At 46.2% G+C, this 144179-nt stretch overlaps 1 protein-coding gene and 5 long non-coding RNA genes across 9 annotated transcripts; 2 read left to right on the top strand and 4 right to left on the bottom strand.

Annotated features, from left to right (window-relative positions):
• The first annotated feature begins 5027 nt into the window (after positions 1-5027).
• Positions 5028-10729, top strand: LOC123589415. The gene is made up of 3 exons (XR_006708320.1): positions 5028-6229; positions 6534-8102; positions 9539-10729. It is a non-coding gene; the product is annotated as an uncharacterized LOC123589415 (long non-coding RNA).
• A 6856-nt stretch (positions 10730-17585) lies between these two features.
• Positions 17586-18348, bottom strand: LOC123589417. Its single transcript, XR_006708321.1, has 2 exons — positions 17951-18348; positions 17586-17742 (listed from the first exon to the last, which is right to left on the bottom strand). It is a non-coding gene; the product is annotated as an uncharacterized LOC123589417 (long non-coding RNA).
• Positions 18349-20992: 2644 nt separating this feature from the next.
• LOC123589418 lies at positions 20993-40415 on the bottom strand. 4 transcript variants are annotated; one of them, XR_006708323.1, is made up of 5 exons: positions 39864-40415; positions 37294-37465; positions 28435-28585; positions 22785-22973; positions 20993-21809 (listed from the first exon to the last, which is right to left on the bottom strand). It is a non-coding gene; the product is annotated as an uncharacterized LOC123589418 (long non-coding RNA). The 4 variants fall into 4 exon arrangements; XR_006708324.1 differs by having other exon boundaries at positions 39825-40415; XR_006708325.1 differs by lacking the exon at positions 39864-40415 and adding an exon at positions 38748-39594 and having other exon boundaries at positions 20993-21429.
• Positions 40416-43318: 2903 nt separating this feature from the next.
• Positions 43319-50305, bottom strand: LOC123589419. The gene is made up of 3 exons (XR_006708326.1): positions 49703-50305; positions 44725-44822; positions 43319-44616 (listed from the first exon to the last, which is right to left on the bottom strand). It is a non-coding gene; the product is annotated as an uncharacterized LOC123589419 (long non-coding RNA).
• Positions 50306-72934: 22629 nt separating this feature from the next.
• On the bottom strand, positions 72935-106271 carry ERCC4 (ERCC excision repair 4, endonuclease catalytic subunit). The gene is made up of 11 exons (XM_045461482.1): positions 106026-106271; positions 104326-104506; positions 98464-98659; positions 96640-96847; positions 93444-93624; positions 92066-92194; positions 90782-90892; positions 87755-88352; positions 85352-85444; positions 79457-79569; positions 72935-77170 (listed from the first exon to the last, which is right to left on the bottom strand). Exons 1-11 carry the CDS (start codon positions 106230-106232, stop codon positions 76437-76439), a joined length of 2751 nt encoding a protein of 916 aa, XP_045317438.1. The 5' UTR covers positions 106233-106271; the 3' UTR covers positions 72935-76436.
• A 1555-nt stretch (positions 106272-107826) lies between these two features.
• LOC123589421 lies at positions 107827-109615 on the top strand. The gene is made up of 2 exons (XR_006708327.1): positions 107827-109078; positions 109312-109615. It is a non-coding gene; the product is annotated as an uncharacterized LOC123589421 (long non-coding RNA).
• The last annotated feature ends 34564 nt before the right edge of the window (positions 109616-144179 follow it).

Genomic DNA, 144179 nt, shown 5'->3' on the forward strand with positions numbered 1-144179 from the left:
GTGTTGTGTGTGTTAGGAAAGGCAGCAAGGGCCTGAATGGCTGCCAGAGGGAAGACAGATGAATCGCCTTGAGAGGCAGAGGGAGAAGCTGGCAGGGCCAGGAGGAAGTCGGGGCCCAGGTGACAGCGAGGAAGGCCCCAGGAGTTCAGTGACATCCTGGCAAGGACCTTGGAATTTCCCCGGGGCTTGGAATGCAGTGGGAGTGGGAAGTCGGTGGATAATTATCTAAAGACCTCAAAGGGCAGGAGGACCAGCCCCCAACTTGGGCCCCGGCTCCCAGCATCTTATCCTCATTTTGCAGCAGAGAAAACGGAGTCTCTTGGCCAAGACTTTCTTAAGACGGAAGAGGAACCCTCAATCGCTGGGCTTCCAGAGGCCCTGAAAACACCGAATCATCCCACACTGAGAAAATCATCCCTTTGTATCACTTTCAATCTCTCTGCTGAGAAAGCCTGTGGTTGGCACTGCTCTCTCTTTAACACCTCTTTTGTTTACCTTTTTCGAAAGAAAATCTTTTTTCTTTAGTATCAATCAAGAGCACCCCAGCCTAAGGCACAATGGTTGGAACACAGTCTCTCATGGATATACAGAAATACAGCTCGAGGGGCACCCGGGTGGCTCAGCCAGCGGGGTGTCCGACTCTTGATTTCTGCTCAGGTCCTGATCTCACGGTTCATGGATTCTAGCCCGGAATCGGGTTCTGCGCTGACAGTGTGGAGCCTGCTTGAGATTCTCTCTCTCTCTCTCTCTCTCTCTCTCTCTCTCTCTGCCCCTCCCACGTGCTTGCTCTCCCTCTCAAAATAAATAAACTTAAAAAAAATTGAGATTTTTGTGATATCATAGGTACATTCAGGAGAGCTTTTGTTCGGTTTCTTGCTTTGAATTTTTATTTTGAAAAGAAAATCCAAACCCACGGAAAACTTACAAGAAGTGTACAATAAACTCTCATACTCTTCAGCTAGAGTTACCAACTGTTTACATGTTGGCACATTTGCTTTCTTTCTGTGTGTGTAGGTACACATATATACACACATGTGTAATATGCCCACATACACATGAAGACACGTGTGTATATACACACACACACACATGCACATACACATGCGTTAAAATTTTTTTTAATGTTTATTTATTTTTGAGAAAGAGAGACAGAGTGGGAGCAGGGGAGGGGCAGAGACAGAGGCAGACACAGAATCCAAAGCAGCCTCAGGCTCTGAGCTGTCAGCACAGAGCCCCACGCGAACCCACAAACCGTGAGATCATGACCTGAGCCGAAGGCGGACGCTTAACCGAATGAACCGCCCATGCACCTTACACATACACACACTTTTAAAAAGTAAAACAGGAAAGATTCACAATGGAATCAGCCCTATACTCTTCATTTTCCGGGGCAATGGTTCTCAAACGTCTCTGCACATTTGGGGAGACTTTTACAAAATGCCACCCCCACAGGTGCTGATAGAATTCAGGTGGAGCGAGGTTTAGGCTTCAGAATGTTAGTAGCTCCCAGGAGGATTCAAGAGTGCAGCCAACAGTGAGAACCACTGTCCCATCTTTTTCTTAAAGGCAAGCCATTACACTCACCTCTCAATCTTGAAAACGCTTTTTTCTCAGAAGATAAATAGTGGGAATCAATTGCCACTATCATCACCCTTTATCCCTAAATACTTCATGTATCTCCTAAGAGCAAGAAAGGACGTTTGCTTACATAACCAGAGCATAATCACTAACCTCGAGAAATTTCATAGTGACACCAAGCCAGCATCTAATATTAAATCCATATTCAGAAGTTTGCGAACTGTCCCAATAAAGTCATTCCGGTAATTGTAGCTTTTGTGATCCAGGATCCAGTCCAGAATCATGTTGCATTTACATGTCTTTTCTCTTTCCTCTTATTTAATCTAAAGCAGGTCCTCAGTCTTTCTTAGCCTTCCATGACATTGCCCAAACTCCCTCTTTAACCTCGGGTAACTCAGAGCCTAGAGCTAATGGCACCATCCAGCTGGAATGCAGTCGACTTTTGTCTTCTGCCCATTTATCTTTCTGGTCAACTTCTGTCTACGGCAAGTGACACTCATTTCTTATTTATGGTAGTGACGTGTGTGTGTGTGTGCGTGTGTGTGCATGTGTGCGTGTGTGTTTAATTCAGAGATTGAGTGAATGTAAAGGGAAATATAATTAAAGAAATAACAGAACAGGCATGTCAATCTAGCCCAGGTCTTCCCGAGCTCAGCACTATTGCCATTTGGGGCCCGATAATTCTGGCTTTTGGGGGCTGTCCTGCACAACGTAGGATGCTTAGTGGCATCCCAGGGCTCTGCCCGTTGGATGCCAGTAGCGCCCTCTGTTCCCCCTCTGGTTGCGACAACCCAAAATGTCTCCAGACAAGTGGCCAAGCGTCCCCTATCCACAGGGAGGCAAACTCGCTTGGTTGAGAGCCACTGATGTAGCCCCAGGCATGAGAGAGGAGGGTGAGCAGCTGAAGTTTGGGAACCTGTAGTGGGGCACTTGCCTCTGTCCATTCAGGGTAAGTGACGCTTACCTCCCGCTTGGGCCTCATCTGGCGCTCCAGGAGCCACAGCAAAGCAAAGGGAGGTGGGGGTGGTCTAAGAGGCAGAAAAAAGTAAACCGAGAAGGAGCTAGGAAAATCATACTGCCACCAGGAATTAAGTCTCCTTAAGCTTTGCGACCCCTCACAGAAGTTCTTCTGCCCCGATAATTCCTTTTAAGACATGAATTGGATCATTTCAGTTCCCTGATTAAAAGCCTCCAGTAACTTCCTATCACATGCTGAGTAAGAGCCAAGGACCAAGTGGACCCCGCAGGGTGATCTCGCGCCTCTCTTTCCCTTGGGGTCCACTCGACCTGCTCCCCATCACTGTCTTCTGCAGCCGCTCTGGACCCCTCTCTCTCCAAAGTCTCACCATGTTCATTTCTGAACGAAACTCTTTGCAGTGCTGTGTCCCCTGTGTGGCACGCGGTGTCCTCAGATCTTTGTAGGGCTGGCCTCCTGTCATCAGGTCTCAGTTCAGCTGTCACCTCCCCCTAGCGTGCCATACACAGGAGCCCTCTCTCCCAGGGTCCTCTTTGCACTTTCTGTGGCAGGCACTGTTGGCCCGCTGACCTGACTTTCAATATCAGCTGCCTTCTCCTTCATGGCCATCCAGGCAGAGGTGCCCATTGGACCCCCATCTGGCCAATGACAGGTCCTGGCATCACCCCTCTCCCTCTTCCACCGTCTGCTGGATCACAGGGCCGACGGCTGGAGCTGTGCAGCCATTCTGTGACCAGGAGGAAAAGACAATGCGAATATCAGATTCCTGAGCCAGAGGACCAGCACCAGCATCCTCACTGTCTGTTCCATGGAGGGAAATAAATCCCAAGGGTTTACACCACCAGGATTGGGCTATCGGGTATTTGCGGCCAAAACCCCCCGTGACTGAAATTACTCTGTTAATTTAGGTGTTTGCTTTTTGTCCCTAATGTCCGCTTGAAGTGCTGTGAGACAGGGATTCATGTCTGTCTTATTCACGATTACATTTTCAGGGCCTGGGCACGGGGCCTGGCTCAGGACAGAGCCCCATCACTATCAACAGGTGTGCTCCCCGGTTCTCTCACACATCAAATAGGGACAGTCACAGCACCCTAACAGATTGTAAGGACAAGATGAGTCAGTGCATGCATAGTATTTACAGCAGTGTCTGGCACATAGTCATGGCTCAGAGTTGACTTAATGACCTCATTAACGTGTGGAAGAAAGGATTCCTTCTCTCTGTGATTTTGCAGCGGTGGCCCTTGGCTTTCCCCCCTTCTCTTCAAATCAAAGCTGTGTTTACTTGGTGCTGACAAGTCAGGCTATCGATTAAGAAACGTGACCACTGTGGTTGGAAGAAATTCACGCCTTTTACAGCGAGCTGTTGGATTAGCACCTTGAGGGAGTGGAGAGAAAGACAGACACCAAGACACAAAAGGCTAGAGCGAATAAAGCCTGGTATATTCCAAAGTTCAGGCCAACGAACGCTGGAAACGAAACCTAATATGGGATTGTGCTGTTGCACGCCGTGGGAGAACGGAACTGTGTGTTATAACTCACGCTTGGCTAAAGCCACTTAGAGGTAAGTTGGAGGTTATGGGGACAGAGAGTCACCACGTGTTGGGAGGCGTCAGGGGAAAGGGGTTCATTCATTCATTCACTCAACACAATATTTATTGCGATGTGTCGTGCAAAGAGGGATCCGGCAGGGGAAACAGCAAGCGCCCGCCTTGTCTGAAACGATCGGGTGGTTCTAAGGGACCCCACAATCATTTTTCCCTAGCTGCCTTGCAACCAAGTATATGCCACTCCACATTTCAGATCCCTCGTGACATAGCTCGTGACTAATATTACTGCTACTAACTATCATTTTCCAGTATCTACTCTGTACTAGGTGCTACGTTGACACCCCTTTACCAACCATGGTGGAGACCATTTGCTAGGCATCTCTCCAGCATTCGTTTCCTTTTTCTTTACAAACAGAACAAAAACAAAAACAAACCTCCCTTTTATTCAGGGTCACACCAAAGAGCCCGTATCCTCAAATAAAACTGGCACCAATCTTTATGATTAGCACCCAACTACATATCCCAATGAGCACAGTGGGGTAGGGATTAATATCATCCCCATCTCACAGGTGAGCAAACCAAGGGTCAGAGAGTTTAAATGATTTGCCAAAGGCCATAGGGCTTCTAGCTGGTGGTAGCTTGGTTCCAGAACCCACGCTTTTTATTCTTTTGGTGTACTCTCAGGCACACAGAAAGCACATGTACACCTCTCCCATTTAACCCTCCCAGGAGCCTCAGCAGGGAGTGTAATGGGTAAGATCTTCAAATATTTGGGGACATACGTTCCCTAATCAGCCAGCTGGTTTCCTTCCTTGAACCACCTTCCTCCCTGCTCCTAAAGCTAATCCCTTCCAGGCCAGTGGAGTGAAGAGCCTAGAAGAAGAGGGGGAGAAAGAGAGAGAGAGAGAGAGAGAGAGAGAGAGAGAAAGAGGTGGGGAAGCAGTCAGCTGCGTCTGGATGCCCATCTAGGCAGGACTCCTAGGAGAAGATTGTTAGGGTGTGGGAAAAGCCAAAGGCAGAGAAGATTTTGCATCATCTCCCATATGGGATTCTACGAAGAGACGTTCAAATAAAATCAGTACACAACACGGTTAGGCAGAGGGAGGGCTTGAATTTTGCATCCGGAAGGTTCCATGTGCCCTGTGGACGGATAGAGAAAACAGCTGACGGTGTTGATGGGTGGCATTAATGGGAGTTGCTCTGGGAACGGTGAAGCGGCCACAGGGTGACCAGAGACAACCATGGGCAAAGTGGGTGTGGCAGCCAGACCACAGGGGGAAACTGGGCACCAGAAAGAGCTGAGGTAGGGCTGGTCAGCTGGGAGGCACCCTGAGTGGACCGAGGGAACCGCCAGCTGTCTAGCTGTCCGCCAGTTGTAGACCCAGCAAGTGTGACCTGCTGGGACACGAGCAGGACAACAGGAGTAATAGAGGCCACCTCCCAGGATTATGAGGGTGCAGTAGGAGCCGTGAGGGCGTGTGACAGAGGTCAGACGCTAGACACGGGACTTCGGACCTCACCCTTTCTTCCATCCGGCCGTCTTGCCACAGCCGCTGCCGTGAGCGATGCCTAGAGCTGTGGGGACCTGGGTGGTGGCTCAGGGACAGGAAAGAGACAAACAGGCCTCATTTTAATGCTTGTCCACAACCTGGACCTGGTTTTTTAAGGTGAGCCTCGCCTAACCAGCAGTCGGTGTTTATTGATATGTAGTAAGTCAATGACCAAATGAATGAGTGATGAAGGCCTTTCCCAGGGACTTTGGGAGTCATGGAAACCTTTCCGGCAACACCCTCCTGTTAGAGAATGAAGACGTGTGTATTACAGGAGGGAGGAAACAGTTGCCTGCAGATTTCTTTTTTTAGCGCAGCACGAGGGGATTCAAGAGGGGACAGCCAGAGCTGGAGCACAGACGAAGGGCCACCAACTGGTGTCATGTGAGGCTCTGGCCTGCTTTTGGCAGGATCACCAAAACAGCAGAAGGGAGTCACTTTTCAGGCCCCGTTCAGATGTCACCTCCTCCCGGAAGCCTTCCTTGATAGCCGCCCGCCAGGATGAGATGCCTACTCTGTGCTTCTCTCTACGGACCCCTTACCTAGAACAGTCTGCTCATCGCGGTTCTCCCTTGAAGGTGAGTGCTGAGAGCCAAGGTGGTGTCCCATTTGAGCTTCCCGTGGCCCGAGCACCGGGTCTGGCCCCCGGTGGGCATGCGAGAAATAAGAGAAGCCGTTCACTGAGCGCTCCCCAAGTCCCAGGCTCTGCGCCAAGCGCTTTAGCCACCAGTGCCTTCCACCGGCTCAGTAAGCTCGGGAGCCGGGGTGGCCTGATGATGCCACGGTACCGGTAAGAAAGCTGACGCCAAGAGCCGCTAAGAAGCTTTCTCTCTCTCTCTCTCTCTCTCTCTTTTTTTTAATTTCTGCATCCTTCTCTTCCAGAGCGCCTGGCCTAAATTCTTGAGGTTTGGGAACAGCACGGAGGCTCAGGGCGACGGGGCGGTCCGCCTGGGTGGTGGCCGGCCGGGTGGGTGGGGACGAAGACTGAACAATGGAGAGCCGGCACATGGTAGCAATTGGCCTCTGTGCCTAGACCACCCGAGGAGCCGGGCCCCGTGGCCTCGGAGCGGGGAGCGTGAAGGGCGCCCGCTGTCGGTGCCGTCTGCGAACGGATTTGGAACCGACGGGCGCAAGGCAGCCGGTGGCGGTAGGCGCCTGAAAGCTTCTGGCGGAAGGAATCGGGCGCAAAAAGCACCGACCTCAAAACCCCAGCCACACATCTGGACGTGTGCAGAGGGGAGCGGACGGGGGATGCGGACGGTGACGTCCAAATATCAGCCCGAAGGCCCAACGGGGAAGAAGATCCCGCCCCACCCGCCCTGCCGCGCCTCCCACTTCAGAGATGAATAAAATAGGGCCCCGGTTCTGCTGTTCCGGGCGGAGCCGCCCCCCACCCCCACCCCCCATCTCGGGACAGACTCTTGAAGTCCCCCGGGGTGGGGGGGGGGGCTTTCCTTTGTGGCCTTTCCTGCCCACGCTCTGGGCTACCCGTAAATCTGACCCTGTCCACGGCCAGCGGGCCTCAAGAGCTGGGAGACTCACGGGGGCAAACAACTTGACAAAAACAATCTGTCCCATAAACAAAGTCGGTGGAAAGCGTCCAGCCCCACACAATGGAGCTAATCTTCTGGGCACACATTTCCCGTCCGGGGTATTAGCGTAGACACCGCTTCCTCCTAGGTGGAGGTAACGCCACTTGGCCCGAGGATCCAAGAACAATAATGCTCTGTAGATCCCCAGCTCCCCCCGACCGAGGCATGGTGAGCAGGAATTCAGAGGCAGGGAGCTGAGGCTTCCCCCTCCTTTCTTTTCTTAAAGAAGCCCTGTGGGTTTGGAGGCAGGGTCACATCTGGAAAGAACAGGGGTGCACAGAGCATCTAACCCTGGGTCGTGATTATGCGCCACCCCTGCCCGGCCCTGAGCTGTGGGGCAAGTGATTTAATCTCCTAGAACTGTAATTTCCCCATTGTTCAAGGGGGATGGTGTAAAGATGCCCAAACTCACTCGTACTCAGGGGGACGTAAAATTAAAACATCGAATGGCCACTATCAAAAAAAAAAAAAAAAACCAAAACCCACAGAAAATAACCCATGTCGGCAAGGATGTGGTTGTACATCCTTGGAAGCGGTGTAAGATGATGCAGCTGGAGAATAGTATGACGGTTCCTTGGAAATTAAAAACAAAATTACCATGTGGCCCAGCAATCCCGCTTCTAGGTCCATACCCAGAAGAATGCTGTGCTCCCAGCAACATTGTTCAGAATAGCCCAGAAATGGAAGCGACCCAAATATCCATCTATGAATGCACTGATAAGGAAAATGTGGTCTATCCATTCCACGGACTATGATTCAGCCTCAGAAATGAGGGAGATCATGTCACCCTGCTACAACGTGGATGACCCCTGAGGACATTGCGCTAAGTGAAATGAGCCGGGCGTAAAAAGACAAAATGGTATGTTTCCTCCCATATGTGTTGTCTAAAGTAGTCAAATTCATAGGACCGCAAGGTCAAATGCTGGTTGCCAGGGGCGGCGGGGAGGAGGGGTGGGCGGTTCTTGTTCAGTGGGTACAGAGCTTCTGTTTTGCGAGATGAAAAAGTTCTGGGGAGCTGCTGGACAACAACGTGTATGTACTTGACGTGACATAACTCCACACTTAAAAATGGTCAAGATGGTCAGTCGTATGTGATCTGGTCTTTACCACAGTTTAAAAAAAATCAGAATATCGAGATACTATTGCTCTACCTAAAAGTTGTCTCAACTCAAAGTTTTGGGCAACATCAAGAGTTAGTAATAGTGTGGAGAAACGGAAACATTTCTATGACGTGGGGGGAGGGCAAATTAGGATAACTACTATTCTTTTTAAAAATGTTTAATGTTTATTTATTTTTGAGAGAGAGAGAGAGAGATAGGGAGAGAGAGAGAGAGGAGGGCCAGAGAGAAAGGGAGACACAGAATCCAAAGCAGGCTCTAGGCTCTGAGCTGTCAGCCCAGAGCCCGACGCAGGGCTCAAGCTCATGAACCGTGAGGTCATGACCTGAGCCGAAGTCGGACGCTTAACCTACTGAACCACTCAGGCGCCCCTCATCATCTATCCTAAGACATGTACAAGGATGTTTCATTCATCGGTGTTATAAATGCAAAAAATTAGAATCGAAATGGCCATTAGTAGGGGAATGGATCCATAAAAATGGCAAATGTTTATAATTTAAGAGAAAGAATCAGCTTGAACACAGATTGATCTCAAAAATGTATTATTGAGGGGCGCCTGGGTGGCGCAGTCGGTTAAGCATCCGACTTCAGCCAGGTCACGATCTCGCGGTCCGTGAGTTCGAGCCCCGCGTCGGGCTCTGGGCTGATGGCTCAGAGCCTGGAGCCTGTTTCCGATTCTGTGTCTCCCTCTCTCTCTGCCCCTCCCCCGTTCATGCTCTGTCTCTCTCTGTCCCAAAAATAAATAAACGTTGAAAAAAAATAAAAAAAAAAAATGTATTATTGAGCAGGGAAGAAAGCAGATTAGATATTTATATATAGCATATCACTTGTATATATGTGCCTATATAATTAAAAGAACACAAAATACTAGTATATATTTTTTGCATATACAAATTTAGACAAGGTAACCAAAAAATAGTTAATCACTAAATAAAACTCTTATTACCTCCCCCCGTGTCAATCTCTGAACTAGCCCCCAGTGATCCCTACCTGTTGGATTCATTCCCTTGTGGGGTTCCCTCCCGCAGTAAATGGGGCTGACCTGTGCTCTATTCATCCCATAGTCCCCAATAGAACACTGTGGAAATCACACTTTAGGACTTCTAAGACTAGGATATAAAAGACATTGTGGGTTCCTTCTTGCTCTCTTGTTTTCTCCAGTTGCTCATTCTGGAAGAAGCCAGCCACCATATTGTGAGGACACTCAAGCCGTGTGACAAGGAACTAACAGCTCCCTCTGACAGCCAGCACCGGCTCGATCCACCTTTGATATATCTATCTACACCCAGTCAAGCCTTTAGGTGACTGATTGCACCTCTTGAGAAACCTTAAACCCGAACCACCCAACGAAGTTGCTTCTGAATTCCCGACCCATGGGAACTGTGATATAATAAATATGAAGGGTTTTAAGCCACTAGATTTGAGGGTAATAGGTAACTAATGCAGTTATAGTTGTCTCCTTAATGCCCTGGGCCTGCGGTCTGTTCTCCTCTTGCTCGGCTGGTGTCAGAAAGGTAACGTCAGAAAGTCACGTTAGTACTGAACCAAAACTTTTGTTCTTCAAGTAATCAGAAGGACTGGCTGTTCTTCAAGGCTTATTTCTGCATTTGGTGTAAAGTCAATTCCACTAGAAGCAAGAACCCATATGGTGAGAAGCACTGAACTGGCCAGTTGTGGACTCGGCTGGGTCCCCCACCCCTCAAATTCATATGTTGAAGTCCTCATCCTCACTTCCTCAGAATGGGACTGTATTTGAAGACAGGGCCTTTAAAGAGGTCATTAAGTTGAAATGAGTTCATTAGGGTGAACCCTCATTCAATAGGACTGGTATCCTTATAAGAAGGTGAGGCCACAGACACACACAGAGGGACAGCCATGTGCAGACACAGGGAGAAGTCGACCATCCACAAGCCAAGAAGAGCGCTCTCACCAGAACCCAGCCATGCTGGCAACTTGAGCTTGGACTTTGAGCCTCCACAATTGTGACAGAATAAATCTATGTTGCTTAAACCACCCATCTGTGGCGTTTCGTTTTGGTTCTCCCAGCAAACTAACACATAGTCTAACACACTTGCTTTACAAATCATGGCCTTACGTCCAAAGGGCAGAAGTGACTTGGCCAAGGTCACAGAGAGAAGACAGAGCAGAACAGCAATGAAAGCCCCTCTCTCCTCACTGGAGTCCAGTGGTTCTTCCAATAAGTGAGGCCAAGCCCCCCCAATGGAGAAGAATTCTCAGAAAATGCTTACAGATGACATCTGAGTTCCTTGTTCCTTGTTCAAGATGGCGAGTGAGTGGCCTCTGCTCACAACCCCATCACTTTCTCTGCCTCAGGCATTGAAATTTTTTCAAGTATTTAAAAAATATGTTTCTTTATTTATATTTGAGAGAGAGAGAGAGAGAGAGAAAGACAGCAATCACAAGCAGAGAAGGGACGGGGGTGGGGGGGGTGGGGAGGGAACACAGAATCCGAAGCAGCCTCCAGGCTCGGAGCTGTCCATGCAGAAACCGACGGGGGGCTCGAACCCACGAACTGTGAGATCATGACCTGAGCCAAAGTCGGACGCTTAACTGAGTGAACCCCTCAGGCACCCCAACACACTGTCTGTCTCTGCGCGTGTAATTCCAAAAGCCACTGGTCAACTCCATCTGGGTGTTTCCTCAACAACTAAATCTTGACAAGCCCCAAACGGAATCAGCTTCCCTCCAACATCTCCGCCTACCATAGCTCAGACTTCATTTAATGAAATTGCCATAACAATAACAGTGATCTACCTCGCGATGAGTGCCAGGAAGACGCCAGGTCCTTTACCCAAATTGTCAGTCACTCAAAAGTCAATCACGCAGAGTGGGGATTATCGCTGTGCTTCTCCAGATGAGGATGCCCAGGCTTTCGACGATGACGTGGTCACACATCTTGTAAGCGGCAGAGCTGGGACACAGACCCACGTCTGCCTGACTCTAAGGCAAACTGGTGACCCACATCTGGTCCGCAGATGGGGTTTCTCTGACCGCAGGAGTGGGTTTTTGTTGCTTTTTGTTTTTAAGCCTAATTAGTTGCTAACGTTAAAAAGCCAGGACATTTCACATAAAAAGCCAGGTTTCTAGAATTTCCAGAAAACACACAAAAAGGGATAATCTGACATAACACTGAGAGGATCATCAACTTCTCTGGACCTAGTAGGGATCATAAAAAGGGCACAGCTGCTACTCAGCTCTAGAGAGTGTTTGGCGGTGGGGTGGGGGCTGGCCCAAAGCGTCACGATGGTGGTAATGGCTAGGGTTCAATGTACACTTTTCATGGGCCAGGGGAGTGTTCCGAGGCCAGATTCCAAAACACAAGGCCTGTGAAACCCTGGGTGAGGACAGATTTAGGTAATCCGGGTACTGGTTACTCAGGGATCGGTCTGTGTCCCCCGCAAGATGGTGAGAAGAGCCTCCCAGAGTCACTCCTGTCTCCGTCTCCCCAGAAGCTTCCAGAACATGTTTGCTGGGTCACGCTGAATAAGAATTAGTGACAACGGCGAGGTTCGTTCAGAGCCTGGTTGTCTCTCCTCTCCCCCGGTAGGAGAAGAAAAGAATCCGGGCGAAAATAAACAAACACACACACACACCCTTTGAGCCCACACTTCCACCCAGAGGCATTTATGCAAAAGATGTATTCACAGGCGAGCAGGGATCACACATGTCTGGGGAAATTCACAGCAGCATAATAATAGCAAAAAAAAATTGGATACCGATCAGATACAGTTGGGTCCATGAGTCAGACAGACACGTATGTGGGAGGCTGTGACACAGTGAACAGAGCACAGGCCAGGTCCCTTTCTGCCCCCAGACATGTTCTGTGGCCTCAGGCAAGTCACCCTGGAGTCAGGGAAGTGTGAAAGGGGTAATACCTACGCCACTGAGTCCCCGAGGGTTTATACACGATCAACACTTAGAAGAGTACCTGGCACACATTTTTGGAAGCACGATCTAAGTGTGTTAGTAACAGTAGGAGTAATAACAGCAGCGGTACTTGGGGAGGGGTCTGCCACCTGCGGACCGTGTCCCCCGCTGTCACACGACGCCTCTGAACCCCAGCCTCCTGGTTTATGGGACGAGGACAATCACGCGGGCTCAGGGAGGGGCACATTCTAATGCACTCTCCACAAGGTCACGTTCAGGGCGGGTACAGTAGTTTAGGGTGTACCTGAGCATGGCTTGGTGGCTTCGACTCCTCCTAGGTTTGGGGGCACACATCTGGAGGGCAGCCACCCCGGAAGTGAAATCTTCAAAGAGTCAAGGCCGGGTACTTCCTGACTGTAGGAAAGTATGCCCTTCCAGGACCCAAAGGCAAGGTTGACCCAGCGGGGAAACTGCGGTGTTTTGGCACTCAGGCTTTGCCTTTCCTAGGGCTCCCACCACTAGCTGGGGTGACTCAAACGGCAGAAATTTACTGTCTCTCCATCCCGGAGGCTGTAAGTCCAAGATCAAAATGTCAGCAGGGTTGGTAACTTGTGAGGCTGGAAAGGAGGATCTGTTCCATGTCTGTCTCCCAGCTTCGGGGAGCCTCGGGCATCCCTTGGTGTGTTCTCTCTGTTTTCACATCGTCTTCCCTCTGTAGGTGACTGTCTCCGGGCCCAGTGTTGGTGTTTTTGTAAGGACACCGGTCTTACCGGATTCGGGACCCCTCTAATCAAGTACAACTGCACCTTAACTTGATCGTTCGCAAAGACTCTGTTTCCAAATAAGTCACGTCCACAGGCACTGGGGTCCTCAACATCTCTGGGGGGAGGGGGACACAGTTCAGGCCGTAACTGGCCTGTGTCAGTGAGTGGGAAGGAGGGCCCTACTGTCCCAGGCCCACCGCCCCCCTCCCCCAGTTGCCGATCTCCACCACCCCTCATTTTTGCCCTTACTTCACATTCTCTATCCAGAAAACAAACTTACATACTTCCTGTACGTTCAACTTAAATAATGATACTCATTTCAGGATGGCTCTGATAACGCCAGCTAACTTCTCTAGTACATGTTAAAACATACACATTAAAATGATAAATGTTGTTCCACGCACCAACGTTTGGGAAACGCTGACCTCATTTAGTCCCAGACTTTTTTCTTTTTCTTTCCCCCGCCTCGATATGATTGAAGAGAGGCCCAGGGCTGCATGAGACTTGCCCCGTCCTGCAGGTGCCCTGGATATCCCTCCCCCGATGTCTCTTCCCATCAGAGGCTTACCCTTGGGTCTGTCCTCACAAGATGGTCCCCTGTTCTCTGGATGTTTCTGTTAAATAACTTTTTTTTTTTTAGCACAGCGTGACGTGACCTTAGATAATCAGCTCTAATCCCCAGGGACATGCTCACGGGGTCTCCTGCCCGTGCTAGGGTGTGGTCCCTAAAAGCACAGAGCCCGGCCCCAGGCTGCCTGATGTGGCTGTCCCCCTCCCCTCTGAAGATCGACGTTCAACTAGCACCTGCCTGCTGGGAAGAGGAAGGGAGTTAATGCGTGCAGACCATCTACACGGTGTCTGGCACACAGAGAGCAGTTGGGGTCAACTTAAAACGATATTTCCGCCCCCCCCCCCCACCGCCACTTTCATTGTCTGCTGAGTTCCAGCCCAGGCACCTTGCATGCCTTCTTTCATCCTTAAAGCAGTTCGAGGAGGCTCATATGATGGTTCCATTTCACAGATGATAAAATGCAGGCGTAGGACGGCGGCCTCCGTACCTTTTTCTCCTGCAGCAAATCAGTAACGGGACCAGGGGCTGAACCCGATTCCGTCTTACTCTGTAGCAATGTGGTGAGGGCGGAGAGGAGGTGAGCACGAGCTGGGAGCCAGGAGACCAGGTCTGGGGAGACTTTGGGTTCCTGCCTCTGCAGGGAGGTCACCAACCCTCCATGGACCTCCGTTTTCCTCATCAGGAAATAAAGGCTTTGGATTGATTGCTTTCTGAGACTCCTGCTGACGCTGAGACCTGTCGCTTCTGTGACAACCCAGCTGGGCCAGAGGGGGAGTCAGCAGGAGCCAGCCCTCCAGGGCACTGAGCTCCCCTCCTCCCTGTGCGCCCTGAGGCCACTGGTGGCTGATCCCAGACAGGCTTTCACCCTGTGCCCTCCCCTCTCCATGCCCAGGCACCTACTCCACGAAGCTCAGGGCATCTGAGGACGTGGAGGATGTTATCTGGCCCAGAACGCTGGGGCCCAGTTTCCAGGGATTGAGTCAGGTGAGGCGGCAGGTAACCCAGATAACCGCTCTCCGCACGGTCCCCAGAGGAGGCTGCCCCTGAGACCCACTGCACCCAGGGGACAGCACGCGGGGGCAGCTGCCTCGGCTCCACTTTGATGGCGGGACTCTGATTCCTCATGACAGCCACAGGGATAGATAGAGGAGGGGGCAGTTCAAGCAGCCCCTTAGAGCTGCAAATTCCACAACGCCATTCCCCACATGCTCGGTGAAGATCACGATTTCGTCTCCCTGCCATTCAGGGTGCACCCACCAGGTGTGGGGCAGGGTGCTAACGGCTTTCCACGCGGTACCGTTTCCTTTTAAAATGTCTAATACTCACACAGCCCTGAGTCAGGAGTCTTGGGCCCCACTCTGGCATGGGAAAACCGAGATTCTAAGACCTTACATATGGTGCCCGAGGGTTGGAAAGGGCAGACCTGGGATTCGAACCCCAGGTGCATACCATCTTGCCACCCTGATCAAAGGCCTTACCACACCCCTGCCTCCCTGGCTGCCCTTTCAAGGCTTCCACACCCCCTTGAGATTGCCCTGGGTGCTTGCTTTAACTTACCCTCAGCTGGATACAAAGGAAAATTCAGGCAGGTGGATCAGTGGGAAGAACGAACCCACCCGGAAGGGTGGGCCCAACCCCTTCCACTGGTGCCCGATGCCGTCACAAAGAGGAAGGTGAAAGGCGTGGGGTTCCCTGACTACAATGAACCTGTCTAGCTCTAAGCCCTTGGCCTGAATAATCTCAAAACCCACACAAGAGTCTAGTAAGCAGGGGTGGTGGTGGGGGGTGTCATTCCCATTTTACAGCTAGAAACACTGAGGTGTCTTGTCTCAAGATTACATACCTAGGAAGCCACAGCGGGGATTGAAACCCAGGCCTAAGAGGTTCAAAGGAAGAGAGTAAAATTCAGAGAGCTGTAGGCAGGCAGTTCAAAGCAGCTCAGAGCCCAAGTTCGTGCCAGGACAAGGGGCTCCTCCTCCCCAGGGCCATCTGCCCAACCAAATGGCCAGAAGGGAGTCCTGACAAGACTGTGTCCCCTGCCAGGCCTGGGCCAGCACTGCTGCCCTCGGCCCACCTGCTTGCTGCTTTTCCAAGAATCCACAGCTCTGTCACTCAGTGTCACAGACATCCATTTCCCAGCTCCAGGAAACCCAAGCCTCCCTACACCTGCCTAGCCCTGATCCTAGGACACCAGGCTGGGGGAGGGGTAGCAAGGAGTACAAAGACCCACAGAGTCAGACGAGGACAGACATTGCACTCTGTGTGTTCGCTTATTCCCTGGTCACTTGTTTGCTAGGCACTTTGCTATGCACTACTGTAAGTCCTGGGAAAATCAGAGCGTACAAGTTGGGATGACTCCAGAAAGATACGTCATCCTTTTTACGACTGTATAAGGCTCTGTCGCCATCTCCAACTCTTACAAGTAAGCCCCCCTTTAAAGTTTGTTTTTTTTTAAACCTTTTTATTCTGAAATAACTTTAGACTCACAAGAAGTTGCAAAATTAGCACAGAGTCCTTATGTACCTTCACTGGACTTTCCCCAGGGATAACATCTCGCGTAACCACATACGTTTTCAAGACTTGGAAACTGACAATGATACAATCGAATTCATTACACTGTACCACTTATTCAGAGTTCGGCAGTTTTTACCCGCGCTCCTTTTTATTATTATTATTTCCAGCGTACAAATTTCAGCAAAGGTTTGGATTTGTGTAACCGCCATCACAATCGGGACACAGGATTGTCCTATCACCACAAAGAAACTCCCTCACGTTATCCCTTTAGAGTTACATCCACACCTCCCCAAACCCTTGGTAACCACCGATCTGTTCTCTATCTCTATAATGTTGTTATTTCAAGATACTTGTACACGGAAGCATACAGCATGTAACCTTTTGAGACTGGGTTGCTGTTGTAATTTTTATTCAACATAACACCCTTGAGATCCATCCAAGGTGTTGGATCTATCAACACTTCATTCCTCTTTGCGGCTGAGAAGTAGTTGGTTTATCCATTTGCCTACTGAAGGACATCGGGCTGGTTCCAGTTCGGGGCTTTTACAAATAAAGCTGCTCTGAACAATCACGCACAGGTTTTTGTGTGGACGTAGGTTTTTAAATGTGCAGGGGCACAATTGCTGGGTCATATGGTGAATGCCTGTTTAACTACAAGAAATAGACAAATGGGGCGCCTGGGTGGCGCAGTCGGTTCAGCGTCCGACTTCAGCCAGGTCACGATCTCGCGGTCCGTGAGTTCGAGCCCTGCGTCGGGCTCTGGGCGGATGGCTCGGAGCCTGGAGCCTGTTTCCGATTCTGTGTCTCCCTCTCTCTCTGCCCCTCCCCGGTTCACGCTCTGTCTCTCTCTGTCCCAAAAAAAAACAAAAAAAAAAACAAAAAAAAAACGTTGAAAAAAAAAAGAAATAGACAAATTCTTTTCTGGACTGACTGTACCACTGCTTGGGAATGTTACATTTCCCCCAGCAGTAGGAGACGTTGCGTGCTCTAAATCCCTACCGACACTTAGTATGTCAGTAGTTTCTCAAGTGAGCCTTTCCAATAGGTGCGCAGTTATCCTTTGTCGTAGCTCTGTGTTTCACTTCCACAATGGCCACACCTTTCCACGTACATATCTGCTATCTGTATTTCTTCTTCAGTGAAATGTCTGTTCACATCTACTTTTGACCATTTCCTTTAAAAAAATTTTTTTTTTAATATTTCTTTATTTTTGAGAGAGAGAGGCTAAAAGAGCACAAACGGGAAGACGTAGAGAGAGAGGGAGATACAGAATCCAAAGCAGGCTCCAGACTCTGAGCTGTCAGCACAGAGCCCAATGTGGGGCTCGAACCCACGAACCATGAGATCATGACCTGAGCTGAAGTTGGACTAAAGTTTCACATTGTGATACTGTTCAACTTAACGGTATTTTATCTTTTATGGATTGTGCTCTTGATGCCTTATATTGAACTCTTCTCCTAACCCCAGGTCACAAAGATCTCCTTCTATGTGTTTTTTTGTTTTGTTTTGTTTTGTTTTTTGCTAGTCTTGTATTCTAATGCTTCACACACAGAGCTATGATCCACTCTAAGTTAATTTTTGTGCATGATGTGAGACTAGTTTGGGGGTCATATTTTGCTTATGGATGGCCAATTGTGTTTGCACCTTTAAAATTTTTTTTTTCAACGTGTATTTATTTTTGGGACAGAGAGAGACAGAGCATGAACGGGGGAGGGGCAGAGAGAGAGGGAGACACAGAATCGGAAACAGGCTCCAGGCTCTGAGCCATCAGCCCAGAGCCCGACGCGGGGCTCGCACTCACGGACCGCGAGATCGTGACCTGGCTGAAGTCGGACGCTTAATGTGTTTGCACCTTTATAAAAAATCAGTGGGGCACACTTGCGTGGGTCTGCTTTTGAGTTTTCTATCCTGTTCACATTGATCTACGTGTCTGTCCCGCTGCAATACCACAGTTTCCATTACCTTAACTATATAATGAGCCTTCACACCAGAGTGAACCTATAATCTCCCGCTTTCTTCTTTTCCAACACTGTTTTAGCTATTATAATCTCCTTGCCTTTACATGTAAATTTTAGAATCATATTGTCCATATCTCCAAAAAACACTGCTGGGATTCTGAGAAGCAATGGGTTAAACCTACAAATCAGTGCGGGGCGTACGCAATGCTGAGCCTTGCAATTCGTGAACGCAACATGTCTCTCCATTTACTTAGGTCTTTTTAAAAATTTCCTTCATCAGGGCGCCTGGGTGGCTCAGTCCATTGAGCATCCGACTCTTGGTTTTGGCTCAGGTCACGATCTTGCGCTTGTGGGGTCGAGCCCGTGGGGCTCTGCACTGAGTGTGGAGCCTGCTTGGGATCCTCTCTCCCTCTCTCTCTCTCTCTGCTCCTTCCCCACTTGCACGCATGTGTGTGTGTGTGTGTGTGTGTGTGTGCGTGCACGCTCGCTCTCTCCCAAAATTAATAAATAAACATTAAAACATTTCCTTGGGAGAAGCGACTGTAAGCGATACTGTGTTTTGAAGTTTGGATCCAACTGTTCATCGCTAAGATGTAGAAAATAATCCATTTTTTTGGTGCTGACTTTGCATCCTGCAACCTTACAATACTCAATTAGTAGGTCTAGGAGCCGTTTTTGGTTTTGTTTTGTTTTGTTCTTTGAGGTTCCCTAATGCTCTTCCAGGAATGTCCAGTTCGTCACTTAGCCTCAAAGACCTCCAGCTCTACGCTCCAGCAAACCCGAAACTTCTTGCAGCTGCCCAGCCAGGATCCCAGGGACACAGGGCCTGGGGGGCGGGGTACAAGGAACATGAAGACCTAGGTCCGGGCTCTGTTTTCCTGCCTTCGGTCAGACTGGAGGGCAGGCCTTGCACTAAGGTTATTTATTTATTCCTTAATACTTGATGCATTCTTACCATGCGCGAGCTGCCTTGGGAAGCCCTGGGAAAACAAAAGTAAACAAGACGGAACTGGCCATAAAGACCCACTTGTTCCTTTCTGTGGCTGTCCACTGCTCTCCAGCTATCTCGAAAGTTCGGTGACCAGGCGCCCTTAAAGTTCTGAACTTTCGGTGACTCTCACTTGTTGCCCATTGCTTTTGTACACACGAAGACTTGAACGATATGAATATATTCCGTGCCTTGCGAAAAGAAAAGGAAAAGGCTGTCTCGCATCGGGACTGACCCCACTTACTTGGGCGTCGGCCCGCCCTGGTTCAGATTCCAGCCCCGTTAGATAACCTCGGGGAAGGTACTTAACGTCTGTGCCTCGCCTTCCCCTTCTAGAACCAGCCATGCTGCTGGTCTTATTAGAACAGGCGAAGTACAAACAAGAATATGAAGTTTTGAAACAGAGCTAGAAGGCCCACATTTACTCCTTGCACCGCCTTCCGGGAGAAGCTGTGTTTTAATTCACCGTTCCTCTTTGGATGACGGTTTACTTGTCTCGTTTCTGCCGTGACGAAAAATACAGCAAAGGGCATCCCTCTCTGCGGCTCCTGTGTGGCTGTAAGGGATCCCGGAGAAGCGAAACCGCCGAGTCATGAGAAATGCCCGTTTTTAATTTTAATCGCTGCCGCCAGGCTGCCCTCCGTGGAGGCCGTATCCGCTTACATCGTCTGGGCATTTCCATTTCTTCACACCCACAGCAACACTTGATATCATCCGACTTCAGGCCGCCTCTCTTTGGGGGAGAGAAGGGACCAGGAGGACACATGGTGCCCAACGGAGACCTTGGCCTCGTTCTCGAATTTTCGATCTGCTTTCAAAATGTATTCTTGATAACTTAGGTAATTGAAAATGAATCCGACGCAACTCCCTCCCACGGAACACCCCTTACGGAACTTCAATCTCGTTGGGCATAATACACACTGAGCAAACACACGGACAAAAGTTAGGCTTGAGCCTGGGTGGCTCAGTCGGTTAAGCGTCGGGCTTTTGTTTTCAGCTCAGCTCATGCTCTTAGGGTTCATGGGTTTGAGCCCCGAGTCAGGCTCTGTGCTGGCAGTGTGGAGCCTGCTTGGGATTCTCCCTTTCTCTCTCTCTCTGTCTCTCTCTCTCAGAATAAATAAGTAAACTTAAAAAAAAAAAAAAAGTTACGCCTGCAAATGGTAAAAAGGGCCGTGGGGGACCGTGGCAGGACGTGGCAGTGCGGTGGCTGATGATAAGGTGGTTGATGGTGGTGACAGCTTGCTGCCACCGTGTGCCGGGCACAGTACTCAGCCCCCTGCGTGTGTCAACTCGTTTACTCCTCGTTAACTACCCTCTGCGGCCGAGGTCGCTGTCTCCGCTGCGTGGGCGATGAAATAAGCACGGAGCTTAAAAACTTCTCCAGCCTCACACAGCGAACAGAGGCACCAGGCTTTGAGCACGAGCAGTCTGGCTCCGGAGCCCAGATTCCTCACCAGCTCTGCGACAGCGGCCCTTACCTGCTGGAGAATTACCACAGGCGGCACAAGGGGCCACGGTACGCCATAAGGGCCATCGTAGTGCCACATGATGCAAGCGCGAGGATGTAAATCCTGTCGCTCTGCCTCCTTGCTCGGTGTGGTGGGCAGAACGCCCCCCTCCAAAGATGCCCACGGCACAGTCCCCAGAACCTGTTAGGACGCTATGTTACAGGGCAAAGGGGGCTTTGCGGCCGTGGTTAAGGCTAGAGACCTTAAAATAGGGAGATTGCTTTGGGTTTAAATAGGGAGATTGCTTTGGGTTTTCCTGGTGGGCCCCACATAATCACACGATCCGATTTTATTTCTTTAATGTTCACTTATTTTTGAGAGAGAGTGAGTTGGGGAGGGGCGGAGAGCGAGGGAGAGGGAGAGAATCCCAGGTGGGCTCTGTGCTGTCAGTGTAGAGCTCGACGTGGAGCTCGAACTCCCAAACTGTGAGATCGTGACCTGAGCGGCAATCAAGAGACTGCCGCTTCACCGACGGAGCTACTCAGGCGCCCCTATAATCACATAATTCTAAAAAGTCCTCAGAAGCAGAGAACTTTCTCTGGCCGCAGGCAGAGAAATGGGCTGGAAGATGTCAGAGATTTGAAGCCTGGGAGGGTTTTGCCCCACTGCTGCTGGCGGGGGGTGCACGGAAAGCACGAGAAGGAATGTGGGCAGCCTCTAGTTGCAAAGACCAGCCCCCCCCCCCATTGGAAGCAGGGGCTCCTCAGTCCCACAACCACGGGGAACTGAATTCAACTAACTACTGAAATGAGCTTGGAACCACATTCATCCCCAGAGCCTCCAGAAAGGAACATGGTCCCACTGACCACTCTGGTCTCAGTCTTGGGAGACTCTAAGCAAAGGACCCACCAGGGCACGGTGAACTTGGACTTCTGACCTGCAGACACATGAAAGGGTAAATAGACTTTGTTTTAAGCCTTCAAACCCGTGGTTGTGCGTTACAGTCGCGACAGAAAACGAATACACCGCATGTGCTTTGCAGGACCTGCCTGCATGCTCACTGGGTCCACAGTCTATATCTGTCCTAGTGACCTGTCACACTGACTTACACCCCTGCTGTCAGAGGTGCACCTTGAAATTAAGGCATTTTTTTCCCTTCAAAAGTCTTGTTGGAGGAGCAGCTGGGGTCTCATTCGGTTGAGCATCCACCTCTTGATTTCGGCTCACATCAGGATCTTCGGGTTATGAGACTCTGTGGGCTCTGTGCTGAGTGTGGAGCCTGCTTGAGATTCTCTCTCTCTCTCTCTCTCTCTCTCTCTCAAAAAAAAAAAAAAAAAAAAAAAAGCCTTGCTGATAAGCACAGACACCATCTGAGATGAAATAATGCATTAGCAGCCTGTCACTGATTAACATGCAACCAGAGGCATTGCCTGTCCCAGAACGTAGAAGAAGCATGTTCTGACACAGAGGCCGGAAATTCCAAGCAGAAAAGGACCCTTCTCTGGAAGGGAAGATCTGGGGAGGGAACAGGTGTGAAAGGACCCTGAACAGCATGCAGGGGCTAAGGGCTCCTTAGACACAGGAAGGAGAGTGGCTCCCGACATAATTTTGTCTGGAGCCACCATGGCCTTGCGGTGTCCTGACTTATGGCTTTGGAACCCGCTGTTTTCCATGCTGAGAATGCCCTTCCCTCGGCCCGTCAGAAGAGCCTTCGATGACCATCCTACCAAAGCAGCATCGCTCTCCCCTGGCCACTCTGGTCCTCTCCATGGCCCTATCACCCTCTGATAGGATCTCTGCATTTGCAGGTACTTATAATTCCCACCCAACTAAGCTACAGGCTCCAAGAATGCTGGGACTTAGCCTCCCTTCTGGTATCCCCAGGGCCCAAACAATGGCTGAGACAGGCTGGGGATTCAGCAAATACCCACCGAATGAACGGAAGACTAAAATACAAGGTACTGTCTGCCAACAGCAATCAAAGACGCAAAGGATGAGAATCTCTAAGGGTGGGGAGGCTAATGGAAGAGAATTGATTGAAAAGGCCCGGATGTTTGCAAGGGAGGCAGGGGTCTGACTTAGATACGAGTTGGCCCGCAGGAGGGTGGACTCATGCAAGAAAAGGCAAGGCAATGGGGGAACAGCAGGGGCGCTCAGGCAATGGGTGTCAATCCAGTTTGCCAGAAGGCAGAGTGTGTAGTCACAGGTGAACGTGCTGTGAAAGGCGTTAAGCTTAAGCATCAGGGTTTAGCACCTGCACCGGCACTCCCAAGTCCCTAGCAAGGTGCTCACAGGGTCACGTGTTTCCATGTGATTTGCACGAAGAGGATGGTTCGCCCACCACCAGTTAAGGCCAGTTCTCCTTCCGGTTGGTTGGCTTCTCTTCCATCTCACTTCCTCTTGCGTCGGGTGGCACTGGGATTTCTGTGGATGATTGTTGGGTCTAGCGAAAGGAAGCTGAGTTGGGAATGCATCAGGCAGCTGTGTAAATAAATATGTCCCACGTAAGCCACCAAACGTGTGGCTGTGTGTCCCGGCAGCGACGGAAAACGAACACACCCAGTGTTGGTGTCCCCACACTACAGGTGAGTGGTACACGTCTTTGCACCTGCTGTCCCCTATGCTGAGTGGGGTTTATTTAAGCAGTTCACAGTCACTTCCCCTACAGTTAAGTAATTGCCAGCTATCTTCATGCAGGAATAGTTTCCAGGAATCCTCTCACTACCCACTGGGCCAATTCACCTGGAATTATGACTTAAAGACATGTCACGATATGAATCTACCCCCGAGGACGTGAGTAACAGAGTAGAAACAAGCTCTGAAGCACACAGAGCCAGAAGCTGGTCTGTGGAAAATTACTCCAAACCTTTGAGCCCATATATGAAAGAAACCTGATGGCAATTTTCCAAATTTAACATTTCTAGAATTTCATATGATGTTACCAATACAAAGTTGTAAGGCTGAAAGAAAAGTTTATAAGTTATCAAGAATAGGAAAACAGGGGCGCCTGGCTGGCTCAGTTGGTTAAGCGTCCCACTTCGGCTCAGGTCGTGATCTCACGGTTCGTGGGTTCAAGCCCCGCGTCGGGCTCTGTGCTGACAGCTCAGAGCCTGGAGCCTGCTTCGGACTCTGTGTCTCCCTCTCTCTCTGCCCCTCCCCGCTCAGGCTATGTCTCTCTCTCTCTTTGAAAACATAAAATGAAAATTAAAAAAAAAAAAAAGAATAGAAAAACAAATTCAATCAGTCAACACGCTGTAGGAAAGATGGAAGGATCGTTCCATGTTCTCTAGAAAGTGGTATTTTAAAGTCGTTGCTGGACGTAGAGGCAAAGAGGAAGAAGAAGAGAGACATATTGGCACTGATGGCTGTGGATGTCAACGGCAGAGAGGCAACAGTCAAAGACAGAGGAAGGGGAGTGCTCCCCCAAACCAGAGGGCCGGACAGAACCTCAGGAAGGGGCCAGAAGAACCTTGAGGGTAACCCTCATGCAGGCAGAGAAAAGGAACTGGTGGTGTGAACCAGCCGTGCTTTGCCAGCCATCGCGCTAAGGGCTGGATGCTGGTGTTTGAGTCTCCAACAGCCTTACCACGTAAGCGCGTGTGTCTTCCCCACAGACACACACCTGAAGCTCAGAAGAGGGAGGATTGCGTCCAAGTCTAGTCAGCTCTGAAACCCACCACAGGATGAGCGAGACCACCAAGAAGTGGGGCTGCGACGAGGAAGCCGGTAGAGGATAGACATGAAAAGAAGGCAAGTGATGGCCAACGCTTAGACATCTTTTAGAGCCAGAGATGGGGAACCCAGATGCCTGCAGGGGCTGGGCAGTCGGCAAGCAATGGAGAGTGTTTGCAACACAAAACTCACAAGCTAATCTTTACTTACATGAACTAATTTATACTGCTTTTTTTTTTTTTTTTTTAACACACAAGGCTTCCTTGGCCTTGCTTTCATTTTCCTTGATACAAGAGCAATGTCTTGACTGTCAAGGAACAAGACTACGTATGTGCAATGATCCCGGGCTGTGGGTTCTTGGTCTCAGCACTGGGAATGGGTGGGGACGGTGGCAAATTGGAGAATTACTCACACTACCCAGTTCCAGGCCATGATGCCAGGTGGAAATGACCCAGGATCGTCAGATCTGATTTTCCAATGGAAGCCAAAAAGACAGATTTTCATGTGAACTCTTAATTTTTAAATGTTGTCAATGAATTTTTTTTTTAGAATAATGTGTAGCCCACAAGATGCATCTGTGAGTCAGATATGAAACCATGTTTGATCCAGAATGAATGAGGTTGGTGAAAATAATAACAGAGACAATGATGATAAACTTGTGAATATTTAATGTGCCAAGAACTGTTCTTACCCGAATGAAATTTAAGCTTCTACCACAACCCTGTAAAGTTCGATATTATTATTCCTTTTTTATATCTGGGGAAACTGAGGCTCAGAGAGCTCCTGTTCATGTACCCAGGAAGCGTGGAGCCAGGATTTACACCACACAGAATGACTTCAGAACCTGGGTTCTTCATCCCCAAAGCTGGTTTAGAGAAGACCTCTGATTTTACACCCAGGAACAGCGTTATCCCAGGGATTGAGGCAGAGCTTATGAAGCATGTGGTTTTCTGAAACTATTTACATTTTTTTACCTGGGTGCAAGAGTGTGTTTTCATTGGAAGGGACGACAAAAGCTTCCATAAAGCTCTCAAAGAGACTCTAGAAAGGACAGAGTGACTGATTTAGGATCATGAGTAACTTTGCTTCAGACAAGCCAGCCCCATAGACTAAGGGGCAGAAGCTGAATGGCCAGGGGTTAAAGAGATAGCAAGCTATACACGGTGGGGGTCAGCCCTTTCTAGAATACTGGCAGTGAAGAAAGAGAAAGCAGGGGTAAGAGAAGATTCTACAGATAAGAGAGATCTGGGCATTTCGTCTGCTGGAGAAGGAGGTGAGGGAGAAGGAAAGAATGAAGCATTTATGGTTCTTACAGAGCAAGGACACTTTGAAAAGGGCCATGCCTTGGCTCCCAAGCACGAGGGTCCCAAGAAGGCTGGACAAGTCGAACTAAAACACAGTTTCACAAAATGGGAGTAGCTTCTCTCCTATGCTCTGCCCCACTCCAACCCAGGAGTGAAGCCCAAGAACTTCCTTACCCATCCACCTGTTTCCTGCTCTCCCTTTCTTCGCGCCACAAAACCGGGGACAGGGTGCCCCACAGGATCTGCTAGTGTGTGTCTCTTACACACCCACCCAGCTTCGACTTCCCGCCAGCAAAGGGGACAGTGTGCGTCTCTTTGCATTCTCCAAGAAAAAACAGCCCCGTCCGCCTGCTTGCCATGTTCTGTTCTGGCATCGTTATCACTCAGATTTGTTTGAACGATCACTCCAGATTCATTCCTCCCCAGTAGGTGAGACAGGTTTTAAAAAAATGAACTATGATAAATAGATGAATTTAAAAGGACAAGAGATGATGAGTGAATGCCACCTACAGAATGTTTGTGTCCCCTCAATATTCATATGCTGAAACCTAACCCCCCGTGTGATGGCATTGGTGGGTGGGGGGAGGGCTTTTGGAGGTGATTAATTCATGAGAGTGGTGCTCTCATGAATGGGATTAGTGCCCTTATAAAAGACACCCTGGAGGGGCACCTGGGTGGCTCAGTCGGTTAAGCGTCCGACTTCGGCTCAGGTCGTGATCTCGCGGTTCATGGGTTTGAGCCCCGTGTCGGGCTCTGTGCTGACAGGTCAGAGCCCGGAACCTGCTTCGGATTCTGTGTCTCCCTCTCTCTCTGCCCCTCCCCCACTCATGCTCTGTCTCTCTCCATCTCTCAAAAATGAATAAACATTTAAAAAGATTGAAAAAAAGAAGACATCCTGGAGAACTCCTTCACCCCTTCTGCCACGTGAAGACACAGCGAGAAGACAGCTGTCTATTAATCAGGAAGTGGGTCCTCACCAGACACTCCACCTGCCAGGCACCTTGGTCTTGGACTTCCCAGTCTCCAAAACTACGGGAAATAAATGCCTACTGTTTAAGCCCCCCAGACTGTGATAGTTTCGTTACAGCAGCTTGAATGGACTAAGACAGTGGATAACTCGGGACAGGAGTCAGCACTGGCTTCTCTGAGGATGCTGCTTTTGACGTGACTCATGAAGACCAAATCAAAGTTAACTAGGGGAAAAGGCGCAAGGGTGGTGGTTGGGAAGCGAAGGGCAAATTCAGGCAGGGCGAACTGCACTGTGAATGGAGAAATAATGCTCTTGGATGGGGGAGGAGTAGTCAATGACAACCACGCACCATCACAGCTGCAGACACCAGGTCCCACACAGGAGGAAGGCTCCTGGGGAGGGTGGGTCAGTGGCTTCAGGGATGAGTGAGCAGAATTAGGAAGTTTAGTGTACAATGTCTGGTGCTTTTGATCGCACCTCTTACATACAATTCTTAGGTTTGGGAAATTTCCCGAGATTCTCCTCTCTTCAAGGCGGAGACGAGAAGCTCCGTTTACTAGACTCCTTTGCAGCAAAGACATAGGTGTTGTTCCTGGCTCTGCACCCTCTAAGCCCAATGACCTGGTCCTGCTGGGGCTCCCGCGAGTTGCCTAACACTAACTAACATTTTCCCTTTCTTTTCAAAGTAACTGAAATGGATGCTGTTGTTCTCAACTGAGAACCCTGACAAAGGCAGGAAGGATGACTAAGTAATTAGAGGAAAAAGGGAGCGACAAAGCTTAGGCACAGGGGCGCAAAACAGTACGATGTGGCAAGGGAGCATAATAGGTTAGGATGCAAATTTTCCCCAAGTCTGAGAAGGACACATCTTCAGCTCGGGAGAAAACAAGCTCAGGACAGCTCTGGGCTGCTGCTATTACCCGCAGCACATTGGGTATCTGCTGTTCCATACAGTACCAGGAGTATTGGGGACACACAGCAAGGCTGTGGGGAGGGGAACATTGGGTTCAGTTGACAGAGTATCTTGTTCTTGAAGTCAGGGTATTACCTGCATCTCCTCAAACCCTTTAACCCCTTGCCACAGTATGGAAGTACATGCTCCCGGGAATCAGAAGCCCTAGGCTGGAGACCACGAACTGTTAACTGGGTGACCTTGAGCACAAGGTCACTCCCATTCTCTGATCTTCAGTTTCCACATCTGTGAAGTTGGGTAACACGTGGTTATATGACACGGCACCCACACAAATGGTTTGTCAACTATGAAGTGCTGAGTAAACATGATGGATGATTCTCACCACGTTTGGGGTACCAAACAGAAGCAAAATACAAATGGAAGTTAAGATTGATGATTTCAGTGGGGGCCGCATGGGGCCCAAGGCCGTGGGTTGTAAGTCATCAACATCAAGAAAGAAACGGCTCTTGAGGAAGATGTTAAGATTATCTGTAGTCAGCCAGGACTCTTGCGGTTGCGAGGGACACTAGCCTCATGCCAAAGTGGCTTCAGAAAACAAACACAACTTTCATGTCAAAGCGCTTGATTCAGGCCCAGTTGGATACAACGACTCAAGCAACAAAATCACACCTCCAACTCCATCTTGTGTTACATTTTTGCTGATCATCCTCAGACAAATTCTTTCTTTCTTTCTTTCTTTCTTTTTTAAGGTTTATTTATTAATTTTGAGAGACAGAGAGCACGCACGTGAGCGAGCCCGAGCAGGGGACACCCTCAGCGCAGACCCCAGTGGGGGCTCAACCCACAAACCACAAGATTGGGACCTGAGCCAAAATCAAGGGTCAGACGCTTAACCCACTGAGCCACCCAGGCGCCTCCCAAATTCTCTGTTTCGGCTACCAAGAAGCTGGCTGCCAAGAAGCGGGCAGCTGCTACAGCCCTGATAGTCTCTGATCTATTTGAAAGGAACACAACCGCAATCTTGAAATTTCTATAAAACCTTTTCGGTATCTCATTGGCCCCAACTAAATGATGTACTCTTACCTGAGCCGATAACTTGGCAGAAATGCGATGATCTCATTGGCCAATGCTCAATCACATGATCACATTCGGAGCCAATCAAAACACTTCACTTTAAAACCTCAGGGTGGGGTGGTTTAGCGCAGGTAGAAGTCGCTCCAACAACCACAAATACCTACAGCCGGTAGTTACTGATTGTTAGTATTTACTATGCTTTGAAGAATCTACATGGAACCCATCTAAAAACGAATCGTACTTAAAAATGCGGCAAACACTCCATGCTTAAAAATGCTGGGAGGAACCTTATTCCAGGGACTTCTATGAATTAGTCATGAGGGTGATTTGAATGCTGCCCTCTGAACAGCGCTTTGACATCTTATGACTCTTCTTTCTACAGAGCTCCCACATTTGTTCCTTTATTTGATCTAAATTTAACCATACTCCTAGGAGTAGAGAAGTTAAGTCACTTGCTTAAAGTCACACAGCCAACCCTGATTTCCTGCCTCGGGGCTTGTAAGTTGTCTGCTCTTGATCCTGGGGTACTAGCAAGAGATAGTATGGGCAAGTTAGGGGAGAGAGCGGGCACGCAGGCGTTTAGGCATGAAGGGTAAACCAGACAGACTCGGTCTCTTGTGTGCATAAGCACAAAGCATCGTGTGGACACAGACAAGAAACCAGACCCTGATTGTTCCCTGTGCTAATGACACAGGTGAGCCCAGAGCCCCCTGGGAGCTCCCGCGGATTCTGCTGGCGACACTGCTTTTCAAGTGAAGACAAGGAGTGAGGGAGTGTGCATCTTTAAGGATCACATAACCTCTATTTTAATTATTAACTTGCTGCATTATTAACTGACCAGCTGTGGGTGGCAGAGAACCAAGGGTCAGAACTCTACGGCAACAATTCGTTCCTGGTGGAGCCCCCAGGCCAGCGGTTCTGAAACCTTCTTTGGGCACATTAAGCACCTGATGAATGATGGCAAACTTCCCTCCAGAAAAAGGCACGACTGGTCTGCAATTTCAGGACTCAGCTCTATGTACCTCCTGCCCATGTCCTGAGGGGCTACCCACACCAGGCCTAATGTCCCCAGGTCCCCTAGCCTTCCTTGGTCTCTTTCCAAATAATAACCCCACCCCCACCCTCACCCCTCCCACTGCCTGCCATGGGCAGCCTTGGGGAAAAGAGGAAGGTGAAGAGATTAGGAGGTGGGACTTAACAGCACAAACCTCAACCATTTGGAGAAGAGAGAAAAATAAAGTTCTCTTCCAGAAGGCACTGGCCAAACTTCCTCTATACATGGATATCCCTACAGCACGCGCACATCTGTTCAGTCCCAAACTTCAAACATATGGATGGCACCTTCAAGCCTTTTGGTTCGTTCCTCCCACACTGTGACAATTTTTCCTCAAGACCAATACACCTGAAGTTAAAATTTTCTTTTAAAAGAGGACTTTCTTTTAAAGTGGAGAGCCACGGGGGCGCCTGGGTGGCGCAGTCGGTTAAGCGTCCGACTTCAGCTCAGGTCACAATCTCGCGATCCGTGAGTTCGAGCCCCGCGTCGGGCTCTGGGCTGATGGCTCAGAGCCTGGAGCCTGCTTCCGATTCTGTGTCTCCCTCTCTCTCTGCCCCTCCCCCGCTCATGCTCTGTCTCTCTCTGTCCCAAAAATAAATAAAACGTTAAAAAAAATAAAAAATAAATAAAAATAAAGTGGAGAGCCACGATGATTATTTGAAAAAAAAAATTAAACTCTCAGAAAACAAAACAATGTTATTGAATCCTAGCTAGCCTTGGTAACTGTGCTCTGAGCCCAGAGATGTTCTTTCTGATTAGATATATAGATGGGTAGGTTTTTAAAAGGGGGGCAGAGAGGGTGGGGAGAGGAATAGCATGTTGGACACACATTCACACCAAACTGCAACTTTTGATGTTATCAGATGGGTTGAAATGATTGCAAAGCCAACAATTTCCTCACCAAATGGTTCAGACTTAACTTCATGCCTCACCCAGTCGGGAACACTGTGATTTATTTAACAGATATCTATTGAGTTACCTACTAAATGCTCTTGGGCATCGATGAATAATGGGGATGAAAGGAAAATACACATGGTTCCTGCCCTCCCAGACAGACTATTCCCTTGGTGGAGACAAACGATGAAATGGAAAAGAAAACAATTTCAAATTGGGTTGGGTACTACCTACAAAAACCCAACAGACCCAACAAGGGGTTACAAGAGAAGGTTGAAGAGGCATGAGATGTACGAGGGTGGGGGGGGGGGGGCTTCACAGACTGGAGCCAAGATCAGAAGGCAGTTTGGTCTTTGAGTGAGTGAGACCGGAGTTTCCAGTAGAAAACTCACGCTCAGGATCAGACTCTCAGGGAGTGGGAAAGTGGTTAGCAGCTGTAACTCGATATCCCAGGCATAATCTGAAGGACACTAGAGAGACCTGCTCTTTGCCCCTGATTCAATCGGAAAGCAAAGCAGATGTTGTCTTAATAGTTTTCCAGTCCAGTGGCCAAGAGAAAACAAAATATGTCATACATGTGGTTGTATTTAAAGGCAAGATTACAACACATGTCCAACAAACGTTGGTTGTTGCTGGAGCAAGAGATTCCATTTGTAATCACAGCTGAGTTAATCTAATTAACTGCAAATGAAGACAGTTTTCAAGTTCAGCCAAAATGGTCACAAGTACATGCTTCTTACAACGTTTTCCCCTCTTCTCTCCTTGAAGGGCCCCAACCTGCCATCCTGTTTTTAAATGCTGAAGTCCTAGTGACATGACGTGAGAGTTTCTATTTGTTGTTTGGCTGGATCTCTGCAGAGACAAAGGCTCAATGCCCTAAAGAAGTTAGATCTTTTAAAATATAAATCAGTACAATGGCTTTTGATCGCAATTGATCAATATCCAGGCCCCAAAATGGAGATTGCACAATCTACCATCAGACTCACTACACCCATAGAGGTCGGTGCTCCACGCCAAGCCCCCTCAGCCTTGCCTAAGAACCCAGGCTCCCACCCTACCAGCCAAGCCCTCTGCGTTTCCCTTAGATGGTTCTGGATAGGAGCATAAGAAAAATCACAGGCTTAACACTGGCCTCTTAAGTGCTGGCGCTTCTTAGGGCAGTCAGTGATGTGGGGTGGCCAGGATGAAAGGCTGACTTTAGCTCTGCTTTGGGGGCCTCTTGAATCATCTATGTTGGGAAGCTGGATGTCCTGGGGGAGGATAATGGATTAAGATCATTCCATTTGAAAGAGTTCACTCAGATACAAGCAAAAAGATAGATGATGACACCACTAGGTTTACAAACCACAGAGCATTTGCTCCCCCATCCCATACAGGATGAAAACTCTAGGGCCATTACATGTTAGGCTCCCTGAAGCAGAAGGGTTAGGATCTGGGGCTTTTGACTCAGGCAGCCCCGGGTTCAAATTCCAGCTCTATCATTCACTATATGTCGAAATGCAGATAAGCCATGCAACCTCTGAGCTTCACTTTCCTCATCCGTGAAAAGGGCATGACACCACTTGCCTGGAGTTGCTTGGAAAATGGGAAATGATGCATATGGAACTGCCAAGATAATGCCATGCACAATGTCAACGGCACGTAGTTTACATCTGCATTCAGTAACAGTACCTTCCCTCTGCCACTCTGTGCGTTCACCAGATCTCCCCTCCTGCCTCTCTTCTCTGGTTTTCTCATACGGCTGCCCCAACTGTAAGCAATCCCTATGATGTCATCCAACCCTGGTCGTTCCACTTCTTCCTTAGGTCACACATTTCTCAGGGGCGACTCTGGGTGACAGCCATCAATACAAGCTGCGGCCAAGGAAGGCGCTCCATCCTTATGAATGGCGATTCCCAAGTGTGCTCTGTGTCAACAGTAACTAAGTCCTGTGAGCATTCCTTGGGAGATGGAACAAAATGGAATTCTGTGGTCATATCAGTTTGGGAAATGCTCAGAGATTCATAGGACACATTCATATATTAAAGGCTCTGAGGAATCTTACCATGAATAACCCCACTTAGCTTTGTTTGCTTTACCCTTCCCACTTTATCTGATTTACTGGTGTCCTGCTATCCGTGGTTCCTTCTTTAAGGGCTTTCCTTTACACCCTTTTTAGTATGAACTAAATAATCCCCCTTCGCAAATAGAGAAATAGGGTTCAGAAAGGTTAAATGGTTAGCCCATCCTGATCCAGTGGGTAGTACCAGAAACACCTGCTCCCTCTTTGAGTCCAGGGCTCTTTGCTCTACATCTGGAAGAAATAGCTTAATAAATCCCTTTCTGCCAAACAATCCCAGAATCTATAAATCACTGGATGGGCTCACGGGATTGCATTGCCTGACAATTTCATCTTCGTAGCAAGGAGAAAACCATAGAGGGAGAGTGATTTGTCCAGAATTAGGGGTGGCAGAGTTGAAAGTGGCACCCAACCTACTAATCTCCAGGTTCAGCTGCCTTTACCTTACGCCCGGGGTTCATGGGTCTGGCTCAAACTCCTCAGCCATCTTCTTCAATTACATCTTCCCTCACTCCAAGGCTAGATCAGTGCTGCCCAATAGACCCTTCTGAAAGAGGGTGGAAACGTCTATAGCCGTGGCATCCCTTCCGATGAACACTAACCACATGTAGCTGTTGATCACTACAGATGAATCTAGTGCAAATGAGAAACTAAACTTTTCATGCCATTTCATTTTGAAAAAAAATTTTTTTAATGTTTATTTATCTTTGAGAGAGAGACAAAGTGCGAGCGGGGTAGGGGCAGAGAGAGAAGGAGACACAGAATCTGAAGCAGGCTCCAGGCTCTGAGTTGTCAGCACAGAGAGTGATGCGGGGCTCAAACTCATGGATGGTGAGATCACGACCAGAGCCGAAGTCAGACACTCAACCAACTAAGCCACCCAAGTGCCCCTCATGCCATTTCATTTTAATGAATATACATTAAAATAGCTGCATGTGACCAGCCACCATATCAGACAGGGTAACTCTGAAGACCAGAAAGCATATTGATTCTATAGACCCACGGATGCAATTATCACAGAAGCAGAAGATCCTTGTAATAACAATGGAGTCTAAGCTGCCTAGACCTTGTTAGGGGCTGCATTCAGTTTCATTTAATGATAGAGCACAACCTATCCCAAAAGATGCATTTGCTCAACCAATTTCCTCCTTTCCTTGGCAACATCTTACCCATCATTCTAATCTAGGCTCAAATTCACCCTCTTTCAGGAAGCTTTTGCTGATCTACCTCCCTCCCACCAAGCATAGCGAAGAGATTCTTCCATGGAACTCCCACTATCCTATAATTGTCCCCAGCGGGATGAAAAGGAAGACAGTTTTTGTGTTGGTTTTGAAACTGGATGAGAGGGGAGAGAGTTTGCCTGGGGGGAGGGAGTTGTGGCAGGGGCATTTGGGGAGTGGTGTGAGAGAGATAAGGAAGATGTACCTAAAAGAGATGGGTAATGCATGACTTTAGCTTTTCCAGCTACCCTAAGAAATCCTCAGTAAAAGTAGGTATTACAATCTATAGTGACACGTGGATCAATCTCACAAGGTTGAGAGGGAAAAGGAAATCCCATGCTTCACAAACAAAACACCCAATATATTAGGAATAAGAGGGGATTTTCTCAACCAGATAAAGGTCATCTATGAAAAACCCAGAGCTGACATCATACATGATGGTGAAAGACTGAAGATCAGTCTTCAGTCCCCCTAAGATCAGTAACAAGACAAGGATGCCTACTCTTGCCACATCTATTCAGTATTACTAAAGATTCTATCCCAGACAATTAGGCAAGAAAAAAAAAAAAAGGCATCCAGATCGAAATGGGAGAAGTAAAACTATCCTCATTTCCAGATAATGTAATCTTGTACATAGAATATGCTAAAGAGTCCACCCAAATACATTAGAACTTCTAAATAAATTCAGAAGTGTTGCAGAATATGAGATCAATATACAAAAAGTAGCTGTATTTCTTCTACATATTGACAATGAGCAAATCAAGAATGAAGTTAAGAAAACAATTTTATTACCACAACATCAGAAAGAATAAATACTGAGGAGTAAGTCTAACCAAAGAAACACAAGATTTTTGAACTGGAAACTACAAAATGCTGTCGCAAAAAATTACAGAAGACCTAAATAAATGGAAAGACATCCATGTTCATAGATTGCAAGATTTAATACTGTTAAGATGGCAACACTCCTTGAATTGATCTACAGATTCAATGAAATCCGTATCAAAATACCAGAAACTTTTTTTGCGGAAATTGACAAGTTGATCCTAAACTTCATATGGAAATTCAAGGACCTGATATAGTAAAAATAATCTTGAAAAAAAAAAGAACAAAGTTGGAGGACTCACACTTCCTGATATCAAAAGTTACTACAAAGCGGCAATAACAGGAAAGTGTGGAACCGGTACAAGAATAGACACATAGACCAACCAATAGAATAGAATTGAGAATGTAGAAATAGACCCTCACGATTTATGGTCAATTGATCTTTGACAAGGGACCCAAGACCATTCGTTCTACAAGTGGTAGTGGGACAACTGGATAGCCACATTTGAGAGAATGAATGTGGACCCTTTACTCACATCATAAATAAATTAATTCAAAATGGATCAAAGACTAAATTTAAAAGCTAAGCTTATAAAACTCTCAGAAGAAAACAGAGGGGTTGAGGCACCTGGGCAGCTCAGTTGGTTATGTGTCCAACTCTTGATTTTGGCTCAGGTCATGATCTAATGGTTCATGGGATCGAGTCCTGAATTGGGCTTTGCGCTGACAGTAAGGAGCCTGCTTGGGATTCTCTCTCTCTCCCCCCCTCTTCCTCTGCCCCTCCCCAGCTCATGCAAGTGTGTGTACTTTCTCTCCCTCAAAAGAAATAAAGACACATTTGAAAAGGAGAAGAAAACATAGGGGTAAATGTTCACGACCTTGGATTAGGCAATAGGGTCTCAGATATAACAACCAAAGCACAAGCGACAACATCAATGAAAAAAAATGGATAAGTTGGACCTTATCAAAATGAAAAACTAGTGAAGATAATCCACAGAATGGGAAAAGTCATATATCTGCTAAAGGACTTGTATCTAGAATATACAAAGAACTATTACAACTCAATTATTTTTGTTTAATATTTTTTAATGTTTATTTATTTTTTTGAGAGAGAGAGAGAGAGAGAGAGACCAAGCAGGGGAGGGACAGAGAGAGAAGGAGACACAGAATCTGAAGCAAGCTCTAGGCTCTGAGCTGTCAGCACAGAGCCTGACATGGGGCTCGAATTCACGGACTGTGGGATCATGACCTGAGCTGAAGTTGGATGCTTAATCAACTGAGCCACCCAGGTACCCCACAAATCGATTATGAAAAGACAGATAACCCAATTAAAAAGCAGACAGAGGATCTGGATAAGACATTTCCCCAAAGAAGATAAACAAATGGCCAATAAACACATGAAGAGATGTTGACCATCATTAACTACCAAGGAAATGCGAACCAAAACCACAATGAGATACCACCTCATACCCGTGAGGGCGGTCAGAATAAAAAAGATAAGATAATAACAGGTATTGGTGAGGGTTCAGAGAAATAGGAACCCTCACATGTTGTGGTGGAAATGCAAAGTACTGCAGCTGTGTTGGAAAACAGTTTGGCAGTTTCTCAAAAAGCTAGGCCTAGAGCTCCCCCATGACTCAGCAATTCCACTCCTAGGTATATAGAAGAGAAAAAGAACATGTCCACACAAAAACCTCTACACGAATGTTCATAGCAGCATTATTCATAATAGCTAAAAAGTGGAAACCACCCAAAAGTCTTAGGAGCTGCAATCCGAGTAAGTAAAATGTGGTATAGTAGATACCCCTCATCTGCGGGGATAGGTTCCAAGACCCCCAGCAGATGCCTGAAACTGAGGATAGTCCCGAAGTCTCTAGATGTTATATAGTTTTTCCTATACATACATCCCTATGATAAAGTATACATTTATACTAAATTTATAAATTAGGCCGAGTAAGAGTTTAACAATGATAACTAATAATCAACTAGGATAATTATAACAATATACTGTACTAAAGGTAGGTGAATGTAGTCTCTTTCTCTCTAAATGTCTCTTTTTTGTGTCTCTCTTTTTTTTAAACGTTTACTTATTTTGAGAGAGACAGAGCATGAGCAGGGGAGAGGGCAGAAAGAGAGGGAGAGAGAGAGAATCCTAAGCAGGCTCCACGGAGCCCGACATGGGGCTCGATCCCAAGACTGAGAGGTCACAACTTGAGCCGACATCAAGCTGGACACTCGACTGACTGAGCCACCCACACGCCCCTGTATCCCTCTCTTTTTTTTTTTAATTGAAATATAGTTGACACGCAACGTCAACTATATGCCTATTGGTTTCAGGCATACACACTCTGTACTTCATGCTGTGTTCACCCCAAGTGTGGGTACCATTCGTCACCATTCAACACCATTATAGTGTCATTGATTATTTTCCTTATGCGGTACCTTTAATCTCTGTGCCTTGTTCGTTCCACCCCGTACCTTCACCCATTTCTCACTCCCCTTCACTTATTTTGCCCATCTAATCCCCCTCCCCTCCCTTCTAGCAACCACCAATTTGTTCTCTGTATTTATGCATGTATGTTTTTGCTTTTTGTTTGTTGTTTTTATTTTGTTTTTCAGATTCCACATATAAGGGAAATGATATGGTACATGTGTTTCTCTGACTTATCTCACTTTGCATAATGCCCTCTAGGTCCATCCACGGTGTCCCCCGTGGCAAGACTTCATTCTTTTTTATGGCTGAGAAGTATGCCATCATATCTATACACACACCACAACTTCTGTACCTCAAAATATCTGATTGATTGTCCTGCACTCACCCTTCTTCTTATGATGATGGGAGATGAGAAAATGCCTGCGTAATGAGATGAAGTGAGTCGGGCGAGTGACGGAGGCCCTGTGACGTAGCGCGACGCTACCACTGACCTCCTGATGAGACTTCGGAAGGAGGGTCATCTGCTTCAGGACTTCGGTCGACCATGGTCACCGAAACTGCGGAAGGCAAAACCACAGATGAGACGGGGCTACTGCATAACCGTACGATGAAATATTATTTGTCAATACGGAGGCAATAATACCACCTACTCCTCATAATTAGTGAAGACTAGATTCACAAGCCTCACCTGGTTCCTGGTTTCCCACCTGCTACTGGCAAGGCTCTTTGTCTGAGCTCGCTCCCATCCCCCAAACGAGTCTTGCTAGGAGACCCCTGTCCTGTTGAATCCTTCACTCCTTTGCAGGACTCCTTTGATCGGCCAGCAATCAAAACTCATGGAGTAGAATTGATTTTAAGAGCCCACACTTCCTGTGCCCCTGGGTGGTTCAGTCGGTTAAGCATCTGACTCTTTTTTTTTTTAAACGTTTATTTTTGAGAGAGAGAGAGAGACAGAGTGCGAGGGGGCAGGGGGCAGAGAGAGAGGGAGACCCAGAATTCAAAGCAGGCTCCAGGCTCCGAGCTGTCAGCACAGAGCCCGACGTGGAGCTCGAACTCACAAACCTCGAGGTCATGACCTGAGCCAAAGTCGGCCACTTAACTGACTGAGCCACCTGGGCCCCCGCCGACTCTGATCTTGGCTCAGGTCATGACCTCAGGGTTCATGAGAGGTTCGCGGGATGGAGCCCTGCACTAGGCTCTGTGCTGATAGCACAGAGCCTGCTTGGGATTCTGTCTCTCCCTATCCCTCTCCCTCTGCCCTTCCCCCACGTCTCAAAATAAATAAAATAAACTTAAAAAAAAAAGATCCCACACTTTGTTCCTCTCTTCCTCATGATTTTAAAAAGTTCTGTGAAGACAGCTCCCTTCACTACTCTTGAAACCAAGGAAATGTGTAAGTGAGTTGGCTCTGTCATTCTCCACGGGTCATTTTTGTATTCCCAGCTAGTGTTCACCAGTTCCTGGAGGCTGGCAGGGCAGGGCAGGGCAGCCCCAAGGGCAGAGGGAAGAGACTGAAGGTGCGTATATCTGTCTGTAGCTTTCCCCCATACAGCTGGGCGGGTTCGCTCAGCTGTTCTTGGAGACTGGAAATTTGGACACCTCGGCCCTGGGCCCTTGGCAGGTGAAATCCAAGGGCACCCCAGCACCCCTGCCAATGGCAGCCCGGCACCTGGGGGAAAACCAGGAGACAGAGAGGGTCTGAGTCTGTGCTGGTAGCTGCCCAGGGTGGAAGGGGACTCCGGCTTCATGCAGGAGCTGCTGGGGAATTGCTCCCACGGAGGAAATTCCAGTCACCGAACAGAACCTGGAAAGTGCGTTCTCTGAGCTTTGGGCTCTCACCTTCAGCCTCCGAGGGTCAGTCCCCCCCTGCACGGCTGGCTAGTCCTCTGTTTCCTCTGGGACTTGGCTGGTTTCTTTTAGGGGAGCTGCAGTCTAGAGTCTGTGGCCAATGGAAAGGAAGCAGGGAGGTTGTGCCCCGGCCGGGGAGGGGAGAGCCTGGATACGGTACCTCCAAAGGGTCCAAGCAGGTCAGAGCACAGCCTCTGTTTACTCCATTTCCGGTGACCTGCAGTTACCCCAGTGTGATCCCCTGGGGTCACAACCCAGCCTGGAGTGTGATGTGTCATTCCAGCTTCTCCCATGGTCCTTTGGGATGGCCTGTGGCCACATCTGTCCAGGGACTGACCCTTAGTAACCCATGGTCTTTGCGGCCCAGGGTGGGCGTGGACGCAATGGCCTGGGTGGCTTTGGGAACTAAGGGAAAAGTGATAGTCCATTCTCCCCACTCCCCAGCATGTGTCTGGGGTCCAGCTGGCCCACTCTCCCACCCACTCAAATAAGGGTCCTCCGGAAGTTAGGGCCGGGGCCGCCATCGAGCCCTTGGGTTTCTCTGAAGGCCTTTGGGGAGCTGCAACGTGCTGCCCACAGCCACTGCCTTCTTCCTGTTCAGTCTGTCACTGAAGCCATTCGTCCAAAACTCAAATGGGACTGTGTCATAGGCCTGTTTGGAAACCCTACTTGGCTCCCCTCCAGGGACTGGAGGCCCACAGATGGGATTTTGCTTGGCCTGCCTTGAGCTTTTTAAAAATCTCGAAGTTTTGCATGAAAGCTGACTTTCCTAGCTTCTCTTGAGACGTGGAGCCCTGATCCTGGGTGGCCACAGCTGGCTGCAGCTGAGCACAACACCTCTCCAGGCATGTGTTCCTCGGGGAACGGCTTCCACTCGACCCCCTGGCCTTACAGCCAAGCCTCCCTTCCTCATCGCACGACCAGCTGGCACCCGCCCGCTTTTGAGTTTCCCACTCTAGGCCAAGGCTCCCGTAGCACAGCTTGGGGGCAGTAGGTCACCTGACCTCTGTCTGCCTTTCCAGCCTTGTTCCTGCTCACCCCTGCGTTCCCTCCCTCCCTCACCCCTACCTCTCGGCCCATGGGCCACGCCAGTCTCTGCCCGCTCACCAAACGAGCCAGATGACGACACGGGTCCACACCTCGTGCAGTTGCCGGGATCTGCATCTGTATCCTCGGGCAGCAGACGTCTGCAGAGCACCTGCTATGCATGTCTGGGCTACGTACTGGGGACGGAAGTATAAGACCCGGGGTATGAGTCTGGGTTCTCCACTGAAACAGACCCAATAGAATAGATGATTGATTGATTGATTGATCAGTCGATAGATACTAATCATAAGGCAATGGCTCATGTGATTATAGAGGCTGAGAAGTCCAAGATCTGTGGGAGGCAACCTGGAGCCTCAGGAGAGCTGATATTTCTAGTCTGAGTCTGCAGGGCTGAGTCTCAGGAGTGCCGAGGGTGCAAGTTCAAGTCTGAGATTGAAGGCACAAGACAGATGTCCCAGCTCTAAGACAGGCAGGCAGAGGGGAAGCATCCTTTCTGATTCAGCCTTTTGTCCCATCTGCTGTACTCAGTCTACCCAGGCACACGTGAATCGCATCCAGAAACACCCTCACAGACTCCCCAGGTCCAACGCTGAACCAAATATCTGCGTGCTCTGAGGCTGACACGGAAAATGGGCCCTGCCATTCGGTCCTCCTTCTCCCGAAGCCTGCAGCTTAGCGAGGCACGCAGAGGGGCAGGAAAATAATTCCAAAACTGAGTGGTGAGAGCTGGAGGGATTCTCACTTCCACTTTCAGCTGCACCTCGAATAGTGCCTCCTCCAAGTCTTCTCTCGTCTCCCCACACCATCAGTGACTTTCTCTTCGGGGCCCCCAGAGAACACACCTCTTGGGAGAGATTGCCTCTCTCTTCTCAGGGAAATGTTCTAAGTCTACAAAAGGATACAGAAGTAATGGAGCAAAGTCCCATGTACCCACACCCGTCCTTAAAAGATAAAGCATCGCAGGGGCGCCTGGGTGGCTCAGTCGGTGGAGCGGCAGACTTCGGCCCAGGTGGTGATCACGGTTCAGGAGTTCGAGCCCTGCAGTGGGGCTCAAACTACATTGGGGTCCTCTGTTCCCCTTTCTCTGCCCCTCCCTCTCTCGTGCTCTCTCTCACTCAAAAATGAATAAATATTAAAAATAATAATAATAAAGCATCACAGGCTAGGACGGCCAAGTTGTCCCCGCCAGGGACCCCCTCAGTCCCTGGCACGTCAGGAGGATGGGTCACACCCGTGCAGGCCTCATCACCTCCCACGCCTGAGTATAGCACTTCCTTGAAATCGTCCCCCCCACGCTCCCCAGCAGAGGACTGATCGATTTATTAAATCGATCATTTTTAGGGTTACCATGTGTGTGTGTCTTTATACTTCGAATCCAGCCCTAAATGACATTGGATTGCCTGTGCCGGCGGCCGCAGGCTCCCCCCCCCCCCCCCCCCCCCCCCCCCCCCCCCCCCCCCGCCATGCACACTGGCGGCCCAGGCTGGGTCCAGAACATTGGATGACCTCTCCTGATGGGTGATGGCGATAAGAGCCTGATGGCAGCACCCAACACTTGCTGCAAATTTGAAGTCAAAAGCTGGAAAAGCAAAGCTGGAAAGCTGCGCGAAACCCAGACAGGGGAGAGGTGGGGGGTGGGGGGAGAGGCGGGGACTAGGTGGAAGAAGCAGAGAGCGCCCCCGAGAGGCAGTTAGGAGAGCATCAGAGGGGGGACCCGGGGCTGGGTGGAGAAGGTCAAGGCATGTTGGGCAGGGAAGAGGCAAACTCCCCCCCTTTAATGCTCCTGCGACACACTCCACAAAATCCACAGCCCTCACTCAGGCGTGGGGGCACAGGCGCGCTTTCAGGGGCCCGACTCCTAGTGCTCCCGGAGGTGCTCCCGTGGCCTCTTGCGGAGCCTAGCTGCTCCCCGAGGCCTCCTGGTGCCGGCTAAGTGTTCAGTGTTATCTGTGGGGGGAAGATGGGGAGGAGGGAGGAACACAGAGAGGGAGGAAGGAAGGAAAATAGGAAGGGGGGGGAGGGAAGGCCGGCCTCAGCTCTGCGATGGGGGTGGGGGTGGGGGTGGGGATGGGGAGGAGCCAGAGCGGCTCCGCAAGGTCTTTCCTGCCAGGACTCAAGGGCCTTATCTGCAGAGGGGCTGCGAGGCCCCCGCCACTGGCCTGCTGTGGCCCCAGGAGCCTTCTGGGCTTTGGGAACCAGGCCGGGAAGCGCACTGCGAGCGAGGGCGTGAGGGGGTGGAGGGTGGAGAGAGCAGACAGGGAGCAGAGGGAAGTGGAGGGGCAGAGGCGTGCTGCTTAGCAACGGCAGGAGAAGATTTAGGGAAGTGACAGGACCATTTCTCCCCGCGCCTCAAAGGGAGGGTTTTTTTTTTTTTTTTTTTTTTCCCCCCAGAGCTGCCTGCCGCCTACACTGGCGGATCTTGTTGTGGCGGCTCAGAACGCGGGTTAGAAGCGGGGGGGGGGGGGGGGGGGGGGGGGGGGGGGGGAGGCTCCCCGCAAGTCAGGGCCATCGCTGGGGCAGGCTGCCCCGCCACGTGTGCGGCCACCAGGCTCTCAGCAACTCCAAGGGGACCTCTCCTCTGGGCCCTGGAAGGAAGGGAAGGAAGGGAAGGAAGCCAGCCTCGCAGGAAACACCACCAGCGATGCAACCTCAGCCTCCTCTCTGGAAGGTGCTGGGGATTCTCCCTTCCTTTCTTCTGCCCCAGGACCCTGCTGGCAGCCCCCCCCCCCTCCCCCCAGCTTCCTCCCCACTGAGAATTCTCAGTTGCTTTGCTTTCTTAATTTGGTTTTCTCCGGCTCAGAATCGAGATCAAAAGAAGAAATTCTTTGCAGCCTTTTAGGAATAATTCCCAGAATCGCCCCCTGGAAATGCATACATAATGACCATAATTATTTAAAAAGGAGTCTTTCTCCGTTTCTTTTCCATCTCTGCGGCAGGCTTGGAGAGGACAGGCGAGAGGGAAGCGGCTAGGGTGTCTTTGTGGTCGCAGGGTTTAACTGCATGAACCGTGTTCTCGCAGGCGAAGTGTGGGACCCACACGCCACCGGCTTGCGGCACGTGACAGGGCTCTAGATGGTGCAGACAACAAATGCAAGAGGCAGTTCGCTAGCGCTAAACACCCCGACTGGCCTGGTGGGAAGTTACTCCCTTTCTAATTGGTGTTACTTGTCTTGAGTCCATCAAGTCTCAAGCTGGGGCTGGGTCTGTCCTTAACATTCCCGGAAACTTGCTAACCTTCCTTCTGACCGGGGCAAACAGCAATCCCCAGGCTGAGAACAAGTAAGAGCCACTACCTGCAATTTACTAGGGCTGTTTTTCGTTGTGATTATTTAAAAAAAATTTTTTTTAAGGTTTATTTATTTTTGAGAGAGAGAGAGAGAGAGAGAGAGCGAGCTCGAACGGAGCAGGGGCAGAGAGAGAGGGAGACACAGAATCCGAAGCAGGCTTCAGGCTCTGAGCGGTCAGCACAGAGCCCGACGCGGGGCTCAAACCCATAAACCACCAGACCGTGACCTGAGCTGAATTCTGACCCTTAGCAGACTGTGCCCCCCAAGGCGCCCCCATTGTGATTATTTTTTTGTGAGCCCTGGGGGCGGTGGGGGAGGGGGACTTTGCACTAAAGGCTGGTTCCTTTTTACAGGAAAGACAAATAATTAGTAACTAATAATCAAAGTGGTTGCTGGACCCTGCCGAATGACAAACGCTTTGGAAAAGTCTCCAGCCTGTCAGCCCCTTGATCCAGGAGGCCAGCTTTCCCCCTGGCAGGCTGTGGGTCAAGTTGAGGGAAGGATCCCGTTCAAGGTCAGCTGGTCGAGTTGGTCAGCAGCTGGCCCCCCAAGGAGGCTCAGATAGGAGTTTTTAATTTTTTTCGGAGCCACTCAGCCTAGCTTGGCACCCACTCGTAGCCCATTCTGTTTCTTGAGATTCGAGAAGTCAGCTCCTCAAGGTCCACTTGGGGACACACAGCCATAGAGTGTGGGTGGCTGCCATACCTGATTTCCCTCTGGACAACCACCAATCTGTCCTCTTGGATCTGGGGTTTGAGCAGAGCAGACCTACCCGGTGGCTTTAGGGCTGGCATGCCATCTGAGCCTGGCTTCCCCTGGGCATCCCATTCTTCTGGCCACAGCGATGGATGGGCTCCGGGAAGGGCAGAGAGATGCATGGAGACTCTTGCTGGGAATTCTGGGGCTGGCTGGCTCTTTCCCACTGGCCTTGATCCTGAGAAGATGAGACTAGAGCCATTTCTGCCACCACGGGGAGGGAGCCAACAACGAGGGAAGGGGGGGCGGTGAGAAATGAAGAGAGAGAGAAACCCGATCCTGATGGTATCAGTTCCATCCCTGGATCCAGCGGTGCCTGAAGCCAGCCTCTACCCTTGGCCGCCTTTAGAGCTCCCCACGGAGCCAGCCAACGAATTCCCCTTTCATGTAATCTAGTAAGGATCAATGCTTCGGTCGCTTGCAACCACGAGTCTTAACTGATGCAATGGCTCAGTGCAAATCCCTGGCCGCTGGGAGAGCAAGAACCCAAGGGGTTTGCCGTAGCCACGTAGGTGAGTGGCATCGTCACCCTACGCAAACACGGGCACAGGAAAAGTTATGAAAGCTCCGAAGTTCAGAGGAACAAGCAGTAGCCACAGGCTGAGTGTGTTGCACGAAACGACTTATTTCATCCGGGGAACAGTCCTCCACGGCCGTCCGCTTTCGGCACCATTTTACAGACGAGAAGACTGAGATCCAGGGGGTCTCTGTGAACCTTCAGGGCAGAACCAAGCCCTGCCACTCAGCGCCATAGCGTCCCAGCCATGTCTCTACAGTAAACAAGGAAATGACTCACTGCTACATACAAGACTCTGGGGATGTGGGACAGGGAAGGGACCAAGGGGCGGGGCTGTCGGGCAGCACTGGGTGATACTTACGGAGCAGGTGGCACGAATGCCTCCATCTGCCCCCAACCCCGGCAGTCACGGGGTGCACACAGGCCTGCAGAAAGGGCTCCAGCTCTTTGCACCTCTGGCTGAGGACAGAAAGGCAGAGAGGGCCCCGGGATTCCATCAGCACCCATCCGTACTCATTGGCTGTGGGGCTCCCGACGAGCCCTTCTTGCCTCTGGGGAAATGGAGACCCCGGCTCCTGGCCTTGCTCGTGTGACCCAGCAACCCGAGCATCAGATGAGGACAAAGATGGCAAGGATTATCATTTGCAAACATCGAAAGGGGGGCTTCAGGATGGAGGGAATCCCTGGACTTCCCGGAGGTGGCCTTGCAGGGTTGGACGGGGGTAAACTGACTCCCTGTACTTCCCCCTCCACACACCCCCCCCCCCCACCCCAGAGCTGTGGAGAGACAGGCCCAGCGTGACCTGAAAGGAACCTTTCTGGCCCCAAAGCCAAGAGAGATGAGAACTGTGAAGGAGAGAAGCGAGAGCTCGGCTACAGGCGCTTGGGGGTTTATTTTTACCCTGTTATCTCTATCCTGAAATGTCAAGCGTGGAGCCGCCTCTCCCACCAGCCCCCCAGCCTCCCCAGCCATTCGGCGTGGCAGCGCAGCCTGGAAACAGGCCCCATTCTCCTTCTCTGGTTCCTCCGCCTCTCCAAGAGAGTCACAGCGCTATGGAGACGGGAGGCATGGAAACCCTGAAATAGAGAAGTGGGAAGTGAGACCTTTTATTTGGGTTCTGGAACAGGCTCACTTCCTCCTAGAGGCCCCCCGGGGCGCAGAGGAGGCCCTTGGAACTGTCGGGTACCTATTCTAAGGTTTGCATCAAATCGGTTCTTTATGGTGCAAGACTCAGAGATCCCTACTTACACAGAGATCCCTACTTATATAATAAAGATTGTTTAATTGGCTGAGGCCACCGAAAGGCCTAGCAAAAGGTCAGGCTTCGGGTAGGGTTCGAGCCAGGGGTTTTTTGTGCCGTCCCAAAGACTCGGTTCTCTCCCTCTCTCGGCTCCGTGTTCTGTGGTGTTGGCTTCAACCTCGGGCACCACTCTGTGCTCCCCAACAACCTTTAGCACTTCTAGAATCTTCCCCCGTGATCACAAATGGCTGCAGCAGTGGGTCTAGACCTCACATCCTCATACTGGTGGCTCCCAAGGAAGAGAGAGGAACCTTCTTTTTGCCACAAGTTACCAAGGAGTGTCCTCCTGTGTTTCGTTGGCTATGACTGGGTTATATGACCATCCCCAAGCCAATCATTTTGGTATGGGGCAGGAAGGTGAAATACACATTGATCCGATTAAGCCAAACCAGATTCCCAAGAACAGGGAAGCAGTGGTTTCCCACAGGAGATTTCAAGCACTGGACCCAAAAGGCGACGGAATGGATCTGCTGAGCAGCAAACAGGAGGCTGTTCTGCACTTTATTCACTTTGTTTGATCCTTCCCTACTCAGGAAGGCCCCTGAGGTTAGACGTGACAGTTCTCTCCTATCCAGAAAGAGGCCAACATCAACATCTCTTTCTGTCTGTACGTTTACCTGAGGTTCTGAGTTCTACGAATCCTGGGTCCATCATTCCCAAAATTGCACCAAGGCAACAGACTCTCCCCCAGGTAGACGGGGAGGTACAGGCTGAAGGGTCATCTGTTTACCTGCCAAAGTCTTCCTCTGCATTCAAAAAAAATTTTTTTTAATGTTTATTTATTTTTGACAGAAAGAGAGACAGAGCATGAGCGGGGGAGGGGCAGAGAGAGGGAGACACAGAATCCGAAGCAGGCTCCAGGCTCCGAGCTGCCTGACGTGGGGCTGGAACTCACGGACCGTGAGATCAGGACCTGAGCCGAAGTTGGACGCTTAACTGACTGAGCCACCCAGGTGCCCCAGCTTCCTCTGCATTCAAAATAAAACTCACACTCTACGCGCTGGCTTCCCTATCACTCACCGCACATTCAGCCATTCCAGGCTTCTTATCGATCATTCCTTAGACAAGCCAATCAGTCACCTTATTCCTACAGAGCCTTTCCACTTGCTCTTTCTCTAGGATCTAGAATTCCTTTAAATCTTTTCAGAGTTGGCCCCATCTCATCATTCAGGACTCTGCTTGAACATCACACCTTCTTGAAAGCCTTCTCTGACCCACCTGGGGCGTAAAAACCATCTGAAATTACCGTGTTCCTTGATGGCTTGAGTATCTCTCCCCCTTTGTTACACTGTAAGCTCCACAGAGCAGGGACTGCGCTGGTCCTACTGATGTGTGTTCCTCGTAATTCCTGCTTCTGTGTCCGCCATAGTGGAGGGACTCAATACATATTTGCTGGGTCAACGAAGGAGAAGTCTTTTCTGAATGGCCTTGTAAACGTTTCCAGAGCAGGGCAACTTGTTACATTTGTCCTGGCTTTAACTTGGTGCCTACAAAAACATGGCAGCAGAAGCGATGCGTTCAAAGTCGCACCCTAATTAGTAGGGAAAGGGACCTGGGTAGCACCAATGGCTTCTTTCCTAGGCCAATGCATGTGAACATCTGAGGGCATGAAACTGTAGAGAGGCACCTGGGGCCACCTGTCCATGCAGGTGTCTAAGTATGGTGGCAACACCACCATTCACAAGTAAAAGCGCGGAAACAGCGTGGGGTGGAATTGTTTCCTCCTTTCCCCACTGAGGCAGAGAGAGAAGAATGTCCCCGAAGAAGAAGAATGTCTCACCTGGTCCACTGCAGACCCCCAAAATCAAAGTCAGAACCTCAACGTGCTGGTGACTCAGAAGAACCCGCATGTTCTTGATGGACACAAACACTCCTCGAGGCTACCGAGACCTGCTCGTCTGTGACGGTCCTCAGGACAGTCCGGTGAGTGTGGATGGCTCAGCCCAGAGAACGGGAACTCAAAAGCACATCGGCAGACAGACCTCGGTTGTTCCTGTACTCCGCAGACAGCATGCCATCTGGAGCATCTCGAGTATTCTGCTGTTGATGGTTTTCCGCTCGCCCAAACACATCCATCATTCCTCTGTTAGGCCCTCACAAGACACTCTGAACTTTGTTCTCCTGGACTCCCCAACATTTGTAATAATATCTATATTTAGGTGATAATTTGAGTAAGACTCATCTTCCCCACTGGACTCCAAACTTCTGAAAGGCGGGGATGATCTCATTACCTCACTACCGTGTCCAGTGGTGTAAGTAAACCAACCCCTTGCCCAACTTGTAGAGTGAGCCTCGTAAACAGGTTTTGAATGGGAGGGGGGATAAGTGAATGGAACTCGGGGTCTGCTGGGAAAGCACGTTACAGCCGGCCTGACTCAGCTGGAAGACAGCAAACAGGCTGGATCTTTCAAAGTGAATCAGACCTCGTCACTGGCTGACCACCCTGTCCTCTCCATCAAGGCATCTCCCATGCCTAGAATAGTATCTACCACAGAATAGAGAGTCTGCAGACGGTGGAAGAATAAATCAATGAATGGACACCGTTCTTTCCCTTCCCAAAGAAGCTGGTTACCTCCTTAAGGATAAATTCCTGGAAAGGGAGAATGGGGGGTGGGGCGGGGCAGAGAGCCATAGTATGCAAATGTGCTGAATCAAACCCAATGGTTTAATTTAGGTCATCCCCTTCAGACTCAGCGGTAGCTTCGAGGAGTTTGTCTCCAATTAAGAACATGTGGGTTCTTCTGAGTCACCAGCACGCTGAGGTTCTGACTTTGATTTTTGGGGTCTGCAGTGGACATCTGGGTCCTAATGGGTAGTTTTGCATCTGACATTTAACCAACCAAGGGCTCAAGCTATTTGGTCTTTGTCCCTCCTTCGGAGGTGACAGAGATTCCAAGACCTCATTCTTCAATCGCCAACCCCAAATCAAATACCAAAAAATCTCCCCCCCAACCCACCATGAAAAACCTCCATAAAACCAAATCTCCAAACATGCCTGGGTGTCAAGCCCACCCCCACCCAGCTAGCAAAAGGTGGCTCACTTTTGAACGACAAACTCCCTTCTAGAACCAGAAGGAAAGGAATAAGGGATTTACGGGTCGCCTCAGAGTTGTAGGTTCTGGCTTGTCCCCAGGATGAGTTCATTATTTATTCTTAGAGACCGGACTCAAATTAAACAAACAGTGCCTATAAATAGAGCAGGATACACTCAGCTCAGTGTCACTGAAAGGTCCTTTTCACAGGGACAGATGCGCTAAATGGATGTTCTCAGGTTACCCCGCTGGTACTACGTGAAAAAGGGTTGTCCTTTTTCTTGTTAAGTGTGGTCCAGGAGCGAAGCAGGTGAGAGTCAGACATTGGGATTTGGCCTGATTCTGTCTCCTTCGTTTCTTTTCTTCTAAACTCTCATTCACGTTATAACCGAGAGGGAGCCGGAGAGGAAGGATGTCACTCTATAAACGCCCTGGCTGGACAATTTGGCATTTCCCTCGGGGAATGGGTCCTGGCTCAGGTTGTATTTGACAGAGTGTTCTGGTCTTTTAGATTAGATTGCAAACTCCCTAAGGGAAGGGACCAAATGGTAGACTTTCCTCTTGGTTTCTCCCATGCTGCCAAACACAGAGATGGCTAGGGTTTCCATGGCAGACCTGGAGCTACGAATTAAAAGGACTGTCCTCAGGCATGGGGACCTGTCTGGTAGGGAGCAAGGCAGCCTGTGTTCCAAGCCTGCTATGGCTTTGCTTTGCCTCTCACTGGGTAGTGCGCTTGAGCTGTGCAGTGATCACATCACCGTGACAGACAAGTTGGGGTGGAAAGATCTGGAACAACTGTGAAGAGACATCAAGCAACGGGGCAACCAAGTCAAAGCACCGGAGGGACAACAGTGATCACCGAATTGGCACTTGGCTGGCTCATTCCAAGCACTGTTCTAGAACATGGCAAGAGCTCACTTAATCTTTCTAAAAACCCCTATGACTTAAGGACCATGATGATCTCTATTTTACAGATGAAGAAAGTGAGGCACCGGTTGAGTATTACCTTGCTCGAGGTCAGACGGCTGGTGAGTCAGGATGGGGAGTCAGGCAGTTGAGCTCAAGAGCAGCCTCCTGGAGTCAAAATTAAGTGCACAGAGTCTGTATCTGTCAGTTTTATCGCCTGGGTCCGGACCACGCCCGGAACTCCCTGTCAGCATGGAATCGAGGTCAGGCCAATGACCCTGAATCTCAGGACTTCTTCTGGGAATGCTAGGCCCAAGACACACTGACCTTCCCTGCGGATTGGCAGGGGAGGTGGGCACCTCGCAAGGGCCACAGCCATCTGGCCGCTCCAGGAGGAACGTGGCTGAGAATGAAATCAGCACTGAGAAAAACAGGTCCTGGTGATGGTCTTCGAACCCTGAGTCCAGCACTTAAAGGTGGCCCAGCCCTTCAGCCTTGAGCTTTCAGGAGCCAGTATCTCCCCTCTGCTGTTGTAGGCCAGTCAAGGCTGATTTCCAATCATGTGCAGCTGACAGAGTCCCTAACCGAGCCGGCCGGCCCCTAATAAAGCATGATTTGGCCAAACTAACAGCCCAGCCCCACCCACAAGTGAGAGCTCTTTCCTCGCCCTGTTGGAATCTTCCAGAAACACGTACCAGCCTGCTTCTGTGCACTTGCACAATGGCTCCTTTCTCTGTTTACTGAAATCCCAAACACTCTGCCGAGGCCTCCCCCACGGTATCCGTCAGAATTACCTACCGCTTCATTTGGTTACCACAGTATGGAACTTAGGTGCTTACTTAGCCCTTACCCTATTCTGCCTTGAGATAGTTATTTACAAGTTATCATTAACATTCATTGAACGCACGCGCTCAGCTCGGCGAGGGGGGTTCAGAGCCAAGACCATCAGCACATAGCTGAGCTCTTTTCCAAGCGTCGGGCACTCCGCTCAGCGCTTGGCACTGAGCATTTATGTGGCTGCATCTCCTAAAAAAACCCTACAGGGCAGCTACGAATGATGGTACGTGAGGAGGTTCCGGCAAGACTCAGAGATTTGAACAGAAATTGCAAAGCGAGGGGCCAGATGTGGATGTCGGTTTTTCCCAGCAAAGACTTGACAACCAGTTTCAAATACTAATCCCTCATTCACAAACCCCTAAACCACAAAGAAGATGTAAAAGACTCAATAGGTATGAAGAGAGGATTTTACTACTTTTTTTTTTTTTTTTTTTTTTTTACAAATACCATGCTGTCATCCACCTCCCAAAACACACACACACACACACACACACACACACACACACACACGTATATGAGCAAGGTGGGGGTGTTTAACCTATTTGTGCATCTCAAGCCTGGGGAGAGTGGCTTCTTTGAGATGCTATGGAGAGTCTGATGAGCCATCCTGTTGCTGCAGAGATGGAGACACAGGGAACCGTGCCTGACTCCCTGCTGAGAAGTCCAGAGGGTGAGAGACGTGGCCAGGAAGTTTCCGAGCCCAACGCTCATTCTGGCGAAGACTGTACATGTTTTCCTGCGGCCTCACGTGAGCAAGCTGCCTAATGGGTCACCTTAGAGAGTGTCTCGCAGGGTGGCCTAGAGGGGCCTGGAGCCCTCATCAGACAGAGGCTGGAGGCGGATCATCAGACTCGGTGGAGTGTTAGTGAGTCCCTGGTGTGAGTTACCCTGTCAATGCTGGGGACTGTCCAACACCCGCCCATTACCCCGTGTGATACTTGAGCATGCCGAGAGGGGGCGACACCATCTTTGGGTTCTAATAGTCAAGTAGGTACTCCACCCACCCACCCACCCTCATTTTGCCTTACATCTTCTCTCTTCCAACCTCTTGTGTGTACATTTTGGGGGAAGACAGTGTCTATTTCCTTCTTCCTGAAGGCCAGCGGCCCATTATGGTGGGCCTCAGGTGGAGGAAGAGGAGAGGAGGCTTATCTTTAAATAAAGTTTGAAGTGTTGATTAACGTACTGGACACGACACTCTGATTTGGGAAATGAGACTAATCTGTGACCTAGAAATCATAGGACTTTAATTAAAAAATTAGGCATGAAAAGCAAAGTCACGGTGCCTGCCTGAAGTTTTCATGCATGGCCAGGACAAGGACATACCCCACTGAAATTTGAAAGAGCTAAGACGCGACAAAAGTAAAGTTGCCTTGATGGCCTCACCTCATGAGCTCTCCTAGATAGAAGGCCAGACGGGGTAAGCGACCTGCTCGGGGTCACAGAGCTAGTAAAAAGGCAGAACTGCGTTCTTAACCACAGTGCTATGCTGTTTCTACACTCCAGGAAATTACTGTCTCTCCTGCCTATTCTTATCTTATTTTTCTCAAATTACCTCCCTTTGCCTCCATGTATCATACATGGCCCTGGACCAGTGTTGCCAGAAGCAGGGTATGATCAGAGGTGGGTAAGGTTATCCAAGGATGACGTCAGTCAAGAACATGCTTCAAAGACCAGCGAATCCCTGAGCACCACATCTGGAGAATTTCCCGTCTCCATCTACCTCAATGCTTTGATGATGACTTAAGACACTATTGGTATATTATTTTTTTTAATTTTTAATGTTTATTTATTTTTGAGAGAGAGAGAGAGAGAGTGAGCATGAGCAGGGAGGGGCAGAGAGAAAGGGACACACAGAATCTGAAGCAGGCTCCAAGCTGAGCCGTCAGCACAGAGTCCGATGTGGGACTCGAACCCATGAACCGTGAGATCATGACCTAAGCCGATGTCAGACGCTTAACCGACTGAGCCACCCAGGTGCCCCAAGACGCTATTGGTATTATTAACACAACATTGAACCTTACTAAGTTCCAGGCACCATGCTAAGTACTTTTCACATGTTTTCTGATTAAATCCTAGCAGCCCTGTGGAAAGGACCCTTCTGCACATTATTCCTGTTTACACAGGAGGCAACTGAGGCTTGGAGCACCTTGCACAGGTTTCATGGCCAGCCAACAGACGTCTGAGCCTACAGCCTGCATGCCTGGGCATCATAAGGCACTCAGCACATGCCTGGAACCCCCCAGCCACCTTCACACCAAGCCTGCCAGGAGTTACCTGATTCTATGCCTACTCACTAAAACGGACCCTCTATCAGCATTTCTGTTGGTTTCCAAGAAGTTTATTCGATTGGATCCAATCACACAGGGCTCTTGGGTCTTGATTTTTCTGGAGCAAAACATGGTACTTGCTTGGGGCGTGGGCAGAAGGATACGACCTGTGGTTATAAGGGTAGTGACAGGATATGGGTCTTCTCTACCATTTGAGATGGGAATACATGGGCCCCAGTCTGAAGCAGAAGCCAATATCCAATAGAACTTGGTGACCACAGTATGGATCTCTCTAGACCTGTGATCTATCCCACTGTGACATCAAGTAAAGCCTGTGCCTAAATTTTTTCACCTCCTCCCCCAATGGGGATGTCTCAAAAATCTATCCGTAATTAACAGTATCTCAATGGAAACTAATGTAGTAGTTGCGAATGCAGGCTTGGGAGTCGGAGTGCCTTGGTTCCATTTATTAGCTATGAATCCTCCCCCCAGGCACTTCATTTCTGACCTTTGAGGTTAGTAAAATAGTGATAATAGTATCTTCCCCTTAGTATTTGTGAAAAGCCATCAATCTGTTCACAGATATTCCAATTCCCCTTCCTCTCTAGGTATGTGATAAAATCAATATTATACTTTTTATGCACTTTGAAGCGAACCACACCCATGTGACTTGCCTGCCAGCGAAATGATGACAGTGATTTCCTGCCACCAGGGGGAAGCTTTGCAAGCTGGTGTGCGGTTTGCTTTTTAACTTCAGGGGTTCCTAGCAGCCTGGGACCCTGAGTGTCTGTGATGAGCACCACCCCTCCTCCCTGGTTCTAATCATCACTGGATACGTAGCATGAGTGAGAAACACATCTTTGTTGTTTTAAGCCAATGAGGTTTGGGGGTTGTTTCTTACTGCCATCACCTAGCCTATCCTGACTAATACACTGTTGGTGGGAGGGAGGATTGAATTAAAAACAACAACAAAAAAAGCAAGCACAACTAAGATACTGCCATGCACCCACAAGAATGGCTGTAATCAGGAAAACAGACAATGGCAAGTGTTAGCAAAGATGTGGAGAAAGCCGGTGCCTCCTATATTGCTGGCGGGAATGTAAAATAGCGCAGCCGCTTTGGAAAACAGCTTGACAGTTTCTTAAAAAGTGAAACATAAGCTCACGTACCACCCGGCACTTCAACAAAGTATCTGCCCCAAAGAAATGAAAGGTATGTCCACGCACAGGCTTGGATGTGTGTGTGTTCCCAGCAGTGTCATTCATGGTAGCTACGAAGCTGGAGCAAACCAGCTGGCCATCATCCGGTACCTAGATACACAACACGCGGTCTATCCTTACAAGGTCATACTACTCAGCACTAAAAAAAGGAACAAAATGCTAATACATGCTACCATATAGACAAACCTCGGCAACATATGGAGTGAAAAGAATCCAGATGTAAGATCATGGATTGAAAGATTCAATTTCTCTGAAGTGTACAGAGAAGACAATTTGGTAAACACAGCAAGCAGTTCCGTGGTTGCCTGGGACTGAGAGGGAGAGTGGGAATTGACCGCAATTAGGTTTGAGGTGGCGTTGGGAAGTGATGGAATGTTCTAGAACCGGATTGTGATAGTGACTGTACAACTCTATACATGTTCTGAAAATCAGTGAGTTGTACACTCACAATGGGCCAATCTAACGGTATATAAATTCTACTCCAATAAAGCTGTTAAAAAAAAAATGAACTAAGCGGCAGTATCTGGCACACAGGGAAAGATCATTAGATGTTTGTTATTATGTATCATTTTAGGAACGGGAGTCTAGGACTGAGACTCTGCAATGAACTGATGAGGAGTAAAGATCTACATCCACTAAAGAAGGGAGGTCTGGCAGTTGACCTTTGTGTTTCCACCCCCAAACTTTGTACTTCCTCTACACTGACCACTACCTGCAAAAGGCCCAGGGGATATTTACAGTACCAACTGCTGGAAAGATGGGAGTCCCGTCCTTGACTAGACTCTTAGTCTGTTCAGGCTGCTATAACAGAGTATCACAGTTGGGTGATTTATAAATAATGGAAACTTATTGTTCATAGTTCTGGAGCTTGGAAGTCCAAGGTCAAGGTGCTGATAGATTTAGTGTAAGGTGAGGGCCTACTTCCTGGTTCATATATGGTCATCCTCTCTGTATCCTCCCATGGCAGAAGGGGTGAGAAAGCTCTCTGGGGTCCCTTTTCTAAGGGCACTAATCCCATTCATGAGGGCTCTACCCTCATGACCTAGACTCCTCCCAAAGATCCCATCTGGGCTACATCACACTGGGGATTCGTTTTCTTTCTTTATTAAAAAAAAAAATCAATTAATTAATTAATTAAAAGACAACACAGAGAGAAATCATGAGTGGTGGAGGGGCCAAAAGAGAGAGGGAGAGAGAGATTCTCAAGCAGGCTTTGTGCTGTCTGCCCAGAGCCCAAGGCGGGGCTCAATCCCACGAGTCGTGAGATCACGATCTGAGCCGAAATCAACAGTTGGACGCTTAACGGACTGAGCCACTCAGGCACCCTGGGGATTAGTTTTCAAGCTATGAATTTTAAGGGACACAAACATTCAATCTATAGCAATTAGGGACCATGTGGGCCCTCTGGTTAGCAGGAAGCACCAGCAGAAAAGCAGTGATGCATTATCTGCTCACCCGGCTTTCTGGATGCACAGCCAGGTCCCCATTAGAGAAGTGCGCGCGTGGTCGTTTCTATTTCCAGGCGCTTCTCCCCACCTACAACATTCTCACAGTGTGTTCATCTCTCTGGCTACTCCTTGGAGAAAAGAGAAAGCTTGAATGATTTTGTAATTAAATAAAACAATGTTTAAAAGTGAGCAATTAAGCCCTGAGATAAAAACTAAGGAAATAGGGGCGCCCGGGTGGCTCCGTCAGTTGAGCGTCCGACTTCGGCCCAGGTCATGATCTCACAGTTCATGAGTTTGAGCCCCGTGTCAGGCTCTGGGCTGATGGCTCAGAGCCTGGATCCCGCTTTGGATTCTGTGTCTCCCTCTCTCTCTGCCCCTCCCCTGCTCACGCTCTGTGTCTCTCTCTCTCTCTCTCTCAAAATTAAATAAACCTTTAAAAAATTAAAAAAAAAAGCGAAGAAAATAAATCTACAGATGGCAGAAGGAAAGAATGAAAAGTAAAAAAAGCAGATGTAAGCAAGTTAGAAAACAGAAAAACAATAGGGGTTGGTAAGAAAAATCAAAGACGTAATTCTTTTAAAAGACCAATAAAAGAGATAAACTTCTGGCAAGGTTGCATAAGGAAAACAAAATACAAATAAATAGTGCTAGATTGAGTCTAAAAGGGACTAGAAACAAAGACATGGAAGGAGATTAAAGCTAACGAAGAGCCTGCTATGTTGAAATTTATGCTGATAAGATATTAGCCAAAATAAGACCACATAATTCACTCAAGAGCAGGCAGAGAAAACCCAAGTAGACAAAAAGTCATAGAGGAGACTGCTAAAGAAGTCTTGGGCACTGTGATGAAACGTGTGCGCTCCGATGATTTGGGGGGTGGGGGGCAAATTCCGGCAAACCTCAAGGTAAGAGATAATTTCTACGTGATTTAGTTGTTCCTAGGGACTGAGAAAGTTTAAAAGTGTCCTAATTAGTTCTACAAATCTAACCCAACCCTGATAAACAAATACTGAGAAGAGAGGAAGCGAGAGACAGAAACGCTATGGGAGAGAACGAGAACATTACAGACCAAACCTACGTAGGGATAGCGGGCTACACTGCCTGGTGTCCGTCTTCCCCCCTTCCCCCCGCTATCCACATCCACTCGGAACCTCAGAATGTGACCTTATTTAGAAATAGGGTCTTTTATTTTGGGGGGGGGAGGGGCAGAGAGAGAGGGATAGAGCAAGAATCCTAAGCAGGCTCTGTAATGTCAGCGCAGAGACTGATGCAGGGCTCGAACTCACGAACCATGAGATCATGACCTGAGCCAAGATCAAGAGTCAGATGCTTAACCGACGGGGGGGGGGGGGGGGTTCCCCCAGGCACCCACCACCAGACATAGTTATTAAGATGAGCTCCTACTGGATTAGGGTAGGCCTAAACACAATGACTGGTGTCCTTCTAAGAAGAGGAGAGGACACACGGGGACAGAAGAAAGAGGCCATGTGAATGCCGAGGCAGAGATTGGAGTGACACAGCCATGTGGCAGGAACCTCAGGCATTTCTGGCAGCCACCAGAAGCTGGAAGAAGCAAGGAAGGTTCTCCCTTAGAGCTTCTGGAAGGCACACGTCCCTGGGGACGGCCTGATTTTGGACTGCTGGCCTTCAAACTATGGAGAGCTGTCAGAGCATATATTTGCTCCCCAGTTTGTGGTATTTTGTTATGGCAGCGCTAGGAGACCCGTATAGATAGGGAGGTAAGGATTCCCCTATTTCTTTGGTGACTTCAGTCTATTTGTGTTACAAAAGTCCCAGCACTGCTTCCTGTTGAGGTCTCGCCCAGATGGCCTCGAAGGGTAGCCTCCGCAGTGGGCTTCCCCCAAGCAACTGTGGGGCCAGGGGGCCATATGCCATATGGCTAAAGTATTTAAAGCTATAAATAAAACTGTGTTTAAAAATTATTAAACCGGGTGCCTGGGTGGCTCAGTCAGTCAGTTAAGTGTCTGACTGTGGCTCAGGTCACGATTCGTTGAGTTCAACCCCCGCTTTGGGCTCTCTGTTGTCAGCAGTGTGGAACCTTCTTCAGATTCTCTGCCCCTCCCCCTCTCTCTTTGCCCCTCCCCTCCTCTCTGCCGCTCCCCCTTCCCCTCCTGCACACGCGCTCCCTCTTCCTCTCAAAAATAAATAAGAACTTAAAAAAAAAATTGTTCTACTTCTCCGTTGATGAATGTATTTTCCTAACCACTTGGGGAGCCAAGCTTGGATTTATAATTCTTTCAAGCTCCTTGGTGGTCTGAAATATTATTGTTGTAAAGACACTTGAATGCCCTTTCCTCATGGCTCCTGGCTCCTTCCTACATCATAACGGGCCTTGTGGGAATACTGCGGACCCTCCAGCCCGCGTGTCCGGGCTTCGTCTGTACTCCACACAACCCACTGTGCTTGGTCACTGGTCAGGCCCAGGGGTGCAAATGTCTGTAGTGTGGTTCTCCCTGGGGAGGATGGACCTAGGAAAGAGGCCGGCACCAGTGCTGGGTACAGGCTAGCACCATTTAGGTAGAAAATTCTGGGTCCTGGCTATTCAGAACATGGTCTAGAAGGCAGGGGACACGCAGGCCCCCAGAATTCCCAACTCAGATAGGTCTGCGCTTACTTGCAGGGCCTGTGGTGTCCCCACCTGCTGGGGAGGAGTGTGGCGAAAAGAGGGACGGAGCAAAGCCCTGTAAAGCCGCCCGGGCCCGGGTCTAAGGGAGTGGCTGCTTAGCACTTTGTCACACTGCCCCAAAAGATCCAACCCAACAGCACATTGAAGACAAGTAGATAATTCATTAATAGTTTGGTGGGACATCAGAGAAAGGAACCACGTTTCAAGCCACAGCAGATACTCTTACACGTCTCTCTCCTGTTGTTTAAGGTCTTCTCCCAATCACAGAGCCTCTAAAAAACAAGATTTCTTAACATTTACTTATTTTTGAGAGAGAGAGAGAGAGAGAGAATGAGAGGCAGAGCATGAGTCGGGGAGGGGCAGAGAGAGAGGGAGACACAGAATCCAAAGTAGGCTCCAGGCTCTGAGCTGTCAGCACAGAGCCCGACGCGGGGCTTGAACCCACAGACCGTGAGATCATGACCTGAGCTGAAGTCGGACGCTTAACTGACTGAGCCACCCTGGTACCCCCAAAATAAGATTTCTTTATGGAGAACAATCTAGCTTTAACCTCGTTCCCCCAGCAAAACAAAAGCCAAGCCATCATCTACCAATGCACAAGCATATCTAGTGGGTGTGATAAAGTGTGACGGCCCCTCCCTTCCCTCAAAGCAGCATATTACACTATTTACCAGAGGAAATCAAGTAGGGGACAGTGGCAGTATGAGACAGAGGGGCAATAGGTGAATCTTGCTGCTAAAAAAAAAAAAACAGTTGAGTGCCTCCTATTTCATAATCATTAAATAAAACAGAAGATGGAACACGACTGTATATTTAAAAGAATGATATAACATGACTGAGTACAGTTTAATTCCATCAGTCACAAATGCAAGGATAGTTCAATAATAGAAAATGTATGGATTCATCACACAGGTCACAGAAGAAAACCATATCAGCTAACAGAAGTCAACTTTCTTTCTTCCTGCAATACTCCTATTAAACCGGACAGAGGCTAGGATGCCTGGGTGGTTCCATCAGTTAAGTAAGTGTCTGACTTCGGTTGAGGTCATGATTTCACAGCTTGTGAGTTCGAGCCCCATGTTGGGGTCTGTGCTGACAGCTCAGAGCCTGGAACCTGCTTCGGATTCTGTGTCTCTCTCTCTCTCTGCCTCTTCCCCACTCGTGCTCTGTCTCTCTCTCTCTCTCTCTAAAGAATAAAATAAACATTAAAAAAATTTTTAATTGGACAGAGTCAGAGGCTTAATATGAAGAATAATAAACCCAAGAGACTACGAAAAGGCTAATTGGTCAAATAATTGGAGGCACTTTTGCTAATTTAATAAAAGATAAGGCAAGAACGTCTAGTAGTCCAACTCAATATATTCTTAAATTCTGGAAGCTTCAGCTAAAGTGGGGCACACTGTGAGCCTGGGTTGAACCTAACTGTCACTCTACATTTGACTTGCCTGATGTTTAAAAACGTTGAATTCATTTTCAACATTTAAGATTCTTACAGATTTCACATTAGAAATGATCTTTGGCATACTTTTTTTTTTTTTTTTTTTTTTTTAATCTGACCATCTGTCAACATGAGAGCTATTCCCCAAACAGCAAAAATTGGCTGGAGCTAAGTATGGACTTCCCCCTTGAGAAAAGATCTGTGTTCTGTTTGCCAAAGGCCTCAGTTTGGCCCAATTCACGCATTAATGTTACCTGCCTGGGCCCATGGGCATCTGAATTCTCCAACCCATGCTGGAGAATGGGTAAGAATAAGAAATAGAGACATAGAGATAAGAAATAGAGAAAGAGGCATAAATTTTGAAAAGGGGACAAAATTACCATTATTATTATTATTTTTTAAACCCACCCCAGTGTCTTCCTCTTGGGTGGGGTTGCAATTTTTTTTTTAAGTTTATTTATCTTGAGAGTGAGAGAAAGAGAGAGAGAGAGAGTGCATGAGCAAGGGAGGGGCAGAGAGAGGGGGAGAGAGAATCCCAAGGAGGCTCCACACTCAGGGCAGAGAACGATGCAGGGCTCAATGTTATGGCCAACGTCAAGACCTGGCTGCTTAACTTATCGAGCCACCCAGGCACCCCTACTATTATTATTTTTGAATGCAATGATGGCCTACCTGTATTATCCAAAGGAACCAGCCGAGAAAACGTTAAGATGAGTTAGAGCTCTGCGAGGTAGCCAGTTATAAAAGCTGTAAACGTTAATGCCGCAGAATGATGAGAGGCTGGGGGGAGGAAAGGGAGTATAATCACAGTCTGCAATGGCAACAAATAACTTTGAATTAACTTGGCAAGAAATGCGTCAAGGATTTATAGGACTCAAACCACCAAATCCTACCAAAGAACCAAAAAAAACCCGACTTCGACACAAGTAAAGTAAAACGAGCCATTTTCCCAACATTGTAAGGGTGTCTATTATCACCCAAAGAATATAAGTGTAACGTAATTCTAATAAAAATCAAAACATAACATTTGTTGGAAACTTGACCCCAAATGTCCATCCGGAAGGATAAGTGCTTACGGATGGCCAGTTAGCCAATAAAAATTCCAAAGAGCATAATGTTAGGGAGGTATCTGTCCAAAAATGTATATCCGAACTTATTATGAAACAATAATTAAACTCACAAGGTCTTATATAGGCACAATCCTCATAACACGAACAGAATTAGAAGCACAGACCATATTCAAATATAAACATAAATACAGGAGGACAAAGGTGCTAATTTGCACTAGCAAGTAAAGAAAATATTCTTTCAACAAATGGTGCTGGCAGCTGGCTAACCATTTTGAACAAAGTTAGCTCCATCACCACCTGACATGAGTTGTCAATGGAACAGAGATGGAAATGTAAAGAAAGAGAGAAAGAGAGGAAGAAAGAAGAACAGAAAGAAAGAAAGAAGAATACCAGAAGAAAATTTAGGCTTTCAGTTGAAAAGCCTATATATTGGGATATATATTCTCCAATGAAAAGGGAATTTTGAAAATACTGAAAGATTTGACAACATAGGCAATTTTGAAAATCTGAAAGGCAAAAAGGCATAGAAAAAAGGACAAAAGACAAATTTAGAAAAATGTACGCAATGCTCATGAACGTTAAAACCCTCCACAGATAGAACTTGCACAAATAAATAAGAGAAAGAACATTTGATGGATAAAAGGGGGAATAGACACCAATACACAATTCACACACACACACACACACACACACACACACACACACACAAATACATACTCAAGAACAAATGGCCAGAAAACATGAAAAAACTGAACCTCATCGTCACTGAAGAAATATGCACTAAGTAAAATGGCACTTGAACTTGGCGTACTGATGATAAAAGGCACAACAATACTATTGTTAGTGAGGTTGTGGGAGAGAATAGGTCATCTTATATTCTGCTAATGTGAATATAAGTGAATAAAACTTTTTTGGAGAGCAATTCAGCTGTAAGTATCATGAAGTAAAAACATGTTCTTACTCATTAGGAATTCCCACTTACAGAATTTATCCTGAGAACATGACCATGGATATGTGCAAAGTTTTAGTGTAATTAAAAGATGCTCATTTCAGCATTGCTTCTAATAGCGAGTAATTGGGAATGTAAGGGTCAACAGTATGGATCTGGCTGAAAGGAGTGTGTGAGAGCACTAGCCAGCATCCATTAGGATTGGTTGGTGGCTGTGAGGCACACTTGGTGAATATTCTAGATTTTACCCACAAAAGGAGATACTCTGTACCCCTCAGATCATGGTGTGGAAAAATGTTTCTTACACTGGGAAAATGGGATACGATGTTAAGCAAAATAACCAATTCCCCCCCCACCCAAAAAAACCCCGTAAAAAATAGCATCTATAAGAAGATTCCATTTTTAATGGAATATAATACACATGTAAGGAAAGATATAAAAAAGTCTAGAATACACATCAAAATGCTAGAAATCATAATTCTGGCTAGTCAAATTAGACATCATTTTGCCTACCCTTATTTTCTAGTAACTGCACAAGACTCTAAGTATAATTTTGTTAGCAGAAGTTCATTGTATTTTTTTTAATGTTTATTTATTCTTAGAAGACAGGGAGAGAGTGGGAGTGGGAGAGGGGCAAAGAGAGAGGGAAGAAACAGAGAATCCCAAGCAGGCTCCGTGCTGTCAGTGCAAAGCCCAATGCGGAGCTCCAACTCAAGAACCGTGAGATCATGACCTGAGCCGAAGTCGGATGCTTGACCCACTGAACCACCCAGGTGCCCCTTAAAGGACTTCTTAAGTGAAAGGCATTAATTATAGAAGACTGATACAGTTTTCCTATTTTAAGAACTTGGATTCATCAAGAGATACCTTAAAGAAAGTGGGAAGATCTAAATTAAAAATAAATAAATAAATTAATTAATTAAAAAAAAAAGAAAGTGAAAAGAAGTACAAAGGCTCAGCATGAGATTATATGAAGGGCTCCTTTAATGAGAAGAACGCATACAGTGGTAGAAAAATGAGCGAAAAAATATGGATATTTCTCAGGAGATATGAGACATATTTGGCAGATCGCATAGTAGTTGAAAATGCCAGTCAGGACCCTATGAGGTTCTTTTTCATACACACTCCAGCAGTGACAGTCCAGCGTGTCAGGGAGGGTGTGGATCCACCCACTGGCATACACATTGTTGACACAAAGTGTGGGTCCGCACAACTTTAGTACACAGGTTGGCATTGTGCCCTAAAGCCGAGCATACATATACTGTCCGACGTGGCGATTTTGCTCCAAGGTACGTACCCAAGAGGAATGTTTGTACCCGTGTAAGACCAGGTACGAGGATGTTCATAAAAGAATTGTTTAGGGGCGCCTGGGTGGCGCAGTCGGTTGAGCGTCCGACTTCAGCCAGGTCGCGATCTCGTGGTCCGTGAGTTCGAGCCCCGCGTCAGGCTCTGGGCTGATGGCTCAGAGCCTGGAGCCTGTTTCCGATTCTGTGGCTCCCTCTCTCTCTGACCCTCCCCCGTTCATGCTCTGTCTCTCTCTGTCCCCCAAAAAATAAATAAACGTTGAAAAAAAATTAAAAAAAAAATAAATAATAAATAAATTAAAAAAAAAAAAAAGAATTGTTTACAATATGGAGCATCGGTGCACAGTCCAAACGATGAGTACCGAGAGGATCGGTGGGGTCGACTGGGGTATATTCAGAGAATGCAATACTACAGAGAGGCCAGAAACAAGTGAATGACAGTAACATGCACAGCAGGTTGGATCTTACCAACATAGGTCCCACCAAGTTACATATGACATGGTATCTTTTTTTTTTTTTTTTAAATGAAGTTAAGAATCACACACACACACCACACTTTCAGGAATACATATAATGCACATGAGAAATTTAGTTTAGTTCTGAAACTAAATTTAAGAAAAGCAAGGGAATACTGAACGCAGAAATCAGGATGAGGGTTCATTTTGGTTTCGGAGGAGCAGGGTCATAGAGTCGGGAGGGTGGACCTTATAGGGTTAGACGTAGGTTATAATCTTCTCATCAAAGCTCTAGCATTTTGCAAGAGGGACAGTAGCTTTGTGAGTACTTTTCTGCATTATTAAGAATAACAGTCGGGGTGCCTGGGTAATTCAGTCGGTTAAGCGTCCAACTTACCACTGGTGAGTTCGAGCCCCGCGTCGGGCTCTGGGCTGACAGCTCAGAGCCTGGAGCCTGTTTCCGATTCCGTGTGTGTGTGTGTGTCTCTCTCTGCCCTTCTCCCACTTACAATCTGTCTCTTTCTCTCAAAAACAAACATTAAAAATAACAATCTAGGAGCGCCTGGGTGGCGCAGTCGGTTAAGCGTCCGACTTCAGCCAGGTCACAATCTCGCGGTCCGTGAGTTGGAGCCCCGCATCAGGCTCTGGGCTGATGGCTCAGAGCCTGGAGCCTGTTTCCGATTCTGTGTCTCCCTCTCTCTCTGCCCCTCCCCCCTTCATGCTCTGTCTCTCTCTGTCCCAAAAATAAATAAACGTTGAAAAAAAAAATAACAATCTAGGGGCGCCTGGGTGGTTCAGTCAGTTAAGCGTCCGACTTTGGCTCAGGTCATGATCTCGCGGTCCGTGAGTTCAAGCCCCGTGTCGGGCTCTTTGCTGACAGCTCAGAGCCTGGAGCCTGTTTCAGATTCTGTGTCTCCCTCTCTCTCTGACCCTCCCCCGTTCATGCTCTGTCTCTCTCTGTCTCAAAAATAAGTAAATGTTAAAAAAAAAATTTTTTTTTAAAATAACAATCTAAATCAAAGCAAGTTGTGCATGGATCGGTGGTGAGTGTGTTTCATAAACCAAGATTATGATTACTCCAATTCTGGGTAGCGAGAATCCAGTTAAGAAAAAAAACCCATCTATTTTAAACAAAAGTTAGAATGTGGTAAGAGAAAGAAGACTATTAATTAGAGAAATCCCACAAAGCTTGGATTGGGATGACAGATTGAAGATGCCATTGGAAGGGACAGAGCAAAGGCTAGGAGCACCTACTAAGAGCCGCATTACCAAGGTATCTTCTAAAGGGCCCTAAGGAGTAAAATGTTAAACAGACCTACCTGGAGAACGTCTTTCCTTTTGTAACAATTCTCTCCCATTTCAAAAGTACCCTCTGGCACCACTCAGGGACACCAGTATCTAGCCGGAAAGATCCCGAACAATGCGGACGCGGGTCCTTGGCTTTTCAAGACAACTAAAGTCTCTCGCCTGCTCGAAAGACCCGTCTCACACTATCTCATTCCTACAAGGCATTAAATGTGAAATAAGGCCTTTTGCCTGGCAACGTGCCACGATGTATAGTCTTACCACTTCTGGAACCTGTGCTCCCCACAGCCCAGAACTCGGTAATGCATATCACAGCGCTTTGAAGGTTCGGTCATTTCCAGGCAATGAGCGGGTTTTTGTTTTTGTTTTTGTTTTTAATAAAAGTAGCACTTTACCGTAATTCCATTGTTATAAATACAAAATCTGGCTCTGCTTTTTGGACTCCAAGACGGGGAAAAAACGTCCTGTAACTCCAGTCTATGGGTCACGTTCCACTTTCCTGGCACACAGTAGGCCCTTCAGGAACATTTGCTGAGGAAACTGGCATTGTTTGCCAAATCATAACATGAAGACCCTGGATGTCAAGAGAAAACACCAGTCGGGAGAAACATTCTTCCTACAGGTTGTATTTATCCAGCAAAAACAAAAACAAAAACAAAAACAAAAACAAAAAAGATCTAAAAAGGTATGAATATATGTATGGGAGTATGGGATTATGGGAGCAAAACGAATTGTTGGAATTTGGTTCTGCCTTTGGAGATTAAGGACACACATAGCCATTATATGTGAGATCAGCTGCTGTGGGCAAAGACGTACCTTCAAAGTATACACAGAATCCAGGGAGTCAGAAAATAACACACACACACATACCCGTCCACCACCCACGACCCCCACACACATAACTCAAATAATCTCGTACACACTCATATGCACACATACACACACACACACACACACACACACACACACACACGACTCTCCCCCACCCCCCACAGTCTCTCACACACACATTTAGTGACAGCGACTGACTGAGAGATTAGAAAATGAAGACAACCCCCGCCAACGTTAGTGACCCTTTTGTTAAAGATGACAGCCGGATCCCCCCACTTTGATGTGTAACCTGAATTTCTTCACCCAAAGACAGCAACAGGAACAGACGTACGGAAACATGAAAGAAATAGGTAAGGCCTTTTCCTTAAGCAGTCAGAAGCAGGTATTTGCAAGATGAGTCACTTTTCCTGCCCACTTGAGAGCATAGTATCTGAAAGGAGAAAAATGTCAATTGCTTTTTGGAAGAAATTCATCAGCGAGCCCACGAGCAAACACGTGTCCCTATTTTCCTAACTGAGGCTGTCGGCTTTGATATCGGGACCACCCCTCCTCTGCTCGCTGCTTTCTTTGGCTTCACCCCACCCACCCGGCTACTTGGTTCTTTTCCACCATCTAAGCACATGCATGTTCGTTTCCCTCTGAATTCCCTCGTGCGCTGGCGGCCAAACGTTAGGTCATTCACGTGTGCGGGATCTGTCGGCACAGCCCGTCCGCGGAGCTCCCGACTGCAGTCATGCAGCTGGCCTGACCTGACTTGTATGGGCTGAAATATGAAGGCACCCAGCGCATAAACAGCCTCCTGCGTTCTGCTGGCGGCCGGGGAGGCGGCGAGGGGCAGGTACATCGAGGGTGCTTATTTGTCCTTTTGCTCCCTGCCATCTGCCCCGACTCCAAATTTGTTGCCAGTGCTACCTCTCCCTACCGCCTTCCTTCGGGAGAAATAAATAACTCGCCTACCAACACACACTCTGAGGGCTGGGATCGGCCTACCGGCATGAGGTTCCGTTCAGGTGCGGGCACCCTGTCTGGGTTTGCGCCCAAATGCAAAGCAACAGAAGGGTACGGATAAGGGAGTGAGGGGGTGTGCAGGCAGCTTCATGACAATTCACAATAAAAATGGGTTGGCCAGGGTTTGTTGTTGTTTTTTTTTTTTTTTTTTTTTTCCCTCCTCACTAACTTGTTAACTGTATTTCTTCTTAAAAATCTTTGCAGTGAAGGGGCATCTGGGTGGCTCAGTCGGCTGAGCCTCTGACTTTTGGTTTCAGCTCAGGTCATAATCTCAAGGTTCCTGGGATCTAGCCCCCATGTAGGGCTCTGTGCCGACAGCGCAAGGCCTACTTGGGATTCTCTCTTTCCCTCTCTCTCTGCCCCTCCCCAGCTTGTGCACGCTCTCTCTCTTTCTCTCTCTCAAAATAAATAAATTAAAAAAAAAAACTTAAAAAAAATCTTTGAGGTGTAGTTCACATACAATAAACTGCACATACTTAAGGTGCACCCTTGGATGATTTATTGGCAGGTGTGTATGTTGTGAAACCATTGCGGCCAGATTGCAAAGGCTTCCATCATCAACTCTAAATGGGTCCTTGTGCGGGCGGCCAGTTTTATTTGGAAACCTTTTTGGTTTTTTGTGGGGGGAGCATTTGACCTCACCTAGAAGCCCAGGGCTCACTGTGGGGGGGGGGGTCACTGATTGTATTTAAGAAATCACCTCTTCTGCAAGGGGGGAAAAAAAAAATCCCTTCGACCCAACAAAAGACTTGCGACTTCCAGTGTGACTCACCCTCAGGCCTGGGGCACATACTCGGGCTCTGATAAGAGGCAGTCGATCTGTCCTCCGTTTGTTTATAATGAGTCATGCTGGAAACAGGCAGCTACTTTTCTTCTCTCCCATGTCACGGTTAGGCAAGAATCAGAGGCAGATACACCCCCATTCAAAGTGCGGTCGGCCTTAAAGCGTCCAGCGACTCCAGCGAAGCTGGTTTAAGGAGCTGTGACTCGATGGGGACCCCTACTGGTGGAGACAGGGAGCGCCGCGTCCCGGAGTTGAGGCCTTGCTTCCTCGCCCCACTCCAAGGACGGACAGATCCGGTAGGAAGTTACAGATTTGCAAGAGGAACGGGAAGGCACGGCTGAGTTTTCTGTGCATCCTGCCCAACCCCCGATTATTAGTGACAGAGTCGGGCATGAGTCACAACCTCCAGCCTATGCCCACACTGGAGAGATTAACCACATAATTGCTTCAGCGATGGACCTTCTTCCAGCTACAACCCCCATCCCTCCCACCCCCGTGGTCGGGCTCTAGGCCCTGAGCCAGCCGTCTTCAGCCGCATGAAATGTTAAGGCCCAGGTTCAAAAAACCGAAGTTTCTATTATTCTTTTAGACAAGGCCTCCTCGGCCCCGATCGAAAATTCCTACACACAAGTCCTGATGGGGGGCACGCGGGATGTGTCAACCAGAATTAATGTCGCGATCAAATTAACATAAAGCAGATTTATCTGCTGTTTCCGTGTATTGCGGCAAAGCGCTGTTTGGGGAAGAAGTCACCATAGCAACCCAGCCGCCCCAGTTACAGTAAGCTCAGGGCGACCAAAATAAAAATCCTTCCCAGTCTTAGGATTGGCTAGGGAGAGCTACTGAACATCCACTTTGTTTGCAGACGACAGTAGCCAGCATACATTTTGGTTTCATAGTTCACTGCAAGGGATGCTTTAAAGAATAATAAAACTCCACAGCCAGGTTACAAATGGAGGGGTTCTAGGCCATCCCCCCTGCCAGTTTAAACGCAAGCAGACCTCACTGCCAAACAGCAGCATTTTGTTGTTAAAACAGGTTTCAGAAAAGGGCTCATTGTGACTTCTTGTGGCCTGCCGGTTCCTTCCCAAGTTGGGGGTACATGGTACTATAAATGTTAGTTTTTAAGACGAGGCAAATCAGGGGCGCCTGGGTGGCTCAGTCAATTGAGTGTCTGACTCTTGATGTCGGCTCAGGTCATGATCCCGGGATGGTGGGATTGAGCCCTGCGTGGGGGGCTCTGTGCTGAGCATGGAACCTGCTTGGGATTTTCTCTCTCCCTCTCTCTCCCCCTCCCCTGCTTGTGCTTTCTCCCACTTTCTCTTTCTGCCCCCCTCCCCCAAAAGCAGCAGCAAATAGATACAAAAATGGGTTTTCTGTGGTTGTGAAAGGAAAAAAAAAATCACTTTTGTTTCCCTCCACCCTCAGGACCCCCAACAGTGGGTTTTGCTTCCACTAATGATCTGTTCTCTCTCTAGCATCTTCCTTTTTTTGTTTTTTGTTTTATTATTTTTTTTTAACGTTTATTCATTTTTTGGGAGACACAGAGAGACAGGGCGTGAGTGGGGGAAGGGCAGAGCGAAACGGAGACACAGAATCAGAAGCAAGCTCCGGGCTCTGAGCTGTCAGCACAGAGCCCGATGCGGGACTCGAACTCACGAACTGTGAGATTATGACCTGAGACAAAGTCAGACGCTCAACCGACCGATCCACCCGGGCGCCCTGCATCTTCCTTCTTTGGCTCCAACGCACTCCTTTCTTCTGATCACCAACACACATGATCACCTTGGGAGTGCTGCTTGCCTGTTCTCCTTGTCTCCAGACTCACCGTGCCCCCGTCTGGTGTGTGCCCTTGGGCTCCCAGGAACCCCTGCCCAGGATGCCCTCTCGTCACGGTGTGAGGCCACCAGCGCGTCCAAGCTCAGCTCCCAGCCCTGTGGGTCTCCCTTGAAGTTCTCTGCCGCTTTTGATTCTGGTGGCTGCTACACATTGAGGATCTTCTAAGAGTCTGCCCCCTCTATGCTCTCACTCCCAAGATTTGGGCATTTTCTAATTTTCTCTTGCATCTTTCTCTGTGTCAACCATTTATCTGATGCCTTCGGTTCTCGCTTCCGTGCAGAGGTCAACTGCACCTTGAATGGAGACTGTCTGCCTCTCGGCTATCTTGAAATCGACTTGGTCAAAACTGAACTTCGCTTTCTTTCCAACACAATGGGGGTCCTTCTGCAGACTCTTTGTTTCTGTTCACAGCATCATCGTTTTCTGAGCCTGGGACACCTGGGTGGCTCATTTGGTTGAGCATCTGACTCTTGGTTTAGGCACAGGTCATGATCTGGCGGTTCATGAGTTCGACTCCCGCACTGGCTTCTGTGCTGGCGGCACGGGGCCTGCTTGGGATTCAATCTCTCCCCTTCTCTCTGCCCCTCCCCTCCCCTGCTCTCACTCTCTCTCAAAATAAATAAATAAACTTTAATGACAACAACAACAACAACAAAAAAAAACCCAGAACTTCATTTTCTTTCCAACACGGCTGGGTCCTCTTTGGTTCTGTTCACGGCATCATTATTTTCTGAGCCTGGGCTTAGAGGCAAGTGTTTAGACTCCCTGGCATTGACTTTCTTTGCCATTCCCCTTCGATGCCTATTCAGTTTCTGTCCTTCTTTCCATTTCCAAAGCTATAATCTTCATTCTGGCTGTCATTCTCTATTGCTTGGGTTATTACAAAGCCTTCTGAATGGCCTTTCCACCTCCAGTCCTTCCTTCTAGGTAGAAAGGGGCCGCAGAAGGAAAGGGGGCCGTGGAGTTTGAGTCCCACCTCTGCCGCTTATTTCCTCTGTGACTTTCATTTCTTGCTCTCTCCATCTTACCGGCCCCATTACCAAAGCAGGGATGTTCCCTGCTTCAGGGCGTGAGGACGTACTTGGGGTAAAGTACCTAAAATATCTGGCACACTGTAAGTCCTCAATTAATATTTCCATTTCAAACTCGCTGCTCCCAGGCTGCAGTTGTCAAACAGACTTCTTGCTCACGCCCTTCCCTGATGGGAGCATTTCTTTTTCTACGAAAATAAGAACGCCTCGAGCCTAGCACTGGAGACCCCTATGATATGTCTCCAGCGAATTGCCCCAACTCTGCCGTTCTCGACTCCTTCTTTTAAACACCACCGTTTTCTCCATGCTTTTGCTAAAGCTCTCGCACGTGGACATGCATGCTCCGCCCTTCCCTCTGAGGCCATTCTAGATCCCTACAGCCAGATGCGGCATCTTCCTCTGACCTCCAAAGCACTTCTACTTCTCTCGTGCATCTGAATTGTTTTACTCGCTTGGGTTCTTTCTCTGACTTGCCTTCACTGCAAGCCTGAATGTCCCTTGATGGCATGTGCTGTTACGGCATCGAACCCAGAGCTGGCCCTCTGCCCTCTGCAGGAGACGCCTTACGCTGAAAACGAAAACAAACCTGCCCAGTCATGCTTCTCTTAGTCTACCGAACTATCTTCTTCCCTGAGCTTCGGTTGGGCGTCCCCCTGCCCAGAAACAAAGTTGCACAGAGAAGCAAATCTCTCAGTGAAAGGCACGCACTGACACCAAATTCTGTTGGAAAAGGGTCCCCGAAGATCATCATCTTAAATATACTGTGCCGCTGCCGTTCCATCAGACCTGGTCTATTTACTGTTTTCATGAATCCAGGAAACTCCCTTAGTGGAAATCACAAACTGATTTTGTTTACCTGTCTCCCAGGCCCTTGGGGAGCACTGTTCTTTTCATGTAGAAATCTCTTTGCCGGGCAAATGGATCCTTGGGAATATCTAAAATTCCTCTCCTTTCTCATTCATGAATCAGTCTCCCGAACACTCATAGTCAGGGGCTATAGGGAAACAGAGCTGAGATGAAACATTCAGTTAAGCTTTTGTAAACAGAGAAACAGGGGTCCACAGAGCATCTTAAAATGAGTCTATAGTTCTTAAATTTGATCCACTTATAGTCTGTAGTATTAACATCTTAGTTATCAAACCACAGTTCTTAAACATATGCATATGTATATCACCCATCTTCTAGTTTACAAGGTGCAATTTGGGGATGATTGAGGCTGGAAACACGGTTTTATCATCATATGGAAGCTCATGTTGGCAACACCATTTGCAAAGCATGATTTTTTCAGAAAGTTAGAAACGTGGCTCTCATACAAATAGAAACAACAACAAAAGGGGTCAAAGATTTTATTAGATTCAATGCACGAGGAAACCAGGTAGATGTTAAGACTGATTTGAAAGAAAATTAAAGACCCAGAGATTGGTAGCTGGTCAGATGAACGCGGAAATAAAGTTGCTAATGAACGTAGCACTGGTTCATGTCTCACCAGGCAATAACCTTGCAACACTGCTGAACAGGAATCGTTTGTATTGCTTTTAGGTTTTCTACAAGTTAACCTCTAGTCTCATAAAGTTGTGAAATAGTAAGAGGTACGCAGCCATGGAAAATCAGATAATCCCCAGGGAGCATATGCGTCTGGACAACATCCAGCTCTTTTTTACTTTATTTATTTATTTATTATTATTATTTTTTTTTTCAACGTTTATTTATTTTTTGGGGGACAGAGAGAGACAGAGCATGAACGGGGGAGGGGCAGAGAGAGAGGGAGACACAGAATCGGAAACAGGCTCCAGGCTCTGAGCCATCAGCCCAGAGCCTGACGCGGGGCTCGAACTCACGGACCGCGAGATCGTGACCTGACTGAAGTCGGACGCTTAACCGACTGCGCCACCCAGGCGCCCCACTTTATTTATTTTTTAAGTAGGCTTCATGCCCCGCATGGAGCCCAACGTGGGGCTTGAACTCACAATCCCACGATCTAGAGTGGAATGCTCCACTGACTAAGCCAGCCAGGAGCCCCGACATCATCCAGCTCAGTAATCTCTTTGACCTTTTTTCAAATTTTATATACTTGCTTTTGAAACTATTAACTAAGAGAGGCATGAAAACAAACCAATTTGCTTTCTCTGTGACATATTTGTAATGAAATATTTGAAAGTGGGCACAAACTCTCTCCCCCCACCACTCATCACCAATGTTTCAGCATGGGCTCTGGAGTCAGACTGTTTGGGTTCAAACCAAGGTTCCATCATTTATTGCTGGGTGACCCTGGGCAAATGACTTAACCTCTCTGCTCCTCAGTTCCCCCATCGTAAATGAGGCTTTTAAATAATAGCACCTTTGTCTTTGTGATGAAAAGAGATCATGCACAAGGGCTCAGTAAATGTGAATTGAATTATATCACTACTACTAAAAAAGGGTTATTCTGCCAGTCTTTATTCCAATATTAAAACATTTTGCAAAATAACCTGTCTTATGCCTTGTTACAAAGGGATCGGTTCTACATTTTAAGACGGAAATGAAAATAACGAAATCCTCAAGATGAACCAATTAGTAAGATAATTAAATAATAATTAAACATAAGAGGTTACAATAAATTCTAGATGTGTCGCAAGGATTATTTACTTTCAACTCTGACGCTGAAGGAACAAGAACTTATGAGTCAGGGGCGGCAGGAAATTAATCTCTCTGTTGAGTTAAGATGTTCCAGGCATTGTGCTTAGCACATATTCATTACACGTCAACAAACGAGTGTTTTCAGAAGAATACTCTTTTTCTCCCCCACTCCTTAAGGAAATACGCACAAAATAAAAGGCAGTAAAGGAAAAATAACCGAAAAGAAAAATGTGCTGCAGCCTTAGAAAGTGGGTTTGTCACGCAAGTCAAACGCAGAAGCTGGGGTTTGCAATCATTTATTGTGCACAACAAAAAAGAAAGCACATTACATATTGTCTTTGTTTCTGATTATAGTTACCAACATGTTGGTAAAAATGACCCGCTGGGAACACATGTCCTTTCACTATACATTGTTATTTTTATTTTGCCCACAGAATGCTGAGGAAAACACTGAATAAATACACATTTTATTACACACACACACACACACACACACACACGCCTCTTGTTACAAATTGATATGAATCAGTCTCCCTTTTGGCTTACATAACCTTAAATTAAAAAAAAAAAAAACAGCAGGGGTGTGACCCACTAAAAACCTGTGGATAAAGACGGTTAAGTACTGAAGTTCAGAATTGGGCAGGAAGTAGCAATAAACCAAAATAGAAAGCAAAATAATTAAGAAAAATGACAACTCATGTTGAAGTCTGGATACATTTGAATGTATTCAAGACTGAGAAAAGAACTTTCCTAAACTGCTGGGTTTTAGGAGGATGTTTCTGGGCTAAACTGAACACAAAAGAGAAGAGAAGTTCCCTAAAGAAGTTTTCTGAGCCAGAGGAAAATCAAATTATGCTTGAAAAACAAAAGCAAAGACTAACAACACTCTTGTCTCTCTGCCCCCACCCACTTCTTTGGACTGACTTCGGGGTAGGCTTTCTTGCTGGAGGCCATTTATTAATTCTATATTCTGTTACCTCAACACAACCAAATCTAGACTTAACTCTCTGTGTCCCGATGGGTGCATGGATGGGACAATTATTTTCAGTGAAAGTGCTCTCTCTCCTATTTCATACGTGCTGATTTTTTTATGCAAAAAAGCTCAAAAAACAGTATAATGCCGATCTCAGGCTTTTAAAAAAGGTTGGAACAAAGCTAAGCGTGAGTTCATAAGTGAACTAGATATTTACTATTTTGAAAGGAAAAAAAAAGGCAAAGGTAACAATATGATGCTGGAAAATAAAGCGATACGTTAGTTTTGCAAATTCATGCATTAGTCCTTTGCCAAGAGTCTCAGGTTGTAAGAATGTGATAAAAGTGAATACACGATGGTTGTACTGAAGGCTCCCCACAACTGGACACACATTAAGATGTATTTCCTTAGTGGGAACGGGAAGGGGCAGCGGGAGACTTGTGTCTACAACGAGCACGTTGGAGTCCATTAGAAACTATCGTCCGTAAATTAAATACACGTGAGGCGGCACGCCTGCCTGCCTTTGAGGGTCCGGTAGGTCCAACAGCCAATGACAGAATCAGAGCAGGGAGACAACAGCGTTCTGAATACGATTAAGACTGTTATCTATGTGGTACTAGAGAACAAGGGCTGTTTAAAATGGTAGATTTAGGACTAGGGCTGATTTCTGAAGACTTCTATCAGAGGGAAACCCACATCAAAAAATGTGCTATGTTCGGATTTGCCTTTTATGTAATGGAAGAACAAAATACGGCAGGTGGGATTACACAAGAAGAAAACAAAAATAGCAATTTCATCTGCCACAAGCAGAAGAGCTAGAACTGGGTGAAGAAAAATTGTTAATAGCCATTTCCATTTGGGGCGGGATGTCTATTTTAATGTACTTTTAACTCTGACTGGACTCTTAAAGAAATACATAACGTTCTCAACATTTTGTGTTCTATTCTCAAGGGTGTATATTTATTTTAATGTTTATTAATTTTTGAGAGAGAGAGAGAGAGAGAGAGAGACAGACACGGTGTGAGCAGGGGAGGGGCAGAGAGTGAGGGAGCCACAGAATATGAAGCAGGCTCCAGGCTGTTAGGTGTCAGCCCAGAGCCCGACCTGGGGCTTGAACTCAAGGACCGCGAGATCATGACCTGAGTCAAAGTCGATCGCTTAACCAAGTGAGCCATTCAGGTGCCCCTCAAAGGTGTATTTTTAACTCTGGGGGGAAAAAATGAGTAGCCCAACTATTTATTCTACCTTAAACTAATTTTTGTTTCCTGTCGTCTTCTCCATTCCTCAGATCACTGTACACAGTTCCATGTAACGACACGGTTCATTGATATCTCTCAATTCATTCTTGTCCTACCCTGGCAGAGTTGGAAATCCACGTCTGCTTTAACCTTATCGACAAGTGTTAACACATGGAGGGATCAAGACGTCAATATGCGTGGAAAGGCCGGTGGAAAGAACGTCTGTGGAGGCTAAGGCCACTCTCTGTTCTGTGCTCCCGCGTCCACTCTGAGTTCAAACACTGTGACAAATGAAAACATGGCCGACGCGGAAAACGGGAAACTGTGCAGTGTGGCTGGCGGCACTGCTGTCCACGTCCGCATCAGCTCTTGAGGTAGAAAATTTACTACTCGTTACTAGATGTGTGAATAATACCTTAGTAAAGCTGAAATATTAAAGTTTAAAAACTGCACAAAGATGCTATGAATGTCCTGTATGTGCACCTCAGTAAAAAGCTAACCTAACTCAATCGGAAGGTTTGAGAAGATGGCTTTGCGAATTTTTAAGTGTGTAAATTTCTCTAGAATTCTCAGATATTCTATGCGCTGATCTTCCATTTACTTGTACTTCTTTTATCTCCACTCCAACAAGGAAAACCCAATCTTAAAGACTCGGGGGGCCACCCGTTTGCTTGTCCCTGAGTCCCCACACAGACGCCAGCGAGCACGCTGGCCCAGGGACACAAAGCGGGGAGCAGAGGGTGGGCTGACGCTGCGTGTGGAGAGGATCTGGCGCTGGTGGTCTCAGGCGTGTGGGGAGAGGCTTGGGGGGAAAGAGGAAGTCTTAAGAGACTCTAACGAGCCCTTTGGGCTTAGAGATCTCTGAGATTCGGGAGGTGAGATGTCTGCACAACGGCGCGTCCTCAGCGCTCCTTCACCATCAAATTCTGGAAATAGGGAACAATTCGTGTCACGTTTAAAAGCTGCTGGCTTTGCACAATCGAGTTCTGGTACGCGTCACACACATTCGGGGGATGAGGAACCAGTTAGTTTCACGGGGCGCCATCTTACGTCTTACGTCAGTACGAGGAAGTCCCCATGGGTTTTTCTTAAAGGGGGAAGCGCGCATCTGCGGAAAAGAGGGTGAGAACTGGCAAGGAATGGCAGACAAGGTTCCTTCTCGGCGTTCCGGGGGCCCGTCCCGAACAAAGAGGGCAGGGACATGATAGTGTGTCTTATCGGCCTGCGTGGGAAACATAAATTGCTGCTTGCGTCAAGAGCGGCCTCCTATAAGCCCCCACGAGACGCCTCGCCTGATTCTGACTCCTGACCGAAGAGCGGGACACGCTGCCTCTGGCCCTGACGGCGCAGGGAGGGAGGCGGGCCGGCATGGGAAGGTTGAAATCGGTGCCTAAACACAAAGTCCAGAGGGGCATCAGGGCTTGTGGTCCGCTGACCCCAGAAGCGGACGGCGCGGTCGTCAGGTGCTGAAGACAGCGGAATTCTGAGCTCGTGATTCGTCTCGGTCTGTTCATTCCGGTACAGGGTGGCTGGAAGTCACAGTCACGGGATAAGAAAACGGCCGCCCTCGTTCACTTTCTCGTTTTGCCTTTACACACAAACTCGGCATAAGGGGTGTGGATGAAGTCATAGAGCTGCTTCGCGTTCGAGGCGTTGCCCAAAATACCCGCCAGCTTGTCTTGCGACAGGCTCGCCAGCTCGGCGATGTTCTTGACGTGGTGCATCAAGGCGCGACAGTTTTTGGCATTTACCCCTGGCATTTTCAACAAGAAGTCCTGGGGACCCGGATTATACTTTTCTGACTCCGGGAGGGTCTCCGAATCCGCCGTGACGGCCATGGCCGTGGCCGCGTCGGGCTGCGGCTTGTTCTGTTTCAGCTCCTCGAACAGCTCGGCGGTGGCGTGGGGGGAGGGGCACCAGAGAAGCCGGAGTCTGGGGAAGTGAAGCGTGAGGAGGGTGAGCTTGGAACTGACGTCATTGCCGGAGATCTCCTGGTGGAAGGCACCTCGGGAAGTGAGCGAGAAGGGCTTGCTGGGGTCGAACTCGATCAGGAGCACTGGGCGCTTGTAGTAGCGGGACATGGAGATACACTGGCCGTAGAGGCGGCCGTTGTTTAAAGAGCCAATCAAATCACTGATGCTCTTGCGCTCCACGCACATTTCTGGAGTCAGAATGTAGTCTCCGACCTCCAGCGTCACCGGTTCAATGTCAATGCCCCGACGGTGGATCAGGGATGGGAGTTCGCTGCGGAACTCACGCATATCCACAACTATACTTTGCTGTGTACCGTTCTGCTCCTGGCCACCTGTTAACAAAAGGCGGCACGGTAAGTGATGTCACTGAGGAAGAACTCTCAAGGACGAAGCAGAACAACTAAAGTTTAAAATCTGGGTTGCTGCTGCTAACCTCGGATCCGCTGTCATATAATAACCCATGCTTATTCCTCCTCTTTCTCTATTTTCAGAAAGGTCTGTTTACAGAGTCACTAAAGGCGATTTTCTCTTAAACTGAACAGAGTTAAAAGGAAAAGTCACAAATGACTCCCGAACACCAGCGTTCACTGTTGCCTTCTCTCTGCCCCTCTAAGAACGGTCCCTGATGGTTGCACACGGCCCCACTCTACTCCTGATTCCCACGGCGGAGTCCGGCACATACTAGATGCCTAAAAAGGCTCGCTGAGTAAACTGCCTTATAAGCTGCTGTGAGAACCTTTGGAGCTGTTAGTGCTTGTACCAGTGAGTCCCGAGGTGGGAAAATGGAAGAAGGTGGGAAAAACCATAAGCCGGTAGACCAGAACTTCTCACACTTGAATGTGCACAGAACAGCCTGGGAGCAAGTTCAAGGCAGTTCTGTGTTCAGAGGGTCTGGGGTAGGGCCTAAGACACCCTGTTTCTAATGAGATCGCAGGTGGGTGCTAAGGATGCTGGCTGAAGGACTACACCCGGAAGGACCAGGGGCTGCTGTAGGCAGAATGGTGGCCCCTTTAAGATGCCTGCATCCTAATCCCAGGAATGTGTAAATATATTACTTTAGGTGACAAAGGGGACTTTGCAAATGTGACTAAATTAAGGATCTCAAGATTGGGAGATTATTCTGGATTACCCAGGCCCACCTCAAGGGTCCTTCTAAGTGAAACAGGGAAGCAGGAAGGTCAGGGTCAGAGGCGCTGTCTTTGAAGGTGGAGGAAGGGCCAGGAGCCAAGGAGCACAGGTGCCTCTAGAAGGTGGAAAAGGCAAGGAGATGAGGTCTCCCCTGGAGCCTGTGGGAGGGGAACAGCTGGCTTAAACTTTGGTTTTAGCCCAGTGAAACCCCTTTGGACTCCAGAATTTGAAGAAAATAATCATAAGATAATAAACATATATGTTTCGGGGCACCTGGGTGGCTCAGTCAGTTAAGCGTCCGACTTCGGCACAGGTCATGATCTCATAGTTTAGGGGTTTGAGCCCTGCATTGGGCTCTGTGCTGACGGCTCAGAGCCTGGACCCTGCTTCCGATTCTGTGTCTCCCTCTCTCTCTGCAACACACCCCCACTCGTGCACTCTCTCTCTGAGAAATAAATAAACATTCAAAAAAATGTATACTGTTTCAAGCCACTGGATTTGTGGCAAGTTGTTACGGCAGCTGGAGGGCCTGGAGGACTGAACTCAGAAGGACGGACTTCTGTAAACAGCGTTCTGCGTGGCTCAAATCTCACTTCCTTCGTATGGCTGATGTTCGGGAGTTCTGCCTGAAATGTCAGCAGCCTATGTGAGTCAACGAGAATCTTCTTCAAAAAAGACATAGATGCTCTGAGGCCAGGTTTCCCAAAGTAGGGTCCCAGGATCACTCCTATCAGGAGGCCCTGAGAGGCCGATCCCATTCCAGACTGAGTCAGAATTTCCATGGAGGGGGGCCTGTGGATCCGCAGCTTTGACAAGCCTCTGAGGTTATTCCCGAGGACCCTGACGTCTGGAGTCCTGCTGCTCTAACCGATCTCGCTCAGGACGCTAAGTCAACTCAGTCATATTGCTTTCCTCATGCCACCTGGCTGGCAGCAGCCACCGCCAGGGGGAAACGGGGACTTGGGGAGGGGGACAGGGTTATTCCTGGGTCACACCGCACTCGGAATTCAGCAGCTTTTGCTGGCATGCCACAGCGCAGACCGCAATGAGGGCGCCACACACCTGGGGATCTGGAGACGTGCCAAGAAGCAACACGTGGACGCAGGAAGAGAAGTGGGGACGTGCCCCGCACAGCTCCTGCCTACCTGTGAGGTAAACCGGCTTCTCTGGGTGAAGGTAAGAACCTAATTGCCACCTGTACAGGTTCCTTGAGTTCTGTATCTCAGCCAATCACATTTGCGAGCAATGCCGCGGCGTGACGGATTCCGAGGTTGGGGCGCCTGGAGCACAGCCCCCTTATTTTACAGATGAGCAGCCAACGGCCCGGGAGGGACACAAGGTTAGCGAATGTCAGCGCGGGCACCGGGTATGGGAGCAGGCAGCCACCTGTACGAGGTTGCTGAGAAAAACCTGACCTCTGCGGAGAAGTTCTGGAAACCCACAGCCTCCGTGACAGGCGACGGGGGTGCCCAGCAAAGGGCAGGACTCACCTGCTTTCCGCGTGTCGGTGGGCGAGCCTGTGGACGCGGAGCCTCTCACCAGGTCCAGGTTCCCCTCATCTCTCCCTTCCCTCCCTTCAGGCACAACCATGCTAGCCTTCTCCCTGGGGCGGAAGATATTTTAAACATTTGTTTCAACTAATTTCAAAATTCCAGATTTTAAATTTCCATACATTATAAGAAAACGATCTGCGTGACTATAGTGGCAAAGAGACCACAAGAAATGTGTTAGACCAGCAAGCACAGTAAATACACACGGATGAACGACGGGCAAAGGAAGGAGAAAGGAGTTTCTTGGTTGGGTGCTACTTCTGATCTTCCGGAGTCACAAAATCTGTTGTTTAGTTTCCATTCTGTGCGTCCTTCAAGCACTTTGACACATGAAATAAGCATGCAAAAATGCCACAGAGAGATGGAGATTTTTTACAAAAATGTGCTAATGCGTTTCTGAGCGTTAAAAATAATGCAAGCCACTTATATTCCAATACTTTCAGAGTAAATCATAGGTCGAAATGTTAAAAATCAGTGATTAAGAAAATGAAAGCACAGATGATACAACTTTGATTTAAAAAAAACAGGTGGGAGCCCCATTAAATACTTGGAATTTTACAAGACAATCCAGAGTAATACAAATTTCCAACAGAGATTCAACACAAAGATCGACGCCTCCGGTGAGACAACAGAGCAGCACGGATTCATTCACTCGTGCATTTGCTGAAAAACCTTTCCGGAGCGCTCCTCCCTGCTGTGCTAGGTGCTTCGGATTTAAATAGGGTTACACAACAAATCCTGTCTTCGAGGTAGCTCAGTATCTCACAGCTGGTCGACGGACAGGACCGAACTATCATAACTAAGGTTTGTGGTCGGGAGCTACAATCCTCAATGACCAAAGAAAGAGCGGACCAGGTTTGCCACAGTCGTATTTTTCAGAACCAATGAAGTCGGTTATAGTCAATTCATGAGCCAGCAAGCGCTGTGTGTCTGACTGGTGCCGGGAACGGCAGAAAGGATGCACAAAGCCGGGTCTCCTCCCTCGTAGAAACGGAGTCGAGAAAACAGAGCGAGGGTGAAACAACAGCGGCACTGACCAACGGCGGTCACAGAGCGCGGCGTAAGGTGAAACAGAAGGGGGATATTTAGTACTCACTAATAATTTCAGGAAGGGCTGAAGCAACAAAGATTTTCCAGTTAAAGGAAATAAAACCAGATGGACCAATTTTGCGACCAACTCTGGATAAGTGATGTTTTAGCCACTATGAGATACCACCAAAGAACAGAAATTACGATTTTAAATCCTATATATACCCTTTGAAACAATATACAAAGTTATTATTAGTACAACGTTTTATAGCTAAATGGCCCAAGGGGGCGGCCACAGTACCAGTTCCATTTTTCCTATTTTTCTCAAAATCAGTGTCCACCGTGGCCCTGCTGAAATCGGCTTGGCAGTGGCTGTGGCCCCAACAGCCACTCATTACGGATCCGTGACACCTACTAGACTCTAGTTGAGGACAAAGAGCAATCTATTCAGAAAAATAATTGCTCGTTGACTTCTTTTTCTTTAACATTTGGGATTAATATTAGGGATTTTTTTTTTCTTTATTTCCACTTACTTTACTGGTTACGCTACATATCACACATGGGGGCATCCCAATTTTCTGATTAATTTGTAGTCTGTGAGCGGCATAGTGGGTTAGCGTACGAACCTGTATTTTGTGGAATCTGAAACCACTCACTGGCTGTGTGGTCTCAGGCAAGGAGTTTAATGGCTCTGTGCCTCAATTTCATCTGTAAAATGGGGACAATAATAAAACCTACCCTAAAAGAGGCACGTTAGGAGGATTATCCAATACATGTAAAGTACTCAGAATAGCGCTTGGCATATAAAAAGCATTATAAAAGGTTAGTTGTTATTATAATTCTACTTTTCTTATAATGTGGTAAGTTCACCCCTTAATTATCCATGATAATGCTAAAACACTGGAGATATGCCTTCAAAGGATTCCACGAGGGTTTCAGTGAATAAAACAGCCAGTTTACCGTGAAATGTTGTACAGCATAACAGCAAATGGAATCTGAGAAAAGATAAGCTCCTGAAATGAAGCCTGGGTTGGGAGGAAAATCAGAAGTCTCCCTCAAACGAACAGAAATCTGCCATAATTATAAACATTCACTCCTTCGCCTTCAACATTTAGCATGATTACCCAAGTTCCATATGACAGAGAGAAAATAATTACAAGTGCAGACCCCTCTTCCCACTTAATCTAAAGTACTGAGGTTCCTTATTTTTACTTCAGCATCTTTAATGATATTTGAATAGCTTGTATAACGTGATGATGTAGGGAGGAGGTGCTGAACCGTAAGTCTCTTCCAACGGGCACGCATTCTGGCCTTCATGCTAACTCACTTTGGGATCACGAGCTATTCAAATAACCTCACCCCCGCCTTTGCAAAGCAGTGACCTCTCCAAACTATGTCTACTCGGAACGTTACGGCCAATCTTTCTACCCGGGGAGCGTTTTATTATCAATACTTAGGAGTGCCATTTTTTTTTTTTTTTTTCTCCTGTCATCGGTAACCCACTGATCTTGCCCAGACAAGCCATCTGTTCACTGGCAGTTTGCGGGATTCATTCCTTTCTGGTTGTTTTAAATAGTAGCACTGCTTTTATTCTTACGACATCACCCACGGAGGTCCTGGCAAAAGCACATTGTCTTTTTCTCACATTAAATTTCTCGGTACGGGCTCAGTGCAAATGCTCTTTCAGCACCACACCTCATATATATTTTCCTTTTCAAAACAAACACTTCTCAAATTCCCCAAGTTTTCTGGGAAAGTAAATATCTTGAGAGTCTAGATGGTGTAACTTCCTGATTGCTGTGTAATATGGGAAGATCTAACTTCTAATAAGTAGACAACCACCATTGAGTTAGGAGATTAGGCTGGACCACAGATAAAATTACATTAAACTCTGATATGGAAATGATCATGTAGACGGAAAGGCAGGGGACAGTCCGTATTCCAGATTCTGCCGGCTGGTTTCTAGGACATGCCAGGCTTACCCACAGCTTATCACCGAGCCCTTTGATGTGGAGGCTCGCTCCAAAATACGAATGGCCCGGGGTCCCCGGCAGCTTGCTACAATCTACTAAAAGGACTCTTTTCTAGATGAGGTTCCCTGATGTGTTCGACAAGAGGTAGCCTGGAGCACAAAACCTCACCCGCTCAGGCCTTCTCCCCCCCACATCCCACCAGGCTCCTTTGGCTACGCCGCTGCAGGAAAGGCCCAGTCTCCTGAGGACTGGCCCTTGACCAGCTTCTGGGAGTTGAGCTCTGAACCCTTGCAATCGTCTGCCTCGTCAAGGGTTTTGCACGCCAGAGGCCTGGGGCCACCTGGCCCCGGTCTGATCAGATGCTTTATGCTAACTTGATGTGGCGTAAATACCTGCTTTTGCTCTGGGGGGCTGGAGAACTACAATCACGATGGGTACTCTGTGCTCACGTGACTGACCCCCGGTAAAAACTCGGGGCCCCAAGGCTCTGGTCAGCTTCCCCGTTGACAACCCTTAGCACGTGCTGTCACTCACTGCAGCTGGGAGGATTAAGCACATCTGTGTGACTCCACGGGGAGAGGACACCTGGGGGCTTCTGCCTGGTTTTTCCTGGACTGTGCCGCATGGGTTCTTACCCTCTGCTAATTTTAATCTGTATCCTTTTGCTGTGATAAACCACGACTGGGAGTATACCAGTGTTTTCTGGCGCTCGTGGGTCCTTCGGGTCGAGCCCCGAATCTGAGGAGGGTCTCGCGGACCTTCACAGGAACGCCAGGAACCTAATCGGAATGGTCTGAGCTCTACGTGCTTATTTGGGACTTGGTGACCATCAACCAGAGGACGCTTGGGCAGAGGATGTTTTAAGAAGAGCGAAGGAACAGTGAGGAGGTACCGACCCACGTCTAGTAGCACCAGCTCCGGCTGCATCTGCAAATCTCTGAAATCTGTTCCCTTCTCCCCGTCAGCCTAATCTTGGCTACCACCTTTTCTCCCGACTCGCTTCCCTGTTCCATCCTTTCCCCAGTTTGATGCCAGAGAGCGCCTCTAAAAATAGACTTCCCACTCAGAACGCTTCGGTGCTGTCTCACTGCCTCCACAGTCACGTTCTCGATCCTCACCAGGGCTTCCTGTATCTCGGCGCCTTCATGCACACGCCTCTCCGCCCTGTCGACTTAGCACCTAGGGCACATTCTTCACGCGTCGGCTTACGCGTCACCTCTCCAACGAAGCCACCCGTTGTCCCCACACCGGGCCTGGTCTCTCTGGCACCCACTACCACACCCTGTTCTTTCACCACCGTGGCCGGGCTCCATACAGGTCCACTTAGTGTAATATTCATGGTCACTTAACGCTCGTCTTTTCCACCAGAGGATGAGCTCGAGCAGCGCAGGGACTTCCGGCACTGCTGTGACTACAGCATGTTCCTAGTGGCACAGGGCTTGGCACCTCAGAGATGCCCGGTAGTCTGTTGGCGGTTTTGAGTCGTGGGGGAGAGAGGGTCTAGAAGGCACAGCAGAAACGCTAAAAGCTTTGGACAGGAAGAGGCAGCCTCTTGAATACCTGGTTGATTATCACACTTTCTGAAATATTTTGCCAAAAAACATAAGTACACGCATATAAACCATCCCACAGAGCCTGTTAATAGAAAATACTTTCATAGGCTGAAAGGACTGGCCAGAAGCTGGAAGAATCCACGGCCAAGGCACATCGTACTCACAGAGGATTTGGCGGGGGGGAAGGGTACTGCCCATGTAACGAGCTGAGCCCCTCCACAGGGACCCAGCGGCACGGATTCAGTAAGCACCCGTTTCCAAGAAAGCATGCCCCGGAGGAAGTGGGTTATGGGGACATTTTACGTGTATACTGAGAGCCCACAGCCAGTGTTAGAGGAAGGCTGTCCATTGTGAAATTCTGTGGGGAGCCCTGGTGGGCTGACAGCCAGTGACAATGATTTCCGCCCTCTCGTTGCCACTGATACACTGCCAATGTCTGAGGCTTGGACGATTGGTCAGTCCAAGCCACGGTGTCCTCCACTCTAGCCTTTTCTCTAGCTCAGCTCGAGGATGCCCCGTCCAGCCCCTGCCCTGGCTTTTGAGGCCCCTCAGAGATCATGTGGCCCATCTTCCCTCACCAAGCTGCCACCTCCTGGACAGCATCCCCGGGTGCGAGTTATCAGGTTTCCCCAGGAACTAGGGGGGTAAAAGGTAGCTGACTGGTTTGTGCGTACCTCACTTAGAACATCTGCCTTATGTTACACAGAAGAGCATTTTCGATTTGGATTCGGCACGCTGCCAGACGCTCATCCTAAAACTCATACACGGATGTTTGGGTAAACGTCACACTGTCAAAAAAAATGTCTTCCTGGGGTGATTCTACCGCTGGTGATCTGAAGTGACTGGGTTGTAAAAGCATTTCCCGGCCAAAGGGAAGGCAGTCACCTACCCCAGACCATGGAAATCTTACAAGGAGGAACTAAATCATCACTCCAAGGCAAAGGAGAAATCTCGGGCATGGGGGTATGGGAAATTTAAGAACGTTATTTCTTAGGAAAGTAGTCGGTCGAGCTGTATTTTTGGTGTTTTGCGTCGCATGTCTTTACAAGCAGAGAAGCAGATCTCTCCACGTTTCCAATATTCTGTCAAACCATCGAAAGGCAACCCGAGACGGGGGAGAAAGAAGAAAGGTGCACATACCCCAGGGATGAAGCGGACCACAGGTTTATCTTGATGCGACCCTCCCAGGGTCTCCCCCTCTCCATCCCTCCTGAGGGCGATTATGCTATGCCTCCACTCAGAGAAGCCCCTAGACCTTGAAAGTTTCCATGTATTATTACCTTATGAGTTTTTCAAAAGCTTCCTTTTCTTTCCGCAAAGCAGTGAGATAGCGCTGTTCCTCTGTTGAGCCTCCGTATATAAGAAAGTAAACCCTGCCAGTTAAAACAGAACTCTTTTAGGCTGTAAAAACATAATTTTTAATCCCTAAAAGGAAGAGCACAGCACAGCATTTGAAATCAGCAACCTAGAGGCCTGCAATAATAAATATTTGACCAAGAATAAAAGGTTCCATTAATCACACACCTAAAAACGAAGCTGCCTAAACCCCCACCTGTTAAAAGTCTCATTACCACATTTTTTTTGCCCCCTTCACAGAAAGGAGGAACAGAGTTTAGGTAAACACTGAAATATAACTAGAGGGAGAGAGTAAGTCTTGCCTCAGAAGTATAAACAAATCAGAAAACACAGAATCTCGGCGGCTTCTCTTTTGTCACTTTTCTCTTTACCCCTCTGCCAAACGATAATTTGAAAAGCTGGCTGCTAGTTATAAAACGCAGCTTGTGAAAGTTCATGCCAGCGAGAAATAAACACATGAAATCTATATGACCTTTATCTTCCTTCTCGGTTCTTTTTTACCCATGTCTTAACAGAACCGAGTCAGTGCACGTTTTATATAAACACACGGGCATGGAAGACATATGGATGCTATCAGCCTCAAGACAATAATTCGATATATTATTTTCTCTTAGGAAGGGCAGCTTTCCTATCTTGTTTGTTGCTAAGAGGCTGAATTAAGCACCTTGTCCGTCCTCCTTCTTCACCTTTTACTGGAGGTTTTCAGCCCTCAACTTTTCTTCCAGATGTCATACTCCTAGGTTATCTTTCTTTGAAGTGTGGACTGCTCAAAAACAAAAAAACATACAAAAAAAAAAACATTGGACAATGAGTCCAGACACCTCAGCTGTCCCCCAGAAGTGCGACATGGCCACGGGCAAGTGACTCATCACTCTGGGCCTCAGTTTTCCACTGATGGAGACCAGTGGAACCCCGAGGTCCCTTCCAATTCTCACATTTTGTTTTCAAATATCACACTGTTCCATTCTCAGGCAACAGACAACTTTACAGCGAACAAGCTATCTACACAGGTGATCAATAGCAAAGTATGAAAAATCTACCAGCCTATAATTATTTGACCAGCTTCGTCCAATCTCTTCATCCTGTGTTATTTCTGACCCACCTGCTCCATTCATCTCTGCTCGGGAAGGTTGTGTCAGTTAAGCCGCTAGGAAGGTTTCTTTTGGCTCTGTTTTTGGTTCAGACTGAGTTCAGGATATTAATTTTGCTGTTTATTTCCTTCAGATAATTGGAGGGCCAGAACACTATATTCTTTGAGAGGCATCATTTTCTCAATCTGATATTTCTCTAGATTTTTTTAGCTGCTAATTCTTGAAACTCAAGAAAACTTGGTACAATAATTCCCCAAACACTTTCGTTTTATGTGGATGTAACTTAGAGTCACTTCAAATTTATAAGGATGACCTTTCAGAAGATCGAAATTACGGAGGTGAGTCATAACTACAGTAATTTTTGGTGGAGGTTATGATATTATAGATTTTCTGGCCTTGTTCAGATCCAGCACCCCAGAAGCTACAACCAATGCATAAGGCACACAGTATGGAACAGCAGGGCAGTAAGTAATGGGAATACAAATCATTCCCTAGATTTGTTGTTCTGCTACGACATCTGACACGCTTCATATGCAAACTTCCTAGATTGGTCAGAAAGCAAAAGAAGGTTTCATAAATTCCACCCACCCATCATGACAACAGAATGTTAAAGACAATCCATGTGTAGCTGGTGCGGTGTCTGTGTTAAAGCCTGAAGAACTGTGAGATTGGAGCCTTTCAGAAACAGTTCAACGGATGGAGTATTACTTGGCCACAAAAAAGAATGAAATCTTGCCATCTGCCACAACGTGGATGGACCTCAAGGGCAGTGTGCTGGGCGAAATAAGCCAGACAGAGAAAGACAAATAAAGACCATATGATTTCACTTATAAGTGGAATCTAAAAAGAAACAAAACAAATGAACAAACAACAACAGAGAGAGAGACTCAGACAGCGAACTCAGTGATGGCTGCCAGAGGGGGTGCGGGGAGAATGGGCAGAATGGGCGACGGGGATGAAGAGGTACAAACTTATAAAATAAATAAGCTGCGGGATGAAAAGTACAGCATTGGGAATATAGGCGATGATATCGTAACACACTTATCATGGTGAGCATTTTAGAACATATATAATTGCCCAATCACTGTGTTGTACGCCTGAAACTAATTGAATAGGTCAAGCTATACTTCAATAACAAAGATATATATATATATATATATATATATATATATATATATATATATATATATGCATCAAAAAAGAGAGAGGAAAGAGCTCATGTTCTTTATAACTTGCCTCAGAGGCTTCCCGGGCCTACTCGCCCGGTAAATCTCAAGCTGGCGAACAAACGTTAGCTCGGCGTCGTACAGAACCACGTATCTCGGTTCCACCTCGTGCAGCACCCTTGTCAGAGCGTAGGGGTCACTGCAGCCCAAGAGCGGGTGGATGATGGTGAGCGGGTCTTTCAGTATTCCATAAGCGGCATCGGATGACAAGTTTAAGTCAAATTCCTCGTGCTTGATTTCTTCTAAGGAACTGTCTGGGCTACTGCCCGTGTCTCCAGGACAGCCTTCCTTGGCATGCCCTTCCTCTTCCGGTTCTTCAGGCTTTCCTATCATCTGTGTTAAAGTTAACCGCCGCTTCTTCTTCTTGAGAGTCCTTTCTTTGGGGGCAGCCCTCTGTTTGCTGTGGGGGTCTTTAGGCCTTTTGTGAGATTTCGCCATTCTCTTTGCACTGTCCTCATTTCTAAATTGCACCCACACGTCCTCGGCTTTGCTGTCCCTCTCAAAGGTCTTCCTGTAGAGCCTCAACAAGAAGGCCTCTGCTCCGATCGTGATATACTCTCTCAGCTGGGAACATGTTCGCTCATCACTTGCACAAATCAGTACCTGACCTAAAATTACCAAACAGCGTAATGTTACCATTACCTCACGTGTCCCCCCACCGCCACCACACCCCCGTTCTCTGTCCGCCTGCTCGCCTCCTCCCCTGACAAAGAAGACACATCTTACCCCTTGGCGCATTTACAATTTGTTTAAAAAGGGTCTCAGATGCTTATCAAATGCTTTCCCTCTCTGACAGGATTAGTGAAATCTTTTGAGTAAAGTTGAAGCCAGAAACATTTAGTCTTAGGAAAGCCTAGCCGTGGTATAATGGAGGCTTTACAGAAGCTCTTTTTAATTAATAATTTTCCAGAGGATTTTATATGCCAAAATAAATTCCAAATGGATTACTGAGTCAAATGTTAAATATTAAATCATTAAAAAAAAAAAAGGCAACTATTCTCCATCTCTGTGGATGGAGATGATTTTCTAGGCTTAAAAACAGTGGAAGATACCTCAGACAAGACTGATATCTATAATCTGAGAGGGACTCTATATAAGAAAAAAACTGTGCATTAAGAAAGCTAAAGACAGAAAAATGACTTTACAAAACAACTATCATAAATGATAGTATCTTTAATATATAAAAAGCCAATACAAACCGAGGACATACCCTAATTTGGCCAAGGAAAAGAAAGACAATTCACCAAAGAGGAAAAAGCATTAAGAAAACATTGAGCTTGGGGCGCCTGGGTGGCTCTGTCGGTTACAAGTCCGACTTCAGCTCAGGTCATGATCTTATAGCTCATGAGTTTGAGCCCCACATCGGGCTCTGTGCTGACAGTTCAGAGCCTGGAGCCTGCTTCCGATTCTGTGTCTCCCTCTCTCTGACCCTTTCGTGCTTGTGCTCTGTCTCTCTCTCTCTCTCTCAAAAATAAACAAACATTAAAAAACATTTTTTACATTAAAAAAAGAAAACATTGAGCTTAGCAAACACCAAATTTCAAATGAACATTTTTCTCCAAATTAATAAAATTGTTACACATATGTATGTATATACACACACGAATATATGATCTCCAGTCACTGCTAAGTGAAAAAGAGATGAGCTCTTACATTGCTAGAAGAAATGAAAACTCGTAAAAATTTCATGTAAGTCAAATGTGGTAATATGTCTCAAGAACGTTATCATTTGACTTGCTAATTATATATCCAGAAATTACATGGCACTGTGACCTTAACAATGTGAAACAGAAAATACAGAAAAGAAAACCTGGAGGAAATACACCAATGTGGCTTCTAGACATAATTTTTTTTCCTTTCTCTTTTTTCTTGGTACTTTTCAATTTTCCTAAGGGAGCAGGCATGACTTGGAGTCTTAAATCAAAGTACCATACGTTCTGAGATAATATCACCAGCGTATTTACTCATATAAGAATTATGTGCTTGCCTTTACTGATTCATAGGAGTTCAAAGTCTCAATAGACTAAAGAAAAATCTAGTTTCTTTAAACATCTGGTTTTGGGGCGCCTGGGGGGCTCAGTCGGTTAAGTGTCTGACTTTGGCTCAGTCATGATCTCACGGTTTGTGGGTTCGAGCCCCACGTCAGGCTCTGTGCTGACAGCTCGGAGCCTGGAGCCTGTTTCAGATTCTGTGTCTCCCCCTCTCTCTGTCCCTCCCCTGCTTGTGCTCTGCCTCTGTCTCTCTCTCAAAAATAAATACACATTAAACAAAAAAAGGTAAATATCTGGTTTTATTTAAAAAAATTTTTTTAGCGGGTTTGGTCTACGATGTTAATCTACTAGTATACTCATGCTTGAAGCGAGGGGCCCTAAAATCTGGAATTTTTTTTTTCAGGGCCACGTCAGTGTTGATCCATAGAACAGTTGAGACGTCTTTGGAAAGACACTTGCTGAGAATATAAAAAAAGCCCATTAGCTTTCTCCTTGGGGGATTCTAGATTGAAATCGTGGTGAATGTGTATGTGGAGATTAGCTGCATCTTTAAATAGAAGTCCTGAGAAGTCAACCAGCCCAGCAAGACAGCCTGCTTTCTACAAGTATGCAAGGATTCAACCAGGAGAAAATCACATCAAACGAACAGAAAGGAGGCTGCCACTAGGATTTCTGTGTTCATCTGGCACTTACTCTTTTATGTCTGATAAACAAAATAACAGTAAGTTACTTTTTAAAAAAAAAATTTTTTTTTAACGTTTATTTATTTTTGAGACAGAGAGAGACAGAGCATGAACGGGGGAGGGGCAGAGAGAGAGGGAGACACAGAATCTGAAACAGGCTCCAGGCTCTGAGCTGTCAGCACAGAGCCCGACGCGGGGCTCGAACTCACGGACCGCGAGATCATGACCTGAGCTGAAGTCGGACGCTTAACCGACTGAGCCACCCAGGCGCCCCAAGAACAGTAAGTTACTTTTAAAGGACTAATAACAAAGACTCATTTGCTCCATTTTGAAAGCAAACGTCCTCTTCTCTTTTTTTCCTACCTGGACCCCCAAGGGCTTCACTCTCCTTATTTTCCGCCTCAATTTCTTTCAGTACTTCGGTCAGAGCTTCCCACTTCGGGTTGCTTTCTAGCACCAATTCCTTTTTTGTTTCTGTATGGGAATAAAAGGATAACCTCATTCTCCAGGGTAGTATTCACCTGTAAAGTGTTCCACAGGCTTTCAAAACAACACAACACAGACAACACAAGCGTCATTCCAAAAGCTTGTTCTTGTGAGCTTCCTTCCTGATGCCAGATAGAAACTACTTTCTTGAAAAAGGTCTCTTTAAGGTCTAAATAGAAGATATTTGAAACCGACATTAACAGAGGTTTCATAGTGGGGCGCCTGAGTGGCTCAGTCGGTTGAGCGTCCGCTCTTGGTTTCGGCCCAGGTCATGATCTCACGGATCATGGGTTTGAGCTCACATCAGACTCTGTGCTTACAGCATGGAGGCTGCCTGGGATTCTCTCTCTCCCTCTTTCTCTGCCTCTCTCTGGCTTGCACACATGCTCTCTCTCAAAATAAATAAATGAACTTTAATTTAAAGGAAAGAGAGGTTTCATAGTGCCTTGAGAGAAAGTTACATGTACGTCATGAATTTCAGATGATTCTGTATTAGTTGTCAACCGTGATACTATATATAAGCTGCTACATAAAACGAAAGAATTAGTACAGAGAAAGAGCATTTATTATTTCTAATCCGCATGACTTTCACATTCCTGAAAATGGAATACAAGGAGACCACAATCAAACATTTCTGTAAGTACCCAAACGCATCACTAATGTATTTAAGTTTTGAACTAGACCTTTGAACTAGGCAGAAAGTCAGCATCAATCCTATCCCATGCTTTAAAAAACCAATGATATTTGTCATACCCACTAGATAAGTATTGGAATAAACCTATTCTCGCCTCATTCTGGTATATTTATTTTTGTACAGCTAAAAGGAATGTTAAATATTCTGTTAAGACTGTAAGTGCCAAAAGTAGTTATTATTCTGAAGTCAAAAAAAAAAAAATGTATCAATCAATAGTTCTTATATAGCAGTAAGAACACTCTTGACTGATATTTGGCACTTGTTATCCGGAATCCTCTAACAACGGATTCTAGGACTTGCCACGCTGGATACTTGCAATTTACGTTACCCATAACACGCCTTTAACATACAGGCACGCATTCTTCACACAGCTGAAGGAGAATGAGGATTACACGTTGACTTGGTAAGAATTTTCACACCAAATACTTAAGTAAGAGACACAGTTAAAGATGAAGCCTACAGGGTACCTTGCACTTGTTCAATTTCCGTTTTTTCAGACACTTTGCCTTTTTTGTTCATTTTGGCATCTGGAAGATGATAAACCCTTGCTCGAGCATTAACAAACATCGAGGTGCTGGAGTCAAGAAAGAGCCAACCTAATATGAAAAGTTTAAAAAAAAAAAAAAAAGGCCTTCAATTTGGGATGAATTTTAAAGACTCTCTGATGGTCACATGCCCTATCTATACAACTGCCTGCCATCGTGTTCTCTGAACCATACCTTCTCCCTTACTGAGGCCTCACTGTTTGATTAGGCCAGTGGGCTTTCAAAATGTGGCCTACTGACCTCTGGGGGCCACCAAAATGTTTTCAGGGAGTCTGGACCTCAAAACTATTCTCAGATGAGTAGTAATTCCTTATTTGGTTTTTTCCCCACTGTGTTGACATTTCTGGTAATGGTGTAAAAGCACTGGGGGGTAACACTGCTGGGCGCCTGAGTGTCATCGAGGCAGTGGAACCCAAGAGTACTAGTGGTCAATGTGTTCTTCACTGCTGTGCATTCGTAGCTTATTACTTAATGTCCCTGATGAAGCAATAAAAACTATTAATTGTAGGGGCGCTTGGGGGGCTCGGTTGAGTGTCTGACTCCTTCTTTCTGTTCAGGTCATGATCTTGAGGTTGTGGGACTGAGCCCTGCATCAGGCTCTGTGCTGAACATGGAGCCTGCTTAATATCCTTTCTCCCTCCCTCCCTCTCCCTCCCTCCCTCCCTCTCTCTCTCCCTCTGCCCCTTTTTCCTGCCTGCTTGCTCTCTCTCTCTCAAATAAAACAAAATAATTTTTAAAAGTTAAAAACATTACTAATGGTAGTAAATCTTGGCCTCAGAGGACAACTGATCCCATTTTGAAAATCAACGGTCTAGTCAAACAGTGACAGAGGTCACATTAGTGGGGCAGATGTGGCTGGTAGAAAAATAAGACGGTAGCCAACTGTTTAAGTATGTTTCTCTACAAATCTCTTCAGTCTTCAGCACTCTAGCTGATGAAACCCTAAACTCCCTTGCTGTTTCTTAGGAGAAACTGAATTTGAAGTTCTTAACAACTAAACTTCCAGAACACAACCTATTTCTAAGTTGGGGACTGCCTGTAATATACAGAGTCTTTTCTAGAAATAAAATTGCCCGGAATGGATATGAATATTTATTATTATACAGAACAGAAGTTCAGTAGGCGGAAACATTAGCTATCAATAAAACCTACATCCTTATGCTATGAACATAAAACGTAATTTGAAAGCCTAGTATACCGTGTAGTTGAATATAGCACTCCCCACATCTGATTCCCCAACAAAATCCGACACTTTATTCAAATCAGCTCCCATAATAATATTAGTATTTTTATCTCCCACCTGAATTCTGACCAAAAGCCTTCTCTGTCGCTCTCAGAGATTCCAGAAGATTAAGGAACGTGATACAATCATACTGAGAGAGATACTGCAGCAAAGTTCGTAATATCTTCAAATCCTGAACCAAGGACTTCGTCTTGGCTCCGAGCTGGTGCCACAAGGGATCCAGATAATGGCGGATCGTCTAAAACAAGAATACAGTTTAGTATGGCTAAAAATATATTCGATATAGCTATTATTTTTTTATTTGTTATTTGAGAGAGAGAGCGAGCGAGCGTGGGAGCAGGGGAGAGGCAGAGAGAGGGAGAAAGGGAATTTCACACAGGCTCCACGCTGTCAGTGCTGAGCCTGATGTGGGGCTTGAACTCATCAACCATGAGCTCATGACCTGAGCCAAATTCAGACGCTTAACTGAGCCACCCAGGTGTCCCCAATCATTTGTTTTCATGAAACATCAAAGCTTACAGCTTAGACCCGCCCAGTGTCCGCCCAGTTTGGCTGTGACCCTATCCTGGATACATAAAGATGTGGGATCCAGCTGAACAGGGAACAGAGGGCACATACCAGGGAAACTACATGATATCAAATTAAATAACGACGTACCTTAACTTTGTGGTGTAAGTGATTTGCTTGGGTTCCCCGCCCCCCCCCATGTGATTCATGCATGGAAAAGAATTTGTTAAATTAACAAGGGACTACATTTGAATATTTTCTGGGATCCTAAAGTGTTGCCTATAATGAAGGCTAGCTTTGGCATGTACTATGTAGGTATCTATGTATCCACTGCTACGTATATACATGTCCTTCACAAACTGATTCTTTTTTTTTTTTTTTTTTTTTTAATGTTTATTTATTTTTGAGAAAGAGACAGGGTGCAAGCAGGGGAGGGGCAAAGAGAGAGGGAGACACAGAATCTGAAGAAGTCTCCAGGCTCTGAGATGTCAGCACAGAGACCGACACAGGGCTCGAATCCACGAACGGCGAAATCATGACCTGAGCTGAAGTCGGACGCTTAACCGACTGAACTACCCAGGCGCCCCACAAACTATTTCTTAACTAAAAAGGATAATACCTGTAGCATGCTATGGAAGCAGTATCACTACACGGCACCTTACCCAACAAATTCATACTCAGAAGGAGTATCTGGGTGACCATATAGTTTACTGTCCAATCTGGGGCTCTTATGAAAATGAAATTATATTATTAATAATCACTCCGGGACAACAGACAGATCCTAGAACTATCCTAGACAAACTGGGACATATAACTGCATGCCTGCTTTGTAAAATAATCTACAAAAGTTAAATTTTCCGGGCACCTGGGCAGCTCAGGCAGTTGAGCATCCGACTATTGATTTCTGCAGGGTTGTGGGATCAAGCCACGCTCAGTGTGGAACCTGCTTAGGATTGCCCCTTCCCCACCCCCCCACCCCGCCCCCCTCTCTCATTCATGCTCTCGCTCTCTCTCCTATTCTTTTTTTAATGTTTATTTATTTTTGAGAGAGACAGAGACAGAATGTGAGCGGGTTAGGGGCGGAGAGAGAGGGAGACACAGAATCGGAAGCAGGCTCCAGGCTCTGAGCTGTCAGCACAGAGTCCCACACGGGGCTCAAACCCATGAACCATGAGATCATGACCTGAGCCAAAGTCGGACGCTCAACCAACTGAGCCACCCAGGCGCCCCTCGCTCTCTCTCTTAAACAAATGTTAATTTTCTGGGGCGCCTGGGTGGTTCAGTTGGTTAAGCATTCCACTTCAGCTCAGGTCATGATCACACGGTTAGTGGGTTCGAGCCCCGAGTCAGTCTCTGTGCTGACAGCTTGGAGCCTGGAGACTTCTTCGGATTCTGTGTCTCCCTCTCTCTCTGCCCCTCCCCTGCTCATGCTCTTTCTCTGTCTCTCTAAATAAATAAATAAATGTTTTAAAAAATTAAATAAAAAATAAAAAAATTTAAAAAATGTTAATTTTCTAACAAGATGAGAGTCATGTCTACATTTACATCTGGTTGCTGAAAGAATACCCAAAATAATACTCTGACCTTTACCAGGGAATGAGAAACAGAAACTTAGTACAAAACCTATCAGGTTATATTTTGTTTTTTAATAAGGACGCACACATTCTATTAAAAGAATGGGAAGGGTTTTTTTGTGGTTTTTCTTTGTGGCTTCACATGCACTAAACTGTAAGAACAGAGGAACAAAACATAATGTAATTAGTTTTATGTATCATTATTTCAATAGAAGCACTTTCTGGAAGAAGCAGAGATATGAGGAGTTAAATTTTTCCTTTTAAATAATCACTGTGAATTATTTCCAGTGACACACAGATGCGTTCAGAGCTTAAAAGACAGGAACTTGTTCCACCAAAATATAGAAAAAAAAAAAAGCTGCCTGGAATTTTTTTAAAAGTCAGCGTTTTCTGGATCTACAATTCAATTTTAGACATTTACGCATCTGTATTAATATTCATCTACAATAGAAAACATCAGTTAGAATAAAAGTTCCTTGAACTAAAGTCTTAACATTTTCTCAACTGAAAACGTAGTTTTAGGACACAGCAAGGTTCACATTCCTCAGTAATGAAAACTCGTCCCAATTATTTTTATTCCAAACAGAAGATCATAAATTATGAAAGCATTCTCATGTAAAGCTCTTCTTTCTGTAGATATCCAAATGCTGTCATTTCAGAGCAAAAAGGTTATTTTTCCTTGTCTTAATTATACTTGAAATACAAGATAATCACTGTATAACTGCAAAAATAAAGAGTTGGGCTTACAGGTCAATCCGTGTATTCTACTACAAATTATGAGTCTCCAGTAAACCGAACAGGTTGTACTTAAATCACCTCCAGATTAGTTTTAAAATAACAACAATTTCTGGGGCGCCTGGGCGGCTCAGTCGGTTAAGCGGCCGACTTCGGCTCAGGTCATGATCTCGCGGTTTGTGAGTTCGAGCCCTGCGTCGGGCTCTGTGCTGATAGCTCAGAGCCTGGAGCCTGCTTCGGGTTCTGTGTCTCCCTCCCTCTGTGCCCCTCCCCTGCTCACACTCTGTCTCTCCGTCTTTCTCAAAAATGCATATAAAAAAACATTTAAAAAAATAACTGCAATATCCTATTGAGGACACTGCAATTAGCAAAAGAACTTGGATTCTTTAAAGCTGTAACCTAACACACTGCGCTTACAAGGAAAAGAGGCAGAGTACCTTGTCAAACGGTTTTCCAATAGCATTTTCTAAAGACAAATCTTCAACTTCGAGTGATGGGTTGTGGCATTTCAGTTCTTTCAGACACGCATTTAGGATGTCCAGGATGGCAGTCTGTATGGCGAGCATGGCAGGCGTCATAGAAACGTGAATTTCTACAACTTCAGGTTTGTGCTGTTCTAAGAATGAGTTTACTGCTACATGGAACCTGAAGAGACAAATCGTTTCCAAACGTTTTCTCCGAGACCAGAAATAACACGGCTCTCAGTTTTTGCTCTCACAGGGTTTTTGGAAATACAACTAAGACACAAACCAAACAGACAGCAAAATGACAATGTTTTCAGAAGTACTTTTAATCTCAACGAAAGGATGCATTCGTTGAATAAGGCGGGGGGGTGGTCAGCAAAAATATGGTCTGGGCCCAAACCAGTGCCTGTTTTTTTTTTTTTTTTAATGTTTATTTATTTTTGAGAGAGAGGGAGAGAGAGACAGAGCACAAGCAGGGGAGGGGCAGAGAGAGGGGGAGACACAGAATCCGAGGCAGGCTCCAGGCTCTGAGCCGTCAGCAGAGCCCGACGTGGGGCTGGAAACCATGAACCATGAGATCATGACCTGAGCCAAAGTCAGATGCTCAACCGAGTGAAGCCACCCAGGCGCCCCGTTTTTGTTGTTTTTTTTTTTCATTGCCTGTTTTTAGAAATAGTGTGATTGGAACACAGCCGTGCCCAGTGTTTATGTATTGTCTATGGCTGCTTTCCTGATGTAACAGCAGACTGGAAGCATTGTCACAAACCACATGGCCTGCAAAGCCCAAAATATTTACTATCAGGCCCTTCACAGAAAAAGCATGCCTATCCTTGAGACAGCATAATCAAGAAAGGCAAAAGACCCTGGCAATTACTTTCAAATGCCATGTAGTGTAACCAAAATACGTATCAGCATAGGTGCGAGATGTCTGAACATTGGAACCTTCCGGGTTTTCCTAGACATTTACAGGAATTCTTCAAAAATCTTTACGCTTTGGGGCCCCTGAGTGGCTCAGTCAGTTAAGTGTCCGACTTCCACTCAGGTCATGATCTCACGGTTCATGAGTTCGAGCTCCGCGTCAGGCTCTGTGTTGACCGCTCGGAGCCTGGAGCCTGCTTCGGATTCTGTGTCTCCCTCTCTCTGCCCCTTCCCTGCTCGTGCTCCGTCTCTCAAAAACAAATAAACGTTAAACAAAATTAATAAAACAATCTTTGTGCCTTATTCCCCGACGGGTAATTTTCAGAGGGAGTTTAGTTCTCCTAAACCTGTTATATATCTTAGACTCTAGATTCCCTGGGGGTTTCGCTAAATGTAGAAGAAGCAATAAAGTGGCTGCCCTTGGATGGATGTGACGGGCTACCAGAAAAGGAAATATCAAATCTGTCTCTCCTTTTCAAATAATCACAAATGAGGGGCGCCTGGGTGGCGCAGTCGGTTAAGCGTCCGACTTCAGCCAGGTCACGATCTCGCGGTCCGTGAGTTCGAGCCCCGCGTCAGGCTCTGGGCTGATGGCTCAGAGCCTGGAGCCTGTTTCCGATTCTGTGTCTCCCTCTCTCTCTGCCCCTCCCCCGTTCATGCTCTGTCTCTCTCTGTCCCAAAAATAAATAAACGTTGAAAAAAAAAATTTTTTTTAAATAATCACAAATGAGGTAACCATATGTTTCTATTTGATGCACTTGGTATGGACCCGGCTATCGTATGTCAAGTGCAATTCTTATAAATTTTACATCACTTTCAAGTGCACTCTTAAGTCGGAGTGGATTCTCTCACAGAAATCTGTCACATAAGGCTATTTACCTTGGCCACAGATACAGCTTCCCTACGAAAAGATTTCGCATCACTCTTTCCACGTGACAAAAACCAGTGTCAAAGGCGACAGCATTGTCTGTGAAAGCTTTAATAAAACCACGCTTGTTTTTCTGGCGAAACAGACGCAAGATGAATGCTTCTTGACAAGACTCGATTATCCTGTGTGCTCTATACACCAAGATGCCTGGGAGGAGATAATAATTTAGATTACAGAACAGACAAGGAAGTTCATGCTCGTTTTCATTCACTGATTTTACCACATTTCTCTTGAGCACGGGTGGTGTGCTCGTCTGGGCCGGAGATACAGCAGTGAACACACAGATGGCAATCTGTGTCCTTGCGGTACTTCCGATACACAATATAAACAAAGAGACGATTTAGTAAGTTGTACAGCGATAAGGGCTGGAGAGGAAAAAAGGAATCCGAGGGGGAGGAGAGGGAGTGTGTGTGAGAGGTGATGGGGGGCAACTTTAGGCAGGGTCGCCTCGTTGAGGCTCTATCTGGGCCAAGGCTAGATGGAAAAGAGGAGGTGAGCCTTGTAACCACGTGCACCAAGACCATTCCAGGATGAGGGGACAGTAAGAGCAAAGGCCCTGGGGTGGGGTGTGTCTGGCACGGCGGAGGAAGAGTTTCTGAAAGCAAAGTGCCTCACTGACTCTCCTTTCATATGTGAACCAGATGTGGACTACAGAAAAGAGGGCCATTTCACAAGTCTGGGTCACATCTGTACCACCTACTAGAATAATTCAATTTTTGGAATCAGAGGATATTCAACTGAGAGATAAACTAGTCCATTAAAATAAAGACCTTTAATGAATATATTTACTACATCTGGGTTTGGGGGTGCTGTGATTAGGACACTTTTGAGATCACAAAAACAAGGAAATTATTATACGTTTCCTTATTTATAAAATGAGAGCACTGACCAGATAACCTTCCTTTTGTGTGTATAATACATCCATGAGACATGACACATATATGCCATTTTGATGTAGTGTGATTAGCGAGAAACTAGGAAGACGTATGACATAAGAGTGCACGGATGTCATTTCTGAATCAAAAACTCAATTATTCTGTGATGATTCTTAGTCTTTGAGACCGACATCAAGCCAATTACCTTACATGAAAATTTGTCATAAATGTGCTTATGTGTTTTTGTACCAGTTCCCATGACTCCTAGCATCTGGGAAATGACATTAATAGTGATTTATGACCCCTTTTAGTAGTTCAGGAGGCTCAATTCAGATTCTGCTCTTTTGGCGTTTAAATTTTGGACTGAGGTGGAGAGAGCTACCATCTATTCTAATTCTAGCTAAGCACACTATTTTTCAGATGTGCTAAAAATCAGTAAGTGTTATTCAGGAATTTATAGACAAAGGGTTTTCAATAACTGCAATACGCGTACATAACAAATTTACAACTCAGAAAAGATCCTGGACTTAAGACGCTGGGCTTTTCCAAGTACTTTACTGGGCTACACTTTGCTGGTCTAGACTGAGATATTATATAAGGTTGAAGTGATAAAGGTGGGCTTCTAAAGGAAAGATGGGCCTCAATTTAAGACAATGTTCTGCTCCAGCTCACCTGGTGGCTCAGTTGGGTAAGCGTCTGACTCGTGATCTCAGCTCAGGTCATGATCTCACGGTTTCGGTTCGTGAGATCGAGCCCCGTGAGATCCTGCCCAGCTTCTCCCTCTCTACCCCTCTCCCGCTCGCGCACGTGTGCACACATGTTCTCCCTTCTCTCAAAATAAATAAACAAACGTTAAAAAAAGAAAAAAGAAAGAAGAAAGAAAATGTTGTGTTCCAAAAGGCTGTCATTCTTTTGGAACCCAGATGGAAGAAGAGAATACTCGATCCCGGCCACTGGGGTCAGGTACTTTTGCAGACTGTTACTCATTTAATCCTCAGAATTCTATGATGTAGGTATTATTATGAGATCAGGAGAGGCAAACAGGTTGACCAAGGTCATCCGCCAAGCAATGGGAGGCTAAAGGTCCCAAACCGTGTGTGCCTGAAGACAAAGCCTGGTTTCTCCTAAGTGACACCCCCTGAGGACTCCCCACCACCCCCGACACACCGTTTGAAAAACCAGCAACAAGAAAACACGAGCAGGTGTACTTCTGGGGGCAACTGCGGTCTCACCAAAGCCTCCTTATATTTCATTCTGATGCTCCCACAACAGTTCGTATCTCATCCTGTACTGCGAGTACTGCTTTCCACCTGCCTCCTCCACGACACCGCTTGAGGACAAGGACATCACAACAAGCAGTCATCAGAGAATGCTTGACTGTGTGCTGAGCATGAAGCTAAGAATTTTACAAACATGATCTCATTTCACCCGTGTGCTAAGCCTAAGAGGAAGGCACTGTTACAGTCTCCCATTTGTGGGTGAGTAAACGGAGTCCTGATGACATTAAGGAACGTGCCAGGGGTCACAACTTTGGTACACAGGGGAGGCGGGGTCAAACCCAGAGGGAGCCTAGCTCAAGAGTTCACCAGTTCATCTGTCTCCAGGACCTACCACATCCCTACCAAACAAAGGACCCTTAGGACACTAAATGTTTGTTGAGTGAACAGAAAACTGGATTATAGCACTGGGCGCACGAACCTAACAAGTAACATGGGAGGGTTTTTTGAAGCGTCCCGTGGAAAGCGTGTTCTGAGTTCTATTTGGGGATGTCAGGCGCCGTTTTAGCAATGAAAGCCTCCTGTCCGGTCTCCGGCCAGTACACCCAGGGTCGCTATCTACACAGCTCTCTCTGCACCGGGGAGCTGCGTTTGGCAGGGACCCTTGGGTGGGGTATGGTGGCGGATAGCACGAGTAGCAATGGCAGTGGCGGAGGTGGGGGGGCAGGTTAGGGCCGGGGACATTCAGAACTTTCCGGAGGGTTACATGTCTCAAGGACTGCTGTTTGGTCTGTCAGAGTTGTGGTCAAAGTGTCATTGCCAGCCTGGCGGGAGCCGGGGTGGGGGGGGGGGGGGGGGGAAGGGGGAGGAATGATCCCTTGGGGAGCAGAATCGGGCGGGGTTCTTGTCTGGCATTGATTCACCTTCCATGCAGCGAAGCGGCGGCAGCAGCAGCGCCACCTTCATTATTGGCTGCTGATCAGATATGGGCCGGGAATTTTGCGCTTTTAATTAGGAACTACCTATAAGCTATAATTTGGAGGTTTCTTTGATTCATCCCGCTCTCGGCCTAAGTAGGTTGAACGGTTACTAAAAGTCAGAGCAATACTGACATCTAGTGGTAGTTCCAGTACACTGCCCCCATTTTATCCACTTAAAAAACAAAGCAATATAAAACTAAGATGAGAAGAAAGCAGCAAACAGTGAAAGACTTTACGATGCATCAGAATTTCTGGTCATGAAAAGCGAATGCTTTTTTTTTCTTTGCTATTGTATATCATTTAGTATGTACCACGCACTATACTGAGCCGTTTATTTTTACTCACTTAATCCTTAAGATAACTCTAGGAGGTGCTCTTTTTCTCAATTTAAGAAATGAACCCACAACTATATGGCCAACTCATTTTCGACCAAGCAGGAAAGAAAAATGGAAAAAAGTCTCTTTAACAAGTGGTACTGGGAAAGCTGGACAGCGACAAGCAGAAGGATGAACCAGACCACTTTCCTACACCATACACAAAAATAAACTCAAAATGGATCAAAGATCTAAATGTGAGACAAGACACCATCAAAATCCTAGAGAACACAGGCAGCAACCTCTCTGACCTGGGCCGGAGCAACTTCTTACTAGATATGTTGCTGGAGGCAAAGGAAACAAAAGCAAAAATGAACTATTGGGACCTCATCAAGATAAAAAGCTTCGGCACAGCAAAGGAAACAGTCAACAAAACTAAAAGGCAGCCTACAGAATGGGAGAAGATATTCACAAAAGACACATCTGATAAAGGGTTGGCATCCAAAATCTACAAAGAACTTCTCAAACTCAACACCCAAAAAATAAATAACCCAGTGAAGAAATGGGCTGAAGACACGAATAGATACTCTTCCAAAGAAGACATCCAGATGGCCAATAGACACATGAAAAGATGCTCAACATCACTCATCATCAGGGAAATAGAAATCAAAACCATGATGAGATAATACCTCATACCTGTCAGAGTGGCTAAGATTAACAACACAAGAAACAGCAGGTGTTGGTGAGGATGCGGAGAAAGAGGACCTCTTTGGCACTGCTGGGGGAATGCAAACTGGTGCAGCCACTCTGGAAAACAGTCTGGAGGCTCCTCAAGAAAATAAAAATAAAACGACCCTACAATCCAGCAATTGTACTATTAGGTATTTACCCAAAGGATACAAAAATACAGATTGCACCGGATGTTTACAGCAGCATTATCAACAGTGGCCAAATTATGGAAAGAGCCCAAGTGCCCATCAACTGGTGAATGGATACAGAAGATGTGGTGTAGCTATCTATACGATGGAATATTACTGAGTCATCGAAAAGAATGACCCCTTCCCATTTGCAATGATGTGGATAGAGCTAGAGTGTATTATGCTAAGTCAATCAGAGGAAGACAAATACCATAGGATTTCACTCATGTGTGGAAATTCAAGAAACGAAACAGATGAACACGTGGAAAGTGGGTGGAGAGAAGAGAGGGAAACAAGCTGTTCTTAACGACAGGGAACTGAGGGTTGATGGAGGGAGGGGGGTGGGGGATGGGCTAGATGGGGGATGGGTACTAAGGAGGGCACTTGTGATGAGCACTGGGGGTTGTATGTAAGTGATCAATCACTGAATTCTACTCCTGAAATAATATTACCCTGTATATGTTAACTAACTAAAATAAAAAAAAAAATGAGAAAAGAGAACTGAGGCTCACCAAAATTACATAACTTCCTCGTGAGTGGTGGCATCCCCATTCAAAGCCAGGTGAGTCCGACCTCACCACCTGTGCCCCAGCTTATTACAGTTATAAATGTTATAAAAGTATAAAAACACTTTTCTTCAATCAGTGTACCATGAGCCACATAAAACATTCGTTCATACATTGATTGACTAAATGTTTCCTGAGGGTCTTCTGGGTCAGGGCAATAGTGGAATATACCATTATGAATGTCACACTCGCTCTGCCCTCCAGAAGTTTACTGAAGATCACAGCTTATTCACACAACGTTCATCCAACAAATACGTGTTTAATACCCTGTGTATCAGGTTCTTAGCCTGCGACGAACAAATTGTTCCTTGTGCTTATGAAGCTTGTTATCTAAGAGTGAGACAGAAAAATAAACTGGCAAATATAACGGGTTGTTCTTTAGTGCTATGACTGGGGAGAAGCACAGGATAACCCGAGGACAGAGAGGTAGGGTCCTCAAATGAGCTTTGGGGGAAATCAGAAAAGGTCGCCAAACAGACGAATAATAATGAGAACGAATTCCTTTTCTATATTAATTCTAGCTAAAATGAAGCCATTATTTCTCAAAAGAATTAAGCAACGACTCGGTTTAATTTCAAATCACGGGGGGGGGGGAACTCTTTAAAGAGAAAACCAAATATTTTAGGAAATATACAAAGAATATCTATAAACATTTCAAGGCTGATTAGGTTCGAAAAGCAAATGCCAGCCAATTATGAAGTATTAACCAGATGGGAGCTTAGAGAGCAAGGAAAAGTCATTCTTACTTATTCAGGCTACAAGTACTTTTTAAGCATCTAAAATGTGTCCGGTATTGTGCTAACCCCTGGGAGTACAATGCTGAGTCAAAACACCCAGGGCTGCCCCCAAGGAGGTTCTAGTTTAGACTTTAGCAGTGAGGACAGGCACAAAAAAGTACTAGTTTGTATCATTATACAAATAATGACAAGGTGTCAAATTCTTACCAGTGATTAAATCTGAAGGTATTCTATTAGTCAAGAAGTCGACCACAAGTATTCGACTTGTTGCAAATATCACACCTCCCTGGGTGTAGACCTCGTAGCGACTGTTACTTGTGATTTCATTTGTTACACGTCGAGGGAGGTGTTCCACTCCTTCAATCTTCAGCTGACTGATAAAATACTCCTACATCAAATCAAGTTTGATTAGCAGTCTGTTTAATACAGGGCAGATTTTACTAGGCGGCAAGGTCTTTGTATTTAAAAAGAGAGATGGTACTTGAGGAGTATACAAACCAAGTTACTGCTTTGGGTGATCAACCAATCATCCACATGCAACCAGGCTTTTATTTTTGTTGGGTTTTTGGGTTTGTGCTGAGGCATCACTGCACTTGAGTGATGAGCATTTTAACAACAATAACAAAGACTTTAAAACCCTCAGTTAAAAGACTTCGGCTAGCTAGAAAATACTTGCCATCAAAGCCAGGTTTGCAGGCAAGCACAGGGTGTGAGGAGATCGCAAGGAATCCTCTTCCCAAGCCGAGTTTTAGACTGGTGGCTCTGTCCCCATCCGCCCCAGCGGGGCTTCAGGTCAGTGGGAGCTTGGCCCTTTGTGTCTTCAGGGCAACCCTTCCTCTCCTGGGGGCCCTGGGTTGTGCCAGGTACTGGGGATCCCTAGACAAATCAGACAGTATCCCTGCTCTCACGGAGTCTGTGGCATTCTTCTCAGCGGCCACCTGCCTCCTGGCCACCTGCTCTACCTAGGGGCGCAGCAGACTTGTCAGACCAGGCTGTGCCACCTCTCAATAGCAAACGCCCCGTTTTGGCCCAGGTGTATCCGTCTTCTGTCCTCAGTGCCCTCCATTCCTTAACCGCCAGGTCCTCAGCTTCCAGCTCCCTTCCCTTCTGACCCTCCGCCCCCTCCCCCCAGCCTGGGTCAACCCCCTCAGACCCTCCTCTTCCCTACAAGGCTCTCCCCAGTTTCAGTTTCTCCCTTCACATCCTGCAATTAACCCTCTCAGACTCCCCCATCCCCGTCACTGTTCCCTTTTCCAGATCCCGCTCTTCTGACCCAACAGGCCCCATGGTATCCAGCCTGGGGCCTCTCTCATCGTCATCAAGGCTGCCTCTCTCCGCAGCCTTCTCTGGCCATCGCGTCCTCTTCCGGGACCTCCAATCCTTCTCTCTGCCCCTCGCCTCCGGTGGTGACTCCCCTCCCCCTCTCCGAGCCCCTCCGTCCCTCTGCGTCCTTGCACCCTCGGCAGGGACCTGCAGCTGTCTCGGAGACCCCCATTCCAAGCTCTTCCACCAGTGCCAGAGACTTGCACCCTGCTCGGGACCCCTCGCACCCTCGGTGTCCCCGCGCCGGTGTCAGGGACTTGCGTCGGCCTCAAGACTCCTCCCACTCCCGTGTCCTCCCACCCGCGTCAGGAACCCGCGTCCGCCTCAAGGACCCCTCTCATCCTTCTCAGTGTCCCCGCGCCCGTGTCAGGGACGTGCATCCTCCAAGGGACCCCTCCCACCCTACGTCCTCGCGCCGGTGTCAGGGCCCTGCATCTGCCTCACGGACCCCTATTCAACGCCCTCCCCCGGCGCAAGGGACCGCCGGCGCCCTCAGAGGCCTCGCGCCCGCGCCGGGCCTGCATCCGCTCGGGAAGCCCCCAACTCTCTCGGGGACCCCCTCACCCCCGCGCCGGCAGCCGCACCTCCTCGGCCGGCTGCGTGTTGAGCACCAGCACCAGGCACGCGGGGTGGCAGTGCAGCCGGAGGAAGTGGTAGAGGAGCCGATCCGCGCCGAGCCCGCGGGCGCACACTACCAGCCCGTCCGCGTCCAGTAGTTCCAGCACCAGCTGCCGCTCATACTCCAGCAGCGGCGCCATAGCGGTCGGCCGAGTCGGCGGTACCGGCTCCATGGGCGCCCTTCCGGGGCCGCGGCCGAGCTCAGCCGAAGAGAGCCGAGCGGGAGCCGAGCTCAGGCGAACAGAACCGAGCGGGAGACGAGCTCAGCCGAACAGAGCCGAGCGGGAGACGAGCTCAGCCGAACAGAGCCGAACGGGGGACGAGTTCAGCCGAACAGAGCCGAGCGGGAGACGAGCTCAGCCGAACAGAGCCGAGCGGGAGACGAGCGTCGGTCGAAGGAAGCCGAAGGGAGCCGAGCCCGACAGGGCGAGAGCCAGCCGAACTCAGCCGAGGAGGAGCCGAAGCAGCGAGGAGAGCTGACCGAACTTAGCCGAAGAGGAGCCGAGTGGAGCCGAAGATTCGTAGAGTCCCCCCGCAACTTGGTGCTTGCGAGCTCCCGACAGGTGTCCGCTCCAGACCTCAGGCTCCAGCCCACGGCCTTTAGGGACTCCGTCTTGCCTTGTCCCTTCGGTCGGAGGGTGGGGCGGCCTGGATCTGCAACTAGAACCCAAGCTACCCCAAAGCAAGGAGAGGAGAATTAAACCCAAGGAGTTTAGTTCCCCAACCTCGGCAATGAAAAAGCTGTCAGTTGTCCAAGCGCGCCTAGAATTAGTGGCCCTTTTTGCCACTGTGAGGTTTCAGTTTTACTTTTGCAGTTGGCCTCTGTCTCCCTGTAAACATTTTTTTTTTTTTTTGAATGAGCAGTATAGTTTACTACTTTCAGGCCCTTGTTTGTCTCGAAATGTCTTGAATGCAATAATAATCTGTTTCTTAAAAAGTCGCGCCCGGGTGTCCCCCCAGCCGCCGCATCCTTTCTTCCGCTAGAGGGACACCTTCGGAAGTTTTTGTTCCACACAAGGACCGCCTGATAATCCAACCAAAGGAATTGTTCTATGTGGACATTCCTTTCCCCCCAACTTAATTATTAGAAAATGAAAATCAACCGTTATTCCATTACCCAGAAATAGTCACTGTAATACCATGAACTGTGTATTTTCAGTTTTTTCCCCCTTCTCACCGCACAATTCTTTTACCGATTTGAGATGCTAAGTGAGGCGGGTTTCCAAGTTTGTCACTGATATTTGACAAACCTCGAGCATACTATTTAGTATTCTACAAAATCCTTTTACATGGCTGATAATATTTCTGTAATGAGGATATACCACACTTATTTATCTAAGCCCTGATTAATGGACATTTAGTTTGTTTCCACCATCACCCCCTATTATAAATAATATTTCACTGAACATTTTTGCACATAAATTCAACCATGCTCCTAAGATATACTTAGAATGGATAATTGGTGGGATGAAGAGAACCAACATAAGGCTTTTCGTTACATTCATAGTGCAACATTGCCCTCTAGAAAGCCTGTACCAGGGGCGCCTGGGTGGTGCAGTCGGTTAAGCATCCGACTTCCGCCAGGTCACGATCTCGCGGTCCGTGAGTTCGAGCCCCGCGTCAGGCTCTGGGCTGATGGCTCAGAGCCTGGAGCTTGTTTCTGATTCTGTGTCTCCCTCTCTCTCTGCCCCTCCCCCGTTCATGCTCTGTCTCTCTCTGTCCCAAAAATAAATAAACATTGAAAAAAAAAAAAAAAAAGCCTGTACCAATCTACATTCACATCAGCAAATGCAAGAAGATCTGTTTTTCTATCTCGTTACGGCTTAACCAGGATTTTACTTACATTTTGTCAAGATTAAAACAACGTGTAATAATTTCCTGAATGGGAAGGTTTGCCTGCAATTTTCGACAGGCAGAATTTCCTGTGAAACAAATATTAATCTCTCCAATTCTGAAAGTGACAGATGGAGTTTCAGGGAAGTTATACAACTTGGCCAAGACCACGGAGTTAGTTAGTGTAGTGCTTAGATTTAGTTCAGGACGTGGCAAGCAGGAACCCACCATGTATTTAGGGTGTGCGTGTGGAAGAGGCAGTGCTGAAGTTCAAACCTGATTCCCATGCTGTGGTGTGCAGAATAATGGCTCCGGAAAGGTGTCCAAGTCCTAATCCCCGGGACCTGCAAATATGTTACCTTCTGTGGCAAATGGGACTCTGCAGATGTGATTTCAAAACGAGAAGATTATCTGGGATTATCCAGGTGGGGCCAGTGTAAATTACAAGCGTCCAGAGAAGGGAAGGAGGGAGGCAGGAGGGTCAGAATCGGAGAAAAGGATGTGACAGTGAAAGCAGGTGTTGGGATGATGTGGAAGAGACCATGAGCCAAGGAATGCAAGCTTTAAAAGCCAGAAAAGGCAAGGAAATGAATTCTGTCCTAAAACCTTCTTAAGGAGCATGCAGCCTTGCTAACCTATACTATAGACTTCTGCCCTCCAGAACTAGGAGATAATGAATTTATGTTGTTTCCAGCCACGAAATTCATGGCAGCTACTTACAGCAACAATGGGAAACATACACAGTCACTCACTATTTCCATGACACTGAGCTCTTAAGATATCCCCAGCAGACCAAAACCAAACAGAACAAAACAGAGTAGAGAATAGTGAAGCAATAATTTTGGAGGGGCAGTGGTCAACATACACATAAAATTTAAATACTTGTATAGATACATATACACACGAAGATATATTCACTCAATAAACACTTTTTGGGCACCTGCTACACGTCAGGCAGCAAACCAAATGCTGGAGGTTCATCAGTAAACAAAGCAGGTGAAATTTTTGCCACCATAGAATTTATCGTATTCGAGCGGGAGCTTGTGTACAAAAATGTTTATTCATCAGATCATTTTGTGAACTATCATTATTTCTCAGATATTGCTCCTAAATGTCCAAAGAAGGAGGCTAGTTAAATTCTCTTCATACATCTCTACTGAGCGGAATATCATATGGCTATTAAAAGGTGTATGTGGCGGGGCGCCTGGGTGGCGCAGTCGGTTAAGCGTCCGACTTCAGCCAGGTCACGATCTCGCGGTCCGTGAGTTCGAGCCCCGCATCAGGCTCTGGGCTGAGGGCTCAGAGCCTGGAGCCTGTTTCCGATTCTGTGTCTCCCTCTCTCTCTGCCCCTCCCCCGTTCATGCTCTGTCTCTCTCTGTCCCAAAAATAAATAAACGTTGAAAAAAAAAAATTTAAAAGGTGTATGTGGCAAGCTATCTCGTGCGTGTTATTATATGCTGAAAAAAAGCAGTTACAAGACAATAATGTCTAGTACGGTCCCATTTGTCTAAAAACATTAGCAAAAAACCAATGCTTTCCCATGACTGCTTAGAAAAGCTCTGGAATTAAATCTCTTAGCAAAAGCGATTGTTCCTGGGGAGGCGAAATGAGTGGCCAGCATCGCACTAAGACCTTTACTTTCCCGTTGATTCCCTTCCATGATGTTGGTCTTGCTTACCATGAACATATATTGCTTGTATAATAAAAATGAAGCCAAAACCAATTCCCAGGTGCTATATACATACTTCATCAGCGCTAAAGATGATCCTCTTGTGAATTCTAGATTTAATATGTGGGTGGTGGGCAACACTTAATGTCAAAAGTTGGCATCTGGGGAGGCAGACATAAATTCTCACAGATTCTGTCTAGACTAAAATTTTAGTTTTTCCAGTGGGCAAACGTTTTCAACATAAGGTGACGGGACTCTTCTTTTCCCGTGCCTCTGTCGCCACAGTTCTCCTAATCTTTTTCTTATCTCTTAGGGTGTTCTGATCGCCACAGCCATCTCCCCTCCAGGTCACTTTGTGAGTTCTAGTTATTTTTTGCCCATCAGGACACAGGGCAGGTAGTTGGCCTTTGGCCTTTGGCATTGAGCTGGGAATGAGATTCAGCATAATTTTTTCCCCTCTGCCCTGAGATAGAACCCAGCATATCTCAGTTAACCTTAGGTTGACCACGACTGTGATTTCTCTTAGCGACCTCAGCCTTTCTCATACTTATGCGGAATGTCTGCTAAATCCAGAAGCTGGATAAAAAGCGAATGTTTCCTGAGTTTAACCCTGTCCTAGGGCCAGAGTACCTTTGAGTCTCTTAGAGTTTGCTGGTGGTGGTTTAAGGGTTCAGGCTCTAAGTCAGAAAGACCTGGGCTGAAAACTCAGCTTAGGTACCTACTAGCTGTGTGACCTCATGCAAGTTACTTAACCTCTCTGAGTGGCCTCATCTTTAAAATGGGGGCTGATAATAAGAACTACCTCATGTGATGGGTAGAGAAGTTAACTGAGATGAAGAAAATAGCAGGACGTGAACATTCAACCAATTTTAATTTAAAAACTTAATGACAACCGTTTTACTTTTTATACGTTTATTTATTTATTTTGAGAGAGAGAGAGAGAGCGAGGGAGGGGCAGAGAGAGAGAAGAGGGAGAGAGAGAATCCGAAGGAGGCTCTGGGCTGTCAGCTCAGATCCCGCTCGGGCTTGAACTCACGATCCCTGAGATCCTGACCTGAGCCAAACCAAGAGTCGGACGCTTAACTGACTGAGCCACCCAGGTGCCCCAGTGACAACTGTTTTAAAACACTCTAACCCATTCTAGGACCTGAAGCACATATATTCCTAAGGATTAAAACCAAACCTTCCCTCTTTTTTTTTTTTTTAATTTTTTTTTCAACGTTTATTTATTTTGGGGACAGAGAGAGACAGAGCATGAACGGGGGAGGGGCAGAGAGAGAGGGAGACACAGAATCGGAAACAGGCTCCAGGCTCTGAGCCATCAGCCCAGAGCCCGACGCGGGGCTCGAACTCACGGACCGCGAGATCGTGACCTGGCTGAAGTCGGACGCTTAACCGACTGCGCCACCCAGGCGCCCCCAAACCTTCCCTCTTAATGCTGAGGAGCATTTGGTGCCTGGATCATCCCTGCCCTCTAACAAAGGGAAAGTTGCTAACCTTTGGGGTCCAGTTTCAAAATGTTTTAAAGATGATTATGAAAGGAAAAGAGAATATCGAGAGTTTTATGCAGGGGATATAGAGGTTGCAGGTTAAGAACGTGATGGAAGATAGCGGTGTTGGGAGTGAAGAGCAAGCAAGGAGGTTTCTATGTGGGGCCCAACGTCCTGGGACTGCCTCTCAGGGAAGGTTTCCAGTCCACCATCTGGAAGGGCGGAACTGAGAGGCGAGGTCTCTCAGGCCACGAGCCACAGGCTCGCTTGGCTAAGAACCTTCCATCCGGAGCCTATAACATCTCCCCGCCAAGTCTGTGTACTAGGGGTTGGCTCTACAACGCACGGCCCAGCTGAGACGACGCTTGAAATTACTCACAACACATAGAATTGCAATGCATCTGCTGTATGAAAATTTCGTGGGGAAAGCAATTAGGAAAACCTAGAGGCTTAGATAATGTCTTAAAAATTAGATAACGTCTTACCAGGTAATGAACAGAAAGACATACTGAGCTAGAGTGTGCTTTTAATGATCGTGCAAGTTAGGACAGCTACTCAGCTAGAGGCAGGTGGGCAAGTGACCTAACCATGGCGACAACAACCAGGTCACGTCTATTGTGGGCTTGCAACGTGCAGACACTGTGGCTGGGGCGGGGCACATTACTAACCACCATCCCGGCTCTACCTCGCTCTGTTCAGCTCTTTCCTCTCCCTTATTCGGGGCTGGGGGCTTCTTCTACCGCCATGATTCTCCTTTGAGTTCAAGGTGTCCTGGGGGCCCAATGCGGTGGTGTCCACTAAGATCACGAGGTAGCTACTATTATTTTCCTTATTTTACACGTAAGGAGAAGAGGACATAGGAGGGTAAGGAGCTTGTCCACGGTCCCCAAGTGGGAGCAGGAGCAAATTCTACTTGACTTCGAAAACTGTGGACACCCCCGCTCCCCCTACTGCCTCCTTAGATGCCTAACACGGGCAGGCCATGAATGCCATCCTGAGTCACTTTGACTTGAACATGTGACTCATATGGTCCACATCCTTTCTATGCTTATCCATCCCTTTAACATAAACTCAGAATACTCTTGGATCAATCCCTCCATGATGACAGTAGCAGATTTGTGTCTGTGGGTGACAACCACACTTTAAAAAAATTTCTTGGGGCGCCTGGGTGACTCAGTCGGTTAAGCATCCCACTTCGGCTCAGGTCACGATCTCATGGTTCATGAGTTTGAGCCCCGCGTTGGGCTCTGTGCTGGTGGCTCTGAGCCTGGAGCCTGCTGTAAAACATTTCTTTTTTTAATGTTATTTATTTTTGAGAGAAAGAGACAGATACAGAGACAGAGCATGAGTGAGGGAGGGGCAGAGAGCAAGGGAAACAGAATTCGAAGCAGGCTCCAGGCTCTGAGCTGTCCACACAGAGCCTGAGGCGGGGCTCAAACTCATGAACTGCAAGATCATGACTTGAGCCAAAGTCGAACACTTAAGCAACTGAGCCACCCAGGTGCCCTGCAGCCACATTTTTAAAAAGCTACTATGAATTCAGCAACAGTTTCAAATAGATCTGTGGTATATTAAACTGGACAGTGTCTATGAGCATGTGCAAATTTTTAGTATATGACCTTGAGAGGCCTGTTACGATTCTGTCTGCGGGCAATGGATGGTATGCGTAGGAGGGAGGAAACCATTGCAATACCTACAGAGCTTCGCCGGGGACCTGAGGTCCCTGGGAGACCCACTGGTGTGTGTCACTTACATTAATTGTCTGAAAATGAAGTCACCTGCGTACTAACACTGTGTCATTATTCCACTGAGAGAAGACTTGTATTTGGTTAACTAATTATTACTCATAGAGGCACAGGGAATTTAGTCATTAAACTAATCTCTTTTCTCAGAAATAAGGACTTTTGATGACTCTAATTAAAATAAAAATATTTTTACTATTTGACAACAGAAAAGGAAAAAAAAAAAAGTAAGAATGAATCTGAACCTGAAAACCAATTACCTGCCCCTCTTTGCAAGGACATCAAGAAATGATAGTGGTTCTTATGGATTAGGCAATTAGCCTTTTGTAGGAATTTATGAGGAACCCCGAGGAAACTCTCCCATGGGGAAAAGAATATGTGAGTCAGGCAAATTTTGTGAAGTGTGTTTTTCTTATTTTTATTTATTTATTTTTTAATTTTTATTTTTTTAACATTTATTCATTTTTGAGAGGCAGGGAGAGACAGAGCATGAGCAGGGGAGGGACAGAGAGAGAGGAAGACACAGAATGTAAAGCAGGTTCCAGGCTCTGAGCTGTCAGCACAGAGCCCGATGCAGGGCTTGAACTCACCAGAAGACAGATCATGACCTGAGCTGAAGTTGGCCGCTTAACCAAAAGAGCCACCCAGATGACCCAGGTTTTTCCTTAATTTTAGAGACATTCCTTTTCCCTTACGGTCTTCTCCCTCTTAGAATGTATTCTGACAAGGAACAGAGGACTGGCTACATAGTTTATGGGGTCCAGTGCAAATGAAAATTCAGGGCATCTTGTTAAAAAAGTAATGGGAATTTCAAGATGGCGACAGCAGAGTGTTCAACCAAGCCTGGGACCCTTCAGAGCTTGGGGTCTGGGTGGCTACGCAAGCCCTGACCATGGGGCTGACAAAGAGCTTTGACCTTGTGAATAATAATGACCTAGGAGCTGTTCGTCTTTGTCAGTAGGCATTGATGACGCTGTTGTAATCCATTTGCCTGACTTGGAGTTAGTGTCACGTGTGGGGAATGGAAAGTAGGGGTGGTGGTGGCGGGGCCGTTTCCCTGGCATCTTGTTCATGAGGGGACTTACACATAGACTTTCGTTGTTTTCTCCAAATGTGGTTCCACCTACAGTCTCATAGAAGCACCGACGGGGGAAAAAGCATAGGTAGAAGATGCTAAATATGGGTCTGATTATTGGACCACATTGCTTGTAGTGACCTGTGACAATCTTTAATAAACCATGTCATTTTCCTATAGGAGCTTGTCATTGGGGTAGAGCATGTATACAGAATTAAATCTGTAAATTATAAATTACAATCAGTTATCATCCCAAGCATACATGCAAAAATATTATGATTGCCAAAATATCCTAATATCTGGCTGCAATCCATCCACCCCCCCACTCCCCCGCAAAACCCTGTGGCTTTTTATTCATCAAAAACAATTGATTTTGTTAAGTGAAAAAAGCAAAGTGCAATGTGATGTGTAAGACATTTTTTGTGAGTGTAGTGCTTGAATATACATAAAGAAAGTCTGGCAGGATATATAAGAAGCTAAGGTTGTTGGTTTTCTACTGGAATTTTCAGATGGGAATGAGGAGGAACGGGAATTTTTTTACATTGTTTATCTTATATTTGTTGTTTTGAACTACATAGTTAAAAAACGTATTAAAAGTTAAACCTGGGCACCTAGGTGATTCAGCCAGTTAAGGGCCCGGCTTCAGCTCAGGTCATGATCTTGTGGTTCATGAGTTTAAGCCCCGCATTGGGCTCTGTGCTGACAGCTCCGAGCCTGGAGCCTGCTTCAGATTCTGTGTCTCCCTCTCTCTCTGCCCCTCCCTTGCTTGCGCTCTCTCTCTCTCTCAAAAATAAATGCACATTGAAAAAATTTTCTAAGCTAAATACAATTAACATAAATTAAAATTAAACGTAACAAAAAATAATACAAATAAGATGTCAAATATGCATTGTGCTGTATTTTGGGGATAAAAGTACTAATTTGTTAAATAAGTGAAATTAAATGATAGCCTATTAAAAACGTCCTGTAATTGGTGCTCCTGGGTGGCTCAGTCGGTTGGGCATCCGACTTCGACTCAGGTCATGATCTCGAAGTTGGTGGGTTCGAGCCCGGCGTCGGGCTCTGTGCTGACAGCTCAGAGCCTGGAGCCTGCTTCAGATTCTGTGTCTCCTCCTCTCTCTGTTCCTCCCATGCTTATGCTCTGTCTCTCAATAATAGATAAACGTTAAAAAAAAAAATTCTGTAATTATTTTTTCATGGCCTGTTCTTTTCCTGACCTCTGAGATGCTTAATTTGGAGTTTACTTCTTATATCTTCCTAAGAAATCCCATGGGGTGAAGGTGCTTTCTTAGTAAAAAAAAAAAAAAAAAAAAGCGCTCAGGAAATTCAAAGTTGATTCATTTCAAAAGTGGAATTTATTATTATTTAATGTAAATATATAATGTAAATATATTTAATGTAGTTTTACCTGCACAGGGAGATAGGATATAGAGCCCTGACATTTAGAGTGAGGCATTAGGTTTAGAAGTCAAGACGCGTACTTGGAACAACAGAAAGGAGGAAATAATTTGATAGTTTACCTATCCTTTCGGTGGGAGAAATGAACTCGTGGAAGAGCTTATTCATGGGAATTACTCTTTAAGACAAATAAATCACAAAGCAGGTTCTCGTCCTGCTCCTAATGCCAGTAGCCTCCGGCTGAGAAACCTGTACATTAAGAAGCATCCAGGGACGCCTGGGTGGCTCAGTCGATTAAGCATCCAACTTCGGCTCAGGTCATGATCTCTCGGCTCATGAGTTTGAGCCCCGCATGGGGCTCTGTGCTGGCAGCTCAGAGCCTGGAGCCTGCTTCAGATTCTGTGTCTCCCTCTCTCTGCCTCTCCCCTCCCCGTTCACCCTCTGTCTCTCTCTCAAGAAAAATAAACATTAAAAAAGAAAACAGAAACATTAATTCCCCACCTGCTGGAAGCATTGAGGGCCAAAGGTTCTTTGTCCTAACCTCTAAGACTTGCTCTCAGAAGAAGCCTGTCACTTCTTGGGGCTAGCCACGTGTAATTAGAATGGACATATTTGGCAGTTGGCAAATCCCCACAGTGGTTTCTTGGCTATCATCGTGTGCCTGGGCCGGGCTGGCGGACTAATTGGCTTCTTCGAGGGCTCTCCATGCTCCACATTCTCCAGATATTTCCTCTTGGCCACGTTTGTTTCTTGGGAGAAGAATCCACCAGTATGTTACCAGCTTCCAGAGCTCTGGGACTTTGGCCAGGAGGTTACTGCAGAGGAAAACCTAATACTGGTCATGCCTTGCCTCTGGCTTTAGTGGAGCTGTTCATTTCTACTTTAATACGCTTCTTCTGGTCTGAGGTAGTTTTCATACATATCATTTCTCCTTTTTAGGAGTTTATTTCAAACCTGGAATGGAAAGGGATTTTATCAAATAGTTTTCAGCATGTCTTGGTACAATCATGATGTTTTCCTCTGATCTGTTGAAGAACTATGTTGAATTCTCGATTTCCTAGTATTAATCCATTCTTGATTTCCACAAGTATTTTAGTTAATTAGCTAACAGCACATTTGGAAAGCAGTGTATCTGTGAGGGGTAACCATGGTAACCAAAAGACTCTCCATGTCAGGGTGGTTCAGCCCAATGATCCTGGCTGGCAAAAGCAGGGAGTCTGGAAACAGGAAGCCATGTCTTGGAATCCAGTTTCTGCATTGTACCAACTTCATGGCTGTGGGCAAGTTTCTTGAGCCTCAGTCTTTCCACTTGTAAAATGGGAATACAGGAATGAAAAGTAAATCATGGGACTATTTTGAGTGTTAATCGAGTTACCCTGACACATGGTCATAGCTTGGCAAATATTGGGCGAAGGATTTCTTTTTAATTTTTATTTAAAAATTTTTTATTTTACATTTATTTATTTTTGAGAGACAGAGAGAGCGCGCGAGCAGGGGAGGGGCAGAGAGAGAGGGAGACACAGAATCTGAAGCAGGCTCCAGGCTCGGAGCTGTCAGCACAGAGCCTGACGTGGGGCTCAAACCCACCAACCGTGAGATCATGACCTGAGTGGACTGAGCCCCCCAGGTGCCCCAGGGAAGGGTATTTTTGAATGAAGTAGATGCTGACAAGAGCAGAGCAATTTGGTAACCATGGATGTCAAAAGTCAGTGTGTAGGTAATTTTTTAAGTGTGAGCTGCATCTTTAAATAACTATATTTCATATCAAAATGTCAAGACTCTGAGACAACCCATATTTCTCTTCCAGTCTTTTTATTCACCACCCATTTTAGTCCAAACACCAGTTACATATTAAATTATATTATTAAAATTAAATAAAGAAAATTTATTTGGATGAAACTTTTTCTTACTTCTTTCCCCAGCAAAATTACTATGGCCCCAAAGAACGAAGATTGTAATGAAATAAACGGAAATTGAATATTAACTTTGTGAGTGAATTTATTTTGAGTTAGCAATAAATCCAAGGGAAGGAACTGAAGAATAAATGTATAGATTCAATTTAGTTAAAATATAGATGCATTCTAGATTCTATGAGTGTATGTGTATTGCATTTGTATCGATCTATATGTAATATAGACCAGTGAGTTTGTGCTTTGCCAAAAGGTAGCACATAGAGTACATGTGAATATAATTGCAAAAAGTTAATCTTGATGTGTGTGCCTGTGACAATTAGTATGCTTTATTGTTTTGGTTCTAACTGACCAGCATTAATGCAGATTTCTACCTTGATGGGATCAGTAATAGATCATGTAGCCTTTGTCATCTTTTCATATCCTATTCTTGAATATAGTTAGTGTTTACTATCTTTTTGGGATGCGAGCAATTGCTTGTTTATTTTGATGAAGGAAATAAATTACCTTCCCATAATATCAGAGTGAGTCCCTCATCTCATTAGATAACGGAATTTAAAAGACTCCGAAATGATTCCAGACTAGTTAATAGCATCTTAATTATCTCACATCATTTCAGGAGAAACAAAACGTCCCTCTGGGGTATACTTTGTCTTGGTAGGAATAATGACTGATGAAGGTCTAGGGAATAGGCGTGTATTAATGTATCAAATTCTTCAAGAAGAAACACACAACTCAATCAGACGTGTTGACTGAACTCCTGCAAAGTGGCTTGTTGGAGGTGAGAGGGGACAACACGCATTAACAGGAGGAAGAGGGACAACACATGTCTGGGACAGAGTAGACAAGGCCAGTAAAGGAACTGGTTTCCTCTCCCGTGGAGCACGATCGGACAGTTGAATTCTCTGGGAAGAGTTTCCCTTACAGGGTGAGGGGAGGAAAGAAGTAAGAGAAAGCCTGTCGCAAATTGAACGAGGGCAGGAGTGAATCATGTTTCCACTCAAACTCTGAGCCTGACAGACACACTACCAGGGCCAGGCACGATGGCTTTGGCATCACTGCTCATGTCTCCAGATGTGCAAGCACATAGGAAACCAACTGACGTACGAAAGTAGAGCGATCTCAAAATCGTAGAATCAAACTCAGCAATCAGAACAAGACTCGCTGGGGGCGCCTGGGTGGCTCAGGCAGTTAAGTGTCCGATTTCCGCTCAGGTCATGATCTCACCGTCTGTGGGCTCGAGCCCCTGCTTCGGATCCTCTGTCCCCCTCTCTCTGTCCCCCTCTCTCTGTGCCCCTCCCCCACTTGTACTCACTCTCTCTCAAAAATAAGTAAACATTTAAAAATTAAAAAAAAAAACAACAAAAATCGCCTTGTGAACTAGGGGTGTTGCAAGAAATTTTAGGATATGTCTCATATTTTAGGATATTTCTAAAGTATATTTTAACACAATTCTTTGGAGCATTGCATTTGGAAACATTACATTTGCAGGTGATATTAAAGAGGAAAGAGGTGGAGACTGGAAGGATTGTATGGAGAGAAAATCCACACTGGATAAATGAAAATCTGCAGTAGACACAATTGCTATACAGAACACAATTGTCTGTTGTGGAAAATGGAATCAGAGCAGTGTGAGACGTGTTTAAAAATTTCTCCCAAAACCCAAAGGGAGAGGACAAAGACATGAACACAGACTTAAGAAAAGATCAAAGAAATGCAGACTAGAGGGAGAAGAATGAGAAGAATTTCAGAAGGAGCAAACAGCACATAGAGACGGAATCATTCAAAGGAATAATAGAGATGCCTTTTTTTTTTTAAGCTGAATAATGTTAAATTTATGGTTTACTGAGCACAGGCCAAAACAAACTTATGAAAATAGACTAGCAAAGAGTATAACCCACATAGCATCAAGGCTAAGAGGGTTTTATGCTTGATTCTTTTCCACAGGTGTCAAAGAGAAGGAGTTTGCAGAATCATACTGTCATACGTTAGACAGTGACTGTAAGTTGTACCCTGATTCCAGAGGGTGTAAACATGTGATAAAATGTTCATTTTCAAATCAATCAAACAGGCTATTTTGATGAAATGTTTGAATTTTTTTTGAGAGAGAGAGGGAGAGAGAGAGCATGTACATGAGTAGGGAAGGGGCTGAGGGGGAGAGAGAAAGAATCTTTTTTTTTTTTTTTTAACATTTACTCAGTTTCGAGAGACAGAGAGGGACGGAGTGTGAGTGGGGGAGGAACAGAGAGAGAGGGAGACACAGAATCCGAAGCAGGCTCCAGGCTCTGAGCTGTCAGCACGGAGCCTGACATGGGGCTCGAACTCAGGAACTGTGAGATCGTGACTTGAGCTGAAGTCGGATGCTTAACTGACTGAGCCATCCAGGTGCCCCTAGGGAAAGAGAGAATCTTAAGCAGGCTCCATGGAGCAGGGCTAGATCTTATGACCTTGGGATCTTGACCTAAGGTGAAATCAAGAGTCAGACACTCCATCGACAGAGCCACCCTGGCACCCCAAAGTGTTTGGATGTTAAGAAGAAAAAGAATATGATGGGCATTCAGACAGGATAAAAGACTACTTACTTAGGAAAAAAAAATAAGGCTAAGATATTTCTTATCTGCAAAACCAGTGATCAAAGGTAAGGATCTGGCTCCTCTCTTGTTCATGTGGGAAGGCAACAGACAATTTCAGACATGATCAAGATGTATATCTTTTTATTAAAAATATTTATTTATCTTTGAGAGAGAGAGAGAGAGCACAGGAGGGTAGGTGCAAAGAGAGAGAGGGACACAGAGGATCTGAAGAGGACTCTGCACTGAGAGCAGAGAGCCTGATGTGGGACTCAAATTTACGGACCTCGAGATCATGTCCTGAGCCAAAGTCCATCACTAAACCAACTGAGCCACCCACGTGCCCCAAGATGTATATCTTAACATACACTTCCTGAAAGTATTTACCATCATACTCCAGACAACTAGAAAATCAATCAAATTATAGAAATTAAGAATGTGGAACTCAAGGTATAAAATAACTGCTTACACAAAGTCTAAATTAATCCTAATATAGCTATAAAACAATGCAAATATTTAAAGAATCTAAAAAGTGAAGCATATAATGTATAAATGTATTAATTAGGGTTCTCTTGAGAAAAGAAACAAATGAGGTGTGTGTGTGTGTGTGTGTGTGTGTGTGTAGATTCTAAAAAGATACAGGAAAGTCAATGGTATAATTCCAGTCCGAAGGCTGGCAGCCTGGAGATCCAGGAGAGTGGATGATGTAGACGAGGTCTAAAGGCAGTCTGCTGGAGAGTTTTCTCTTACTCATGGGAAGGTCATTCTTTTTGTTCTATTTAAGTCGTCCTGACATTATGGATGGCAATCTGTTTTACTCTATTAAGATGTTAATCTTGTCCAAAATTACCCTTGCAGAAACACCCACAATAATGTTTGATGAAATATCTGGGTACCCGATGGTAAAGTTGACACATACAATGAACCATTACAGTAAATAAAAGTAGTTTAATGATGATAACCAAGATCTAAGATGACAAATTAAATCCATAATGCTGGGAAACATTGAGGAGAGGAGTGAAGGAAAGAGAGGCATACACAGTGGTGTGCTGGTAAACCAGCTCTCCGCAAAAACAAGTACTAAAATGTCACTAAATGTAGAGGTAAGAAGAGATGTGTATAATCAGCTGTTGTGAGTCAGTTCAAGGTGCCTCCAGCACATCCTATCCATGCCCAGCACATATGTCGAATTCTCACCTACTTTATCTCTCATCTATGCTTCATTTTCAGTTTGCGTTTGTCTGATAGATCTTCCTCTATTATTTTAATCTGCCTTTTTGGTATATACATTTTAAGCAAAATAGAGTTTTCGTTTATTTATTTATTTTTAAATGTTTATTTATTTTTGAGAGAGATCCAGGCAGACAAGTTGGGGAGGGGCTGAGGGAGAGGGACACAAAGAATCCAAAGCAGGCTCCAGGCTGCGAGCAGTCAGCACACAGCCCAACACGGGACTAGAACTCATGAACTGTGAGATGACGACCTGAGCCCAACTTGGACAGTTAACGAACTGAGCCACCCAGGTACCCCTAGAGTTTTATTTTTAATAAACCTTATTTGAAACTTCTTTTAGGGGCTCCTGGGTGGCTTGGTCGGTTAAGCATCTGACTTCTGCTCAGGTCATGATCTCACGGTCCGTAAGTTCCAGCCCTGCGTCGGGCTCTGTGCTGACCGCTCAGAGCCTGGATCCTGTTTCAGATTCTGTGTCTCCCTCTCTCTCTGCCCCTCCCCTGTTCATGCTCTGTCTCTCTCTGTCTCAAACATAAATAAATGTTAAAAAAAAAAAAAAAAAAGAAACTTCTTTTAAAACCTTATTTGAAATTCCTAACCATTTGACAGGGAAGTGTAACCCATTTATATTTATTGGCAATGTCAGCATGTTTGGTCTTTTTTTTTTTTTTTTTTTTTTTTTAATTTGAGTACTGCTGAGACATAATGTTACATTAGTTTCAGGCGTACAACATAATGATTCAACAAGTTTATACATTACTATGCTCACCACAAGTGTAGTTACCAACTACCATCCATGTAGTTACCATACTATTACAATGTCATTGACTATATATCTTATGGTATGCCTTTTATTTTCATGACTTAATCATTCTATAATTGGAAGCCTCCAACTCCCCTTCACCCATTTTGTTTATCCCTCTATCCCCCTTCCCTCTGGCAACTATCAGTTTGTTCTTTGTGTTTATAGGTCTGAATCTGCTTTCTATTTAATTAATATGTTTTGTCTTGTAGATTCCACATATAATGAAATCATATGGTATTTGTTTTTTTCTGACTTATTTCACTCAGCATAATGCCTTTGAGGTCCATCCATATTGTCACACATGGCAATAGCTCACCCTTTTTTTTTTTTAAATTTTTTTTTTTCAACGTTTATTTATTTTTGGGACAGAGAGAGACAGAGCATGAACGGGGGAGGGGCAGAGAGAGAGGGAGACACAGAATCGGAAACAGGCTCCAGGCTCTGAGCCATCAGCCCAGAGCCTGACGCGGGGGTAGAACTCACGGACCGCGAGATCGTGACCTGGCTGAAGTCGGACGCTTAACCGACTGCGCCACCCAGGCGCCCCAGCTCACCCTTTTTTATGGCCAAGTAATATTTCATTGTACATGTTAACCCATTTAGTCTTATATCTGATATTTTGTTTTATGATTACTGCTTTTGTACTTTATCCTTCAAAAATTGATTTTCATTGCCTCTTTTTCCCTACTCTATAATCTTTAGGGTTTTCTAAGTTTCCTATAACACCGTTTTCTACAGTGGTCTTTCTGTTTTAAACTGTCTCCAGTGTGGATTTTAATTCTCCTATTAGAGTTTAGATTTCCTTAAATTCTTTAAAAATTTTATTTGGCTTTTTCCCCTGCATTTTTGCCTTCATCTTTTATGGCCTCCTACTTTTGTTTCATAGAGGACTCTTGATTTTCTATCTATCTATCTTCCTTTAAATTGATCAATATAAAATTAATTGCAATTTTAACAATATTAAAAAAAATTATGTCCATGTCTTTTAGAAGATGATCATTAAGTTCTGTTTTTCCTCTAAGTCTTTAAGGTAATGTTCTCTTTCCTTATGCTTTAGTACCTTTTAATAGCCTCAAATGTGAATCGTAATTTTAAGGTTTTTGCACCATCTAATTAACTATTCCACCTAAATATTTCTGATGGATAATAAGATTTTTGATATTTTATGATGATGTATCATGGATACTGAGTTGCAGAGCACTTAAAGAAAAGTACATTCTGTATGTCTTTGAAGTCCTGGAATAAAAGTAGCTTTAAAATAACTCATGATCTATAGAACTGATTTTTATGTACTGACAAGAAAGTATAGATATAAGAGGGATTGTTAGAAATGTATGTAGATGAAAAACAAAATGGCCTCATTTTATTAGTAATATTTATTAAATCAGAAAAATTAAGTTTTATTTTAGCCTTTCCCAAAACCCTGTTCAAAGTTTGATATTTTAATATAATTCATAAGATTTAGGGTTTAACAATAATAAAAGCAAGTTGGATATTTACAAATTTGTTTAGTGAAGAAATCTCAGAAAAAAACAACCCACCAACTTATTCAAAGTTGTCTTGTCTCTTCTTGCCTTTCTCAGGAACAGTGAATTTCAAGTGCATTAGCACCAGAAATTTATGAATATACAAATATCTATGCTCATGCATCAGACTGAGCAAGCCCCTAGTTACAGTGGAACAGCTTTATATTTCATATAAGATGTATGCAGCTTTCCAAATGTTGTTTGTTTCTAAATGTTCCTATAGAGGAATGTGAGAGATGCCTATTTTTACAGTCTTAGAAGGCACATACATTTTCGGCTCCGGGAGTGAGAAACACCTGGTGGGGTAAAAAGAGCCAAAGATACTCCATTTGGTCTTCAGAACAGTTATCAATATTCCGCAAGAGCACCTGTGCTGAGAATTAGCCCGTTTTTGCTCTCAGACACCCTACTGCGTGATTCTCCTTCTTGTTGCCAGTGTGCAGGCGAGGGGTGCTTCATTAACGGGTCCTGAGTTAAATATCATTCTAATAGAGCTGCAGGGATTTCTGCCCACATGCACTTGGTGAACGTGACCCAGAAGTTCCTCTTAATTCACTGCTTTGGTGTAGTTCAGTATCTAAAGTGACAGTGGGCTTTAGGGATGGAACGTGTACCTCAGTCATGTACATCTGGATTGAGGTCCACTGTTGGCCTTAATTAACAGTGTGGCCTTGGTAAGTCACATAGGGCACCATTTATTAAGTGATTTGTCTTAAGTTAGAGTCCCCACAAGTAGACACCGAGAGGAGGATCCTTGTGTGTATCAGCAAGGGTTCAATCAGAGAAGGAGAACCACAGAGAGTAATGCGGAGAAAGGGACTTATTAGAGGGCTGAAAAGTGGGACAACTGAGAAATTATAACCAGGAACCCTTTATTCTGAGTCTCTGTTGCCTTATCTATAAATGTGAGATAATGATACCTTCCTTTGAAAAATGCTAAACACTGCAGATTGAGTGCTCAAAAAAGTAAATTTCCTTACACAGCTAAAGCAAGCTCTAGGCAAAGCCATTAACTAGGTCATTGGCTCCAAGAATTTCATTTTGCAGACTGACACAGTAACTTTAAAACATGGTGAAAGTTATGAGCGGCTGCCAACCTTTTATTTTGCCAAGTTAGGACATTAGATAAGCAATTACTAACTATGATCACCATCAAGTCAAAAAAGAAATGACATTTTAAAACAAAAAAAAAAAGTAGGAGGGCCATTTATTATTGTCAATCTTAGCAACACTGAAGGATTACACTGCCAATTTAGCTCTATAATGACATGTTCTTTTTTTTCCTTTTACCACAGCTCAGTGAACAACATCACGGGCAGGCATTTGTACATAGGTGCATCTTGAGAACAACGGAACTGAGCAACACCCCATGGTAGTCTCTTCTCCAGTTATCTGCATCCCTATTTCTCTGTGCTTCCTCCTCATTGGTTTGCAAGTTGCCCTTTTTCCTCCTCTGGAAGGAATCGCACTGTGATAATCACTGTTTCCCATCCTCCCCCTCTTCCTGGACACCTAAAAGACTACATTTCCCAGGCTTCTGTGGTTGGGGAAGCCATGTGACTAATTCTGGCCAATGGCTTGAGAGTAGGCGTGTCCTCTGACACTCTAGGGTGAAAGCGTTTAAAGGCTGTGTGTGATTCTCCGTGTTGTTTCTCCCTCCATAGTGAATCATCTGTTGGAAGTGCCATGGGAAGTAGTTACCACGTGGAAGGTGGCGTCCCCAGAAAGCTTCCCAGACTCAGGGCTTTGCAGGAACAAGAAATAAACTTGCATAAAGCCCCTGAGATTTGAGTTTTGCTTACTACTAGAGCTTAACTTGGTCTGCTAACTATCGGACACCAGCACCATCAGCGGTTGGACACAAGCAAGCTCGCATCTGATTTTGTTAATTACTACACAGAAATAAATATCAGTCTGGAAAGAAAATAATATACGATTTTCAATTTTTAAGAACTCTAATATCTTCTTCTATCTGATCCATAACAGGGAAGCTATGTTGAATTCTTCTGTCAAAGATCTAAATTAAAATCAAGTAAGTTGACGGAAAAAAAAAATTCAGCCATCCTTGAATCTGCTTTATTACTGACCAGATGTGTTTTTAAAGCTGCTTTGTTTCTGGGAATTCTCAGAGAATCTGGATAAGTATCTTCTCTCTGGCTTTTTCTCCTGGGTCTTGTTATTCTTTTAAAGTTCTTGTTACATAAGGTGCCATATAGCAGGATATGTTGCTTTCTGTTGTTTTCAAACGGTGCAATGGACACTTCTCTTGTTAACTTGATTCAAGCTAGCAGCCAAGCCCATTTGGATATGTAGATTTTAAATTGTTGATTACTGCTTATTTGTTCTTTAGGCATTTATGTGCATCTACTTACTGAATTCTGGCCTCTGTAAAAATAGATGAAAGATGGCAGGTTTGTGTCTGAACGGTGGCTGCATTCTCACATCCTCCTAACTATGGTCCAGTAAAAAGAGTGTGCTTTTCCTACTAGTTTGGAGCAAGTTCTGAGAGTCACCATAACATTCTGGTCAGAGGAATAGAATCGTGCTTATTGGCCAGGACTCAGTCACATGTTTACTCCTAAACCAATCATCTGGGGGCAGAAGTCAGGACATCACACTACAAGGGCAGCCTGCCTATTTTTGTTAATAAAGTTTTATTGGAACACACCCACATCCATTCGTTTAGAATGTTGCCTACGGCTGCTGTGATGCTACAATGGCAGAGTTGAGTAGTTGTAATGGAGACCATATGACCCACAAAGTCTAAATGTTTATTGTCTGGCTATTTACAGAAAAAGTTTGCCGACCCCAGGGCCAGGGATGTATTAGTTTTCTCTGGCTGCCATAACAAAATCACAGACCGAATGAAAAGCAGAAATGTATTGTCCTACGATTCTGGAAGCTAGAAGTCTGAAGTGTCCGCAGATTGATTTCTTCTGAGGCCTCTCTCCTTGGCTTGTAGATGGCTGTCTTCTCTTTTTATAAGGATACCTATAAAATAGGTCCTATCCTAAGGATCTCATTTTAAATTAATGACCTCTTTAAGGACCCTATCTCCAAACGCAGTCACATTCTGAAGTCCTAGGGGTTGGGACTCCAACATATGAATTGGGGGGGACACAAAGAAGACCTTGGGCTCTGACTGGCTGTGGATGGGTGACATGTTCCAGTGTGAGGGGAGGGCTGAGAACCAGGAGAGGTGATTTTCAAGTGGAAACCAGAATGTTACCACCAAAATACAGGAGAATGGATGCTGCTGGGTAAAAAAAAATTGTCCGGTGGGGCACTTGGGTATCTCAGTCAGTTAAGCCTCCTACTTTGGCCCAGGTCATGATCTCATGGCTTGTGGGTTCAAGCCCTGCCTTGGGCTCTGTGTGGGACAACTCAGAGCCTGGAGCCTGCTTCAGGTTCTGTGTCTCCCTATCTCTCTGCCTTCCCCTGCTTGTACTCTGTCTGTCTCTCTATCACTCTCAAAAATAAATAAACATTAAAAAATTTTTTTAATTAAAAAAAAATTACCCAGTGATATATTACCATTGCTTTGAATCCTCTAGAAGAGGAAAATGTATGGGTCCAGTGAAAAGAACTCTGAACAAAAAACTCATGTTTGGCTATGGGGTGAACTGACATGCTGTACAGATAATGAACCAAAATAATATGTGAGAGGAAAACATATATACAACTATCTTCAAATGCAAAACAAAACAGCAAAACTGAAAGCCATAAACCCCAAATCATTTTTTTTTTTTTTTGGCCACACAATTTTGAACTATTGTCTATGAAAAGTGTGGCATTAAAGATAAAGACAAGGGGCGCCTGGGTGGCTCAGTCGGTTAAGCGTATGACTTCAGCTCAGGTCATGATCTCGCGGTTTGTGGGTTTGAGCCCTGCATCGGGCTCTGTGCTGACAGCTCAGAGCCTGGAGCCTGCTTCAGATTCTGTGTACCTGCTCTCTGCCCCTCCCCAACTCATGCTTTCTCTCTCTCTCTCTCTCTCTCAAAAACAAATAAACCTTAAAAAACAATTTTTTTAAAAAAGATGAAGAGAAAATGGAAAGTGTACAAGATGAAGTGCTCACAAGTTGCAGATTTATATGAATTACATGGATCTCTGCCAGGACTCAAAGTTCGTGTGAGCAAGTTAGCAGCAGTTCTCATAATGGTAGACATAGAGGGGCATACTGCCAAAAAAGGAAAAAAAATCAGGCAAAAGGTACAGTTTGCTATGTCTGGGAAAGGAATTCGTGAGCCAAAAAGCCAAAAAGGGAGAAACAAGAATGACTCAGTGCCCAGCCGCTTGTTTTCTTCACAGTCTCTAGGAAGAAAATCATCCAAATAATTAGGAACGAGCCAGTGTCGATATTGTAGAAGTGTGGTCCTCAGAACATCAGGATCAGCATTACCTGGGACTTGTTAGAAATGCAGGTCCTTAGAATGGCCAAATCTGGAACTCTGGGGGTGGGGCCCAGTGATCTGTTTTAATAAACCCTCCAGGGAGACTGAAGCATGCAAAGTGTGAGAGTCCCTGAGCTAGAGAATTCAGTCACAGTCAGAATGAAGTCTTTAAGCCCGGGATCGCTGTATCAGTTAAGGGAAGGTTCAGCAGCTGCAAAGAAAAGATAACCTACATAACAGCGGCTTAAATATGATAGATGTTTATTTTTCTTGTGCATGGAAGTCCAGAAGTAAGAGTTTAGGACTGATAGTGCGGCTTCATGGCCAGTGAGGACCTATCTTCCATATATATATATTTGGCTTCAGTAAAATGTAGGCCTTCATAGTCAAAGCGTCTCATGGTTCAAAATGGCTGCTGGAACCCTGCAACGTATGAGCTTTTCCAAGCAAGAAGTAGGAAGCAAGGGGGAAAAAGAAACGAATCTCCTGGATGAATCAGCCTTCTTTTTTTTTTTTTTTTTTTTTTTTAAGTTTATTTATTTATTTCTGATAGAGAGAGAAAGAGAGAGAGAGGAAGGGAGAGGGAGAGAGGAAGCACACAAGCTGAGGAGGGGCAGAGAGAGACAGGGAGACAGAATCTGAAGCAGGCTCCAGGCTCCAAGCTGTCAGGACAGACCTCGATGCGGGGCTGGAACTCATGAACTATGAGATCATGACCTGAGCCAACATCAGATGCTTAACTGACTGAGCCTGGGTGAGAAGGCACCCCAATTAACCCTTCTTTAAGTTTCCCTGGAAACTCCATCCACCAACTTATTCTTATATAATACTGACTAACTCTAGCGGTGAGAGAGGTCAGGAAACACTCCTTCTGCTGGTCACATTGCCACATGAAATAAATTTGAGGTTCTTTGAGTAGAAGAGAAGTAAAAATGGGAAGGCAGCCAGTAGTCTCTTCTATAGCTGCAAACAGACAGCCTCAGGGCTTTATAATCTAGGAAGGGGGAGGTGTGTCCAGGGAAGGTGTTCTTTCCCTTTAAGAGGAGAGTGGCTCACCTCTTGACTTGCCCAGAGGGTTAATAAAGATTTGAATGGAGAGATTTGCAGAAGAAATTTTAGGGGAGAATTACAGACCTGAGGTGGGGCGAACCAGATCAAGAGCACTCCTTCAGGATGTCAGTTAAAGGATTTTGCCACCTGCAAAGGGTCCGTGTGTTTAGATGGCTTCCTTTTGCAACTCCAAGGAAAACCCTAGCAGTGAGGACTTTAAACATTACCTTCTCATATTGAGGTTTTCTTCTGCAAGTGACCCGGCTCTTCAGGAAAGAAGGTCACGGTACAACACCTGCACGCTTCATGGTGGTGGCCTTGGGGAGAATGAAGGGCTTTGCAATAAGGGGAAGAGAAGGGTTTCAGAGCAGACAGACTTCGGAGTGACCATAACGTACCCCATGTACTTGGGGCCAAAGAGTGCCACACATATTTCTCATGGTACATGAGATAATTTCAGATGACTTCTAGAAATAACATCAATAGCACTTAGAGAAATGAACTCAGTTGGATCCACTGACAAGCACAGTCTTTGCCCTTCTACCTTTCCTCCTTTTCTCTGCCCGGTGTATGGGTGTGACAGCTGGAGCTCTAGCAACCATTTTTGACCATGAGGTGACAGCGAGGAAGGAAGCTATCTACTAAGGATACCAGGGGAGAAAGAAAGCAAAAGCTCGATTTCATGATGTACCTCTACTTCTAGCCTTGGTCTGTCTGTCTGTGGACTTCTTTTGTGTATGGAAAAAATAAATAAACCTTGAATTTGTTTAAGCCTCTTGTATCATTTAGGGATTTGCACGAGCCGCTGAGTGTGGTTCTTAACTGGTAAGAGACATCTTTTGCTATTCAGGAGTGTGATGTGCCGGTAGGCACATTAACCGCGGTTGTAATTAATATGAAAAAACTACAGTTTTTTTTTTTATTAGGCGGGAATTAGACTCTAACATTATGCTAGTCAGATCAGCAATAGGCGTTCGTAGTGCGCTCTGAAGATAGCCGCAGGGTGTCGTTACCCTGATAGGAGGCGACACTTGGCGTTGTGGCCAGGATCCTGGTGGCAGCTGCAGGATCAGGGCTCTGTGATTTGCTAGCTGTTTGAGAGGCCGTGCAAATGCGGGTGAACTGGTAATAACCTTCAGGCTGCATTGGAGAGGCGTTCAGGCATAAAATGAGATGATTTCCTTGAGGAGAAGTTGTGCGCATCAGTGGGAGAAGCCGGCCACAGAGGCACTTGAGTAGAGACACCTGTACAGCAAACTGGGACTAAAGTGTAATGAAGAACCCATTGTAGATATCCAACCTGTGGCAGGGTTCCTTCTTCCGCAAAGCAGGGAGGCGAGCTCAAATTACGTTAGGCGGAGAGGGATAAGTGGACTTAGCTTCTAGCACTTCTTGTCAAGTGCTTCTCATGCATTGTCTACAGAGTGCCTAAGTCTAAAGGCTGTCTGGTGGTGGTGGTGGGGGGGGGTTGACGGGTGACAACGAGTACAAGATTGAGAAACACTGGTGTATCTGGTTGTCATAGCTTATGTTATCGGCCCCAATTCTTCACTCTGGCCCGTTTTTGGCTTGGGGTTCAGCCATATCATTTGCTCTGGCCAGTGGGTTGTTGGGGCCTGGGGTGTGAGCAGAGGCTTGCAATGTGGCTGGGTGGTGGGACCTGTCCTCTTGTGTCCTAGTGGCCATGAAACCACTGGCCCTTCAGTTTTGACCCCTGGAGCCAAGCTGAACTGAACCTACAGTCTGAAGCAGAGACATGCAGTCAATTGCGGCTGGGATCAGCCAGAGCACATCCCAACTGCAGGGCCATGAGCGTAAGCCACTGAGATTGGGGGAAGGGAAGGGAGGGGAGGGGAGAGGAGGGGAGGGGAGGGGTTTGCTCTGCAGCGTTATTGTGGCAATGGTTTGCCTGACACACCCAAGGTTCGCTTAGAGAGGATCCCTGACCTCTCAAATAATGAGTTTCACTTTTTAAATCTGGGGCAAAATGAGAAAGCATTAGCCAAGTTTTAAAAAAAATGTTTATGTATGTATTATTATTTTTAACGTTTATTTTGGAGACAGAGACAGAGCATGAGCAGGGGAGGGGCAGAGAGAGTGAGGAGGACACAGAATCCGAGGCAGGCTCCAGGCTCTGAGCTGTCAGCACAGAGCTGATGTCGGGCTGGAACCCATGAACCCCGAGGTCATGATCTGAGCTGAAGTTGGACCCTTAACTGACTGAGCCACCCGGGCGCCTCTATTTGTTTACTATTTTTGAGAGGGAGAGCACACGAGGAAGGAGGGTCAGAGACAGAGAGGGAGAGAGAGAATCACTCAGCGTGGAGCCCAGGGGAGGCGGGGCTCCATCCCACAACCCTGGGATCATGACCTGAGCTGAAATCAAGACATGGATGTTTAACCAACTGAGCCACGGCAGGCGCCCGTGAATTAGCCAAGTTGTACCTTAAACGGGACAGAATCATCGTCTCTGATGTAGCACATGCCTCCCAGTTATTTCTAGCTCTGCTCTGCGTTCCACTGGTGGCTGCCGCTAATGAGATTGAAATGGACTGTAATTTCACCAGGATGTTTGGATGCTTCGTGGCTTTCGCCGGTTTCCTATTTATCTTTGGATGTTTTAACTCCTGCTTTTTGCTGGCATTCTCTGAAGACGTGATTTAGTTGTGTTTTCATTCCATCCTCTCTGCGATTGGAAGGCTTTCCGGCTGGTGTGGGAATCCACAGGATTTGGGTTAATGGGGTTGCCAGTAATGCTTGTTAAGTCAGACGTGAGTTTTTACTGTAATTAATTAAGCATCATTTGTTACGGGCTCCTTCTTTACTTGCTGTGAGCAAGATGTGAAGTGAAAATCAGCTCTTTGCCAGGATTCTTTTTCCTCTGTGTCTTCAAATGTATGTAAATATCTCAAGACTTGGCTCTGTGTAGACAAAACAGTTTGCTTCAGATGTTTTTGATGTCACGTAGACACAACCACATTACAGCATTTTTGAAGAGTCAATTTGAAGAAATTCTTCAAAGGAATTGCTGATGCCTTGGTTTCTAAGAGGAGTTACTATTCATCACAGAATTTTATGGCCTTAAAGCATTTTGTGTGCAATAGAGAAAAATCGCATTAAAATATGTTATGTTTAAAAATGCAATCAGTGAGTAGTCAAATGAACAAATGTATTTAAACCCTAACCAATAAAACACAAGAGCGTGATATATTGTTTTTGCCTTTCCTTCTAAGCCTGATTATAACATAAAAGAAAATTTGAAATTAAATTCAAAAATCACCATAACCATAATTTATGACTGGATTGTGTTATGGTCATGAGAGTGGAGTCTGAGAAGGATGGCATTTGCATACCACATTAAAAGTTTTTTTTAATGTTCATTTATTTTTGAGAAAGAGACACACACAGAAAGCACAAGTGGGGCAGGGCAGAGAGGGAGGGAGATGCAGAATCTGAACCAGGCTCCAGGCTCCGAGCCGTCAATACAGAGCCCCATGCAGAGCTCAAACCCACGAACCACGAAATCATGACCTGAGCCAAAGTCAGATGCTCAACAGACTGGGCCACCCAGGAGCTCCAGAATCTGCATTTTAACGTGATCCCCAGAGGACCTGTGTTCACATTAAGTGGAAACACCAGAATCTATTTTTGGTTGCCAGGACTAAAGCTGGGACAGCAGCCACATCACTGTTAAGGTACCTGCTATGCTCCTGGTCCCCCTAACCCCCATCTTTGAATGTCAGGTTCTCTGAAACAAATGCTAAGCCACATCCCTTGATTGGTGGAGCCCTTAAACAGGGAGGGAGAGAACATACACTTGGCCGTCAGTCCTGAAGGTCTGCCACATGGGAGAGGGAATGGCCTCCTGCCTGCAGAAGACTGGGTAGATGACAGCTTGGCATGAGTGGGCCTGGCTTGGTGTGGAGGGAGCCTTGTCACAACTGCCGCATGGTACTGAGCTGGCCACCGTGGGGCCCAGCTTCTCCTGTAGGGCCTCGCCTCCTGGGGAAGCAGTTGGCAGGGGTCTCTAGGGGCCAAGTCTTTGGCCGAAGACGCCATGAAACAAGACTTACAAAATGTCTCATTTATGGAGCACCTATTGTCTACTAAACCCAGGCCCTTCTTACTCCAGAAAGAACTAAGTATCTGCTGTTTTCAGAGCAGTGAGCTAGGGGTTAGGGCTTCAGGGTTCATGGCCAAGGTTGCTCCCCTCCTCCACCAGGACGGTGGTAAAGAGGGAAAATGAAGTGTGGCTGCATTAACGGTGGGCACATGGCTTGGTGCCTGCCTTCCCCTGCCCCCAGAGAATTGGACTTCTTTGCGCGTGTGTCTGGGGGTGAAAGTCCAAGAGGGCTTCCTGGACCCTACCCCCAGGGTTGGTAATGTCTGGGTGTGTGAGCCACTCTGGGGCCACAGACCCCCGCAGCCCCTGGAGGAGGAGCCAGGGGCTGTTTTGTCTTCTGGCATCACGACATGGGACAAAAAATAGGAAGTGGGCAAGGGGCCACCATGCACAGGCACAGAAGGAAAAGAGGAAAGATCTAGCTGGTTCCTACCTTTATCCCAATAGCCGGCCAACTAGTAAAATGTGCCCCACCGACTGTCTCAAGCTGCCATCTCCAGTTAGCAAGTCCTCCTCCCACAGGGCTAGTGTGAGCAGAAGGGACACAGAATCGTCGGCGAGAGAGTCAAGCGTCCCACCATCCTAAGGGTGGAGGCGGCGGACACATTCCCCTTTGGCCAAGCAGAGCCCTTGGGGCAATGCCAAAGAAGCAGAAGACAGATTCTGTACCCCAAGAAATGCAGGCTTTTGTTGGCAAGCAGGCGGCAGGCACAGCAGGTGCATGCTTGTGAGAACCCTCGTATGTGTCTTTTCTCGACTCTGCGCTTGGTGATCTCATGTTGGGAGCCTGACGTGGGCCACGGTGGGAGTGTTTTCACCCCGGAGATTGGCAAAGGCATCTTGCTCCCAGAAAGCCAGTTGTTAAACATTGACCAGCACCTCTCTGCAAGCAGGTACGTACAAAACACAAAAGATCCACAGAGTGGAGCTAAAGAGTAATTCATCAGCAAGCCATATGTGATTTTCAAGTGAAGTCCTCTTACAACCTGTGCAGAGCAAGAGAAATTTCTCGAATGGATTTCTAAGCTCTGGCAAATGGTCTTCTGTTTTTTGGTTTTTTTTCCCCAAAAATAATTCCAGTGAATCTGGAGTTTGTGGTAAAGGATATCGATGTGGATGATCCATCAGGCATTAAAAGGGATTAGATTGGTACTTAAGGTGTTTGAGCCTGCCTCCAGATCCCCCGGGGGGCTTGTTAAAACTCAGATTGCTAGGGGCGCCTGGGTGGCTCAGTTGGTTAAGTGTCCGACTTCGGCTCAGGTCATGAGCTCACGGTTGGCGGGTTCAAGCCCCGCATGGGGCTCTGTGCTGTCATCGCAGAGCCCGCTTCAGATCCTCTGTCTGCTTCTCTTCTCTGCCCCTTCCCCACTGGCACTCTCTGTCATTCTCTCAAAAATAAATAAACATTAAAACAACAAAATGCAGACTGCACATCGTCACCTTTGACGTGTCAGATTCCGTAGCTCTGGCCTGGAGCCTGACAGCTTGCCTTTCCAACAGGTCTTCAGGTGATGCTGATGCTGCTGGTCTAGGGACCACACTTCGCACTGACAACAGCTGGATGAGGGCAGGGGACCAGTTTCTAAGCATTTCAGGGAGAACGTGAGTGAGGCCACGGTTGGCAGGAGGGGAGTGGTGCGAATGCAAAATGAAGGAGTGAAGGAACTTATGAAGTTATTAATTAACTTACTAAGTTATTCATTATTTGACACCTGCAATGCACTTATGAAGCACCTGCGATGCACTGGGCACCCAGTGCGAAGAGTTTTCCCTCTATAGTTTCCGGAAACATCCTCTCTCTGATTTGTAAATGCATTCAGAGAGGATGTTATGGAAAACAAAGCTCCGGAAAGCACAGCCATGACCGCCATTGTGGGAAACTGAGAGGGGACGTGACAGAGATGAGGAAGGAGAAATGAGACCCCCATTTTTCTCTGGAATCCTGAACTTGGGTGATGATGTCATAATGTGTTTGAGATGGGCAGAATACAAGGGTAGAAGCTGAAGAAAGCGGCCTGTCTTTGTGAGGGCAGCAGAAGGAAGTATGGTAGCTCCAATTTTCCAGTGCCTGCCTCGTCACAGGGCACCCATCTCCCCTGCAGAGCAGGTGCCAATGAAGGAGAGGGCCAGCACGGTAGGAAGGGCTGCCTTGATGGCATAGTGCGAGCGCCATTTTTAATCACCAGCACACTCAAGTCTCACGCTATTCCTTTTCATTTTCTCAGTACTGTAATTGTAAATGAAAAAGCAATATTGCAGCACATCCAATTATAACCAGATTCCTGTCCCCCAGGACTCATTGAAGAGAAAAAAAAATGTATTTATGGCTGTGAGGAGCCATTAATCTCTCCACTTATGGCTTCACATACAGTTGGACAGTGGCTGCAAGATTGGGACTCTCCCTCTCTTTTCTCTAGAGATGCTTTTATCAAGTCTCACCTGGGCGTTTTATTAAAAATTAGGCCTTGAAATATTGGTTTCATAAGCACCTTGGTTAGGATCCACTGAATAAGATTTCTTCTTTGGGATCCTACCCTGGGATCATTCATTCTTTCCAGGGGGCTGTCTCGTTTGCATGAAACTTCTCTTTGACAGTCAAAAGCAAGTCAAAAGCAGTGTTTGTTCAGGGAAAGCAGAAAGGGGGCAAACCATCCTTGGAAAATGGGGACATGAAACATTTTGTGGTTTTTGTCTGTGTGGCTGGTTGCTGCTGTGGGATCGTCGGGAACCGGATGCAAGTCACTTTTCTCTTCCTTCTTAACCAACTGAGCCACCCAGGCACTCCTACTTTTCTCTTCCTTCTTATCTAGACCATCTCTTCCATAATCTTCCTGCTATCTAATGTGCATTAATATTTAATGTATTATTGCTTAATATTTATGTATTAATAAGTAGGACATTAATACTTAATGTATGACTTATCTTTGGCTGCATAGCCATACTACCTTAAGGAGCATGCTCCTTAAGCTTAGGAACGTAAAACAACTAACATTTATTATCTCACAGTTTCTCTGTGTCCAGGTGTCTGGACACAGCATAACTGGGTCTTCTGTGGGGCTGCATTCAAAGTATCAGCTGGGGCTGTGGTTTCATCTGAGGCTAGACTGGGGAAAGATCTCTTTCCAAGAATGCATGTTGTTGGAAGAACTCAGTTCCATGGTATGGGACTAAAAGTTTTAGTTTCCTGTTTTCAGTTTCTAGAGGCCACCTGTAGTTCCTTTCAACCTGGAGCTTCCCAGCATACGTTGGCTTCCTGAAGGCCAACAAAGGTGGGAGAGACTCTTGCAAGACAGGTGCTACAAGCTTATGTAATATAATCATGTGTAGCCTGTTACCTTTGCTATATTCTATTGATTAGGAACAAGTCACAGGTCATGCCTATACTGAAAGGGAAGAGAGCACACAAGGGCAAGAACACGAGGAGGTGGGGAAGATGGGGTCACCCTAAGAATCTGCCACAATGACTATCATCAGTGGTGATGATAATTTAAAAGCAGCAATAATAACTTTTACTATTTGGTACCTAAGTCGCACATGAACTTTCAAAGTATATATTATTAATCAGTCTTACTTTACCCATTAAGAAAACTGAGGGTAAGAGATCCAGCTAAATCCACACATCTGTTAAGTCAGGAATTGCAAACTTAAAATCCTGCAGGGGCCACGCAGGAAAAGTCCATGAATGAAATGGGAGAAGTAGGGCTCTGCTATACCAAGCAGTCTTGATATACCTACAGGAAACTTCCTGGTCCATCCTAGCTGATTGGCTTTTCATTAAAACTCTAATTAAAGAGAGAGAGAGAGAGAGAGAGAGAGAGAGACTTTTTTTTTTTAGGGCAGTTTTAACTTTACAACAAAATTAAGAGAAAGGCACAGAGATTCTCCCCTGCCCCCACACATGCATAGCCTCCCTCATTATCAACATAATTCACCAGAGTGGTACATTTTTCAGTAAATGAACCTACATGGACACATCATAATCATCCAATGTCCACAGTTTACCTCAGGGTTCACACTTCCTGTTGTATATTTCATGAGTTTGGACAAAAGTATAATGGCATATATGTATTATTATAGTATCATACAGATGATTTTCATCTTCCTAAAAGGCACTCTCTACTTTTTAAAAATTGGGTCATTGATTACAAAAAAAGTTCTGGCAGAAATAAACATAACTCTGAGAGCAATTTATTTCAGGAGTTGCTATTCGGGGATGCAAGTAGCGGATCTGAATCCAGGTTTGTTCCGTGGACTTAGCCTATTTCTCAGGAGTAGTTTTTAGTTGTGAGTGACAAGAGACACATGAAAAAGGACTTGCACAGAAAACTGAATCTATTGATTCCTGTAACTGAAAAGAGTAAGACCCCAAAGTCTCATAGTTGGATCTAGGGCTCAAAGACATCATCAAGAATGTGTCTCTCCAAAGAACCTAATTAAAAAAAATAGGCAAAAAATTTGAATAGACATTTCTCTTGAGAAGATAACCAAATGGCAAAAAAGCCCATGAAAACATGTTTAATATCATTAGTCAATAGGGAAATGCAAATCAAGACCACAATTAAATTTACAACTTCACACCTGCAAGGTACTACTACTACTACTAATTAATAATAATAAAAACAGATCATACAGGGAGGAGCCAAGATGGTGGAACAGGATGGAAGTTTTTTTGTGTCTTGCATCCATGAAATACAGCCAGATCAACACTAAACCATCCTGCACACCTAGAACACTGATCTGAGGATTAACACAACAATCTGCACAACCTGAGCCACAGAACTCAGCAGTATGCAGCAGGGAGAGGTGACCTGGGGGAGAGAGAAGCCCCGAAGGGCAGGGAGCTGTTTCTGCTTGCAGACAGAGGATGGAGACGGGAGAGAGTTCGGAAAAAGCACCCACCCACCACCAAAAGCAGCTGGAGAGAAAGTGGAAAAGTGGAAACAGCCACAGGGACTAAACTAAAAAGGGAGAAAGGAGAAAGGAGAGGGTTGAAATTCCATTAAGACTCTACAAACAGGGGAGGGCAGAGTCTGAAACTCTGCAGCTCATTACCTGGCGGGGCTCTGGTGGGAAGGGCGGATCCCCAGGCGCAGAGTGAAGGCCGGTTATCCTCCAGTCACATGGGGAGAGGCAGTTTCCCTGCTAGGAGGACATCTGGTCGAGGCTGTGGCCAGATGGTCCACAGCAGACCCCAGAGAACAACCACATTTGCTGGTGCTGGAACAAGGTTGTTAAGGGCAAAGCCTGGGGCCAGATACGTGTTGTGATTTTCCATGATCCCTGAAACGTTGCTGCTACACAATCGTGTGAACTTTCTCTGGGGCGGGCTGGCACCCGGCCGCGGTCTCTGGGCGTCGGCAGCAGCAGCGGTCCTGCAAAGGTTCCTGGCTGTGGCTGCCACCGGCCATTGCTCAGGGAGACCCTTCTGCAGAGGATCAGAGCGGGTCCAAGCCGCAGTTCCTCTGAAGTGAGGGGTCGGGAAACACAGCCGCATCAGAGATAAAACTCAGGAGGGAGGTGCCACCTGGCAACCTGACTGCTTGCACGGACAGTGTAGAAGTGGAAGCGGAGGAAGCCAGAGACAAAGGATGGGTGCACAATTGCTGGTTGGGGAGAGCACAGAGTTTCGATATTAGAGACTGGGCAGTTGGGTGACGCCATTTTCCTGGCTCCCACGCTTGCACATACACACCTGCAAGCGCCACAACAATCCCCTCCAGTAAGCTGAGCAGCGCCATCTAGTGGAGAACAAAGTCATGCCACCAAGCCCCGCCCAACTGGGCCAACCTCCCTCTTCAGAAATACAAGTCTCTCCACCTGCCTAGTTGATGGTTTATAAAGCACTTCACAGTTTGCCTTCAAGGGGAAACCGATGTAATTTCAATCGTATTTCAGTCTGTTTGTGGGTCCATCTATTCAATTTATTTTCTTTCTTTTTAGTTTCCTTTTCTTGAATACAGAAAGAGAAAAAATTATTTTTATTTTCAATTTTTATTAAAAATCTTCTTCTTTAATTTTTTCTACTATATTTTTTACTTCTTTGTAAAATTTTTGAATTCTATTTTACTTCCATCATTTCATTTTATTCTAATGCATTGTATTCATTTTTTCAAATTTTCAAACATTTTCCTTCCCCACCCCCCCATTTTTTCTCTCAACTATTAAGCTCCTTTCAACAACCAGACCAAAACACACCTAGGATCTAGCATCATGTATTTGATTTGTATGTGTGTGTGTGTGTGTTGTTTTTAATTTTTTAATGTTAATTTTTACTTATCAATTCCTTTTCTTACTTCAAAATGATGAAATGAAGGAATTCACACCAAAAGAAAGAGGAGGAAGAAATGACATCCCAGGACTTAACCAACACAGATACAAACAAGATGTCTGAACCAGAATTTAGAATCACAATGAAAAGAATACTAGCTGGGGTTGAAAATAGATTAGAATCACTTTCTACAGAGATAAAAGAAGTAAAAGCTAGTCAGGACAAAATAAAAAATACTATAACTGAGCTGCCATCTCGAATGGTTGCCACAGTGGCAAGGATGGATGAGGCAGAGAAGCAAATCAGTGATAAAGAAGACAAACTTATGGAGAATAACGAAGCAGAAAAAAGAGGGAGACTAACGCAAAAGAGCACAATTTAAGAATTAGAGAAATCAGTACTCATTAAGGAGGAACAACATCAGAATCATAGGGGTCCCAGAAGATGAAGAGAGAGAAAAGGGGTAGAAGGGTTATGTGAGCATATCAGTGGAAAACGTTCCTAACCTGGAGAAAGACACAGACATCAAAATCCAGGAAGCACAGAGGAGTCCCATTGGATTCAACAAAAACTGACCATCAACAAGGCATATCATAGTCAAATTTACAAAATACTCAAGCAAGGAAAGAATCATGAATCCAGCAAGGGAAAAAAAGTCCTTAACCTACAAGGGAAGACAGATCAGGTTTGCAGCAGACCTATCCACAGAAACTTGGCAAGCCAGAAAGGAGAGGCAGGATATATCCAATGTGCTGAATTGGAAAATTATGCAGCCAAGAATTCTTTATACAGCAAGGCTGTCATTCAAAATAGAAGGAGAGAGCAAAAGTTTCCCAGAAAAACAAAAATTAAAGGAGTCTGTGACGACTAAACCAGCCCTGCAAGAAATTTTAATGGGGACTCTCTGAGGGGGAGAAAAGACAAAAAAAAAAAAAAAAAACCAAAAAGATCTCAAGTAACAAAGACTAGAAAGGACCAGAGAACCACCAGAAACTCGACCTCTACAAGCAACATAATAGCAATAAGCTCATATCTTTCAGTACTGAGGCTAAACATCAATGGACTAAAGGCTTCAATCAAAAGACATAGGAAAGCAGAATGGATAAGAAAACAAGATCCATCTATATGCTGTTTACAAGAGAACCACTTTAGACCTAAAGACATCTTCGGATTGAAAGGAAGGGGATGGAGAACAATCTATCGTGCTAATGTTCGACAAAAGAAAGCCCAAGTAGCCAAGTAGCCAAAAAGAAAGCCCAAGTAGCCAATCTAGACTTCAAAATAAAGACTGTAACAAGAGATGGAGAAGGGAATTATATCATAATTAAGGGGTCTGTCCACCAAGAGGATCTAACAATCATAAACATTTATACTCCAAATGTGAAAGAACCCAAATACATAAATCAATGAATCACAAACATAAAGAAACTCATTGATAATAATACCATAATAGTAGGGGACTTGAACACTCCACTTACAACAATGGACAGATCATCTAATCACAAAATCAACAAGGAAACAATGGCTTTGAATGACACACTGGACCAGATAGACTTAACAGATATATTCAGGACATTTCATCCTAAAGCAGCAGAATACGCATTCTTCTCCAATGCACATGGAACGTTCTCCAGAATAGATCACATACTGGGACACAAATCAGCCCTAAGTAAATACAAAAAGATAGAGATCATACCATGCATATTTTTGGACCACAATACTATGAAACTCAAAATCAACCACATGAAAAAATTTGGAAAGGTAATAAACACTTGGAGACTAAAGAACATCCTACTAAAAAATGAATGGCCTAATCAAGAAGTTAAAAAGGAAATTAAAAAGTATATGGAAGGCAATGAAAATGATAACACCACAGTCCAAAACCTCTGGGATGCAGCAAAGGTGGTCATAAGAGGAAAGTATATAGCAATCCAGGACTTCCTAAAGAAGGAAGAAATGTCTCAGATACACAACCTAATACTACATGTTAAAGAGCTAAAAAAGAACAGCACATAAAACATAAAACCAGCAGAAGACAGAAACAATAAAGATTAGAGCAGAAATTAATGCTATCGAAACCGAAAAAAACAAAACAAAACAAAACAAACAAACAAACAAACAAAAAAACCCCCAGTAGAACAGATCAATGAAACCAGAAGCTGGTTCTTTGAAAGAATTAACAAAATTGATAACCCCTTAGCCAGTTTGATCAAGAAGAAAAAGGAAAGGACCCAAATAAATAAAATCAAGAATGAAAGAGGAGAGATCACAACAAACACAGCAGAAATGAAAACAATAGTAAGAGAATATTATGAGCAATTATATGCCAATAAAATGGGCAATTTGGAAGAAATGGACAGATTCCTAGAAACATACACACTACCAAAACTGAAACAGGAAGAAATAGAAAATTTGAACAGACCCATAACCAGTAAAGAAATCGAATTAGTAATCAAAAATCTTCCAAAAAACAAGAGTCCAGGGCCAGATGGCTTTCCAGGGGAATTCTACCAAACATTTAAGGAGGAGTTAACACCTATACTCTTGAAGCTGTTCCAAAAAATAGCTGTTCCAAACTCATTGTATGAAGCCATCATTACCTTTATTCCAAAATCAGACAAAGACCCCACTAAAAAGGAGAACTATAGACCAATTTCCCTGATGAACATGAATGCAAAAATCCTTAACAAGATATCAGCCAATCGGATCCAACAATACATGAAAAAAGTTATTCACCACGACCAAATGGGATTTATACCTGGGATGTAGACCTGGTTCAATATCTTCAAAACAATCAGTGTGTTTCATCACATCCATGAAAGAAAGGACAGGAACAACATGATCCTCTCAATAGATGCAGAGAAAGCATTAGACAACATACAACATCCTTTCTTGATAAAAACCCTCAAGAAAGTAGGGATAGAAGGATCATACCTCGAGATCATAAAAACCATGTGTGAAAGACCCAACGCTAATATCATCCTCAATGGAGAAAAACAGAGCTTTCCCCCTAAGGTCAGGAACAAGACAGGGATGTCCACTCTTGCCACTGTTTTTCAACATATTGTTGTACGTCTTAGCCTCAGCAATCAAACAACACAAAGACATAAAAGGCATCCAAATTGACCAGGAGGAGGTCATTTCACTCTTCGCAAATGACATGATACTCTACACGGAAAACCCAAAAGATTCCACCGAAAAACTGCTAGAACCGATGCATGAATTCAGCAAAGTGGCAGGATATAAAATCAATACAGAGAAATTGATTGCATTCCTATATACCAATAATGAAGCAACAGAAAGATAAAGCACGGAATCGATCCCATTTACAATTGCACCAAAACCCATAAAATACCTAGGAATAAATCTAACCAAAGAGGTGAAAAATCTATAGACTGAAAATTATAGAAAGGTTATGAAAGAAATTGAAGAAGACACACAAAAAAGAAAAAAAATATTCCATGCTCCTGGATAAGAAAAACAAATATTATTAAATTGTCAATACTACCCAAAGCAATCTACACATTCAAGGCAATCCCTATCAAAATAACACCAGCATTCTTCACAGAGCTAGAACAAGCAACCCTAAAATTTGTATGGAACCACAAAATACCCCGAATAGCCAAAGCAATCTTAAAAAAGAAAACCAAAGCTGGAGGCATCACAATCCCAGACTTCAAGCTGTATTACAAAGCTGTCATCATCAAGACGATATGGTACTGGCACAAAACCAGACACTCAGATCAATGGAACAGAATAGAGAACCCAGAAATGGACCCACAAACGTACGGTCAACTAATCTTTGACAAAGCAGGAAAGAATTCCCAAATGGAATAAAGACAGTCTTTTCAGCAAGTGGTGCTAGGAAAATTGGACAGCCACATGAAGAAAATAAACCTGAACCACTTTCTTACACCATACACAAAAATAAACTCACAAGGGATGAAAGACCTAAACCATCAAAATCCTCAAGGAGAAAGCAGGCAAAAATCTCTTTGACCTTGGCCACAGCAATTTCTTACTCAACATGTCTCTGGAGACAAGGGAAACAAAAGCAAAAATGAACTATTGGGACCTCATAAAAATAAAAATCTTCTGCAGAGTGAAGGAAACAATCAACAAAACTAAAAGGCAACTGACAGAATGGGAGAAGATATTTGCAAGTGACATATCAGATAAAGGGTTAGTATCCAAAATCTATAAAGAACTTTTCAAAGTCAACACCCAAAAAACAAAGAACCCAGTGAAGAAATGGGCAAAAGACATGAGTAGATACTTCTCCAAAGAAGACATCCAGATGGCCAACTGACACATGAAAAAATGCTCCACATTACTCATCATCCAGGAAATACAAATCAAAACCACAATGAGATACCACCTCACACCTGTCAGAATGGCTAACATTAACAACTCAGGCAACAATAGATGTTGGTGAGGGTGCGGAGAAATGAGGATCTCTTGTAATGCTGGTGGGAATGCAAACTGGTGCAGCCACTCTGGAAAACAGTGTGGAGGTTCTTCAAAAAATTAAAAACAGAACTACCCTACAACCCAGCCATTTCACTACTAGACATTTATCCATGGGATATAGTTGTGCTGTTTGGAAGGGACACATGCACCCCAATGTTTATAGCAGCACTTTCAACAATAGCCAAAGTATGGGAGGAGCCCAAATGTCCATCCATGGATGAATGGATAAAGAAGATGTGGTATATCTATACAATGGAGTATTACTTGGCAATCAAAAAGATTGAAATCTTGCCATTTGCAACTGCGTGGATGGAACTAGAGGGTATTTTGCTAAGTGAAATTAGTCAGTCAGAGAAAGACAAATATCCTATGACTTTACTCATATGAGGACTTAAAGACACAGAACAGATGAACACAAGGGAAGGGAAACAAAAATAATATAAAAACTTGAAGGGGACAAAACATAAGAGACTCTTAAATGTGGAGAACAAACAGAGGGTTACTGGAGGGGTGGTGGGAGGGGGGGATGGTCTCAATGGGTAAGGGACATTAAGGAATCTACTCCTG

The sequence above is a fragment of the Leopardus geoffroyi genome, chromosome E3 (assembly GCF_018350155.1).
Source record: "Leopardus geoffroyi isolate Oge1 chromosome E3, O.geoffroyi_Oge1_pat1.0, whole genome shotgun sequence".
In the NCBI taxonomy this organism is placed as follows: Eukaryota; Metazoa; Chordata; class Mammalia; order Carnivora; family Felidae; genus Leopardus; species Leopardus geoffroyi.

Bases quoted from the DNA above. Each gene is read 5' to 3' on its own strand.
- ERCC4 (XM_045461482.1), bottom strand. From the start codon at position 106,232: ATGGAGCCGGTACCGCCGACTCGGCCGACCGCTATGGCGCCGCTGCTG. The intron at 98,660-104,325 runs GTAAGAATTTGA...ATCTCCTCCCAG, and splicing joins ACCTTCAGATTTAATCACTG to GCATCTTGGTGTATAGAGCA. The intron at 85,445-87,754 runs GCAAGTTATAAA...TTTAACTGGCAG, and splicing joins AGGCCCGGGAAGCCTCTGAG to GGTTTACTTTCTTATATACG.